This window comes from Akebia trifoliata, chromosome 4 (assembly GCF_017979445.1).
Source record: "Akebia trifoliata isolate Shusen 1 chromosome 4, ASM1797944v1, whole genome shotgun sequence".
Classification (NCBI taxonomy): Eukaryota; Viridiplantae; Streptophyta; class Magnoliopsida; order Ranunculales; family Lardizabalaceae; genus Akebia; species Akebia trifoliata.
In genome coordinates, this window is record NC_141378.1 from 41,969,287 (window position 1) to 42,113,465 (window position 144,179).

General features: G+C 33.9%; 5 protein-coding genes and 3 pseudogenes across 8 annotated transcripts in view; 4 read left to right on the forward strand and 4 right to left on the reverse strand.

Moving 5' to 3' along the window:
* Nucleotides 1–3,569: 3,569 nt before the first annotated feature.
* LOC147405054 (protein SMALL AUXIN UP-REGULATED RNA 12 pseudogene) lies at nucleotides 3,570–4,343 on the forward strand (annotated as a pseudogene).
* Nucleotides 4,344–7,258: 2,915 nt separating this feature from the next.
* LOC147405055 (uncharacterized) lies at nucleotides 7,259–7,879 on the forward strand. The gene has a single exon (XM_086437957.1). The coding sequence runs from the start codon at nucleotides 7,259–7,261 to the stop codon at nucleotides 7,877–7,879; it is 621 nt and encodes a 206-aa protein (XP_086294083.1).
* A 10,098-nt stretch (nucleotides 7,880–17,977) lies between these two features.
* On the reverse strand, nucleotides 17,978–18,851 carry LOC147405056 (protein SMALL AUXIN UP-REGULATED RNA 12 pseudogene; annotated as a pseudogene).
* Nucleotides 18,852–36,541: 17,690 nt separating this feature from the next.
* Nucleotides 36,542–43,096, forward strand: LOC147405057 (cytochrome c-type biogenesis CcmH-like mitochondrial protein). 2 transcript variants are annotated; one of them, XM_086437797.1, is made up of 4 exons: nucleotides 36,542–36,642; nucleotides 38,614–38,787; nucleotides 41,974–42,105; nucleotides 42,571–43,096. In XM_086437797.1, the coding sequence occupies exons 2-4, from the start codon at nucleotides 38,644–38,646 to the stop codon at nucleotides 42,829–42,831; spliced, it is 537 nt and encodes a 178-aa protein (XP_086293923.1). In that variant the 5' UTR covers nucleotides 36,542–36,642; nucleotides 38,614–38,643; the 3' UTR covers nucleotides 42,832–43,096. The 2 variants fall into 2 exon arrangements, with proteins under 2 accessions (XP_086293923.1, XP_086293924.1); XM_086437798.1 differs by lacking the exon at nucleotides 36,542–36,642 and having other exon boundaries at nucleotides 37,768–38,787.
* A 1,433-nt stretch (nucleotides 43,097–44,529) lies between these two features.
* Nucleotides 44,530–52,070, forward strand: LOC147405058 (uncharacterized; annotated as a pseudogene). Its single transcript, XR_015178060.1, has 7 exons — nucleotides 44,530–44,729; nucleotides 45,583–46,194; nucleotides 47,127–47,313; nucleotides 48,899–49,137; nucleotides 49,216–49,415; nucleotides 51,418–51,543; nucleotides 51,650–52,070. The product of XR_015178060.1 is annotated as an uncharacterized LOC147405058 (transcript).
* A 7,837-nt stretch (nucleotides 52,071–59,907) lies between these two features.
* Nucleotides 59,908–67,456, reverse strand: LOC147405059 (protein IQ-DOMAIN 32-like). Of its 2 annotated transcripts, XR_015178059.1 has the most exons (7): nucleotides 67,250–67,456; nucleotides 64,765–65,133; nucleotides 64,345–64,572; nucleotides 63,571–63,636; nucleotides 61,994–63,483; nucleotides 60,138–60,294; nucleotides 59,908–60,036 (listed from the first exon to the last, which is right to left on the reverse strand). XR_015178059.1 is itself a non-coding variant. In XM_086441162.1 (6 exons), the coding sequence occupies exons 1-6, from the start codon at nucleotides 67,331–67,333 to the stop codon at nucleotides 60,276–60,278; spliced, it is 2,256 nt and encodes a 751-aa protein (XP_086297288.1). In that variant the 5' UTR covers nucleotides 67,334–67,456; the 3' UTR covers nucleotides 59,908–60,275. The 2 variants fall into 2 exon arrangements, 1 of the variants encoding a protein (XP_086297288.1); XM_086441162.1 differs by having other exon boundaries at nucleotides 59,908–60,294.
* A 17,048-nt stretch (nucleotides 67,457–84,504) lies between these two features.
* LOC147405060 (bZIP transcription factor 29-like) lies at nucleotides 84,505–92,423 on the reverse strand. Its single transcript, XM_086441163.1, has 5 exons — nucleotides 90,784–92,423; nucleotides 90,557–90,689; nucleotides 90,380–90,464; nucleotides 84,968–85,253; nucleotides 84,505–84,873 (listed from the first exon to the last, which is right to left on the reverse strand). The coding sequence occupies exons 1-4, from the start codon at nucleotides 91,959–91,961 to the stop codon at nucleotides 84,973–84,975; spliced, it is 1,677 nt and encodes a 558-aa protein (XP_086297289.1). The 5' UTR covers nucleotides 91,962–92,423; the 3' UTR covers nucleotides 84,505–84,873; nucleotides 84,968–84,972.
* Nucleotides 92,424–141,506: 49,083 nt separating this feature from the next.
* The window catches only part of LOC147405061 (NAC domain-containing protein 37-like), a 6,072-nt gene continuing 3,399 nt past the window's right edge, over nucleotides 141,507–144,179 (reverse strand). Inside the window, exons 3-4 of the mRNA XM_086441165.1 lie at nucleotides 143,381–143,652; nucleotides 141,507–142,188 (exon numbers count right to left, since the gene is read on the reverse strand). Coding sequence (XP_086297291.1) covers nucleotides 141,667–142,188; nucleotides 143,381–143,652 — 794 coding nt within the window. The 3' untranslated portion in view covers nucleotides 141,507–141,666. The remainder of the gene's footprint in view (nucleotides 142,189–143,380; nucleotides 143,653–144,179) is intronic.

Here is a 144,179-nt window from a genome sequence, read left to right on the forward strand (position 1 = left end):
GCTATATATTAACATTTAAATATTTTCATATTACTGATATATTTTATTATTTTTAATTATTTCTTTCTACATTTATTTGTAGTAACTAGGGCGAGGGGGGGGGGGGGGGGGAATTTGACTTTTCTTTCTATTTGAGTCTATTATTATGTATGTTTATATATAGCATGTATACTATATATAAATTTCTTGAAGATAAAGTTCTTTTTTACATAAGTTTAGATGAGAGAAAAATAATAAAAGTAAATAAAAAAAAGACCAGAGAATTTTTTTTTTTTTTTTGATTCCATCTTATTATTATGGCTTCTGGACAATTGGATATTATTAATGTGAGCTTTGGTTTAGTATGGTTTGTCTAAATATATTCTTTCAATGATGGATTTGGAGGTCATATGAGATTGTATTTACAGGTTTTGTTTTTAATGTTGTATTTCTTGTTTCAGATATTCAATTTGGTAGTTGATCAAAAGGTATGTATAGCTTCTTTTGGTGACCTGATCAAAATTCTTGTTGACCAAACCCATTCATTGTGACGGTGAATCAAAGACTTCATTACTTAATGTTTGTTCATTTTTTCTTCTTTTTCCGTATATCGTGGATTGCTGTCAGTAGCTTGTAGAAATACTGTCTTTAGTCACCCTACTATGACTTTGAATTGAAAGGAAAGTTGGCTCATTAAAGATTCAACGTGGGTAGTTGCATGGTTTTAAATCTCGTCCGAGACCGAGGCGACTCATCCGAGTTGTCTCGGCATTGTCCACCAACGATACGAGATGATAATTCGTCTCTAAGATATGGTTTGTTCTAATTCTAAGACATTTTTTTAAATATTGTCCAACACAACTCAAATAAATCGGATATCTTGTCCGAGATGACTCGGTCTCATTCATGGACGAGACGTCAAAATGAGTTTTAAAACCATGGGTAGTTGTGATGTTTAAGATAATTTAAGTAGGCCAGTTGTTTCAAGCAGTTGAGATGACATCACAGGGCTTTACTATATTGTCTTCACAAGGGTTCTTTGGGGGAGGGGGGCAAGAGTAACATGGCCTTCATGTGCTAAATACAGGGTAGGGTCACCATCAACCTCTTGGTTTCAATAGGTGGGCCACCCATATATTCCTCTGTTTTATCATGCAGTCTCCAACCATTCTCCATGTTTCGATCTGAGTTCGATTCAAATGAGTCGGGAAAACTCACCAAACGAAGCAACTTCAATCACTTATCTATCTGATTTTGTTCTTGGAGCTTGGACTCCATAATCAGAAAAAATGTTGACCAAGTAGATTTCTAAGTTGAGAGTTATTTATAATATGTACTTGAGAATATGTATTGGCAAAGGGCTTACACATAAGGATATAATTTTAGTAGAGAGGACTGTGGAGGCCTTCAAACTAGTATAAATAAATGTGTAGAATTACTAGTACTCTTAAATTTCAATTCACTTCTAAATCTATCTAAATTAAACTTTAGGACCTTAATCTCAACCATCTCCTACAAAACTTTACGAGTTTTCTAGAACCCTAACCATTAATTACAAGTATTTTTGTCTTCAATGCTAGAATTGAATTGCGGAACTTTACATTCTGTTATGTTTTTGCCTTGTATTCTTTTAGTGGTATTACATGGGTATAATGGACTATGCACCAGGAGCAACTCCATGGGTCTAGCTCTAGATGTTTCGTAACTTTTTCTCTAGCGCCAATTTTATCTTTGTACAGACTATATATATATATATATTCATAGTAAACTCGTTTTTGGGGTTCCTGAGAGGGAGATTTTTATTTATTTATTGAGAGGAAATGAGATTGAGAGATTGTAATTCTTTTATTCATAGAAATAGTGAAAGTTATCATCATCACTTGTGGACAGACAATCTTGCAAAACCACGTTAATTTTGAATTGATTTGCGCTTTTTGATTGTTATTGTTGTTTCTTGCGCCAACCATCTGATTGATTGCATTCTTTTGAATGAAGGTTTACATGAGAAGGGACTCCTAATCATATAAACTTAGTCTCTTTGATTTTATATTTGACAGCAATGTTAGACACAATTTTGGGATGCTGGACTGAATCAACTTTAGGTATGAAAGTGAATGAATAAACTGTGGGGGTTGGCATGTGAGGCTGTGGGACCATTAAAGACTTAAAGATGAAGTTAGAGAGAGGAATTGATTATATGTGGGTCTATGGAGATCAAAATTCAAAACCTACAAGCTGTGGATGTGATGTACACATGGGTATCTCTGCATTTTATGGTTCTCCTTCTGCCACTTCAAGCCACAGAATCAAAAACCCAACCATCAGAAATAACCAAATAACTCCAGTCTGGTACTCTCCAGTACAGTTTTCTTTTCTCTTTAACATGAGAGAGAGAGAGAGAGAGAGAGAGAGAGGCCTACAAACAATAAGCCAAATTTGGACTGAAAAAAATAAAGAAATTTTGTTGTGGTACTTTTAAAGTTGATAGGAAATTGAAGAATCTGTCAACTACCCAAAGGGGAGTCAAAGCAAATCTGTCAGATATTGAAGCATGGAATAAATCTCTAATAGAGCAGTTAACCTAACCATACCATGGTTTTAAAACTCGTCGGAGACCGAGACGTATCGCCCGAGTTAACTCGGTATCGGAGTTGAATGAGACTAACTCATAAGTCACTTTTTTTACTGAGATTTAATACTTTATGTTCAATTTTTTGATTTTTTGAACAAGACGTCTCAAATGTATCGGAAAACTCATCTAAAATGACTCGGTATCAAGTCTAGAGGAGACGAGACGCGAAACTAAGTCTTAAAACCATAAACCATACTCAAATTTTCTCAGATTTGAGTAAAAAAAAAAATTAGTTAAAACTTCGTTTGGTATAAAGTCGTGATGAATGCATGCAATAAATCATACGCAATTGACGTGGCAAGGGTTCATAGATCTTTTTCTTCGGGATACACAAGGAAAGAGATCGAAGGTTCTGTCCCCTTCACATATCAGCCAAGTACAGACCACGTGCATTCATCATTAGTCTTTGATATATGAAGCACTCCAGTGGCAAACTGAAAATCTCTAAAAGCAAACTTAAATTTTCACTCAATATTTTTTTTTTTTAATATATATTTCTCATCTTGTCCCCAAAACTTATTTTTCTCCAAATTTTTACTTAAATATGACACTTCGAGAATTTGGGTAAGGATTTGAGTATCTTAGTTTGGGTAAAGATTTGAGTCTCCTTTGATTTGGTATTAGTCTAACTAAAGGAGTGGATTGAACTCACAGACCAAGAGATATTTTACATTCGATAAAAAATGGAAAATTATCACAAATGGATTATGTGTGCGAGAGAAATAGAATAAATGACTTATACCTTGTTTCTGATTATTCATATTTTTAATTCTGATTGTTTCACAATAATGTGTATAATCCGAAGTCCAAACCAAACGGTGGATTGAATTCTATGATTATGCGATCCTAAAATCTTTAATTCAAAGGAAAACATGGGTGCATACAAGAGAGAGAGAGAGAGAGGACCATGTTGTCTATGGGAGGGCAACAAGTTAAGGGTAAGCCCAATGGGGTTGGCTCCAACATGTCCTTGCACACAACTCCACACCTCTCAAGACACCCATAGCATGTCCTTTGCCCCCACACCCCACATGACCTTGTTCCTCACTCCCTCTCTCACTCTCCATAAATTCCAAACTCTCCCTTCCTCTCTTCCCCACCACCCTCACCTCTCTCTCTCTCTCTCTCTCCCCAAGTTTGCTCTTCCAAAAATGGCTCTCACAAAATCTACCAAATTACCCCAAGTAGCAATCCTTAAGCAAATTCTCAAGAGATGTTCAATCTTAAGCAAGAAACAAGACTACGATGAACAAGGCCTTCCTTTCGACGTGCCGAGAGGCCATTTTCCTGTTTATGTTGGAGAGAAAAGGAGCAGATTCATTGTTCCAATTTCCCTCTTAACTAATCCAGAGTTTCAAACTCTACTTCAAAGAGCCGAAGAAGAGTTCGGCTTCGATCATGACATGGGTCTTACAATTCCTTGTGAAGAAGTTGTCTTTCATTCTCTAACATCAATGATCAGATAGAAATTAAACTAAAGATTGATGGTCTGTTTGGAGATGATGATCAAGATGAAGTTGCACACCACATCTTCTATCTTTTTTTCACCTTCTCTTTTTTATTTTTTCTTTCTTTTTTTGGGTTATTCTTTTAAAGTCACTGACCCAAAACCCATGCATTAAGATTTCTGAGTTAAATTTGTATATTTTGAAGTTTGCTTACAGTGGTGTTTTGTTGCACCTTGTAAGAGAGTTGATATTAAGCAAAACAAGGATAATTTCTTGAAACTCATCTCTCTCTCTCTCTCTCTCTCTCTCTCTCTCTCTCTCTCTGCATGAAATCAGCATGATCATGATCAGATAGTGATCTCATGTGGGCTTCATAAACTCTATCAATTTGATATATATATATATATATTTTGGCGGGCGTTCAATGGCCAACTTTTTAGCAAACTTTTTGGCAAAACATTTTTCAAAACATGAGTTAGAGGTTTTGGAATGGGCTGATTTTTGGTGAGGATGATCTCTACGGTGAGGAGATCATCATCACCAAAAATCAGCCCATTCCAAAACTTTTAACCCCATCAAAACAGTTTACAAAAAATGGACAGTCCACGATTTTTCAGCTGGTAAACATGGGTTAGAAGTTTTGGAATGGGCTGATTTTTGGTGAGGATGATCTACTCACCGTCGAGATCATTCTCACCAAAAATCAGCCTATTCCAAAACCTCTAACCCATGTTTTGAAAAATGTTTTGCCAAAAAGTTTGCTAAAAAGTTTGCCCTTCAACGCTACCCATATATTTTTAATTGATTAAGCAAATAGCCCACTAAAGAAATTGTACGGTGCAACAACCAGAAAATCAGTTTAGTAGGATGACACCCTAACCATCCGATTAATGGACTTTTTCTTCTAAATAGTTGATTGGATGATAAAAATATTCCCTTCATATATAGAATGAAGGTTAGTGGTTTTTATATTGTTGTAAGATATCATGTTAAGGACCTGCCTAATCCACCATACAAATATTTGTCGTCCACCGATCCAGGCCCCTTAATCACCAAAAAAGTATTCTTATTGATAAGGCTGCAACTCGGGCGGGTTGGGCACAGACCCGCACCCAACCCTAACTTTATTAAAGCTAACCTGTGCCCATGCCCAACGCCCAACCCCAACCTCGGGCATGAAATGCTCAACCCAAACCCAACCCAAATCAGGTTGGTAAGGTTAATTCATTCTTCATCGATACTAGGTAATTTGGTATTGTTAAGGGTTTATATAAAGATAATTGGCATGTAAAAGAACCTAAAATTTACAATTATTTGTCATCAAATTGCATTTCAAAATTTTATATAAGCAAATTTAAATAAGAAGAATAAGAAAATTAATTAAAATAATTATTTGTATTGTTAATAGCAAGTTTCAAAAAATAAATAAATAAATAATATATATATATATATATATATATATATATAGGGTCCCGTTCAATGGCTAACTTTTTGGCAAAACATTTTTCAAAACATGAGTTAGAAGTTTTGGAATGGGCTGATTTTTGGTGAGGATGATCTCTATGGTGAGGAGATCATCATCACCAAAAATCAGCCCATTCCAAAACTTCTAACCCCATCAAAAATAGTTTACAAAAAAATAGACGGTCCACGATTTTTCAACTTGTAAACATGGGTTAGAAGTTTTGGAATGGGCTGATTTTTGGTGAGGATGATCTCCTCACCATAGAGATCATCCTCACCAAAAATCAACCCATTCCAAAACTTCTAACTCATGCTTTGAAAAATATTTTGCCAAAAAGTTAGCCATTGAAAGCTACCCATATATATATATTTAAAATTTTAATATAATCATTGTATAAAAATATGGGATATCCCTTAAACAAAAGCATTAATAACGAAACAATTATTTATTTAATGAAAATAATCACATAATATTTTTGATATATAGATAAACAAAAGCATACATATTGAAATATTAGAGGGTCAATTTAAGCAAGTCGAAAGAATTACTGTTGAGAAGATTACGGAAAGGCAGCTGAAAGATGGGTCGCAGCTTGATAGTGGGAATTCTATTAGCTATATTTCAGAGGTAATGGACCCATGTGTAGTTTTTAGTAGCGAGCTGGAGTATCAGGGAAAGAGTCAGACGAGAGGCAGAGAGATGGGAGCCAAGGAAATGGTTCAAACCACGTCGATTGGTGGAATACCCTATTATACATCGGAGACTTATATGGCAGCGAAGATACTGGAAGCTTCAAGGCATGAAAAAATGGGGAAGGGGCACTCTGAACATCATCTAGTTGCGGTGACGAGAATCTGGGATAGACTACGAGCGGATCTATGGCGACATTCTGTTGGTTCGAAAGTTATTGAAACCCCTTGCAACAGACTTGACGAGCATAGGAACGGGGGGACTGTAATAGTGAAGGTAATTACTGGCCCATTTCTCCTTCCTCAGGTATTTTCAGTGTCTTCTGGTGAGTTTCCCTGCTTTATTGGTCAAAACTGCTCTGAGTATGCATCATTTTCTCTACCTATAGATATTTCGTTGTTTGGCCCTCGTGCAGTTTTTTCTAAGTACAGATTTCGATATCCTTCAATCTCCATCGATTCCCCTCAATCCTTTGCGCTTGTCCGAGAGATGGAAGGCAGAAGGGATAACAGGAAAGATGACAGTCAGTTAGCTCTGGCTTCATTACTCACTAGTCAGATAACAAGGAAGGGGAAAGTTGCTGATTGTAGAGAGGTGTACAGTGATGGAAGTTAAGTTGACAGAGATATGGGTGAGTCGACAATAGAAATTCGTGAGGAAGGGATAGCTAGGACAGACTTGGAAACAGTAGAATGGTTAGTCAGTAATGCGCTGAACTTGGCAGAAGACTTTGGCTTAGTTCTAGAGACAGAGGATAAGGAGTCTTCCCTAATTTTGAAAGTTGTAGTTGAAGATTTGAGAGATAGAATTATTCTAGAAGAGGAATTCAAAGGCATCAATCAAGTTTTTGAAGTGGAGGAGGAAAATGAGCAATTGAATTCACAGGAAATCCGAAGTTATAGGAACGATGAAAAGAATGAATTAACGGTGGTAGCACCCCTGGATATGATAAGGAGTTTTATCAGAACAAGAGCGGATAAGGTATTGGTCAATCTGGAGTAGAGGTAGTTTTCTCTGTTAGTTTGGGTCTTTGTTAGGTGTTTAATGTCGTTTAAAGTTTTATCTTGGAATGTTAGGGGTTTGGGGGATAAGAGAAAAAGAGCAACAGTGAAAGCTTTTATTAGAAGTAAAAATCTGCTCATTGTCACGCTTCAAGAATTGAAGTTAGCTTGTTGTGACGATAAGGTCATTAAGGAGATTTGGGGGAGAAACATTGACTGGATAGCCCTTCCTGCTATAGGTTCTGCTGGTGGCATCCTTATGATGTGGAATAAGGAATGGATACAAGTGATAGATAATTTAGTAGGGACTTTCTCAATTTCTATAATGTGTAGGAATCGAAACGAAGATTTTCATTGGGTGTTTACAGGGATTTATGGTCCAACCATCAACAGGGAGAGAGCACAATTCTGGGAGGAACTTGAAGATGTTGCGGGATGCTGGGACAAACCTTGGGTTCTAGGTGGGGATTTTAATGTCACCAGATTCTCTCATGTGAAGAATAGGGGATCGATCATTTCTAAAGGGATGAGAAACTTCAATGAATTTATAGGCAGACATTGTTTGATGGATTTCCCTCTTCTGGGAAGACGATTCACGTGGTCTAATAATCAAGATAACCCTAGGATGTCTAGATTAGACAGGTTTCTGATTGATATTGAGTAGGAGGAGAAGTTTCAGAATGTGATTCACTAAGCTAGTCCTAGCCCAGTTTCTGATCATACCCCAATCTTTTTGGAAGTAAGCCATCCTAGACAATATCCTCTTCCCTTCAGATTCGAAAACGATTGGCTGGTTCAACCCAACTTTTTAGATTTCGTTAGGAATTGGTGGAATGAGTGTCCATTTATAGGAAATCAGGGTTTTGTATTAAAAAAAAAACTCAAATTCTTGAAAGGCAAGTTGAAGACTTGGAACAAAGAGGTTATGGGGAGCATTGAGGAGAAAAAAAAAGGAGATTTTGATAGACATTGAGACCTTGGACAAAAAGGAGGAAGAAAGGGTGTTGAGCTCGGATGAAAGAAGTAAGAGAATGGAGTTGAAGTCGGAATTCCAAAGAGTGGCGCTTATGGAGGAGATAAGTTGGAAGCAAAAGTCGAGGGTCAAATGGTTGAAAGAGGGGGATAATAACACAAATTTTTTTCACAAAGTTGCCAATTCTCATAGAAGAAATAATAAAATTGACAAACTCAATATCAAAGATGTCCTGAGGGTCGGAGAGGAGGAGGTTAAGGAAGGGGTGGTGAGCTTTTACAAAGATTTGTATAAGGAAAATGAGTCCTTAAGACCGCGGCCGGATAATCTTGAATTCAAGTCTTTGGACCAAGAAGAGAGGGTATGGTTGGAAAGACAAATAGGGAAGGACGAGGTCAGATCAGTTATCTTATCGATGAGTGGGGATAAGGCACCGGGACCGAATGGATTTAATATGAAATTCTTCAAGCATTGTTGGGATATCGTCTCGAGAGATTTCATGGAGGTTATTAAGGAATTGCAAGATAAGAAATGTTTGGATTATAGCTTTAACAGCACTTTTGTTGCCTTGATCCCGAAGAAAGCTGGGACAGATAAGATTGAAGATTACAGACCCATTAGTTTGGTGAGCTCGGTGTACAATATAATATCCAAAATTTTAGCGTCTCGTTTGAAAATTGTTCTCCCAAGTCTAATAGGTGAAGAACAAGGGGCTTTCATCCAGGGAAGACAAATTTTAGATGGAGTTCTGATGGCCAACGAGTGTCTCGATTCTAGGATTAAGAAAAAGACAGCAGGAATGATAGGGAAAATTGATTTAAGGAAGGCTTATGATCACGTAAGTTGGGACTTTTTAAAATATATGATGGGGAGAATGGGTTTTGGAGAGAGATGGATCGGTTGGATAATGAAATGCGTCACTTCGGTATCTTACTCGATTCTTGTCAATGGGAGTCCAACTGGTTATTTTAGAGGCTCGAGAGGACTAAGGCAAGGGGACCCCTTATCCCTGTTTTTGTTCCTTATTGTAGTTGAAGCTTTGGGGAGATTGTTTAGTAGAGCTGTTGATTTAGGCAAGCTATCGGGGTTTAGGATGAATGATGGACCTTTAATCTCTCATCTTCAATTTGCGGACGATACCCTTGTCTTCTTAGAGCATCTAGGGCCCATGTGAGGGTGCTCCACATATTACTTTGCTACTTTGAGGCTATGTCAGGATTACATATTAATTTGCAGAAAAGTAAGCTTTTCGGGGTAGGTGAGGTGAATAACATTCATTTGATGGCCACAACATTGGGTTGCGGTATGATACCCTGCCCATGTCATATTTGGGATTACCGTTGGGAGCTCCCTACAACAGTATTAAAATTTGGGATGGTGTGGTTGAGAAAATTGAGAAAAGGTTGGGCACGTAGAAGGCCAACTATTTATCGAAAAGAGGGAGAGTAACTTTGATCAAAAGCACTTTATCGAGTATTCCGACCTACTACTTCTATCTTTGTTTATGCTTCCGAGATTTGTTGAGATTAAACTGGAAAGACTTATGAGGAATTTCTTGTGGAACGATAGGAATGGCAAGAGGAAGTATCATTTGGTTAGATGGAAAGTGATTTGCAAGTCTAAGGAGAACGGGGGGCTGGGCATTAGGGGGCTTAGGTTAGCTAATAGAGCTCTTCTAGGAAAATGGCTATGGAGATTCGGTGAGGAAAGGGGTAGTTTGTGGAGGAAGGTGATTATGGCTAAGTATGGGGAAATGAGGTTAGGTTGGTATAGTGGCGAGACTAGAGACTCTTATGGGTGTAGTGTGTGGAAAGGGGTTCTCAAAGTGTGTGAGGATTTCGAGAAAGGGATTAGGTTCAAGGCGGGGTTGGGAGACAAAATTAGATTTTGGGAGGACAAGTGGTGTGGCACATCGTCTCTAGCAACTCAATTTCCATCTTTGTACGTTTGTTCTATTAAGAACAAATGCTCCATCCAGCAATGTTTGATTAGCAATGAATCCAGTCGTACTTGGGATTTGGGGTTCAGGAGAAACTTTAATGATTGGGAGCTAACTGAGGTGACATCTTTCCTTGATCTCCTGCACTCGATTCATCTCAACGTCAACAATCAAGATAGATGGGAATGGATTAGGGCGAAGGATTCGAGGTTCTCTGTCAGATCTTTCTATCAGTGGCTCACTCCCTGTGCAGAACGATCCCCTTCGGGTTCCATCATTTGGTTTGGGTTAGTTCCTTCTAAAATCTTTTTTTGTCTGGTTGGCTTCCCTCGGTAGGATTCTCACGTTGGATAATTTGATTGTGAAGGGTTGGATCACTCCCAATTGTTGTCCTCTTTGCATGGGAAATGGGGAATATGTTGATCATTTATTACTCCATTGTGTGTTTTCTTATAATATTTGGTCAACTTTCATTAGGCTTTTCCAGGTTAGTTGGATCCTTCCTAGTAAGTTCGCTTCGTTGTTAGTAGAATGGACCAGTAATGCTTTCCACTTCAGAAAACGGATCCTGTGGGCTATGCTTCCCTCGACTATTGCTTGGGGGGTCTGGAACGAGCGAAATAATAGAGTGTTCAGCAACAAGATCAGCAACTCCCATACGAGGTTCTTGGAGATCCTGGGTCTTTTATATATGTGGTCTAAGCAGAGCATAGAGTTCGCAGGGACTTCTTTCGATGACTTTGTTTTTAGATGACACTCTTTATGTAATCTTTAATGTTGTTCTTTTCTTTTCATTGTTGTTCTTCTTGAGGCTTCCTCGGCCTCCTTGTTTTTGCTTGCTTTTCTTCAATATAATTATACTTTTCAAAAAAAAAATACTTATAAATTATAATCATATCAAGTTCAGGTTCGGGCAAATCGGATTGGCTAATCCCTATGTCCAAATCCAACTTGATTTGAGTCGGGCATTTTTTTTTTTTTGGGCCCAAACCTGAGGCTGAACCCAAGCTAACTATGCCCAGACATGACAGAAGGTCGGGTTCAACCCAATGGGTTCGAGGTTGACCTGCCCAAGTTTTTTTCACTCAGGTGGATGATATAGATGAATTGGTTAGTCATGTGGTGAAGTATAGTCAGCAAAGGTTCGAACACGATGTGGCAAAGAATTCATCGTATCTATATATCATCAGTGCAGGAGAGAGATTTTATTCATTTACAATTTATTAGGCCTATAAAAGATTTTTTTTGTGGTTTTAGGACACAAAAAATGGGGATCTCATTCTCTCTCTCTTTCTCATGGAAACTCACACATGGTCTTGATGGTTAAAGACTGTAATCGAACGATTGAGATTGATCTTTGGAATATAGATTATTGTGATACTTATAAATCCTGACAGCAATATTTCCTATTTGAATGGTCAGGATCATGTGTTTATATATGAGTCACCAAAAACCTGACCCTATACAACATGGCTCTAGGGTCGTTGGAGGATGATGGACCCGTTACTAGAGGTGGCAATGGGTCGGGTGTGGGTCGAATGAAGCATATATCCATATACTTACCCAACTCTATATCCAGCTACCTATATCCAATTTTTTGTCCACTTTTTTTTATGGATAGCCATATCTGACTATTGACCCAATTTTTTAAAGGATATCCATATCTGACGTGTACCCAAATTTCAAGCGGATATCAGAGTTGGATATATATACCTTATTGATAAAATGATCCAAGAACCTTAATTTGGGTTATATATATATATATATATATCTTATTCTGAATTTACCGTATTAAACTAGCAAGGATAAATGGATATTTGGATTAGATAAGAAACTTATCCATATACCTAAAAAAAATTCAGATAAAATGATTACGGATAAATTTACCTGAATTGTTAATAAGAAAAAAAAAAGTCGTACTCATACCCAAATAACTCGGTCAGATGAGTAGGGTAAGCGAGTACTATCCAACCCATAGCCAGCCTTACCCATACTCATCATTCTAATATGCAAAGTAGGGGTGCAACTTGGTTCAGTTTGAGGTCAAATTGAAACCAAACCGACATAGGTCGGTTCCACTAAATAAGAATCAGAACCGAACCAAATTCCATTGGACCCAAACTGAACTAAAATGGGTTTAGTTTGATTTGGTTTTACGGATTGCCAATATTTTATAAATTAAAAGTAATATTTTTTAATGAAAAAAAAAACATATAATAAACATAAAATTTCATACAATAATCACTAATCTATCCATAAAAAGTCATTAAGTTATCCATAAAAACCACTAATATATATCCTAACTCCTAAAATAATTCATAATAATTAGTATATACATATATATTTATTTATTATTGCATAGGGGTTCGGTTCTATACAAGCTTGATCCTAGAATCAAACTAAATTGATCAATTCTCCATTTTCGTAACCTGGAATCAAACCGCAACTTGTTCCAAACCACCCCAAAGTTATTGGTTTGGTTCGGTTTGAACCAGACCAAGTTGCACCCCCTCATGCAAAGGAATGAGTTTCCTAGACTCAAGGAACACTAATAAGGTACATAGAATGCATTTTATTACAATGATTCACGCTTCATGGGCTTGTCCAAAGTATCTCAAACGGGTAATTTATGTAGTCCATCATGTTCACTGGGCCTCTAGCTCAGCCCAGTCCATCTTAAACGGGCCTGAAATTAGACAGGCTATGCTGGCCCACTCTACGCAGTCTTGATTGCCAACTCGATTGAAGGGCTAGGTATGTACATCTACTTAAGAGGTTAACGGCCTGGTAAAATTGGCCCAGCTCAATTTAGTTACACCGATCTACTATATCTGTCGATGGATCGAATCAGAACAACACAATCTGTTTCGAACTGATAACTTCTGGTTTAGATCAAGTTTTTGGGTTTCAACAAGAATCTAATTTGATAAGGATCTGATTTGATATCTATGGGATGGGTTTTGGATTAATTATGTCCAGATTTTTAAAATCTATATAATAAAATACAACGGTGGAGCCCACTTGTCTATATAACTATATAATAAAAAGTCATGCTAGGAGACTTTATTTTTCACTGTGTTCACACTGCATTGACGAGGAGATGCACACATACCATCGATGTTTTTCACTCATATCTCCGAAACACATCGATGCACATCAATGCAGTGTGAAACAATAATAAAACACAATGGTGGGGCCCACTTGTGAAGAATAAATGTCTCATCCAACTATAAACCCCACTATTACTTTTCTTTACTCTCCCCCACCCCCTTCTCTTTCATAATAATACCCTTCTAACTTTACCATCTTTCCTCTGTTACCCCTTCAACCTCAAAGATTTTTCAATAATACCCATTTCATTCCCTCTTATGCCTTCTCCTCTTCTCCTCTTCAACTTTATTATATTTTCTCTCTTTCCATTCTTTTTTCAATAACACCCCTCTAACTTCATCATCTTTTCTCTTTTACCCATTTAATCCTAAAGATAATTTTCTTACTATTCCTCTTTACTTTTTCAAAAATACCCCTTCAATTATACTATTTTTCCTCTTTTACCATTTTTTTAATAATACCCCCTCTAACTTTATTATCTTTCCTCTCTTATCCATATAACTCCAATAATACCCTTTGTCTCCATTTTCCAATAACACTTTTCCAAATTTATTGTTTTCATCTTTCACCCCCTAAATCTAAAAGAGGGTGCTCGTGCCATAAGCACGGGTGAACGCTAGTTTATATCATAAAACACATCTGCAAGGCACACACTTGTTACAATTTTGTTGGAAATAAATCGCCCATCAAACTACAATTTTGTGGGATAAACATCACATTGAACTATAATTTTTGTGGGATCCATTTTATTACCTTTATTATTCATCCCTTCAAATTTTATTATATTTCACCCATTTAATCCACTTTATTGTTTTTCATCTTTTACGCTCTTAATCTCATTTTTTTAATAATGCCTCTCCTATTTTATTATTTTCTATTTTTACCCCCTTAACCCCAAAGAGGATGTCCTTCACCCCCTCTAATTTTATTATATTTCTTTTTTTACCCTTTTAATCTATTTTATTATTTTATTTTTTACCTCTTTAAACTCAAAAAGTTATAATTGCACCCCTTCATTCTGAAACTTGTAACCAATATAAGATAATGATTGTCAAAGTATATTGTCATAATAATTTCTCAAATTAAACTAATCACACTTCGAGTCCAAGATGTTGACATCGGCCACTCAACAACATGATAGGAAAACTAATAGGAATGACAAATTCATCTCAGGGAATGATTGGATGAACTCATCAATAAACATTGTCATGCCTATTTCTAGATGGAGATTGTCTTGCTTCAAACACACATTCTAATACTGACAGACAACATCACCTTGATGTGAAATACTGGTTAGCTCATCGAGGTAATTAACTTATCCAAGACATGCATGTTGACACAGTGACAAATACTCATGTCATGTAGGCATGGATTACTAGGACTTAGTATAATATTAATATGTATAGACATCCCCAAGCATGATATCAATCAAACAATTAATAACAAGTTCAAATATTTGAATTATGTAAATAAGAGATTATTTGAAGGTAAAGATATGCAATTTTCTCTAATTTAGATTTTTACTCTGTTAAAAATTATATTGACTTATTTGTCGGAGGACTATCGTAGATCTCCACCAATGAAACAAGGAGAAATTAACCTTATATCAGACTAAAATACTACAAAGTCTAATGCAAGGCCAATATTTTGTAGTACGAATAATAATAATTATTATTATTTATTTTTAACCATTGAATTTGAATTGTGCAAACTATTTCAATGAATCATTAAATTTCAATAGTCTTTTAATTGCCTTCATTTTACATCCTAACTACAATAATCATCAATATTTCATTACAAATACATTTTCTTTTTTGGATAAGTATAAATATAAATTTTACTAAGCCACGAAAGGAAAAAAAAAAAATCAAAAAAAGGAGGCTGAGATGGCCCTCACAACAAAAGAAAAAACATGAAAAAGAAATTAAAGAAAAACTAAAAGCCCAAGGCCACCCAAAACCCCACAACAATTACCCGATACACAAAGAATGGCCTCACAACAAAAGAAAGAAAGCGAAAAAGAAAAACTAAAGGCCCAAGGCCACCTAAAACTTTGCAAGAAATTACTCAGCATGCAAATAATCCCACTTAAATAAAAATATCCTCGGACGAAACACTTCCAAAATCTCTGCTTTGTTTGGTCCAAAAGTAAATGTAACGCATAATCTTCAGTAGCATCGATAGAGGGGTACTTTTCTTTTCCTAAAACACTATTGTATTCCTCTCTTTTCAAAAGCCCCGACAAATAGCAAAAGGAAGAATGGTCTTTTTATTCCCCTTTGTGTTTGGGCTTGATAGTCCAAGTAGTAACTTTTCCTTCCTAACACAACCCTCATCTTAACAAAAGTTTTAAAATCTTAAAAATGCACCTTTGTCACCTCTTTTAACATACTTAAAATTTTCAAGTGTTATTAAGATTTCTTTTGACAATTTGTGATAGTTAATGACAAATAAATAACAATATATACCTAATTTCAAATATTTAGGTCTTATTTTGAATCTATTTCAATGATTTGTGTGGATGAATAACAAAAGGAGGTCGAGATATTCATAATTTTAAAGATTAAATAATAATATTTGATCTGAATGTCTATTTTGCTTCTATAATACATGCGTTTTCAAGGCTTTGGGAAGATCTATCTAGTGCTGAGCTTGTACAATTGAAAAATGAAAAAATAAAATCGTCAAAGTCAACAATTTCGACTTTCCATTTTTTCAGGCTCGACATTGAGTAGATATTTCTAATATATCCAATATGCATATGCAATAATGGAGAAATGGACGCTTAGATCAAACGTTACACTTTGAATAAGAAATGTAATCAATTTCTAACCAAAGTGGAATGCAGGACTTCTGTTAGGAGTAGACTCCATGAGCTAAAGATGAAACGCTTTTTGTAAGTGTTGGAGCTGGTACAAGAAGGATCCATAAACTGGATCTCTAACCATCTGATGTTTTTCATCTGTGCAGGAAAGCTGGGCTCCTCCACAGTTATTGTGTGTATTGCAGGTGATAATCCTAAGATTTATCTTAAAAGAATTGGATGAACCAAAGGGAAACCAAAAACTAAAAATAGGGGTTCGGGTCCAAGTTCATAGATTGCACGAGATGGCTCATTGTCCTTATTCTTATATCATTCATTATAATTATTATAGAACTATATTTCTTCTGCTTTTGTGATATGTGCTCCGTCTATTTCACTTAATCACATGTCGCTCTGTCATTGTCACTTCTTTATTGCAGATAGGGGGGCTTCCATTAATTAGTGTAGACTACAAGTGCTCTCCGAACCGTGCTGGATAGTAACCCATCACACGGCTCTCAAACCCAACCTGTGGTGGATCCCGGGGGACAAAGTCAAAGCGCTTGATCCTTTGCCCCATACTTTGAGATGCTCCTCCCCGCCGATCAAGCAGCGACGCTGCTCGTGATAGGCTTAGCTTAAGCCGCTAACGTTCGGTTCGGATAAGTCAAGTCCCTTCTATCAGTTTGCTTGGGCATGCCAAGCTTGGGTATGTTGGCTTTCGGACCTTGTATGCTTTAATTCTAAAATTTCATATTTTTTGTTATTCATTGCAAATAGGAATTGGAATCTCCTCCAAAGAGGGCGGCATTCCATGTTGTGAGCCGTGCCTTTTGTTGTTGTTAAGAGTTGACTAGTAGCAATAGTTGGCATTGCATTCCCTCGATCTCTGGATTTCCCTATTCCTATGATTGGGCAAGTTGAGTAATCTTAATCAGAGTGTAATGTCTGATCCAAGTGTCTATTTCGCCATTATCCAATATCGAACTCCAAAAAATGAAAAATTAAAATCATTTCAATTAACACGGTCAATGATTCAATTGTCATGGTCAACATGTGAATCATTAATCTTGATGATTTTTATTTTTATTTTTATTGGTACTTCACATGAATAGATCTTCCCAAAATTAAGATTGGAGTTGGATAATCTTAATTAGTGTAACGTTTGATCTGAGTATCCGTTTCACTACTATAATTTATACATTTTAGGTATTTCAAGAAGATCTATCCGATGTTGAACACTAAAGAGTAAAAAAAAAAAGTTGAATTCATTGAGGTCGTGATTCAATTTTCAAAATTAACAATTTGAATTTAGTCCTTCCGAAATATCCAAAATGCATATATTATTGTTGGAAAACAGACACTCGGATCAATCATTCGACTGAATCTTCAAAATTATAAGCATGTCATTCTTCATTGTTCCTCATTCTCACAATAATCGAAATAGACCGAAAGTTACATTTATATCTTTAAAATTATGAGTATACCTTCTCCATTCATCATTCATCCGTACAAATAGTTGGAATAGATGGCATTCGATGTGAGAAAGAGGTATTTTCATACTTTAAAACTTTTGTTGGTGCGCCAAACTCAGGGGATTTAGAAAGAAGACCCTTCAACAAGGTGCATTAAGAAATTTTCTAAAACAGAGTTTTGGGGATTTAGAAATAAGTCCCTTCAACAGGGTGCATTAAGTAATAGTCTAAAATAAAAATACCCACGTTTTTCTTGAGTTAAAGTCAGCAGTCAAGGTATGCAAGACTAATTTTTCAGGATAAACGGAGGTACCTCAAATTCATCTAATTATTAATAGAGTTAAACAAAAATAGTCACAAAAAAAAAAAATATATTGAATAAAAAACAATCAATTTAAATTTCTCTGCATGTTCGATAAATCAATCAAACAAACAAAACAGAATTTAAATAGAGACCCAACCCTTATCTCCTCTCTCTCTCTTCATGTTTATTTTTTCTCCGATTCGAACTCGGGACGACTCAGTCGAAACCTTGCTTGCCATCTCCATGGATTCTCCAGAGTAAAACAGTCGTACCCATTTGGGGAAAAAAAATGAAAAAGAAACAATCCCACCAACTCGTTTCCCTCAATTGTGGGTTAAATTAGTGGACCCAACTCGGTGAACTCGGCCGAGTTGAAAGAATCCTATACTTGCTTGACTTTTCTTTTTCCAGCTTCGTTACTTCAGTCAGTTTGACTCAGCTCAATAACTTATAGCTCGGACGAGTCGAAACACCGAGTAAGACTCAGAATTTCATTATTAAGTCCGGACGAGTCACTTACCATGTAAGCTTCTCAGCAGGTCCATGTAGCAACGGCCGAGATTCAGTCCAGAAATCGACATTGTTTCTCAAACCCACATGGAGATATCTTTGGAAATCTTCAAGATTCGCCAACCGAGATGAGTTGCTAGACTCGGATCGTGAGATGAAACGGACGATTTCTTCGAAGAGCGACTCGTCACATGGAATCGCTAATGGTCCATCCTTGGTAAAACCATACTCTTCTTCAGCTTGAACAAGAAGTTTCTTGAAGACTGGATGGTTCAGGTACGTCGCGCGCACAACAAATCTCGTACAATCGCTTCCCACAGAAACCGCCACGTGTCCAGCTGGCACATCAGACGGTATCCTGTGAGAGATACGAGCTGCCATTGCAGCTTGGTGACGCCATCGCCGGAGCATTTGCCGGAGTCTGACAATATACCGGGTTTTGCTACATTTTCCGATTCGTGCTGACATTTCCGGTCAAAAACAGAGACGAAGATGAATTGGTTTTTGGGAGAGAGAGTATAAATGGGGTTTGGTGGCTTCAGAGAGGAGAATGAAGGTTTTATAAGGTTTACAGTACTAAAATACCCTAAATTTTGGAGATAATTACGAAGATAGGTTTATGTTTTGGACCTAGGTACGGTAAGAGACCATGTGAAGTATAGTCCATGTTGTACTATTAATTTATTTATATTTTGAAAAACTTAAGTAGTTGATTAGAATTTCTGTCATCATGGGTCGGGTTTGTATTGACCCATTAGACCGAATAGAATTTCTCTTCCAATTTAGGGAGATGGATTGGGTTTGGGTGAGTGAACCGTTGAGCCAAGAATGCCACTTAATAGCACCAGTATCTACAAGTTTGTTGTGGGTTCAAAGTGACCCATTAGGAATCATGGGTTCTGATTGATCCATTAGGGTGAAGGGATGATCCGAACCTTATTAATATGGGTTTAAAATGAGAAGAAAAAACAGGTGAGTCTAAGTGACTCTTAAGTCTTAACTTGAGTCAAACTGACTCGTATCAGTCTTACACTGAAATAAATAAGGGACCGACTTGTAGCACACCAACCTTGAAAAATAACTCTTTTCTATAACCACGATTTTAACTTACTAGTACTAATTGCACTTCATTGCTTGTAGATTAATGTTATAGTGACCTCAGTGGGGGACACACAGGAGACGTGGTGGCGCGTGCATACCCATAAATGTGTTTTCTCCAAGATACAACTAAAAAGCATCTACAAATATACATTTGCCACCACGTCAAGTGTCCCCTATTGAAGTCATTCTAGCACGACTCTTACTGATAATTTTAAGATTTAGTAAATTGTAAACATGCTTGTTATACAACCAAAAATTTCTTACAAAATTATTGAACAAAAAAAAAAAACAATTATTTATGTGAGCATGGTTAAAAATGAAAAATAATTAATAAAAGAATGCAACATTTTAATTTCTTACAAAAAACTCCTATCCCCAAAAAAAAAAAATCTTTTGAGCTTGATCCAAGGTCTTGAAAATTGATGGCTACCAAACTTCCACCTAACTCCAAATTAAAATAACAGTGGAAAATAACTTTAAAAATAAAAAATAAAAAATTGAACTTCTTAGAATTTTGTACTCTACAACCCTGAAGCATCGTATCATGTTTTTTATGTCACAAGAAGAGTCCAATGACCCTTTGTAAGGGTGAAAATCCTAACTAACCTTTTGAGGCTGGTCCGACTCATTGCTAAATACCATTATGTTTAAAGGTCACATTTTCTATTAAACCAACTATCTTCAAATATTTCTTCTCTATCTTAATAAATTAAATAATTAAAAAAATCACAGAAGAAATCTCTCTCTCTCTCATTTGTTTTGAATCATTAACTTTATCGCTCTTTCTAATTGGGGTTGTTGTTAAATATGAGCACAGATCATTTCAATCAATTTTTTTTCCTTAGTTTATCATGTAGTGGACCTATTAATATTATCTCAAATAGCATTTTTTATCTCTTTTTCGTGCTCAATCTACTCTTTAATCTTCTTCCTAAGTTATACAATTTAGAATCCTTGATTGCGTGGTTGCATTCGTACGTGAATTTGGTGATCTAGTTAGCCTCAAATACTTATACAACAAAGTTTGGTTTAGTCAGGATTACTTACATTTGCCTTGCTTCTTTACATATATAATTATAGAGTTTCAAGATTCATATGTATTGCATGTCATCCTGATCATAGCATCTCTAGTAATGTCGGCATCTGTTGTCTTTCAAATTTCACGTACCACTCATCATATATAGACATCACAATCAACATATCAGTCAAGTCAATCTACTCAATGTTAGATTTCTCATGCACTTAGGAGGTCTACTCTAATCGTTTTCAATGCAAAACAATCCTTGGGGATTCCATGTTCTCAGTATCCTAATCTAATACTTCTACGACTTAGTCCTTCCCTGGTCAACACAAATCCTAAATTCGATCTGGTTCTTTCTTACTCCCACAATTTTAATTCTTAGTAATTTTCATACTTGGTGCCCCAAACGGAACCAATACAACAAAAGCACCCAAGTATCAATGGTGTAAAAGGTGTTTTATCTTTTACATACCCTTCTTTCAAGGGTCCTAGATAATTCTTTTCTCATGACTTTATAATGATTTTTCTTTTTTTTGTGACTGTGGCGCCCTTCTCACTTCCCCAAGTTGTCCCTTACACTAACGTCTTCAAAGCCCACTTTGTGGCAAATTTTACTCCGGTACCCTTCTTTTCAGGTCCTAGTTAATTCATTCTCCCCGAGATTTGAATCCGACCATATATATATTAATGTTGCAAAAAGTTAAGTCCTTATCGATTTGGGCATGACATGTGGATTTAAAATTAGATTATTTTAAAAAAGGGGAACCCATTATTATTTATGTAATTTGAATGAAATGCACCTTGGTTTAATAGTTAAATGAAGATAAAGTGAAGCAAGGAGACGACCAAAGGTTTGAGTGCGGTCCGTGCAGTCTGTATTGCACGAAGGCAAGTACAACCCAACCAATCACATGTGGAGTTTGAAAAATATGAACTCTTTCTCCCCACTTTAACTTCCTTTTTTGCTGTTATAGATTAAGATAGTGAGTCTATTTTTTTTTCTCTTTGTGTTTACTCTAGAAACATTAAAGCAAGAAATCATAAGTCTCCGGACCATAACGCATGTGCAAGGGTGACCCATCCCATCTTTCTTTAAATTTCCAAAACAAACATTCCAAAACACTCCCCCTTACACTTTTTGGATGTGTATGATTGCACATGGAAAACAGGTGGGAAAATGATTTTCCTTGGAAAATATAATTTTCAGGTGTAAGATTTCGCAACTTTGATCAAAATCATTTTCCTATCTAAAGTTATTATCACTCTGGGAGGGAAATGTGTTCTCTCACCTCAATACCAGGAAAACGATTGTCCCGCCTTCTAATTTTTTTTTCTTATGATTACTCCCATTCTTAAAAGACTAATGATAATCCGGCGCACTTTTTTCATACGTCCCCACACGCTTCTTGACCTGGTAGTTACAAAATCATAAAATCCTTTTTCTTATGTATCCTGAAGCAACGGATCTACGGTTCTATGATGGGGGTGTACAGGTACCGGGGGCATCTGAAAAAAGAGCGTCAGATCATCACGATTCTTCTTAAAATGAAAAACTCTCTTTTTTAACATTTTTCTAGGGTCAATTAAGTGAAGAATTCATATTCCATTGAAAATGAATTTCCTGCAATCATTCAGATCTTTAAGTTATTGGAAGGATTATCTATCTATAACTTCTCTTTGTTCTACTTGAGCGAGACATTGTATATTTTTTTCCTAGAAGAAAAAAGAGTTTCTCTTTACCTAAGATCTTCCATCTGCGAGTCGTATTTGTTCCATGTAGATCAAGGTGAAAATTGTGGACTCACAACTATTTTAAGTGAATTAGTTGCCCATGAGTGGTCAAATCAATAGCACGGGTAATAGATAGGACTTGCAATCTAATAACAATGTATAGGCGACGCAGATATGTATTATTTATTTATTTATTATTATTTTATAGGCAAAAGATTTATTAAAAAAGAAGAAAGAATTTATAAGTTCTAGAAGGAACACCTGAAAATAGGAAAGAAAAGAAAACGAACTTCTTGAACTACTCTCCAAAGACATAAAATTTGAGTTAATTTGATTTTCGTCAGTGGGTACGTATATGACCATAATTTACCTAATTGGAGTGGGAATCAATCAACTTGATTTTTACCAAAATTAGTATAGAAAAAAAATCAGAAAAAAGTGGTATATAATAAGTTTTAGTTCTAGGTATAATGGTGCATGTTGGGGTAGAAAATACAATACAATTGCTTGTGATGGTATGTAGCTTATCTAAATACATAGCCAGTAAAATGTACAATTCTAGACATTGAAGATACCAATTTGCTAAGTTGGTTGAAGTTTGTAAGTATTTGTGCAACAACCTGGGTTCAAAACCTGCCTTCACCTACTAATTCCTAATCACTAACATGTTTGTTTATCAAAAACAAAAAATTGACAATTCATAGATACGAATAATCTTGAGACGGAGCACCCAAACCAGAGTTAGAGAGTAGGCAAAAGGTAACCACCAGGGGTTAGCTGAGTTGGTAAGATTGACTGGATTTGCTCTTAGGTCATGCCTTCGAAACTCTATATGCCCTTCCACCAAAAGGTGGCTATTTAATGTTGTACATGTGCCGGGTTGGGATGGCACATGCGTCTTGCTAAAGCAAAAAAAAAAAAAGAAAAAAGAAAAGGAGATAAAAGGGGACTCAAGAGAAACCCAAGATCGAAAAAAATTGATTAATTCAAGATTGATCGTTGTAAGGTGCACAAAGTTATATTTTGATTAGATTCGATTATCGAATGATTCCAAGAATAGTAGATTTAGAAAGTTCATAAAATATGTATGAAACTTAAAAGAATGATTTTGATTGATATCGAGATCAATTAATGAATTTTTAAAACAACAATATATAAGTAGACTGAGATAAGAATTCAATGTGATTTGCTACTTCGATTAAATCAAGTGTTGGGTCGATATCAACTAGCATCTGAAATTACTCATTATTTAAAAAATAAAAGATAAAAAAAACAAGTGACAAATTAAAATAAAAATCGACCAATCACTTTTTAATCAATTGATGAACCATGACCCATGAATCACTCATGAGATCACCTAACTCAAATCAAACCAAATTAATGGACCCAATCATAGAAATAGAAAAATGGATAGTTGATCAGAATATCACATTAATGGTTATTATATTTTTAGAGTTTCATTGAATTTGGGAACCTATGCATGTCTTGATTTTATTCTTATTATCTCCAATTTAGCAGACTTAAACATTAGTTTTTCCAATTAAAATATATTCTCCTCAACACTAAGCATGTGCTTGAAAGTTTGGTTTATATGCAGATTCCGACCATCAAATCTTTTAATATCAGACATCAAAAAATAGATTAATTGAAGGATCTTGTCCTCCAAATCTAGAACTATTTGGACATTTTACCATCCCATGGTTAGGTCACCTGACCCTCCTTTTATTATCCTGATTGTTCAGTGGGCCCATATGTGTGTTGTGGAAGGTAGGATCCATCCCCACAATATCATTAAAGCTTGTAAATCCTTGTTGTTAGGATTGAAGGGTCTTAATCAAAACTAACCTTAACTAATAAAAAATATTACTCAAAATAAAAAAATAAAAAATTTATTATTAAAAAAATGCTATACATGAGGCATTTTTTTTGCTTTAATACTTCATCTTTATACATGATTTTTAAACTCAGTATCGCATCTCGTCTCATTCAACTTCGATATCGAGTCGTCTCAGACGAGTTTTCCGATACGTTTGAGATGTCTCGTGAGATAACTCAAAAAATTAAACGTGAAACGTAAAATTCGATCAAAAAATGACTTTGTGAGTTGGTCTTGTTCAGGTCTGATATCGAGTTAACTCAAATGATACATCTCGATCTTGGACGAGTTTAAAAATCATGTCTTTATACCCAAAAATTATCAAATCGATTGTTTTTTTTACTTTTAAGTATTAAGTATGGTACTTGTTATAGAGATTGTTGTTATGGTAAACCTCAAAATTTACAATTCTATTAAAATCACATTCAAATAAAACATATCAATAATGAAAAAAAATAAAAAAAGAGGGAACACATCAAGTTAAGCCAATTTTTGTTAATAAAGGAAGTTTGAAAATGAATTGCAATATTTCTCTAAGGATAGTTTCATGGATAATGTATTGTATTATTAAATCATCTAACATGATGTTTATATGGACCCCACGTGGTGATCATATATAATTAGAAGAATCCTGAGGTGTTGGTCACTAATACCCATCAAACATATTACATATTTTGTGGCCCAACAATCAAAAAAATCCAACCCACCCATTGTTGAACCTGTACATAAAGTTAGTCTCTTTCACTCATGACAACGTTTCGGACCTGTAGGCCCGACTAACAGGGGCGAGGCAATTAAGCTCTCTCGCCCAAATCCTTCGGGTACATGCAATACCCCCGCAAACCACACGTACTCAAATTTTAGTGTTAGTTATCACATACCAATCTAATTTTTGCAAGAGTCGTGTTGGAGTGACTTCAAAATTGGACCTCATATCGCATATCTTGACGTGAAAGTGGATAGGAATCATAGATACTTTTTCATTTGTATCTCGAGAAAAATCATCTATGATTCTCATACACTTTCACATCAGGGTGTGCAATGTGAGGTCCAATCTTGAAGTCACGTGGGTCAATTATAAGGTGAAGTATATAATACAATTGAGGATAAACACGCATGAGAGGTATTAATGTTGAACACATTATATTTCTCACACATCACATTTTAGTAAACCTAAAAGATTTAGGGAATATACGCGGGGTTGATGCTTAGCAATTATTATTAACTATTCAAAGAGAAGGGTATTTTCGAAATTAAGTAATATTCAAGGTCCTTTTAGAAGCCCAACTGCTTCACTCACATATAAAAATCTTGACCTACGACGTGGCACCCCTATCTTTCCAACTAGCGGTTTTGGATATATGCATTATGTAGCAAAACCGTTGGGTCACATCATTCACAGAACCTAACGTGGCGTTGTTTAAGGAGGCATGATAACCGGTCTCATGGTGGGGCCCACTTGACATGTCGATAAACATTGGTCAAGACCGTCTAGGTTCGACGTAACTTAGTTGTATACGTAGTGCGATGGACCATGATGTATGTTGGTCTTAGTCGTTTGATAGCTAAAGAGAAAGAGTGATCTGGTGGAACTGAATTACATGTGTTCCCATGAATCAATATGATGATCAAATAGAGTTTCTCGAGATGTATCACACTCGATTTGATTGGATATGTTAATTGTGAATGGAGTAAATCCGATGCCAAATTATATCAAATTCAACTAAATCTAAACAAATTCAATAGTCCTTGACGTCAAATTTATCCATTTTTTCACTTAGTGTTAATCCCTTCGTACAGCTTGTTCACAGATGTTAGATTTGAATTTTTTGAGTCTCGTTTAGATCATCAGGTGTACCTTAGCCCTCGTTATAGTGCTTTGACTAAGACTCTACTACTAGAGGGTGTCCCCATCTTCATCGATGAATCCACTTTTTTCTTCATTTTCCATGAGTATTGTACTATGCATGATTTGATTTTTCGGTACATTCCTCAATGATTCTTACATAGTCTAATGGAGTGATTGGTTGTCTTGCATCAATCGTTCTATGAACTTTTTATTTTTCAAGAGTGTTGCATTATCATCTCGTGCATTTCTCTAGTTTGCTCTGGAGCAATTCAATCTCTGGGGTGCAAAGCACGTTCATCGTGGGCTCCATTCCAATTTACCTAAAGTGCACGTTCATCGTGGGTTCCATTCCAATTAACATTCTCCCTAATTTTCGTGGCATCGTGACTTAGTCCTAACCATTCGTACCATTTCCCCTTATTGCAAGTAACGTAGAAAAAAAAGGAAAAGTTAATCGTACGCAGGGAAAGTATATAGAAAGGAGAACTATAGAGGGATTAAAGGATAGTTTCCCACAGACGGTGCCCAGTAATGTGGGTAGCAAATCTTCTTCAATAATGATTGTGCTACTTTCCTATCACTTGCTTACAAATGCAAGTTCTTAATTCATTACCCTCCATTCACCTTGTGATATCACTTTGACAATCAATCAAATCATTAGAAATTTTGACAGAGTAACGAAACTCCTTGATTCTTTGGGAGTAAGTCCTGCAGAAATCAATCACATTTGTCTAATCATCATCATTGCACATCATTCTCATGAGGTTGAATTATTGGGAATGTTTTCCTTATCTAGAACACGTGTTGATTTTTGGGAGTGGTGTGTGTCCTCTTTGTTAGGTTTCTCAAATAGATACTTTTCCTCTATGTCATTAAATGTAAGTTGCTTAGGATAAAGATGTCCATAATTCTCGGCTCTTTGGACAATAACCCTTTCCATTTATCAAGTTAATCTCAAAATGTGACATCCAATTAGTTCTCAACTGTTATCTCGTGTCAGACGAGGTCAAATTGTTTAGGTCAATTTAAAATTATTTATTAACACATTAATTTATATTTAAATAATTATAATTTTTTAAATTAGGTGAATTAGGAGATGTAAATTGACAAAATCTTTTATTTTTTCATATAAGTAACAAAGCTTTAAATTATTATAAAAAATAATGAATATTTTGTACCAAAGAACATAAAACCCAGTTTACTTGACAGTTTTTTTTTATTTTACTTGATGAAATCTAGTCAATGTGATGGACAAGTCAAATTGACCATCTGACTCGTTGAATAGCCTTTGAGACTTTAGTCAACGAGTTTTTAAATCATGATTCTTTGAGTCTTGAAATCAATGTTGGGATCAATCCACAAATACAGTTTCTCAATTATTAAGTTTGAGGAAGATAATAAAAGATTAGTTAGAGGGTTTAAGAAAATGATTAAAAACATAGAGACAAACATTAAACATTGTTAATGACTTGGGAATCTCTTTATGTTTTTTATCCATTAGGCTTTTTTGGTAGTTAAGTTGGTTTAAGGCCGGCCATCTTTCTAATGCTGCTTAGTTAGCACATGCCATGCACATTAAGTTCATATTTTTTTATATAATAATTCTCAAAACTGTTGATTGTTGTTGGAGTCAATCTCACTAACTTCAAAAAACCTTAATATTACTTTATTTCATGAACACCAACAGAGCTAAATTAGGTGTTATGTTTAGTAGTTTTAAATATGTTTAAGGTATTGTGTTATTATTAAAAAAACAAGAACAAAAATAAAAAACAAGTGATCACAAAATTCCAATGACGTGTCTTTATACTTAATAGTGGTTTAATACTTAATGCATGGTAATAAAGCTGAAAGTGTTTAACAAAAATGATTATATATACTTGCGCGAACGTTGCATTATCAAATGGATCACTCCTTGTCATCGACATTTTATTACTATTACTTGGTCGGCGATAAGAATCATATTTCACTTTCAAAACAAACGATTGTGATGGGAGGATATTTTATAGGGATGCCCAAATGAAGCATTTCCCCCAGTAGCACGCACTAACTCTTAGAATAACTATTATTTAAAATAAAAAAAATTTATAACACGATTATCCCACATCCTTTTTGGTGTGAGAGTTGTCCATGCAGTTGCACACCCAGCCCCATGGAAGTTTCCCAACATCCAACAAGGTAAATCGGGAGGTGACCCAATTTTGAACATATGCCCAGATAAACAAACCACTGTTGCTAGTTTTACCATAGAACCAACCTCCAGGGTAATTTACTAGGAGATTTTTTTAAAATTGGGTGTGAGAAACAATAGTGATAATAAGAAAAACAAAAAATTAGAAATAAAGAGATAATAGACTCATTTTTTTTTAATATAGTTTGGCAAGATTAGATGTGTTTCATTTCACTATTTCTGTGAAAAGTAAGGCTACAAACTGTCAATTTCATTTTCTCTTAGGAAAATTGAAAATCTCCTTCATAGAAATCCTAAAACAAGTCTTCTATGAATATTAAGTCCGTACAAATACAAAATTATCTCAAAGGAAAAAAATGCACAATAATGACAAGCAACAAACACAAAAATAGAGTTGTGCTACAATGCCCTTTGTTGGAAGCTGCGCTAATGTGGCAGTGCATAAATAACCATAAATTTCTTTCCTTAAGATACAAGTTAAAAAATAATTTTTTTTTATATACTACCATGTTAGCACAATTTTGAACATCGTGTATGTAAATATGTGATTTTTGTGTCCGAAGATCACCACTACGTGGATTTGGAGTTGCCACCATTCTTTTTATAAAAGGGTATGAATGGTCACCCGAAAGATATTTTTGAAAATTTTGGCATCATAGTGACTCTCGTACGAATTAGGACATCAATCCACCTAAGATCTAGGTAAGGGTTCGGTTAGAGAGAAGGGAAGGTGTTAGGCACTCCTCTCTCTCCACCAAAAGGTGGTAACCTTTAAAGACATGGCCATTTTAGAAAATATAAAGACAAGAAAAAAAAACTCGATTAAACGAAAATTTTGTGCTCTCGAATGCAAGGGACTTTTGATATAAATTGTGAGGGTCATCTCATTAAGAAAAGAGACATTTCCATATTTTTGTCTTGATGGAACAACCTTTGAAAAATGTAAGTTTTGTAATTATGGGCCCACTCTCATTAAATGAAGAGGGGCCCAATCACCTTTAGCCTCAAAACAAGTTTTGTAGTGTGTGCACAAAGTGTTTAAGGGTTTAAAATAAATTTTTTTTTAAGTTGTTAGAACTTCTACACTTTCTACCAAACCGAAGTCCGATCTACTAGAGATAGCGGTGGGTGAACATTACATCTTAGGGGTTTTCGAAAATTGAAATTAAAGAAGTGAGGGGGGGGAAGATAGAGAAGGAATATGAAAATGGGAGATAAGAAGAATTAGAATGAAAATCCTACTCTAAACCAACTTTGAAGTTTTTAATTTCTTCTTCCTTCCTTATTATTTTTATTTTTCTTCTTACTCTTCGAATGGGTCATTTTGATCTTGATCTTGAAGTGTTGAGACTTTAAGGATGAAAGTCGAGATTGATGTGGATTGAGATGTTTGTAATGTGAAGATTTGAAAGAGATGAACTTTATGATTGATAGTTGTGGATATTGAAATTATGAGTTGAGTAGAGAGATTGGAAGGGGTAAGAAAGATTGAGAGTTGAAAGGCTTGAGAGAGGGGATTAAAGTATAGGTTTTTCAAAGGGTGAGAGGGGTTTTTATAGGGGTTGAGGGTTACTTTTAGGGGTAGGATGGTCCAAAATAGAAAGTGGAAGATAATGATATGGGATTTGAAGGATTTTGATTTGAATTTAAGTTTAATGGAGGATAGAAGTGGAAAATGGTGCAAATGGGTTGTATCTTGCAACCCATATAGGTTAAGTGTTAGATGATGTTAGGGGATGTGGGTGTTGGTTAGAAGAATGTTTAAGGAAGGTAAGTCTTGATATTTTAGGAAGGTGGAGGAGATGATAACACATGGCAAAAGAGGTATGGGGGCGTGGATTAGGTGAGTTGATTAAGAAAATTGGGAGGGGGGGATATGAAGATGACTTGTGAAGTGTCTTGATAAGAATGTGATGGGATTAGGTGGTCGCATGTGGTATGATGTGGGAATAATGATGGGGTGATGAGAATGATTTCTTTTGGTCTTTTCAAATCTCACTTTTCATCTTTTCAAATCAACCATCCATTTCCAATCTTTCAAAGTCATTCTTTTGGTCTTTCCATTGAAAACCATCAAAGTTCATTCAAAAACAAGGTCCCAGCGATGTACGGGACCAAAGCTGTTAAAAACAAGGAAAGCTGGTAAAAATTTGGCTAAGTGTCGGAAACTCAATTTTTCAAAATTCTCGAAATTGAAAACGATTTTTTTCAAAATGAAAGTCTCGATCATGAGATTCGATACCATATAGTTTTTATATCTAATTCAAAGTAATGCGAAAGTTATTACATTTTGAAAACTTGCTGAAAAAGTCAAAATTTACGTTTTGTTCTTGAAACCAAAATTCAGATTTTGATCCTTTGAGATTTGGTTCTTGAAACCATTCCCATTATTCCGAAATGGGGGGGGTAAAACCTTAATTTCATTATAGAACTTAAAGTAAATGAAAAGTAAAAATTTACTTAAATGTTTTTAATGAAATGAAGGGTGGGAAATCTAGTATAGGTAATGGGGAGATCAAGGCAAAAGTCAGAACACAGTTCTGAAGATAACTGTTTCTGTCGGTGGCTGAATCAGAATACTGTTGGTGGAATCGACAGAATACTCATCGGCAAGTGTCAGTGGGACCGACGGCATCCGCCGACAGAATAAAAATTTCTCGCAGTTCTGGATTTCGTCGGTGGCAGAAACCTCATTCTGTCGGTGGGACCGACAGAATGCCTTCGGCAGGTGCCGGTGGCACTGAACCTTCCCGCCTACAGCCTGAACCTTACTCATGATTTTTGGATTTTTCAATCCCTTCTTTGGATCTTTGTTCCGTTCTTCAAACCCCTCAACCCACTCACAAATTCAACATTTAAAACATATATAAAACACATCAAATCCTTATTTCTAGCATGAAGTTCAATTCAAACAAAGATTTCTACGATTTAAAACAAACAATAAGTTTTGTTAAATCAACCTAAATGCACATTTTCATAAATCTAAAGTTACCAATAGGAATTGAAAGTCCCCTACTTGTTTGTGATTGTCAATGGTGATGAACTCGTGCAAGGACCAATGTTAGATGGCTCGAGAGTCGAGGTTGGACTGATTTGGATGCAAAATAGGCGAGGGTTTGCAAAGCATTTGACGACGATGCTCTTCTTCGTTTCTATAATAAAGGGTAACTCTAACTCCTACTCGATGCAGCCTTTTGATAGAAGATGTAGAGTTTCCTTCGCACTATATGACTGGTGATTGATGGAGGGTAGGGAAAACGAACGATAATGAACGACCCAAGATGGTGAAGTTGTAGCCCTCGTCGTGGCCGACAACTTTGCCTTCTTCGTCGAAGTTCAACTCAACCTCGATCGCGTAGAACTTGATAGGAATGGGTTGAAACACTTGGGTTGGGAAGTAGCTACCGTTTGGTTCTTTGGAGAAGAAAAGAAATGAATGAAATAAAAGAAAATCAGATTTCTTTTATAACAAAGCTGAGGGCATACTTGTAATTTTCCCATCATTTCTAGTTTCGATCGTAACTTAACCATTCGGACTCGAAAATTGACAAGTGAGTATATCATTTCGAATAATTTTTCATTACGGACCTAACGGTGTCATCAAATCTTTCTAATTCTCGCTCTAACGAAATTTTACTATTTTGGGTCCCACTTAACGCGAAATTCGAGGATTTGTTAACTTTTTCCTCCGAACTCAAATTCGAACTTGTTTACAGGTTAATGTATATATTCCGATCCTTTTGAATCTAATGATGAAGTCGGTTTTCTTTGAAATTAATCATAGCAATATTCGAGTATTTTACTCTAAATCTCTTCTTCGACCTTTTCCTCCAAATCTCACCATTCAATTTTCTCGAGATATGAGTTGAAAATCCAGGGTGTTACATGACATGTGTAAATGTAACATAATAAGTAAAAAGTAGACCTTGAATTTTTTTAATAAATAACTCATAAAGTAAAGGTAAATGAAAAGAAGTAGAAAATGTTTTTGGGTGCATAAATAAGATGGTGACATGTGTAAAGTAGACATTGATTCTTACCTAAATAACTCCAAAAGCAAGCAAAGAGATAAATTTGAAATTTCTTTATTAGAGTGTACATGCGTCCTCTTTTTTGGAAAGGTATGAGGCCATACACTTCTACGATTTTGATAAGAGTAATGGGCTTAGGTTATGGATTTAGAACATAGACTTAGGTTGAATGTTTGATTGTGGGTTAGGGTTTGACTTATGTTTTAGAATGGGTTAGGGTTTAGATTTAGGTTATGCGTTTTGAAAAGGGTTGGATTTGGGCTTAGGTTATGGATTTAGAATATGGACTTAGATTGGCGATGGACTTGGAATGAAAATGTGTTAGGTTTTGAGTTGAATGGGCTTAGGTTAAGGTAGTACGCCAGGAAAAAGATTTTAGTAGTAAAAAGGATGACTAATGCATGTACATGTGAGAAAATTATCAAGTGACACTAATATGGACCATGAGCCTAGTAAAGGCCTTTCCATTTTTATGGATGGGCTTGTGCGAATTAGGGTATCTACACATGATGTCCAACGAAGGCAGTCCAATATTTTCCTAAGAAATAAAGTGTTTTTCTTTCCATCTTAGTTATGTATACAATGATGTACATGCCTCATTATTTGAAGTGAACTATGTGTGTATGTTTTTTTTTTTTTGGGGGGGGGGGGGGGGGGGGGGGGGTTATGTCTTTTGGAATTAACATTTGAGATGTATTGCACAAACTATTTATTGATTTACTCTTCTTCACTTTGATATCTTCATTGGTGGGGTATTTACCAAAAATAATATGATCAATTTTAATTTAGTTGGAATTGAATGCTCATCAACATTTTTCTCTCTTATTTATCTACTTTTCCATCTTTAACTTTAGAAAGTTCATCTACGTTTTATGATTCTTTTTTCATTGATTTCAATTACATCTGTCTTTGTCATCCTTGGGATCACGATCAAATTTCTTTTATATTGAACTGATTGAAAATATGTATGAGTTTCTTTTTATTTCTAACAATTAATTTGTCTCTTTAGATCTTCTAATGCTTATGTCATCTATTATTCAAGATATATTATAATCTCTATTATGGGTCTACTTGCCGTTCATATTGATTTCTCTAGCAATATCAATCATCTTCTTACCTCAAGATGACATGTATACGACGGAAGATAAAATCTTTTATCTTTTGTCCATTTTAAATATATTCAGTCAACACATTTTTTTTCATTTCTTTCGTTACTATGCCTAGTCATTTTTATTCTTATTATTTTTCCTGTGATTATATATATATATATATATATATATATATATATATTAGTGTTTGATCTGGACTAAATTGATAATCCAACATAATTTATTGGAAATTTGGTTCAATGAACCAGGTTGAAATGAATGAATCTTATTCTTCAACCCCGAAGGGTTGGCTCAATGGCAATTTTGGATCGGTAAGCGGTTAATGCTTGTAGATCGTGAGTTTGATACCCATTATGAGCATTAATTCCTTAGGGGACACATGCAATGGTGCACCCTCACTTACTTGGTGCGTGTGATGTGCGAGCGTTGCACGTGCCTCGGGATTAGTCCTTAGACAAAACCATAGTTTATGAATTAGGCAAAAGCCCAAATACAGGTCTGGTCTATTGTCTACAGGGATACCGAGTATCGAAAAAAAAAAATTCTTATTTTACTATTTAATTATGTCCATTGCCATATCTTCTGCTACTAATTAATTTATATTTATACCTATTACTTTCACTATCTTAATTCACATTCTTTTGAATCTTCCACTTGCTCTTTCAAAATCTTCAATTTCAATTTCTTTTAATTTGGATTATAATTGAAATTCATTAAACGTTCCCAAACCATCTAATGGACTGAATGAATCTCGGCATGTGAATTGAATGAAAGGATTTATTTAAGAAAGTGATGGATTTTTACACCTACTACCTGTAGAAATCTGATTTATTAAGTATTTTTGGATGAATATTACATGAACCCTGATAGGATATTCACTGGGATTACACCAACCAAGATAAGGAAACTAGACTAACATAAATAATCTAATTTACCTAATTGATACTAATTGAACCTAATCGATGCAAATCTAAATCTTCAAGATATGTGATGAGATACACCATAACATTGATATTATGTATCTCATGCACATTATTATAATGCATACACCTTATCTCTATTAATTTCTTGCAATTGTATGGTCCTTTAGATAAATACTATATAATTGATTACATAAAATATTATCCTTTGATCTCATGAAGAAGTTGTAGATGGATCGCTGCAAGGTCCAATCATGTTTGATAGTAGTTACCGTCTGTCTGTGAAGTCTATCACTGTCGCATCCCGCTCATTTTTGAGTCTATCGGAGCCAGTGGCCCATTAGATCAGGTTTGTCGTGATCTCCCCCAAAGCCTAGAAATATGGATCGTACGATTTAAATATAAGAACTCTCATTGTATAGATTTGAGATAAAATAAAAATTCAGATTGTGAAGCATTAATTTGTGAAGTAGGGATGTTTGTAGAAACATAGAGAAATGTGAGGTTTTTATTGGAAAAAGAAAACTAAATACAAGGAACAAAATGATTTAGGTTCGGCGATGGCGGTAGTGCTATCGCCGAAAAATGACACATCAAGATCGATGTACTCATTGGAGCTTGAGCTCTGATACCATGTAGAAATTTGAATTTATTGAGTATTCTTGGATGAATATTATATGAACCTTGATAGGATATTTATTGGGATTACATTAACCAAGATAAGGAAACTAGACTAACATAAATATTTTAATTTACCTAATTGATGCAAATCTAAATCTTCAAGATATGTGATGAGATACATCATAGCTTTGATATTGTGTATCACATGTTATAATGCATAAACCTTATCTCTATTACTACCAACTAGACGTAACCCTTCTGCTTTATTTGGAACTTGGGATTAGGGATGGAACCGGGACGGGTTTAGCTTAACCCGTCCCCAACTCTGATTGTTATTGTTCACCCCGAACCTGCCTCAACCTCGACTTAGGTTTGATTTTTTTGACCCATTCCCGTCCCTTATAGTTTTTTTAAAACCCGCCCCACCCTTTCAAAGGCGCCTTGCCCACCCCCTCATTTGTTTTTCTTCTAAATTTATGATTTTTTTTTTTGGTTTTAAGATTTTATATGAGCTTAATCAAAATTATAAACAACTACTAAAATTGGTTGAATGAGTGTTATAATGTTTTGGAATGTTATGATAATAGTTTGAGCCAAACCTGTGTAATGTTTGAATGACGTGTTTCAATCTTTAATTGGGGTGTGATAAATAATTTAAGAAATTGGGGTGTTATAAGTAAAAGTTGGAATGTCAATAGCAACTCTAAAAATATATATATTGACTGGGCGAGGGTATATCAAAACCATCTCCACCCAAAAATCGACTCGGTTTTTTATTTTTAATATCCAAATCATCCTGAAACTAGTTAAAAATGTGAAAACTCGTCCTTACAAAGGGGGGGGGGGGGGGGGGGGTTGCCATCCTGGGATCAACAAAGTAGTATGAAAGAAACACAAAAGAGGAGTCACTAAACTAATTAATATAAGTACAAAAATCTAACATCATAATAACTCTAATAGATTATGAGTTTTATTTTTAATATCAAAATCATCCTGAAACTAGTTAAAAATGTGAAAACTCGTCCTTACAAAGGGGGGGTTGCCATCCTGGGATCAACAAAGTAGTATGAAAGAAACACAAAAGAGGAGTCACTAAACTAATTAATTTAAGTACAAAAATCTAACATCATAATAACTCCAATAGAATTATGAGTTTTATTTAAGGTATTCCACCATTATCACCCAAAAGTTAAAATATACCTTATAAAGTTACAAATAGAACATGGTTCGTCCGAAACTGAAATGAATGGACACCGCATCTCAAGCTTCACATTATCTAACGACACAAATGAGATGACTTGAATGATGTTTTGAGAATCTTATTCGAATCTCACCCGAGTCAGTAAACCCTAACAGGATTTTGTATTTTTTTTTAATTAGAATAATTATATTTTTATAATTTAAAAATCCATTATCTAAGTAACCAAAAAAAAAAAAAGAGTCCATTAGGAGTATGACTCAGTGGTAAGGCGTAGCTCCTCTTGGTCGTGAATTCGAAATCGCGTGCAGTCTCTGAATAACCCACTTAGCGGCCTTGAGGAAGACTTATGACTAAGCATATTTTAATCTACCTTATTTTATTAAAAGAATTATAATTATTTACTAAAAATACGAAGTAACGAAGTAACGAATAATTGTAAAGCCAGCCAATTATTGGGTTTATGTCGTCCGAGACAACTCGGTAAACTGTCCACTTACCATCTTCAGTTTTTTAATCAAAAGAAAATGAAAAGAAAAATCACTTTTGCTTTCTTTTGTATGATTGTATAAACAGCTCAACTCGCAATTGCAAACAAATCGAAAATGGTTTCCAGCTTTTTAGTCAATGACGCTGGACGGTGGACTCATCCAACTCTTTAAAGGTGAGTTTCTCCTTTCTTCTTATTTTACCCCTTTTTATTTATTTATTTATTTATTTATTAATTCTTCTTCTTCTTTACTTTGATAGATGAGATTAGAGGAAGATTTTCACAAGATTAACCCTAACCCTCATCATAGAATTATCCATGAACCCTAATTTTTTACCTTTAAGTGGATTCTGATTTTACATTTGCTTGCTTAGGGTTCCAAAATTAAGTTTTAGGGTTATTTGTTTGCTCAAGTTGTGTTTAATAACCTTATAAATTAGTAAATGATTTTTGTCTTTTGTTTTTTGTTTTTATTTTATTTTATTGCAGTTTGGTAGGTTCTATGGGTAAGGTGTCTGTGATATTACCATGTCATAAAAATATGAATAAACCCATTAGTGATTTTGTTCTAATATCACACCATAAGCATGGTTTTTAAACTCGGTATCCCGTCTCATCTCGTTCAGCTCCGATACCGAGTCGTCTCGGACTAGTTTTCCGATATGAGATAACTCGAAAAATTAAACGTGAGATGTAAAACTCGGTCACAAAAATGACTCTGTGAGTTGGTCTCGTTCAGCTCTGATACCGAGTTAACTCGGGTGATACGTCTCGGTCTCGGACGAGTTTAAAAACCATGACCATAAGTCATCATTTTTGGGCTTTATTCACATTTTTACAGTGTGGTAATATCATGACTCTAAATAAATCTTTTTTACTTATCAAAAAAGGAAAAAAAAAAAGTTAGTTTGAGACCATGGTTTTAAAAGTCGTTGGAGACTACTATCACCTGAGTTAACTCGGTATCATGGCTGAACGAGACAAACGCACAAGCCCATTTTAGACAGTCGCGTATCTTGAGATAAACGAGATGTCTCGGACGAGATTTTGCAAAATCTCGTCTGAGTTAAACGAGACAGCAGGTTTTCAATCTTGAAGCCCTATGCTCTCACCCCAATTTGATTTTTATTCATCTTCTTTTTCTGGTTTCATTTTTTAATAGGAACCATTTCTGAATTTTTTTAGATTTTTTAAATGGTTAAAAATCATTGTCTTAATGCTGAACGAGACAAGACGTATCGTCCGAGTTAACTCGGTATCTTGGCTGGAAGAGACAAGATGTGAAGCCGAGTTTAAAACCATGTTTGAGACAAAATGCACAACAAATTGGTTCTCTAAATTTATCTTCAAGGAGAGCCAAAATAAGTTGAAGTATTGGTTGAGGCAACTGTTCATGAACAAGTTAAATGGTGGCATGAACTAGCTAGAGGTTCCTAAATATCACTTGTTGAGTGTGGGATTCGCTTTCTCCCGGGTGTCACATATTATCGTACTCCTGTTTATTCCGTGACCCTCTTATATTCATTGTTCTCCCCCTTTCCTAACAAGTCAAATTTTTGGGATAGATGGTTGGTCAACATGGTATTGGAGCAAGAGGTCTGTATGGGTCACGGGTTCGATTCTTTCCACCATTTCGGTGAGGGGAGTGTTGAATGTAGGATTTCTCTGCTCCCAAGTGTTATGTATTATCATACCCTTATTCATCCCATGACCCTCTTATATTCATTGTTCGCCCCTTTCCCAACAGGTTGACCTTTTGGGATAGATGGTTGATTAGCATCACTAAATGAGTTTCTTGGACATATAATTTACTTAAGTGACCTGGGCTTCAAACAATAGGGAACGCCTAAGAAATCTCTAAGCTAAATAATCAGCCTAACCACATGATTCTAAACACTCTTTTGATACAAACATTTTGGGAAGTAAGAAACAAGAGTTAGTGCTTTAGAAAACTTTGAACCCAGGTCATCGGATCAACACTCCACATGTCTTACCAACTTAGCTAAGTCGGCACCTTCATGATGAGAAGCTTTTCAGAAAACTTTGTTTGATTGTTTCTGATATTTAGCAATTTTGCCAAAATAATGTAAGAAAAATTGACAGTCTCAAAAATTGGTATTTTATTTATTTATAATTTGTTTGTAGTCTTTGTGGCCTTGGTTGATCTATTTTACAATGGAAAAGGGAGATGACGCTGTGAAAAAGACACAAGTTGTGGAAGCTCGGGCTAGAAACATTAGTCACAATGTGCGTTGCACTGAGTGTGGGAGCCAGTCCATCGAGGACTCGCAAGCAGATGTTGCCATTCTCCTCAGAAAGGTACCTTGTTTGGTTCACATTCCCCCCCTCCCTTTAACTTTTGAATCACTACAATTAACATGCTTGGTATGTTCCAATCGTAGATAGAATGGGAACAATTCTTTAAATATTCATGGAGATCGAAAAGTTTTAAAAACTGATAAAATGAAATATAACTTGATTGTAGCTGAACGTTTTTATTTTATGCATTGCTAGGGATGGTTTCAAATTTTTTTCATCCTTGTAAAGTTAAAAACAAAGTTCTGAGATAGCTATGTTACAATAAGTGTCTAGTCTTAATAGGTGCCAAGGATTGAAAACTCAAATTGCAGGGTGGACTCGACGCTAACACGAGTCCCAAGCAACCTAAAACTGGAGCTACTAATCGAGTTGTTCTTGTGATAAGTTGTGCAGTTATGTTTTCTTGAGAAGAACTTGTAAACAAGATTTTCTGGTAATAACTTGTGAATATTATCAACTGCCCAACTGTTGCCAAATGATATACGATCTTTAAACTAGTGGCTATAAACCCGTTTTGGTAATTGGTAAAACATTACTTGAGCTCTCTCTGGTCTATGAGGACATGAACGAACAATATAGTTATAGCTTCACGAGTCTTGTCCGCTATGTGTAGCTGGGACTCCTAACCCCTAATCAGGATCGAGTTAGCCACTAGTACAGAAGGGGTCATGTTTAGGCCTAAAGCATAGATATTTAAGCAACCACCTAGGCTAGACATATAAAATAATCATTATTAGTAATTCTATTTGTGCTATTGTTGTCCCCTTCATTCTTTTCTTTTAGTAACCTATTGTATAGACACACTCAGTTTCCCAACTTTTTTTTTTTTTTTTTGGGATTGATATAGGGTTAGTGGTTAACAAATGAAGTTGGGTTCAAAGGTGTTTGAACCTAGCACGTGCGAACAACACTCCACACATCTTACCACTTAGCTAAGTTAGCACTTCACCAGTTTCCCAATTTTTTATTAATTGTAATCTTCTGACTCTATCAATCTATAGAATTTTATGAAACCCAGTTTGATTTAATCGTTCAAATTGTGTCTAGTATTGATAGATTTGTGTTTTTGGACCTTCCAGATTAATCCATGAGTGATCCTTTTCAATATTATTTTATTTTGGGTAATTTAGAGTTACCCCTTCTAGTTTTATGGGAGCGGATCCTCTGTAGTGTGTTTTCCCTGTGGTACCCTGTAGTGATATTAGATGATTGAAGGACAGCCACGTCACATAGCCACAAAATCTGTTTTGTTAAAAAAATTGGAGGTCATTGACCGTCAATCTTCAAAGCCTTCATTGGACTCAAAGAATTCTATTTTTTTCAATTTTTTTTCTTCAAATCTGATCTACACCATGATCCATACAAGGCTGAGTTGTCTGATTTTGTTTTCAAAATTTCAATGTCTACTAATTAAAAGGCACCGCAGGGAACTACAAGGAATATGCACTACCGAGGATCTGCTCCCCTAGTTTTATACAACATTTTGAACATGAGTACCTTCCTTGATCACAATCAATTGTTGCATAGAGGTCAAGGAGTAAAGTTGATAGGCATTTAGGGATCCCATATTTGTATAATAGGGTGCAGTGTCCCGAAAACCCTATGTCAGACATCCAACCATGCCATTTTTTTGGAACTAAGTTGACCTGGCACCCTAGTATTTGTGACAATCAGCGACTAACATCTCGTACTATTGACGTGGGGATCCATTGATTACATTGCCTGTCTTGTCAATTTGATAAGGGCTTCATGTTACAACGTCTTGGCCAGTTTGATACAACTAGACCAACATCATTTCGCTTCCCCATCAAACACCGGTAAGAGATGGTGCCAAGTAGGGTAGTGCCTGTTGGGGATCTACTTGTAGTCTCTAAACCCAAGTCTCCTCTAACATCCATTTGACACCATAATGAAATACTTCAGGGATGAGAGATGCTGCATTGGGCACTAGGGAGAGAGCTTGTGAGTACAAAGCTGGTTAAGATGTCAAAGAGCTGCTTTAGCATCACCATGTGGAGTAGGCATGTAGGGATGCGTAATCTGGCATGCCAGGGCCCACAAAGAGGGTGCCACATGTGGCAGTAGAGAGCCAGGGTCTGCTTGGTGGGGCCTTGTATATTTGGTCCTATCTTTGCACCCGTCACACAAGCATGGTATGCCAGGTCTTTTAGGTGGGGCCTTGAAGGTGCCATCTGGCTTAGTTGGTTAAAGCCTGTGAATGTTGATACCATGACATGGGTTCAAAGTCAGCCTTCACTTCTAATTACTAACCACTAATCGGCTTACTTCTTAAAAAAAATGTAAAAGAGAGAAGGAAGCAAATGTTTCTTAACTTTCACAATAACCTACTTCTGGTCCATTTTTTATGTCAGGAAGGGTTCGGGGAGAAGCCATGTGAATCTGTGGATATTAATTTGAAATACTCAGATGAGATTACTCCACACAAAAGACATACATAGCTCAAGGTATTTTTTTCATTTTTATACTTCTTTAAACAGTCATGGATGAATTATAATAGCAAGAAGAGAATTATCCAATCCACTTTGCTAAGTGGTAAGACCTTGTGGAGGTTGTTCCCAAGGTCTAAGGTTCAAACCCCTTAAACCCCTTCTTATACTAAATGTTAACAGTTAACCACTAACCCCCACCAAGCAAAAAAGAAGTATTGGGAGTTGTCAAGATCCAAGAATGAGTTTACATTGGCCAGACTCCAATGAGTGGGCATAGTTTTTGCTTCTTCTAGTTTGTTTCTTGTCTGCCCTCGTAGCTTCAGAAAAAATTTACAAAGAAGGGACTCAGTCCTTCCTACTAATGTAACACTATCACATCGGCCTAAAACTTCATTCATGGCTCCTTTGTCAACTGTTTCAGTTGAGAAACCTCAAACAGAACATAATTTGTCTTTCAATTATATTTCAACTAATTTCCAATATTTATGTCTATAAAAGTTTTAACTGAAATATTTGGTTATCTGCTTGCTGTAGTCTTTCCCAACTGAGGAAAAAAGAGAGAGATTCTATTGCCACTCCAACTTTTACTAATAGTACCCCAATTCATTCGATACCATCAAAGAATTAGCACACATCTAGGGGTGCTCTTAGTAAAAGTTGGTGTGGCAATAGAAGTCCTCTAAAAAAATGGGGTTATCCAATATACGTTCTGATGCTGCTTGCACCATCATTGCAGTTGATTCGTGATGAAATTCGTTCCGGGAAAAGCGACAAAGAGATCTACAAAAAACTCGAGGACGATTTTGGGGAGACAGTACTCTATGCCCCACGATTTGATCTGCAGACTGCAGCACTTTGGCTATCACCGGTCAGTTTACAAGGATTGTAGACATTTTCTTAAATTAGTGATTAATCTTTTAGATTGCTGCTATTGGCTCTCCAACTTTTACTTAGTACTCTCCAATTAAAAAAATAAAATAAAATAAGTGAATGGTTGAAAATTAAGTAAAAGTTGGAGTGCCAACAGAAGCTCTCTTTTTTTCGTTTTTGTGTGGCTAGATTTCTATTTTTTGGATTTAGAATTTTATATGAGCTTAATCATAATTGTAAACAACTACTGAAGTTGTTTGAATGAGTGTTATAATTTTTTGTAATGTAGAGATTATAATCGGAACCAAACTTTGATAATGTTTGAAGAGTGTGTTTTAATCGTTAATTGGGGTGATAAATAATTTAAGAAATTGGGATGTAATAAGTAAAAGTCGGGGTGCCAATAGCAACTCTCATCTTTTAATTTTCTACTAATGTTGCACTATTGGGTCTGGAAAAATAGTTTCTAGTTGCAGGAGCAGCTGCAGGGGTTTGGGCTTATCAGAAGCATAGACTGAAAACTAATGTACACATTATGGCATTGAACCTTGTCAGAGGTGTTCCATTGACGCCGAAAGAGAGAGAAGATGTTAGATATCTTGATGCCTCCTCCACAAAGAGGGAAGAGTTCGTGGGATCAATGAAGCCGTCTCCCGTGATGTTTGAGAATCATTTTCTCAATTTCGTTGTGGAACGTGGAAATAGGGGATTCAGTTTTGGATAGAATTGTCCTCATTTCGTTAGCTAATATCTGATCAAGAAGTTTGGTTATGTTACTGTTTACTTGTCGATAGTAGCAGATGACCCCATGATTGGGTTTGACTTATCTTTTTTTTTTTAATAAATTTTTTTATTCATGTTATTGCTGATGGCTTTAACATTTTTATCTATTAATCGCATTATACTCGAAAGGTTTAAACTTGACTTAATGAGCTTTGTTTCCTCAATTCGAAAAGATCTTGTTGTTTTCAAGTTTTGTTGAGGTGTGTGTGGGCATGTCTTTTGATGTGCCATCTCGTTATCTAATATTCATTGTTTAAATTCAAGAGACATGTATTCTCCCTGACTTCGAACAAGGATCTTTGCTAATTGAGTCCAACAAATTGTCTGAATCCAATATTTATTATTGGATCGACTATGGTCTTTGTTTTGTTTTGATGATTCTTCGCAGGAGATGACAGTATGAGAGATGCCCTTTGGAGTGCTTAATGATGGACATGTATCATTCATGAATCTAGGCCATTGTAAATTGGTATCTTTATCATTTCAACCTTGATTTTTTGGGATTTGATCTTATTTTAAATGTAAAAACTTACTAGATGAATTCTCGAGATTGTTCGAGCGATGCATTCTTAATTTATGCCCCAAGATCCGACCTTCCTAGTGTATCTTATTGTGACACTTCCTCGAATGAGTCTGAATAGCTCATCTAGCCTTGAATCCATGTGTATCATAAGGTGACCTGTGGTTTTCACCCTCCAAAAGGTATAAACTCATCTTTATATTTATTTATTTATGTATTTTGTGTATTGGGTGCAGTTTTTTTATTAAGAGAATTGATATTGGCACCCCAATGTTTACTTATTAGACCTCGATTTCTTAATTTTACTTATCAGACCCCAATTAAAACACACTTCAAAAATTACAAAGGTTTGACTCAAATTATAATCTCAACAGTATAAAACATTATAACACATGTTCAAATAATTTTAGTAGTTGTTTACAATTATGATTAGATTCATATAAAATCCTAAATCCAAAATATAGACTCCCAACTTTTACTTATTCTTAACCATTCACTTATTTTCTCTATTTTTAATGAGATTTTTCTCAAAACATATGCAACGTATGTCCAAATTCCGATTTTGGTACACTGTTCATTTTTATATCCAAAACATACTTTTCCAATGAATTCCTCACTTTTATAATCAATGAATTCGTTAATAGATTACTAACAAGATCGCCGATAAGGTAAAATCATTGATATTTTATCAACGAATTCACAGATTATAAAAGTGTCGAATTCACAAATTCGTAAATTATAAAAGTGACGAATTTATTGTAAAAGCATGTTTGGGAATCAAAATGAACAGTGTACCAAAACTGGAATTTTGTCATATTCAGCACGAAATGGAGATTCACCCATATTTAATTGGAATGTAATAAGTAAAAGTCGGGGTGCCAATAGTAGTTCTCTTTTTAAAACTGACGCCCTTTTTAGCAAAACCGGATCCAATAGTGGACCAAATAGATTCGGATTGGTCTCATAGAAACCCGATCCGATCAAGTGACCGCCTTACCGACACGTGCACAAACTGCTCTTTGGGAACTTGGAGGGACAATTATCAAATCACCTTCGAAATGGTCACACGTGTCTCACAATTCACAAAACCGTTAATACCCCTTCACACGTCTCCGCTTCTCTTCTCATTTTCCTTCGCAGTCAGAGAGAGAGGGAGAGAGAGAATGGGAGCTTCGTCGTCTACACAGAATCAGATCTCGCAAGAACAACGAGAATTAGAATCACTCGCAACCTCAAGAGGAGCTCTTCTGATTCTTCAAAAAGCTTTCTCTAAGCTTGCGGACCCTCAGACCAACTCGATTCCCCTCAAATCTCTTCATGTAAAGCCCTAATCATCTCTGTTAATTTCTCCTTTTTTAGTTCAAAAACCCTAATTTCAATGCTTCAACATTGAAAATTTTTGTTGCTTTGAACTGGAAGTTACTTAATTCATCTATACTATAATGAATCCAGAATTTCAACCACTTTAAAACATAGATGGTTCGGTGGTTTTAGTAGAAATTTGAGATTTTGATTTTCTTTTGCTTCTACTGAGTTAGATTTGATTACCAATGTATTTGATGGTGAACATCATGAGCGGAATCAATTAATTCACCCATAATGGAAAAAAATTGTACCAAAACATTGTAGTTCTGTTAAAAAAAAAAAAAATCAAGACGGTCTTGATCGAAACATTGATGGGTTCAATGTCTCATTTTGGTCCTTTCCGAAGTCAGAATGTTCCATAGAAATATTTCAAAAATTCGTGAAACACAATTAGCGATCCCCCCAAATCTTGAGGGTTGCTATTGCCACACCAACTGTGTGCAATACTTTGGTGATTTATATAGGAATTGGTGTGGCATTAGTAAATGTTAATGTGGCAATAGTAGCTCTTTCTTCTTCTGTTTTTTTTTTTTTTGTGTGTGTGTGTGTGTGTGAAATAAACTAGGGAATTAGATATTTAATTTAGGATAATGCTGAAGTAACATCGTGGGGAGATTTCTGATGTGGATGTGTGTCATAACCATATATGCTTTTCATCGAGATCTCACTCGTATCTCGATGAAGAAATCTATGGTTATGACACACATCCATGTCAGAAATGTCCCCCACAATGTTACTCCAGCAAGACTCTTAATCTTAACAATAATGCTTTGTTCTTATATATTTGAAATTTTTTATCCATTTCAGGAATGCTTCACTTTAAACTTCACAAACGTGATGAGTGAATCATCTTCGATGCCTGATTGCTTTCCAAAGTTATTATCTCATTTGGGTTCAACCATTGTTGACCTCTTTTTCATGACAGACAAAGAAGGAGTTCATTGGATTGAGTTTTTAAGAGGTTACATTAAGTGCTGTGGTTCAATGCCGGCATCAATGTCTCTTAATAATTTGTATAGGCTATATGCTTCTACAAGTTCAAAAGCTGGCGTTACTTCAAAATTGGAATTTGAGTCAGATGATGCTGACAGTAAGATTAGTGGCTCTTTCATGTCCACTGATGTGCTCATGCTTCTGTGGATGTGTTGGATTATGTCGCAGAGTTCAAGAATTTGGAAGTTTTCCAAGTGCCAATCAAAATTAGGTCTTCCAGATATAAGCCATTTAATATTATCGGCTATAACATCATGCACCGAAGTGGGCAATGATCTAAATATATGGGATTGTAGTATTTCTGACTTGGAAGTTGAACTCCCTGCACAAAAGCTTCATATGTGGGCCTTGACAACAGTTCCAAACCTTGCATATTGCGTTGCCCAGTATGTCCATGCTAGATTCCAAAGATGTGCATCTTCAGAGGTATTTTATTTCTTCTCTTTTGAGTTAAATAAATTTATTTTAACTATAATTAGCAAAAAAAAAATTTAGCTTTTATCATACTGTCTATTTCATTTTTTTTTTATAGATAAGAGTGTTAGCTATTCCAGATTTCACTAATCTGTTGAACTGTGTCAATCTGCTTGATCTTATTATAAATCATGACCTGTTTATGATGCATTGTTATGAATGACATGATTTATTCTGTTGTTCGGCCTACATTTGTGCTTTATTGCCATAGTTAGCAACATTATGAGGTTTTTCTTAGTGAGTGACACATACATTAGAAGGGCTCTAGTCTCAAATTCATTTTTTTTTAAAACTGATAAACTAATACCGTTGATGGATTACATTCCCAATTGCTTCTTATATGGTTTCCAAATATATTTGGCTTGTGTGTGATAATACCATTGATGAGATTACATCCGCATTTATAGATGGAGAGAGAGGGCCAAAGTTTCTATCCCAATATATTTCCTAACCCATGAAGGAAACTGCAAGCAATAAAACTGTATCCCAATTTAACTTCGATTAGGATTTCCAATAGGATTGAAATTTAGAGATTTCAAGTATTTCTAGAAACCCAACCATGTGGCATACCGGAAAAATCTTACAGTTTAGTCTAAGAATTGTTAGTTCCAGTTATTTTTTTATTTCTATGATTATGATCTTTGACTCCTGCAATATAATTTCCATTTCTCTTCATTGTCCTCTCTTTGAGTGGAATAACTTATTTGTTTGTTTATGGGATTACATAAAATCAAATAAATTATGCTACTTGTTACTTTTTCTGCCTTCGGAAATTTCACTTTGTGTCGAACTTCATTATATGATTAGCTCATTATGAAATCCATGGATTAGAGGTTTGGATGTTGTTCATCTACTGATATGAATTCTTCATTGAATTTGAGCAGGATAACTCAGAGCCTTCTGATTTTTCTATTGATGATATTTCATCTAAAGAGTCACATAATACATATCTCCTCACATGTGGAAGGGCCTGGGCAATCTCTCTTACCCTTAGAGGTGCCTTAAGCGAAGAATTCTTAAGGCATGCATTTCCAAAAATGGCGATGGAACTTTTGAAAACCTTCTTTATCGGTTTGTCATTTCACTTTTACTATGTCTAATTGAAATACTCTCTCTCTCTCTCTCTCTCTCTCTCTCTCTTCTCTCTCTCTCTCTCTCTCTCATACACACACACACACACACACGCGCGCGCGCGTGCGCGCACTAGGTGGCATGTGCAAACACACATGCATTACAAAAATTAGGATTAATTGTAAAGGTCGTGGGATTGAAATTTAAATTGTAAGGGCCTTTTGTAATAAAATATTAACTAAGGCGATTTTGAAGGTAATTTAATAAAAAGGATATTTTTTAAATTTTAGAAAACCAATGTGGTTATAGGTTGGGATTGTAATTTTGTTTATTTTGATGAAAATGACCTTTGATAATGGTAAGATTAAAGGTAATTGTGGAGGCAGTTTTTTGAAAGCAAATTTAGTATCGAACTAATCTTACTCAGCATTTTTTCATTATAATAGTGGGTGTGTATGTGCGTGTGTGTATATATATGGTTGGGTTCCAGTGACTCATGAGAAAACACATGATCCCAACTGTTTAGACACAAAATTCAACAGCTGAGATTTGTGTGCATCTTGATAACACATATCTCAAAGATACTTATCCCAAGGATAAATCTCAACCATTGGATTTTTTTTAATCGGTTGGGATCATGTTTTTTTTCCATGAGTCATTCTTCAATAATCAAGGGAACCTGACCCATATGTGTGTGTGTGTGTGTGTGTGTGTGCGCGCGTGTGCGTGCGTGCTGAGAATACTAACATCCAAGACGCCATGAGAATGTTAGCATTCTCCACTACATTCACATTCCAATAATGCCCCTTCCATTTTGTCTTTTAGTGAAAAAGACAATGGTATGTTGGTCTTTTACATAATAAATGCTAAGGGCATTTTAGTATTTTGATTTAAATGCCTTGCTCGCATTAAATACTTTGGCAATCAAGCATTTATTATGTGAAAGACCAACATACCCTTGTCATTTTAGTAAAAAAATAAAATGGGCAGGGGTATTATTAGAAAGTGAATGTGGTGGAGAATGTTAATGTCCTTGTTCCATATATATACAAGATCTAAATGTCGTATCGGAGGAATGTTTTGGTTGAGGAAAAAACCAGTATTGTATCGACCAATAAAATCCTATGCATTCTTCAAACATTCAATGTTTCGGCCGATACTGATATGTATTGGCTGATACATTTCGATATCTTGAATCTTGTATATATATAATGTATGATAACTTCAACATACTTAAGTTTCTCATGCTCAGCTTAGAAATGTTGTTATTTAGTGTATGACAGTTTCAAGTAGCTACGTGATACTGGCTTGACTAGATTTTAAAAGTACTATACATTTTACACTTTTCATAGTTCTCCCCCTCTCCAACAGATCGGTCTTTTGGAGTAGTTGGTTAGTTAACAAATATTGACTATAATATCAATCTGTATCAACAATATCCAACATTATTGCCAATGTATTTCTCATTTTGCCTTATGTTGGCCACTTTTTTTCCAAATAGACGGAATGACAACACTTACATACTCATATGAATCTTTAGATCATTTAGTGTTGGTCTCTTTTTTTGTCTACAACTTGTGTGCAGGTCGTCTCTTCACGGGAAGGGATTGAACAGATTCTGGTCTAACATTGAAGGTTACCTTGGACCATTGCTGATTTTGGTCTCAGCTAGTTCTGAGGATACTCATGATGGTGATTCCAATGTCAAGAGATGGGTTGTTGGTGTTCTAACGCAACAGGGATTTGAAAATAAAAATGTTTTCTACGGTAGCTCTGGATATCTCTATGCCATAAGCCCGATTTTTCATGTGTTCCCACCTTATGGTATGTAAAGTTTCTATTTTCTTATTTTTATTTTTATTACTCTGAATTTTTCTGAGAAGAGATACCACCTATAAACAGGGAAGGAGAAGAACTTTGTGTATAGCCACTTACATCCCAGTGCTAGGGTCTATGAACCACATCCAAAGCCTAAGGGTATTGCATTTGGAGGGACTATTGGGAATGAGAGAATATTTATTGATGAAGATTTTGCTAGAATTACTATTCGTCATCACGCTGTTGACAAGACTTACCAACCTGGTTCCCTTGTTCCCAATCAGGTACAATCACAAATATAGTTAAAGCTCTTGTTTTTTGTACTTTTTTTAAGTTTAAAGTTCTGTCATACACATAAATAATAATGGTATTAAATACTTATCAAATGTAAAAAAGAGGGTTTTATCACCCCCATAAATATGGTCCATGGTGTTAGATTGTATTGGAAAGATCCAACGATGGATAGCACTCGCCACTATAACCAACTCAACTGTTTGATTACCACCTGAAACCACCGACTTTCCCATCTCTCTCTAGGCAATAAATCAATGAAGATTCAATGGTGGAGAGCACTATCCACGATAACCAACTCAGCTGTTTGAAACCACCTTTGATCACCCACTCTCCCATCTCTCTCTAGGCAATAAATCAAGAACAATACACAACCCACAAATCAAAAGAAGATAATAACGAAATAGATGAGAAGAAGATTAAGCAATGGGGTTTTCATGGAGGAAGAAGAAATCTGGAAATATCGGAAACATATATCAAAGCACCAATTGGTTTTTATCCTTTATGCCTCAAGAGGAAAAAATGAACCTCCACCACTATATATATATATTTCCGAATTTACTTCTTTAATTTGTTTTGGGCCTTGAGAAGTTGAAGGGATCCATTTTGGTCATTGTTTTAAATACCGAACCGATGATCCAACTGAAATTTGTTTCATGGTCGGACCTCGGTCCAACCGGGATTCCATTGGTCAAACTGATTTATATTCCCAAGTAATTATATGTATATATACATATGAAAAAAATACAACTAAGGAGAACTCAAAAATTTAATATAGGATAAATTTAATGTTTATTCAATCGTTTAAGAACATCAACAAATATAAAAGATTCAGATAAAAATTCTTTTAAATCTTTTTTTTTTTCTTTTTCAAATTTAATGAGTAGGTCTCTAAAATATTCATAACTTAAGTTAAAATCCCCTAAAATAACATGTATTTTACTATCTAAAACCCTAATAAAACAAATGATTTAACTTGATGGTAATAGAGATCAATTTTTGAGTTTTAGATTTTGATAAAACCCTTGAGAAACTAATAATTTACAGATTCCTGTATGATTTAATATTTTAATAAGAAAGTTCCTATTAAAAAATCCTAAAAAATGGGATGATCAACACATTATTCCGAAGAGAAAAAACCGTTATTTGACTTTGAGTAACTATAGTCTTACTTAGTAAGATTTTAAATGTTACTAAGGGTCATTGAGCTCACCTTGTGGCATCCAAAAACATGATCCAATGCCACAGGGATGAAACAAATTGAAGAACTTAGAACATATTATTTCTTACAGTTAAATTTTAAGTTTAAAACTTATGGAGTTCATTAGCCGTCAATTTTCAAAACCTTGGATCGAGCCCCCAAAAAATAATTTTTTTTTAAACTTTCTTTTTATCTGAGTCTTTCCATGAAATCTAGAGGGCTGTGGTGTTGGATTTGCCAATTTGGTAATTCATTTGAGCTCAATGACCCTCGGTAACATTTGAAATAAGAAATGTTAGTAAGGAAAGTGTTTCTTTGATTTTTGTTAAGGAGTTTGTGTCCAATTTTTGGAACTGATGTTTCTTAGAAAATTCCGGTTTTACCTGTTGAAACTGTGTTCTATAAAAAACCGACGGTTCATTGTCAAAAGTCTGGTTCTCAGTGAACCGGACTGATAATTCTTTAAAATCTGGTTGGACCATCGATCATATCTGGTTTTTAAAAGAATCAGATAAGGTATGTTCTTCATTATTCTTCTTCAACACACGCACGCAAAGAGAACACATGCACATGAGTGGATGACCCGTGCTGTAGGCATGGACATCCTCTTGTATATACGTATATGGGGCAATACACCATACTGGGTTGATATAACATGCAGGTTAACAATAGATGGATTCCCAAATTGTTTTTTTTGCTATTTATCACTTATTTCGTTTTAGTTGAACATGGTGGAACTAGAAATGACCATTTCTAGCTTTTCACGAAATGGCTTTTGAATGTGGAAATTTCAGGGGTTTCTACCAATTGAAAGTTCAGTTCTTGAGGTGGAAGTATGGGGATTAGGTGGAGAAACAGCCAAGGAAGATCGGGACAGATATAAGAATAGAGAACAACTTTTTACCCAGCAAAGACGCAAGGTTGCTGACAGAGATGTTTTTATTTTTTTATATTAAAGCTTTGCCTAAAGAGTGCTTGTATATGACATGACAATCTTACATTTTTTTTTATCCTTTCTTTCTATAGGTTGACTTGAAAAACTTTTCTAGTTGGGAAGATTCACCAGAGAAGATAATGATGGATATGGTCTCTGATCCAAACAGAGTTCGACAGGAAGATCGCTAACTTGACTGATTTCAAGTTCAGGTACTTAAATTCTCTCTAAAAAAGTTACAAAATGGTGATATCTAAATAATAGTGGTGACAAATCCTGTGAATGTTGAACCTTTTTTTATTTATGTGAATGTAAATATTAAAAAAAAATGACTGATTTTGGGATCCTTGCTTTTAGTAATGGTGAAGTTCGGCCCTTCAGCTGAGAAGCACCACAGAGCCATTTAGTAGTAAAGGTGTATGTAATCTGTAACAGAACGGTTATCCTCTACCATCTTAAAAGAGCAAATAAAAAGGGGCTTTTTTAGGTCCATCAACAAATGTTTTCCTAAAATCGCGAGTTGTGCAGCTCTCTGTTTTGCACTCATAATTTGATTCCATGACTATAACTTTCAGTCATGCTTTCCCTTGTCACATATTGTTATTTCTTGTTTCATAGGGGTCTTTTACTGGGTTTTCTATACTGATTATGAGAAGATGAATGTTTTCAAGGTGTGTGTGTGTGTGTGTGTTTTTTTTTTTTTGCTTTATTGATTATTGGAGAATTCTTGGAAGGTTTTCAGGTTATAGATGAGTGTTTATGTTCCTTGAAAACCTAAATATAGGATATTTGGATTTTTATTGGTAGGGTTTGATATTATTTATTTATTAATGATGTTGATTATGTATACTATCATTACAAGGACTGTGTAAGTGGCTTTGATAGTTTATTTGATTTGGATTTGACAGCCCTTTATTTTGTATTAGTTCATTTATCTTTGGTAAATCTTGTCAACTATAAGAAGATTTTCAGATTATAGATGCGAGTTTCTATTGCTTGTAGCCCTAGATTTTGGATATTGTGGTTTTTTTGGTATTGCAGTTATTGGTAGGGTTCTATCAAGTTGAAGTTGAAGTTGTGTCTTTAGTTCATGGTTTTAAATATCATCGGAGACCGAGATGACTCGCCCGAGTCATCTTGGTACCATCCATGAATGAGACGGATAGACATGGCGTCTCACATGTGTAAAATCTCGCGAGACAAACAGGATGACTTAGACGATATTTTGAAAATCTCGGCCGAGTCAGTAAAATTCATCCAAGCCAACCAGGATTTCATGTATTTAAATTAAAATATATTTTTTAAAGTTAAATATTATTATTAAATAACATATGGTTTTATTATCTTCTAATCTACTCTATTTTCTGAAAAAAAATTATACTTATTTTCATATAAATATCTATGATAAATAAGAGAGTTGCTATTGCTACACCAACTTAATACCACCCCAATTGTATGCAATTCTTTTGGTGATTTACATAGGAATCGGTGTGGCATGCGCAAAAGTTGGTGTTGCCCTCCAAAACAACTTGGTCTCGTCCATGAACGAGATGAGATGTCAAACCAAGTTTTGAAAGTGTGCTCTAGATTGAATCTTGAAAATCTCTTAGGGGGCGATTGATTGCGCTTCAAAACGCAATTTTACCGGCGTTTGCGTCAAAACGCGGTGTTTTATTTTTTTTTTCGTGTTTGATACAGCGTCAAAACGCTGCGTTTTGAAATTTTTAACGCAAATTTCCTATTTTTACCGCTGTTTTGAAAAGCGGATGGGAGGAGCTTCGCGCAACAGCGTTTAAACGCAGTCATATGAAATGACGTTTATACCCTTCGACATTTTTAAAAATTCCAACAACAGTCCGCGATTAAAACGAGCTTACCTTCTTCTCTTCTCTGTTCGGTCTCTCTCTCTCTCTCTCTCTCACAGATCTCTCTCTATCTCGCACATCTCTCAACCTTGATTTTCTTCTCTGTCCTTTTCTCTCTTTCAAGTTTCAACTTCTCTTCTCTGCAATATTGTCCTACACTACTCATCCTTCTCCATCAATGGAGGTGAGTGTAATAAGGAAAAAAAAAAAAAAAAAGTCTTCTGCAGAGTGACTGAAATCTATTGAATCGATAGAAGCTTACCGACACCCACATCGATCATGGGTTCTTCTTCTCTTTCGTATTGGGATCATCTGAATCTGCTTCTTCTTCGTCCAATCCTCGCAGTCGCGTTTGTTCTTTCTTTGAACATGGGTTCTTCTTCTCTTTAGTGAATTAATTGATTTAGGTTGGGTTCTGGCATGGAAGTTGTTGCTGGTTCACGTCCCTTTGGTGTAAGATATTTGCAATAGTTTGCAGAGGAAGAAACTAAAGCCGAAGCCACCAACTCGTCGGGTTTCCCAATTTTACAGAAGTGTCGATGCTCATCATTCGACTTCTGCCTTGTAATTCCATCCCTTTGATTTTTAAATTTTTTTTTTTTTAATTCATTCTTTCACTCTGTTATTCTATTTAAATTAATTGAAGGAAAGTTGTGATATTTCCATGGTTCGTTTGTACTTTTATCTTATTTTTGTTTCAACAATTATTTGGAATTCCTCAACTTATTAGTTGTTTGATAAAATGTCACAATGAGTTTGTTTAGTTTGAGTACTTCTGAACTTTTTACACCAATGGATTCAACAAGTGTTTGGAATTCTTCCACTTATTAGTTTGTTTGATAAAATGTCAAAATGGGTTTGTTTAGTTTGAGTACTTCTGAAATTTTGACATTAAACCAGAATCTTATCTTATAATAACGTTGTTTTGGGTTGAAAGAAGAATTCTCCATTATTTGGTGATTTTGCACCCTCTCCTCATTATTAACTGTTTGGGTTTATCTGCTCTTGATTATGTATCTAGGTGTCCTGTGGAGGCACTCACTCAGTAGCATTAACACGTGATGGGCGAATGTTTTATGTAAGTACCTTAATGCTTGTGTTTACAAGATCATTCTGTGCTTGTTGAATATAAGATCAACCTGGAAGTAAGAATTTAGCTATAAAGAAGAAAACAAAAATATAAGTGTAAACAAAGAAAAAAAAAACAAAAAGAAAATAAAAAGTAGAATACCGACTTGTATCTCCCTCAATGTATTAAATTTGGTTTCAATGTCTATTTTGGTCAGGCTGAAAATGGAAACATTTAATTAACATTTTGATTGATGAAATATAGCAATCAATGGGAGTTGTAAGTTTGAAAAACACGGGTACCATTAATATTCACCAAAACTTGAAGGGTATGTCAAATTAAATTTCCCTAATTCCGGTCATCATATGTTTTATTCTTGATCGTTGTCTTCATGCATGGTAGTTGTTATTAGTGAAACCGGTTAAACCATTCTTCTTAAGTCTTGCAAGCATTCAAGAGCTATGAAATTCCCATATTTATTCTTATCAATGGTGGAAATTTTTTTCTTCTTTGTGATGGTTTTGTATATTGTGAAAATTTCTTGAAATTGGAGTTTTTTTATTATTGGATGGAAGGATCAAAGGAAAAAATGTGGGTTTGTTTTTTTGTATGGGAGATTATAATATCAACATATGTTACCGATCAAAACAAAATAATATCAACATATGTTTCTTGGATTTTTCTAATCGGGTGAATTACGCTTGTTGATCAAATGTTGGATTCTAACACTCCATTGAACTAGCGTGCCATTTCGGGACGTATTTTTATTTTATTTTCCTCAATTGCAACATATTAATTTAAATGTACCATAGATTATGAGTTCGACCTTTCAAGATGAAGTTGCCGATGTGGATGATGTATCGTTACATATAATTGTTATGTTGTCTATGGGTATATGACATGAATCATATCACATTACATTACCCATTATTATTCTTATTATCATATAAAAAGTTTATCCGTAAAAGATTATGGAGAAAGGACTACTTAGGGGTTTTTACTCTTGTACCCTTCTATATTAGTCCCCCCAAGTAACCCTTCCCCTCTATGGTGGCATTCACTTTAGTAACTTTTTTTTTTTCTTTTGGAGCCCCTAGGTAGTCCTTTCTCCATGTCTCTCATTTTGGGATTCAAGCCCAAGATGTGGCGTTGGCTTTAATGCCAATTGAGACAAACCTAACCGATACACAAAAAGCACTGAGGTGGTAATGGTGTAGATAGTTTAGCTCGTCTCTTGGAGTTATAACAAAGTAGCACTAAGGTGATACTCGGGTTCCCCATTTTGTTTGAATTTGACCTCGTCGATATTATGCAGGTATTTTGTTTATCAGGAAAATTTCATATGTCTATTTTTAAAAGGAGATGCTGCTGAAATTTCTATAGAATTATAAATTTTTCTATATATTTTTTTAGAATTATAAATATTTTAAAATTAAAATAATTATTTTTATAATTTTTAATATAAAAATTATTATATTTATATATATTTAATGTAATTATATATTTATAAAGGTATTCTAGTAATTTTTATGCATTCTGGGTGCACTATCAACTTTAAGGGTATTCTGGTCATTTTATCCTGATACAGCAGATTCTTGAAGCTGTATCAAACAGTAATTACCAGATTATGGTCAACAGCACAGCACTTTTACAAAGCTCTATCAAACAGGCTTTTCAATGTTTCAGCTTCTGACAGCAGATTCAGACAGTAGAAGCTGACAGCAGATTTAAGAAGCTGAATCAATCAGCACCTTAGTTTGAACCAAGCCCAATTATTCTTTAATATGAGAAGATTCTTTTCTAGGTGGCTGTTTGCTTATGTTCGATCTTGTATTGGTTTCGCTTTATTGATTATTGGAGGCTTTTCCTTTCCGGGTTATGAGCTGAGTGTTTTTTGGTTGCATTGTCTGTAGACTTAGAATGACCATTAGGATTTTCTATATTTGGAAAAGTTTTTTTAAATGAGAGGTTGAAAATGAGGGGATTTAGGTAATTCTAATTAATTTATTAGAGAAGACCAAGTTCAAGAGGGCATGTCATTAGTTTGAAAATACAAGGGTGTAACCATGATTTTAAAACTCATTCGAGACATATCGTCCAAGTTAACTCGGTATCAGAGTTGACTGAGATCAACTCACAAGTCACTCTTTTTATCGAGATTTAATACCTCATATTCAATTTTTGGATTTTTTTGCATGAGACGTCTCAAACGTATAGTAAAACTTGTTCAAGATGACTTGGTATCGGACCCGGATAAGATGAGATGAGACGCAAAATCGAGTTTTAAAACCATGGGTGTAACTCAAATATTCATGAAACCGATATATGCCTTTGTTGAAAGCACCCAATTGACTCAAGCATCTACCTTTCCCATGCTTTAAAATTAGTGATAAATTTTTAAATCGTAAAGACTTTTAGTCCCACGTCGGACAAATAAGGATATATTAGAAAACGCAAGCTAACCGTAATTGTAACCTTATTGAAGTGACTCAGGAAAGTCCCCGGGCCTCTTGTTAACTCCTGCGAGAGGGCTCATACTAGAGGTCATATACCCCCTTAATGAGAGGGGGAAGGATGTATTTGGGAGAGGGGGAAAAATGTATGGAGATTTTGCTTGTATGAGGTGTGACATGTATGGAGATTTTGCTTTTTTTGAGGTGTGACATATTTGGGGGTACTTTAATGGCTTGGATTAGGAGGGGCATATTGGGAATGATGGGTACTTTCAAATTGACAATTATAGTTTAAATCTTTTCATTGAGTGGCTCAAAGACTGTAATAACACTTCTTAGATGCCTCATGATTTGCTCTTATTGTTGATACAAAGTGAATCAATTCACAGTAGGGAACGAAAGCAAGAAGTTTGACAAATCCAATAATTTGATTCGTTAAATCAAATAATTTTAATTGGTTTGATTGGATAATTTGATTGGTCGAATCAAATAATTTTTAATTGGTTTGATGAACCAAACCAATTTATTATTTTTTAAATTGTTCATGTTTAAAATTTAGATTATTTTATTTTTATTTAACTTATATTTTTAACATTATAATTGTACTTATAACTTTTATACTTAGAATTATATAAATGCACAAGGAAGGAAGTTAGCGAACCAATATAGGAACCAGAGCGAACCAAGAATCGAATTATCTCTACCTACCCCTCCGAACCGGGTTCATTCTAAAGTGGCAAACCCGAATTCGAAGTAACATAGGTCTAAGTCATCTAGGAAGAAGTGAAAACTTTCCCCAAATTTTTTAATAAAAAATAAAAAAGAAGAATCGGAGGATAAGAGTCACGAACAATATGAGTCTTCTCAATCTGGGATGATTTTTGAAACCATGTCTTTGATTAACAGAACACAAGAGTAAGTGTGTACAGTTTAGGAAACTGTTGACAAACAAGGGTGAGTGCTATTGAGAATAAAACCAACTAACTCGATGAGCAATGATCCAGTGTGTCAGATGTAGTAGTGGGTTCTTTAACACGCCTCTGCAAACACAACGGGATCTCGTGCATAATATATTAAATTGTTTCAGTAGAAGGGCATCTGTGACTTGATCCTTGGATGAAAGAAAGCGAATAATAAGATCATTTTTTATCACCTTATCTCTGACAAAATGGGAATCAATTTCCTCTAACATGAAATATTGGGTTTGCTACTAGGTAGGTAGGTTGCTCCAATGTTGTCACACCATAGAGTAGATGGCTTTGTAAGATGGACAACAAGTTCATGAAAGAGTGATTGCAGCGACGTTACTATAGCAATGGCATTCGTAATTGCTTGATATTCGGCCTCAGTACTTGAACAAGCAACAGTGGATTGTTTCGTGAACTCTGAGATACAAAGTATGTTTTAAATAACGCAAAATTTGTTTCACCGCAATCCAATGTTTTTCAGTTGGTTGATTCATAAACGGACAAACTTCGTTTATAGCAAAAGACAATATCAGGTCTTGAGAGAGTAATATATTGAAGTGCACCCACAGTGCTGCAGTACAAGGTAGCATCGATTGAACCAAGTAGTTACTTGGAGGTTGGTGAGAGTGGTGTTGAGACAGGTTTAGTTCCATCCCTCTTTGTATGTTGTAAAAGCTCTAGGATATATTTACATTGAGATGAAAGAAAGACACAATTTCTATTCCAAGTCTGTTATAACAAATTCTTTTCCAAGGCAATGCAAAAGAGATTGAATAGCTAGGGCATTGTCGCCAGTCGAGACAGATGAGAATAGAGACAAGGATGACATGCTTTCACATGATGAACAAATCAATTTGAGTTAAAAACATACTAAGACATTGGAACATATAAACCTCTTCATTTAAGACACCATGCAAGAAAGCGTTTTTGACATCTAGTTGATGAATTGGCCAACATTGAGAAATAGGCAAGAGAGCACCAAGTGAATGGTCATTGGTTTTACAGCCGGACTGAATGTGTCAAAGGGTTGTTGATTGTACCCCTTTGCAACAAGATGAGCTTTACGTCTCCTTATGTTCAAGGTTACACATTTTTTTTTGTTTTTGGGTAGTTTTAAAATCTATCTTGATTTTAGGGTGATAGAAGAATCAGAGAAGAAAGAAAAAGAAGAAATTGTAGATCTGTCATGGCAGCTTGTCCTGTTTACATACAACCCAAGTCTTCTCAGTCTCAATAGTTCAAGTTATTAGTAGAAACTTGAAATCATGCCTTCCATATACAAGATATTTATTTGATTGTTCTAAGACAGACAATTTTTTTAGCTGTGGTTTTCATTCTTGGTTTTTCGTCTAGTCTACGGATGATACTGAGATGATTGGACTAGGAAGAAGATGGAACTTTTCCCCATATTTGTCAATAAGTACAAAGAAAAAAAGATTCGGAGGATATTGGACGGGGGTATCTTGTCTTGTTCACAAATGACCAAGATGGTGATAATGGAATGTCACAAGTTTCCCAATGTTGTTTGATCTGAAGGTGGTGATGTATTCCTACATTTTAGTCACTCACTACAATTCACAATAGATATTAGAGATCAAGATGACTTGCTAGCGTCAACTCAATCCCGTCCCAAGTTTTAAAACCATAGTGATAAAGTCCCTACTTTTAAAGGACAATAAGATAAATACTTCTTTCAAGAGAGATCAAACAAATGTTGCAATGTGAGCTAAACTATTCAGGAAAAAAAAAACAAAAAACAAAATAAAGATCCTTAGGTTATGATCCATCTGATGAGCCCATCAGTTGGATCCCACCAAAGTCCATCTCCACATGAACCATGAGGGTAGAGTTCCTGTGTCGTTACGAGTCTACACTAATGTGCAGACAAACTATGAGTTCCCGTGTTGTTATAATTTTTATTTATTTTTCTCTCCATCTCTTCTCTTTGAGTTCAAAATTATAAACCCCTCACAATCAAATGGATCAAACTACATGTGCTCAAAGGCAGATCATGGTCTTTCTGAAACTCAACCACAACTCTTAAAAGAGAGAGAGAGGCAAGTGCACGCAAGTAGTTACCTTTTATTACAACCACAACTCAGAAAGCTTTCTGAACCTCTTCATCTACAAGTAAAATCTAAAACTTAGGAGAAATCGATACATCTCATCAAAAGTCAACCAATAATAATCACATAAATAAACACAAAACAGACATACAAACAAACCTCTGGGCAGAAGTTTTTGGATGGTATTAATGTACATGAAATCCTCCATCTCTTCCTTCCCTTGTTCATCAAAAACTAGAGGAAAATTCTGGAATTTCGAACTAGATATCTGTCATGCAGAGGTCACTTAGATGCACATCACCTTTGCCATTTCTCTCTGAAACAAGTAGAATTCAACCAATTGTAAGACAATTTTTGTTTGCTCTACTGATTATCCCTTTTTGAATAACAAAGCGGGAGGGGATCACGGTAATCTCGCATTAGAAATTAAATGAAACGGCTTGAAGAAAGTAATACTAAATGAGAAGTAAATGTTTAAGAGATCTCATGTCAAATTAACGACCTCATCCGATTATTGTTAAATACACATTCCCACATTTTTTCCCCTGGTTTTGTCATTTTATTTATGTTGATATGTATCGAAGTACTATAGGATGTATCCAAATAAAGTATATTGTGCTACACAAAATCGTCTTCTTTGAAGATTAGGATAGAATATGATTTGATTAGATTAGGTTTCTTTGTACGAGAATTTGTTTCTATCTCGGATTGGTCTTTTTTTTTTATAGTTATGCATAAAGGTTAAATCCACGCTAGGAAGGACTATTTCCTATACAAGCCCTATTAAGGTTCATTGTAATTCAACTAAGAGAATCAATCTCATTCCATTCTTCTTCATTTATCAGAGTCATAACTTCTATTGAGAGGTCAATCTTGGTCTGTTGTTCTTCTGCAGCAGTGCCCCCGTTGTTGCTGGACCTAAATCTTTCCCTTGTTTTTCTATTTGCTTAGGTTTTTTTTTTCCTCCTTTAAAATAATAATAATAATAAACTCTACCTTCTTTTGTACTTCTATAAACCCTCATAATCCTTACTTCCACCCATTATCCTACTTCATATTTTGAAGAGATCATGACATACCTGATTTATGGAAGCAAGTGGGATGTGACGATGAAGGATTTCATAGACAGGTTGTGACCACCAGAAGTGCAATGGACATTTTACAACAAAATCAAACATTTTTTAGGGGCTGGAGAGAGAGAGAGAGAGAGAGAATATTCCTTCGGCATTCTCTATTAAAACATCTCATCCCAATAATCTAAGTCAAGCTTAACATTGACCAATGACAGAGCTAAAAATGGAGCAAGCATTGAGTTTGTTAACTGGTCCATTGGAGAGCACATTTTCATATTAAAATCCAACAAATTTCAATCATGCCTAAACCAATCATGGCCAACCAAGGCTCCTTCAAGTTGAGTTACTTGCTCCTCCTACTCTTCTACACATTTGGGCATATCATTATCTTTCTCGGGCATACAACTACTATGCAACATCAACAACATGGACAACGATCATATTCATTGATTAAGGTATTAGATTTTGTCAAATTCAAATCAATCTTAGATTGCCATGAGTTTGAAGAAAGGCGTTAGACTATCAGTTATAATGCACCGTAATAAAGTGTAATGAGATACAACATATCAATCTAATAAAGATTGGGATGGATCTAATTAGATAAAGGTTAGATTAGATTATGTTTGTTGGAGTTTACTTCTCTTAGGAATTTTTAATACATTCTCTATATAAACCCTATCAGAGTTCATATAATCTCAATAAAAGAATCAATATAAATTTTTTCTTCCATAAAATGAAAGTGATTAAAGAAATGAGTTTGACCATTCAATCAGTTTGTATCTTGGCATAGAACATGCTTACTTTGATAAACCCTACTTCATTAAAGACTTCTGCTGGCATAGAAGCATATGTGTCATGAGAAAATGGTACGTTAAGCACATATATTGATAAGAAGTGTATATCGTATGATGGTACCATCTGAGGAGAAGATTTAGAAGTTACCGAGGAGAATGAGTATGCTTTCCATTTGCACCATGTTGCACTTGGGATATTGAAGGCTGCTTGAGAGAAGAACCCTGTTTTCCATTTGCACTGGGTAGGGAATGTCGCTTCTTGATGTAAATTTCCTTGTCTTGCAAATCTGGACTAGACCTTGGAGAGTTGTTAGCATTGGCCTTGGCTCTTGCAGACTCTGTCGCTTGCATGTAACTGGGGATCGAATTACTAAAACTGTCTCTTGGCTCCTGATCAAGATGATCGGATCTTGCAGAACCAAATGAATTGCGCCTCATCCCATTTTTTGCATCCTTTGGCAATTGTTCCATACTATGTCTCACAACTGAATCATGGTTTCGATTCAATGAGGATTCCTTGCCCGCTGACTGAGATTTCCGGTTTTGTCCACTTTTATTCAATTTGTTCCTTTTAGCTTTAACTGATGTCTGACTTGATGGTGTCCCATGGGATTCAGGAGCAGTTATATGGCTTCTTGGAGATGCTTCTGGTGATGGTGATGGTGCATGTGCTTGTCCATTAGTTGTGGTGTCTACAGCTACTCCATCAACATACTCGAGCTTCTCTTGTTGAACAGAGACAGAATATAGTGAATTCGAATGTGATGTGGAGGAATTGTTCTTGGCATCAACATATAGATTTCCAATATTAGATGCATTTTCTACAACTTTGGATTCATCTTCTAATTCCCCAAATGCAACTTCGGATCTATCAGGTGAATCAAGTGTGGAAGAAATAGAAAGTTCGGTGCCACATTCCGAACCCCCAAGATGAAATCTTGGATCATAAGTGATCAAGTTCTCGGTCAGGCTGAGTTCCTTGGTTGTCGTAAGAGAATCTGATGGATGTGAAAGGGTGTCCAATTTCACTTCTGCTTCATCTTGATGAGAACCGATTGGCCTACCAGAACTTGCGGCGAAACTCAGCTCTTCAAATTTTGACTGAACAGCAACAAATGCAGGACTACATGACTTTCTTGGCACAAACACAAATTTCTTGCCATCAATCTCCAGCTGTTCATTGGGAGCCTTTTTAATAGTATTATTTTGTTGCTCATTGTCAGCCTCGATATTATTTGAGACAGAATCAAGTACTGTTTGAGGAGAAGCACTTAATTGCATCTCTGTTTGATTCACATTTATATTTGATGAAGTCTCTTTTGGCTTGCTCAAACTGACATCCTCGAGATAAGTCTCCATATCATCATCACTTATTGAAGAGATTGGAAAACTAAACTGAAAATCGAAGTTATCTGCATCGTAAGTGATCAAATTCTCTTCACTCTCAAGTGGCATTGCTGCTTCCCTAATACAAGACTTCAAATCTGCTGCTTCCCCATTCTCTGGACTAATTTGTGGTTGCGGAACGTCAGACGATGATACAGACATCCATCTCTCCAACCATTTCCATGCTGAATCGGATCTTGAAGGATCACATTTAATGTGAATTGGTTTTTTCTTTGGTGCTGATTCCAAGAGCTTTTTCCACAAAGAGATATCCAAATCAGATATAGACAACTCAAAATGATAACGAAGGTCAGATTAAAAAAAAATCAATCACCATACCTGACGAGCGAACCCATTGCTGAGAAATTTCTCCGCACTTGGTCTTGTTCCTGGACTTTCTTTTCCCTGAAATAGGACAGGAGGATCAAGTGGAAACAGCAGCATTTGTTTTCAAAACATATAGGTAGATGGATACTATTATATATCAATAATGACCAAAAAACACGTGCCCATATTCATAATGATGAGAAAAAATAAAACACAATGAATTACTTTATAAAAGCTTTCACAAGTCAAGACTCAGAAAGCAAGAGATGGAATTTTTTTTTTTTTTTTTTTTAAAGAGCTGCTATTGGCACCCCAAACTTTATTTATTACACCCCAATTTCTTAGAATATTTAACACTCCAACTAAAGATTGAAACATATCCTTCAAACATTACAAAGGTTTGGCTCAAATTATAATCTCAACATTACAAAACATTACAACACTCATTTCAAACAATTTCAGTAGCTGTTTACAATAATGATTAGGCTCATATAAAATCCTAAACCCAAAAGAGAGAAATCTAGCCAAAAAAATTAAAAAAATAAGAGAGCTTCTATTGCCACCCCAACTTCTACCTATTCTCAATCACTCACTAATTATCTTTACTTTTAATTGGGGTGTAATAAGTAAAAGTTAGGGTGCCAATAGTAGCTCTCATAACTAATTTTCATTACTATTAGTGGACAGGGTAAATCATATATATTCTCAACAAGATGTAATCACAGTAAAGTACTTGGTAGAAAATGTTAGTAATTTAAATAAATAAAAAATTAAAAAAAGCATTACCAAGGGCTCCACACACTGGTTATTTTTCTCATTCCTTGTATCAAACTTTGCTTTTATAACTGAGTCTCCTAATGCTTTTTCAACACGGCGAGCACGAACAAGAGCCTGCATTTTGACAATGGCTTGAATACAACGAAGAGTTCCTACTGCCTGCCTCCTGACTAAATGTCCACGAACAACAGCTTGCAACTTAACTACATTCTTAAGCTTCAAGAGAATTCGGCGAGCCTCGCAAAGTTGATGAAAAGAAGAAAAGTTAATAAAATAAGAGATCTTCTGTGCTAATTCTTTGTTGGTATCATATGAATTGGTGTACTATTAGTAAAAGTTGGCGTGGCAATGAAATATCTCTAAAATAAAATCCATCAGAAAAAAAAAAAAAAGAAGTTTCAGAAACAGAAATTTGGGAATATAAGGTACCAAATATCCTCGTATAGCAGACTGGATGACAGTGGCAACATTTTCCTCGAGATTGGGATTAATCTTACTGGCATTCTCCAAGGCGGTGGATGAATCAATCTTGCTGTCTCTCTCTGTGGAAATAAAGGTGCCAATCTTACAGTCATTTTCTGTTGCAATTAAGGCATCCGGTACTCCAGAATTCGCTGCAGTTGGCAATGGGTTTACAGAGATTTTCTCAGGAATGGTAGGATTATTCTGTGGATAGAAGTCAATACTCTCCTTATTTCCAATAGATGGTGTTTCTGAGATCATAGTGTTGCTTAGCACGCGATGCCTGGGCGATCTCTTCCGGAAACTCCATTGTCGCTTGTCTGTTGAACCTTTGCTCTGGAATAAAGTTTATATAAAACGGTTAACAAAGGGTACATATTTGGATCTAACCTGTCATTTGTTTCTATTAGAGACTCATTTTTTGAATCTATGAACAAAACATTATCGGAGATGATACATTTTCAATAACTTATGCTTATATATTTTCTATCATCCAATTTACAGCACACGTACATACCAAATGGTGATGAAATGGATAACTACGAATGCTATTGCGTGTGATGGATACTTACGAATGCTATTGCTCACCATGCAATAGTAGCTTCCTATGATCTACTCTCCCAACAGAAACCAAGTATAACTGATAATTTATAATCCGAAACAAACCCTCCAACATGACACTAAGGTCACAAATGTCCAACCAAGAAAAAGTTTTCTTTAAATAAAACTTCATCTACTTAAAGGCACAGAATACAAGAATTAACCCCTTTTCATCTTAGAGGCTTGTATAGGACTGAAACAAAATAAAAACTCATCACTTAACATCACGATACATATAATGTATCATCAACTCCATAATCAAAAGATCCAAACTGCAATATTTTTGCACGTTCAGCATGAAATCAAAGAAACCAACCATCTCATAGTTGAACAGTGATATTGTCTACTATCTTCACCTCTTCATCTAAAGTCAATCAAACTAAAGAAAAGGAAACAAGAATCTGTGTCAGAATTGCACCACTTGCAACTCTAAAACTGATTAGAATGCCATATTCAGATATGCCTCGTCAAGCAACACAAGGAAAGTTCTACAATGCTCAAAGTTCCTACGAAAATACCCATCTTTATATCTTCCGTCAACAAGATGGACGGTAAACCCTTCTTACTAAGTCTAGTAATCCTCCGTGATGCTTCCATAAAGCACTCTATCAAACAATTATGACTAGTAGCCAACAGAAACAGATGATTTAGAGTTTTAGCACTCTATCAAAACAGTGATTCAGCATTAATCAAGGTTCTCCTCTTTAATCATGAGAACTAGTAAGTAACCTCGTCATTACTCCTTTTCAAAAAGGTAAAAAAGCAATGCAGATACAAAAATGAAGGATCAGAGTCCTAATCGAACTAAAATGCAAAAATCTGGTCCAAAATCCTTAGAAATTAATCAAAGATAGATACTTCTGTCTGTTTGAGATCATATACCAAAATAAAGAAAATTACAGAAATATACCAAATTGGAATTCAAAACTCCAAAACATTCCACACTCACAATTTTGATTGAGGAAAAAGACTACGCAGATACAAAAATAACAGATCAAAATTTCAAAGTCCTAATTTCACATTATGAGCATTGATCGAACTAAAATGCAAAAATGACGGATCAAAATCCTAATTTCACAGCACCAGCATTTATTGAATTTAAGAGCGAAAATTTGAACAGTAACCAAATAAATTAATCAAAGAGAGATACCACCACCAAAATACAGAAATGTACCAAAATTGGAACTCAAAACTCCAAAACATCCCGCATTCACCATTCCGATTGAGAAAAACAACAAATAACCGATCAAAATCCTAATTTCTTAGTACGAGCATCAATTGAACTAAAACGCAAAAATTTGAACAAAATCCTAATTTCTTAGTACGATTGAACAAAATCATATTTTCTTAGTACGAGCAGTGGTTGAACTAAATCTCGAAAATTTGAACAAAAAACTTTTAAAAAATTAAGCAAAGAAAGATACCGCGGTCCTTTTGAGATCATATACCAAAATAAAGCAAATTATTGAAATATAGCAAAATTCGAACTTCGATTGAACAAAAGGCCAACGCATATACAAAAATAATGGATCAAAATCCTAATTTCTTAGAACAAGCATCGATCCAACTAAAACACGAAAATTTGAACTAAAACCTAAGAAATTAATCAATTAGAAAGACATCCGTCTGCTCGAGATCGTATTACCAAAATAAAGAAAATTACAGAAATATATCAAAATTCGAACTCAAAACTCCAAACCGCATTCAACATTTCAATTGAACAAAAAGAAAATGCAGATACCACATTGACCATTTCGATTTCACAAAATCCTAATTTCTTACTACGAGCATCGATCGAACTAAAACACGAAAATTTGAACAAAGACCTTTGAAATTAATCAAATCTAGATACCTCAGTTCGTTGGATATCATCCTCATCAACTGAATCACTCCCGCAAGTAATGATCTTGAAGCAAGAGCTCGTCGACCTCACCATCTCTCTCTCTCTCTCTCCGTATGTGTGTGAGACCTCACACCGAGAACTGTGTGTGTGTGTGTGTGACCTCACACCGAGAGCTTGAGCATTCGGACCTGAACTCACTTCTGAAATTTAGATAAATCCAACTCTTGAGTCCGCCATTTATCGAGTTCTGTTTTTTTAAAAAAAAAAACACTTACCATGTGCGATCTTATTTCCTTCCAAACTTAACGCAGTTTTTAAGTATTTTTGAAAAAAAAAAAAAAAATTGGACCGAAGCGGTGGTCCTTATAGGTCCATCCGGATAGACTGTGGTCAGATAATAAATTTTCATTTAAGTTTCAAAAACTGAGGTGGTATGTTGTCCCATCCATTATCGTAAAATTCTCCAAATTCTTCTAAAACTTCATCCATGGTCACGTTAAAGCGCAATAAATACGTTTTGAAAATTGAATTTTGTATTGAAAATACCCTTTCAAAATTTTATTTTTACTAAAATACCATTGGATTCCAATCCAAAGTGTATTATTTGTTGGGTATCACGATTTTCGCATGTATGTTGTACAGGAGGAGGTTACATAATTACGATTTTACCCATATCATATATTTCTCTGTCCAGAATATCCAAAATCATGGGGTGGTTCATTAACCCGAACCGTTCTGATTGAGAGCGTATTATATATTTACGTGTCAATTTCAAATAATTTTGTCCTACTTGATTGGTATCTCGAGGAAATAAACACGTTATACATTGCAGGGGAGTCTTAGTGCACCACGTGATCAGATAATGTGCACCACGTGTGACTGCAAAAGCTACAAAGATAATTGTCGGAATAAAATTTGCTATCCTAGCATAGAGAATAAAGTTTGATATCTACAAACCTCAAATTTCCACGTGGAAAACTTTCTTTCAACTTATTTATCTTCAAGCTTTACAGTCTACCATTAATTATAATTTTGCCCCACTAAAAAAAGTAAAAATAAAATTTCTTGACTCCACCCCTACTACGATGTATCTGATAAGCGAAAGTTGAACATGAGAGTCATTAACTCTTGACAAATTATTAAAGATTTTGTGTTTGAAAAGCTCAACCCATGAGAATGATCAACTTACCAACTCTCCAACTTCCTAAAATTAAAAACATTTCAACTTTCATCCTAAGAGTTGAAAGTAGGCAACTCTTTCTCACTCTCATCCCTTTTTTTTTTCTTAATTATTATGATATTGTGAAAATTAAATAAATAATAATAATAATAATAGTGGTAATAATAATAATAAAGTTGTATTATTATTTTATTTAGTAATGAGGAAAGAAAAGATAATCATATTAAAACTAAGGTTTTTTTAATAATAGTAATAATTATAAAATTTATATTACTATTTTATTATAATAATGAGAAAAGAAAAGATAATAAAAATAAATTAATTAATTAATAATAATAATAATAATAAAACCTATATTACTGATTGTTTGTAATAATGAGAAAAATAATTATAAAATATAAAATATAATAAAAAATAATTATAATTAAAATTTGAAAAAATAATAAGAATAAATAAATAAGAATTCGTCTTCAACTTCAATTAGGAAATTGGAGTTACGAAAAAAAGAAAAATTCTCCTATCTCCCAATAGAGTTGGAGCTCCATATAACTCTAATGTGAATTCTTGTGATCAACCAAACACAAAAGTTATAATTAATACTCACTATCAACTTTCAAAAGTTGAACTTCTTAGAGTTGATTACTTGAAAGTCCAAATCTCACAATAAACTCTCACTTATCAAATAGATCCCTAATATTTTCATTAGATGATTCATATCCATTAGAGTTGACAATGTTTGAGTAGTGAAATCCGACGATTGCAATTGGATTTTATCATGGGCTTCAGGAATAGGCCAAAGAATGATATCGACTTGCGTGAGAGCTAAAGTATAATTTCAAATGGTCTAAAGAGAAATCTTTGATTATTCAAGGACATTGCCTCGCATATTTTTTTTCTTCATCTAAGGATGAAAGGTGATTACAAATTTTTTTTTGATAAACTGGTGATCAACGGGACGATTTTCGCATGTATGTTGATAAGAATCCAATGATGACCTTTTGTTCAATTGTTTGACGGCTTTATTTATCAAGGGAGTGGTTGACTAGCATGTAACCAAGATGCTACAACAATGGGAATAACATAGTTCAATAAGGAATCGAGGCGCTTGTGCTCTAGTGGTGATACCTAGGTCTAGCGCAACGAAGTGCCTTCCTTTGCAGGTCTTGGTCAATCATGCAACCTCGGCCGAGGTGATGGGTGAAGTGTTTAGTTATCATGATCGATTGTTAGACAATCAAGTTGAGGTGAACATCGACAATGTTAGCATGAATCTCAAGGTGACACATGTACGATAAATTAGATGTGTAAAATTTTGACCCACGCAATAATGCCCATCATAATTATAGAACTCATTGTTAAATCGACTCAACTAGTTTGGATTTCAAGAATACTTGTCCGTATAACTCATTTGAACCAATTGGTTGGGTCTGGCAGGCAATTTGGTCAAGTCAACATGGTAATGTAACAAGTCAAGTTATTTTTATTTTTTGGAAAAAAAGAAAAGAAAAAAGGATTCATTGTTTAAAAAAATAAAAAATAAATTTATATTTCCTTGACTCATCCATGTCAATCTGAGCCCCTCAGCCCTTGGCCCCTCCCCCTTCCCCTTTAGGTGAAAGGTCTCACTCTCTTGGACAATAAATGCCACCCTTTTCTTGGACTTTTGTTGGCACAACAAAAGCTTTTTCTCTAGTGGGATGCGAAGCCCATTGCGAGAAGTCACTCTTTGAACACGACATGTGAACTCCAAGAGCGATGTGCATTTGGTTGGCAATTTTAGGTACGGAACGTGTCTTCCACTTTAATCGAGCAATTTTGATTCGGGCCAAGCCAAATGGTAGTGGCCCATGTCACATGGGAAGCAATGCTTTCCCATCATAGTCACAAAATTCTCCCATTATTTTCAAAAAAATTTAAATCCTCCAAATAAATGATAAATTAACAAATTAATCAATGATTTATCAACTAATTTTCCAATATGAAAAGAATTTTACGCTTCATTCTTAAATTTAATTTCTTCAACATTCAAATCTCAAGACCAAGATAAGATTTTTAGGAAAATTGAATATGGCGGATGTAGATGCAAAAATCTTGGACTACCTCGAGATCTGTGATCTCCTGTTAGTTCTTCTTTGTTCATTTGAATCCTCCTGGGTGTATTTGCACTATAGAGTCTTTGACGCTCAAGTCAGTCCACACTTCACAGAACAATTTTGATAATTTTTCTGTATATGAAAATTACGTACCTTTGAATTGCATGAATGTGCCTTTTTTTTTAATAAATAAGGATCTCCCATTTCAGACATTTCTAATTTCATAAACCTTGCTTCATTAAGATTATCCTTTCTTAAAGTCGTTTTTACTTGGAAACCTTGTAACCTCATAATCCTTTTGGTTATCCGCTCAAATCAAATAACAATGAAGGATTTGGCATGATCTGTAACAACACACCATTTGAGAACATTTCCCCCAAACTCATGCCTTCTAGTTATGTACCTCAAGCTTTGAACCATCCTTCCTCTATCTTAGAGCGCTAAAACACAGTTCACATAATCCTATGTGACACATGTCACTATCTTGGGGTTTATAGATTTTGACTCTTCATAGTCGATTTTAGTAAGAAACCCAAAAACATCATTTCTATAATCCCCAACATTTCTTTAACTTTTTTATATGAAACTTCCTCAAATTTATCCAAATTAATTGAATTGTATACACACCAAAGAATTATAGAATTCGACCTTTGTTACTATGCTTCCCATATCACCAATCCACTAAGAGCTCATTTGCTTTGAATTCTAGAATCTCATACACGATTCTAGAATCCAATGCATCGTTTGATTTGGGTTATCCGTCATATTTTTTTCATTAAAAAAAAGAAAAAAGAAAAAGAGAGGAATAAAAACAAAGCTCAAGTCATTTCCTATCAGATAGCAATGAAATTATTTGTGATGCCTCTCTTAAACCCCTAAAAAAAATTACTATTTAAACATTCTTTCAAAAAATTTATTTTTTTGATTGTGACTCTTCTAGAAGTGATTCCATGGAAACACTTTTACTGAAATAGAACTGCCCCAGCCCAAACAAGCCCTTAAATGATTCGAACAATTCAAACATCAAACCAAAGGATCAAATAATGTTGATTTTAGCTGAGTCATTGTCAAAACTAGAACTAACATTCTTTTAAATCGTATAATCAAATTCTAGATTATCCAAAACAAAAATTTGTTTGACTCAAATAAATCGGACAAATCAAACCAAAGCTGATGATGTGAGACAACAATCAAAAAGATGATCCAATGTTGATTGAGGCTAAGTCAAAAGCCAAGAGAACCACAAACATGGGTCAATGAGGTTGATACAAGTCAAGTTTGAAAAATAGGGTTTCTTGACTAAACCCTTGTTTACTCGGACAAATCAAAGCTAGGTCGTCCAAAATTTGAAATCATTACCCAAACCCTCACACCAACACCGTCATTACCACCGCCACCACTACCACCACGTTGATGAGGGCTTTGATCAAACCATGCCTCACCTATAACAAGAACGTCGGATTCGTACATGGTGTCATCATGACCATACCAACAAGGGGGTCCTCCTCATGAAACATGAACATGAACCATCATTCAATTCAAACCAATAGGACATCAAAATTTCAAATGTAATAAATTCATGGGGTCTCATTTTCTCAATCTCATCCAAATGGGTTCACAACCACATATATTATATCAATCTCAAGAGCCCTTTCAATAGTTTTAAGTCTATTAAGTCACATCTTACTAAGAATAGGACCAATATGTGACCCATGGGACCATCAAATTTTGTTCCATTTCCTAACAAGCTTGTCAGGAATTATGTAAAGTTGGTACCACCTACATCTCTCCATGATTGACTTTAGAAGCAAGCATCAATGAGTTCCCCCATACAACTTTCCTCATACAGACCTCTAATTCCAATTAAATATTTTTTAAAGTCACATTCACTCCACTATTAAAACAAATTTCTAACATTTATATCGTAATTGAAAGTTGAAACATATAAAACCAGGGGCGGAGCTAGTAAGGAGCAGGTGGGGGCAATTACCCCCACAGAACTTTGAGACACCCTTATATTTTTAACTAATTACATGTCCCATTTGTCCCCACTCCCTCACCTCTCTCCTTATTTGCCCCCACACCCTCATCTCCCTCCAGTTTTTACCCCCACACCCTCACCTCCCTCCATTCAAGTTCTTCAAATATACAATTAATCATAGCTTGCCCCCACTAAAAGAAAATCCTGGCTCCACCCCTGTATAAAACTACCTTTTAAAATCATTCTCCACCACATTTTTTTTTCCAATAATACTCCTATATTATAACAAGCATTTTTTTTTTTTTTTTTGTAATGATTTTCTAATGCCCCCTATGCCCTAATCATAGAACTATAGACCAGTTGTTTCGGGATACACATAATCATAAATTATTTTCTTGTGTATCTTGGAATAACTGATCTACGATTTTGTGATGAGGGCGTGCAAGAGAAGCGTGGGGGGGGGGGGGGGCATCATATTATCACTACTCTTTTTTTTCATCTGTATAACAAGCATTTATTATGTAAAAGACCAATATACCCCTATCTTTTTTATTAAAAGACAAAATAGATAGAAGTATTATTAGAAAAAAAAATGTGATGGACAATGCTAGCGTTCCCATCAGATCTTGGACATTAATATTCCTCATATATATATATAGGGAGTGGTTTGGCAACCCTAAAGTTTGCCAAACATTGTGCCAAACACTTTTTGTAAATTACTTTTGATGGGGTTAGAAGTTTTGGAATAGGCTGATTTTTTGTGAGGATGATCTCTGCGGTAAAGAGATCATCCTCACCAAAAATCAGCTTATTTTGAAACTTCTAACCCTAGTTTACAAGTTAAAGAATCATGGACCATCCAATTTTTGCAAATCACTTTTGATGGGGTTAGAAGTTTTGGAATGGGCTGATTTTTGGTGAAGATGATCTCCTCATCATAGAGATCATTCTCACAAAAAATCAGCTCATTCCAAAACTTCTAACCCATGTTTTGAAAAATGTTTGGTACAATGTTTGGCCAACTTTAGGACTGCTGAACCGCCCCCTATATATATATATGGGAAATGTTCAGCACCAAACATTTTGGCAAATCATGGGTTAGAAGTTTTGGAATGGGCTGATTTTTAGTGAGGATGATCTCTACAGTGAGGATATATATATTCGGCAAACTTTAGGACTGCTGAATATATATATATATATATATATTGGGGGCGGTTCAAGGGCCATATGTCAAAACATATGTAAAAACAATGGTTTTTCAAAATATGGGTTAGAGGTTTTGGATTGAGCTGTTTTTTGCGAGGATGGTCACTATGATGAGATGATCATCCTCACCAAAAATCAGTTCAATTTGAAACTTCTAAATCCATCAAAAGTGATTTACAAATTACTAATAAAAAATAACAAAGCTCGACGGTCCACATTTTAAATCACTTTTAATAGGGTTAGAAGTTTTAGATTGGACTGATTTTTTTTTTCGAATGATCTTCCCATCATAGAGATCATCTTCTCAAAAAATCAGCTCAATCCAAAACTTCTAACCCATATTTTAAAATTTTATTAATGTTACATTATTTTTATTTATTTTTATTGATAATGTTACATTGTTTTTACATATTTTTTTTTCATATGTCCCTTGATCCTGACCGAGAGAGAGAGAGATCTTATGTAAATTATTATGTTTTTTGTTACTATTTCGATTTAAGTAGCACTGTCAATGGCCAAGCCATAAATGTCCCGATTCTAATTGCTCAAAATAATAGTAGTTCGAGGTCGGCCCATTTAATGTGGCTGGGCCGAATAAAATATCTATGTCCAGGTTCAGCCCGCAATTATGTGGCACATTTAAGGGCTGGGTTGGGCTGCAATTGTTCTTATGTATTTTAAACATAATTATAATATATTAATAATATTAAAAATAAAATTATTAATATAAGTTATTGGCTGGGCCATCAATGGAACTAGATCCCAAGCCTAAGTTCGGCCCTAAACTTGAAATAGGACTAATCGACCCTAGCTGATAACTAAATGTCTCTAGTAACATTACCCAACTTGATCCAATATGGGCCGGTTCAGTCCCAAATCCTCTCAATTTTAATATTATTGTAAATTTAAAATGGGAAAAAATCATTTAAGACCAAATTAAGTAGTCCTTCAGCTTCCAAATCTTGTATCATGCAATCCATGCTGTTGGATATTGGAGTTTAATTATCGGGTTGGATCTAGACTTTCGGATTACACCAGCACCCACACGAACCAGAACCGTGGAAATTGTAGAAATGTCCCTCTCAACATTTTATTTACATGGGGGTCCTTTTTGCAGATACAATTCTTAGTTTTGGTGGAAAACTATTTTTTTAACCATATTTATTTCTACTTTATATAATGCATTGGGATATTTAGATAAGTATTTCTATTTTATGAAGAATAAATTCAATATTAAGTTTTGGATTATTTTATTAAAAATAGTGCAAATCATTCTTTAAGTGATTTAACTTTATAATTGTAAAACTACTTAATTACAATCAATCATATCTATCTGAATGTTATTTTCTTAAATGTAATATTTTGTAGAAATCTTTACAATTATACTCATTACAAAATACATGTATTTAAATAAAATATCAATGATATGTGATTTATTTTTTTTACTTTCCTATGAATGATAGAGTTGATTTGGATACATCAAAACTAGATCGCCCAAAACTTGAAACAATCCACCCACCCCCACCACACAACATCGCTGCCACCTCCACTTTGTGATGAGTAGCCCATTACAAGGGTTGTGATTAGACTATCACAATTCTACTTTACAAGAACCTCATGTTTGTATGCGTGTCATCGTGTTCAAACTGCTTAAGGGATCCTCTCGAAAGGATGAACATGTACATCATTCGTTATCACCAGTAGGACATTAAAAGCTTCAAATGAAGGTATTCATGGGTATCTTTCTTTTCTCATCCAAATTGTAATGGTGTGTGGAGTCTGATTGTACATATCAACAAGAAGTATTGTTCATCATTTCACAATTTTTCATTTTAAGGGTATTTTTGTAATTTCATAAGTATCAACGTATGTTTAGGTACATATTTCTCTTGAGTCGTGCTGGAATGACCTCAAAATTGTACCTCATATCGTACATCCTGACGTGAACGTGTGTAAGAATCATATATGCTTTTTGACTCGTATCTTGAGGTTACTTCAGCATTATTCATTTATCTTTAGGGTGAAGGGTGTAATGTGTGACAAAGAGTTTTCCCTTCATAGGGGATTCGGGATGCATCTGTATCGTAGACGTACCACAGTCTTGAGAGAATCACCAAAATCTTTTTTTTTTTTTTTTTGTGGTGTAGTGGGGTATGAGTGTGTGATTGCATCTTTATTAATTTCTGTAAGAATAATGATTTTCTAACTCCCCTACATGGCATAGTTAAAATACTCTCCTAACTGACATGACATGTGTTAGAATTATAAATTTTTATGTATCTCAAGGGAAATAATTTATAATTTTAACACATGCCACGTCAAGAGAGTATTTTGAATATGCCAAGTGGGGGAGTCAGATTATCACAACTCTTTCTTTAATATTGTTCTAGGATCGATTTCTCTACACGAATATATTTACAGCCACGTATGTTTGATCGAGCTCAAGAACTCTTTCAGTAGTTTTAGGGTCTCTTCACCTTTATTAAGTCACGCCTTACTACAAATAGGACCAATGTTACCTCATAGGTCCATTCATTTAAGTTTTATTGTCCAGAGCTGGTTGGCAATGATGTGAAGATGTCCCATTCGGTTGGTACCAACTTACAACTCTCCATGATTGACTTTGAAAGCAAGCATGAATGGGGTCCATGTTCAACTTTCATTATAGGCACCTTAAAAGCAATTGAAGATTGTTTAAAGACATATTCACACCCTTATTAGTTACAAATTACTAAGATTTTATAATGTAATTAATATTTATATATATTATTTTCAAAATATGGGTTAGAAATTTCAGATTTAACTGATTTTTTGTGAGGATGATCTTTATGACGAGAAGATCATCCTCATAAAAAAATCAGCCCAATCTGAAACTTTTCAATCCATCAAAAGTGATTTACAAATTATTGATAAAAAATCGACGGTCCACATTCTAAATCATTTTTGATGAGGTTAGAAGTTTTAGATTGGGCTGATTTATTTATTTATTTAAAGATGATCTTCTCATCATAGAGATCACCCTCACAAAAAAAAAAAAAAAAAAAAAAAATCAGCTCAATCAAAATATGTTTACCCATATTTTGAAAAAATGATTGTTATTACATTGGATTTACGTATGTTTTTACTTTATCCCATGATCCGCCCATACATATATATATATTTAAAAAAGACAACCATACATATATATATATATATATATATATATATGTATGGTTGTCTTTTTAAATTATTACTTTCTTTTAAATCATCTTATTTCTATGGGCCTTCATCATATTAACAAAGTTCGGATTTGATAAGTATTTGGTGGGGTTCAAATATGTTAATTTGGATAAATTTGAGAAAGTTTCGTAATAAAGTCGTAAAATTTGAAAAATTATACAAAATATGTTTTTGGGTTTTTTACCAAACCCATCATTTTCAACCTCTCTAAAAACCCTTTCTTCTTTGAAGGTGAAGGGTTAAATGTTAACTCTATGATTAATTGAGAAATCATCGTTAAATTCGCCAATTTAATCGATTAAACTAGTTTGGAGAATCTTACAAATTTTTAGAAAAATTCGAAGAATTTTGTGATTATGATTGTTGTTAAGAAAATAAGTGCAATCGAAACAAGAAAACAAATAAAAAAAAACAAATATAAGACAAGATGTAATCACACAAAGATTTTATGTAGTTCCCTCAAGATTGAGGTATGTCCATGGATCACATCGATTCCAGTATGAGGAGAAAACTCACAGTTACAAATTAAATCCTTTCACGAAAACTATAAATATCCCAAGAAATTTAACAAAAATTTTATATAATATTAGTGAAATTACGAAAATTCCCTTCAACTGGCATAAATGCGTGGTTTGATTTACAGTACCTCCTTGTTAACCAGTACTATCAGGCTCTACAAACCACAACAGCTGTGATATTATAGTACAACTACACATCATCCTATTATAAGATCACAACATAAGTTATATAATCACACCATTAAATTAAGGTTGGGTAAGTTTAAAGATTCTCTTTAGGATATAGAAAAAATTTAGAGGTGCCTCCTCGTTTTTCATATGGATGACATACGCCTTTGACTCTAGTCTTCATTAAGAGATTAATAATAATAAAAAAAGTGATGAAAATATCCACTCCTTTCTTCCCTACAAAATCAGTCGTCTTCAACTTCTAAGCAAAATATTTTACCCTCATTTTCAACTTATTTATTCCATCTCCTTGAACCATGAAACCTCAAGAACAACATTGGGTTTTGGGAGAGGTTGAAGATGATAAGTTTAACCATTGAACCCTAAAACTTATATGTTACTTGAATGAAATAAAAGGTGCATTTAGCACTGATGGAGGACTAAAATGAAGACGAGTTTGAAGTCGAATTTATACGAAACAAAAATGATCGATCTAGGCCAGTTTTGATATTTCAACCTTGAAGAGAAAGATTGCTGGCCTTCCAAACTTTGATGAATATTTGAGATACCCCATGTTGGGCTGCCAATTGGGCTTTTTGGCCCACTAACCTGTCTGGTCTAGCCTGAAAAAAAAATGAGCCCATTCAATTCAGGTTGAGGTAGGCTTTATAGTTTTCAGCCCAAGTTGTGAAAATTTTATTACTGTGTTGGGTTATGTTGACTCAAGAAATACTACTTGAGAAATAACACACGATCTTGATCGTGAAAATAAAAAATCCAATGGTTAAAAATTATCCTTTAGATATGCATCATTGAGATATGTATTATTTAGACTCCAGTGGCTTATGAAGAATGACTTGTAGAAAAAACACATGATCCAACCATGTACAAGGGGTCGGAGTCTAGTTCCATCAAGTGCAACCTAAATTTAAATTTTGGCCCAAAAAAAAATATCTCCTGGGCTTAAGTTGATTTATTTGGATTTTATGCAACAACATGGAACTCAATATCTCTCTTTTGGGCCTTGTCCCTTGACGAAGGACCTTGCTAGGAGCCTTTCTTTGATGGATTTACAATTTGGGGTGTCTACAATACTTAATTTCACCCATTAATAATTCTTGCCCGAGAAATGTGAGCATTGTAGATAGGGGTGGCAGTGGATCAAGTGTTGTCGTGTTGAGGTAAGGGTATTCTGAATATTTACCCAATCCAAACCCGACCCATTTAACATTGTGTCAAAAAGGACTTAAACCTAAACCTAACACATTTATTAAATAGGTAACCTGACCCAACTCGTGTAATCTGTTCAATTAAATTATAATCTTAAGTAGTAAAAATAAGATCCATTTTCACTACCAAAAATAAAATACCATTATTAAAAATAAAGTTACACAACTATAGACTAATATCTATCCACATAAATTAAGTATTGTAAAACATAAAGTAAGAATTTTTTGGAAAAAATAAAATATATTCCAAGGTTCTTAGAATTTTTTCATCTACATCCATGTGGCATTGGAACATATTTTTGAATGCGACAAAGTATTGCATTCAGGAAACTTTTCTTACTAACTTAGTAAGAAAAGTATCTTTCTTTATCAAAAATCTCAACCCTTAGTTATTTGAAAAATATCTTAAAACACCCTCCTATATTTCATAATTTAAAATGACATGTTAATGACACAATAACTAAAAGTATCAAAACGGGTTGACATCCCTAACCTAAACACAACCCGTTTAATATTCGTGTTAGATGGGTCGACACTATTATAATCCAAACCCACTAATTTTGTGTTGTGTTCATGAGTCATGTTAAGATTGCCACTCCTAATTGTAGACATAAATTTAAATTAGTTAGAATAAAATTATATGACTAAAGCCCTAGTGCCAGTGCGATATTAATTGGGCCTGCAAACCCGTCTAGCCAACACGAAAAACAAGTGTTAGAATCTTGATATCGAGCCCGCAAAAGTAGAGTTGGGTAATTTCTAACCCAGCAAATATAGGTCAGGTTGAGCCATTGTAGTATATTTTATGTGTATACCACATATAGATAAATGTATAATTTTATTAAAAAAGAAGGTAACTAAAATAATAAGTTTAGTTTCATCTCTAACATTTATGTTTCGACTACAATTGAGATTATTGGACTCTTATTTTTATGAAAAGAAATATAAAACAAGTTTAAATGATTCTTAAAGTATGAATTTAATTAATTAATTATTTATTATTGAACTCAAAAGTCAATCTCAGCTCGGTGAGATCTAGTTCGGGTTTAACCAAGTTGGACTGATGGGTTTTTTTTTTTTTTTTTTGTTGCTTATCATGGGCATCCCTACCCTTCGAGTGAGACTAATCCCACGGTCACACGCCTCACCCCCTTGAAAAGTCCTATGTGCAACTGGTTGAGTCGAGGGTCAACCGAACCCTGGAGGGTGGTCCCAAGAAATTCATTGCTTCGTGGCGTTTCGAACACTTTGACTTACCCTTCTGAAGAGCTTGTCAAGGTGACTGATGAGGGTATATGGCTAGTTCGCCTAATTAGGATTGGATTCGGGCTCAACCATGCCTAACCCAAACTTGGACATTGATATCCCTAGCCCGTAGTATTTCTTTTTCAGGAGTCTTAACACTAGTAATATGCGCAAAGCATGTGTCCCTTACCTAGTTTGAGAACTAGTAGTACGCACAAAGATCTAAGGTTCTTTGCACTTACCATGTCGATCATGTACAGACCGAGTGAAAATTTTCGTGTAAGATTATCATTAGTCATAAGAAAAAGACTATCAAACGAGTGTTTGAGATGCTAGGCATTCCCAAGAAAAATTTACCTTTAGACTTGCAAAGACTAAATATTTGAGATAACCCCCTTGATACTCCCCCTAACCATCATCCACCTATAGGATTCGTTAAAATGACCTAAATGTTCTTTCTTTTAAATCTTATACCAATTCACTTGATTTTTCATTAAAAAAATACATCATCTTTAAGCTCTTTAATTGAAGTTTAAATTATTCTATTAAAAAAAAAAAAAATTCAACCTTGTCTTCAATCCATCATTTTAAACCATTTGATGAAAAATCTTAATTTCTCTACCAAAAAATCCATCATCTTCAAAAATCTTTTTTGGCTTGAGGTTGACGATGAGAATGTATACGCTGTTTTTGGTTAGTCTCTTAGTGAAGATTGGGAACGAGGGGATTATAGCATTAGTTCTTAAATAGTGGAAGGCATCTCACATATTAGGGTATATGTTGAAATCACCCCCATTTTTTTGTTTTTTTAATTTTATCAGATAGAGAGAGGGATTACTTTAATTTAAATATTTTGTAGAACATTACTAATTAAATTATTCTTCCTTAAACCTAGTACAAATAGTACTGCAAATTCCCAATTTGATCTAGAAGGAACAAATCTGGTAACACAAATGTAATTAAACTCTCTCCAAACTTGCTTGATGATGTATATAATTTTAGATAGAGAAGAATTTTAAAAGTTAAAGTTTACAAGTTTATATAAATTATTTTTATTGCAATAAAGGATTCATATAAGGTGATTTAATAATTTAAAAACTATTGATTAGTACGGATTGGTGTCGAGTAACCCTTAATTCCTCATTATAATGTTTTATAGTGTGTTGTACAATTTAATATATAACTTTTTTTTGTAATTTAGAAAAATAACTACCAAGGAATTTGGTCAACAATAATACACACCTCATAACAATGATAATAATAGGGACTGGCTATTTGCACACCAATCTTGAAAAATAACATTTTTTTTTATAACTTTTATTTTAACCTTCATAATTGGTAACGTTAAGATTTAGGGTTATTCATCTTCTTGTGACTTCATCGTCTTTGCTCGTATAAATTCTAAACACACTTGTTATACGAACAAGTATTTCTTATAAAAAATATTGAACCAACACTAATCTCTATTAAGATGATTGAAATGGAAGAATAAAGAATAAAAGACAAAGGAGTGCAATATTTTTTGTTTTAATTTTAAGTGCAATCATCTAAATGGAATGCAAAGGGAAAATTTTTAAGTAATGGAGTGCAATTGATAGTGGATGGTGTGCAACTAGTCGATCCCTAATAATATTAAGAGTAATGCTGGAGTGACTTAAATATTGGACCTCACATTGCACACCCTAGCATGAAAGTGTATGGGAACAATTGATGCTTTTTCACTCGTATCGCGAGTGAAAAAGCATCCATGGTTCCTATACGAGTGAAAAAGTGTCTATGGTTCTCATACACTTTCATGTCAAGATGTGCAATGTGAAGTCCAATCATGAGGTCACTTAAGCACAATTCTAATAATAATAATAATAATAAAGGAGTTGGATAACATGAACTCCCTGATTTTATCTTAAAAATAGTTAGGGGACACGTGTTTTGTGCATATTGTTAGGGTTAAAACTACTTCTTTGTCTAATTGCAACAACACTTCACACTGCTCTGGAGCAATGCCTTCATTTCCCGATTACTAGTTTTGTAAAGAACTGCGATCTCACCAGGTGGAGAAAGAAGGCGCCTTCCTTCGCTAGCCAACCTACAATCTGCTTCCAACTTGCTTGTGGCTAGGGTTAAAACTCCTCAAAACTAAGGGTTAGGGATATTAACGGGCGAGTTTGGGTTTGGCTTCGTGTTGAGTCCTAACTCAATCCTAAAGAGGCAAACCAGTCATATCCAAGTTGGTTAAGCCCAAACTGGATCTTAAAGGGCTGAGGTTGATTTTCATATTTTATAAAATAAAATTAAAAAAAATTAAATTCACACAAGTTTCAAAATCACTTGAAGTAATTTGATATTGTTTAAACAAATGTAAGACATACACAACTGCACATTTTTATGAGGATGTGCAGTTGTGTATCTCGAGGGAAAAATTATACGGTTCTTGCACATGCCACATCAGTGAGTTTTTGAGTTATTCTGTCAGTTGAGTTAGAAAATTATTACACATTTGTAATATGTTTTAGTTACCTTCTTTTTTTAATTATATATCATACAATTTTTTTTTTCCACAAAATATATTACAATGGCTCTACCTGCCCTATATTTGTTGGGTTAGAAAATTGTAAGCCCAGCCTTACTTCTTGTGGCTCAAGATCAAGGTTCTAACACTGGTTATTTGGGTGGGCCAGACGAGTTTATAGGCCCAATTGACATCCCCTCTTAAGGTTTTTAGTCATTGTAGTATTTTCTACAATACTTGCATTTGTTTGGAAAGGATTATTAATGGATGTATTTAAGTGTAATTTTATAAGTTAAAAGTATTAACTAAGGATATATTTGTAATATAATAAACTAGAGTTCGCTCGTGTCTACTGGCATGGGGTCATGGTGAGCAATGCTAATTGCAACAAGGGACCATATAACACTTGGGGCGATCACCTACAAGTGGGCCTAGAGAGAAGTGAGACATACATTTAACATAGCAACACAAGGTGACAATGTATGTGGAAAGCCCATAGGCAATTTTATTAATGATGACGGCAATCACAAGGCAACTGTACATGGACACGTCACAAAGCGTTCGTGAGCTTGAATAGTAATGGTTGTCACATACTAAGGTGAAGGCTTGGCTTGAGCATCAAATCAACACCCCTAAGTACTCATATGCAAGAACTTGGTCTATCACATGTTTTGGCTTGACTATTGCATGAGAAAGTGTATGTTTTGAAGTGTTTCGAGTTGGATATTCATGGAATGGATTGAGACAACTGATGTGGAAGACACGGTGGACATTGCGTAACTTCAACATGTACGAAACTTTGCCAACTTGAGCAATGATAAGCATATGTCTTTCATATCGTTGTAGTCCCTTTGTATTAGTCCATAATAGAGACTCCTAGGATCTTTAGTGAACTGGTTAAGGTTCCATCAATCTAGTATGTTTGTTTTGCTCGATCTTATTTTGTTGGCAAATAAGGAAGGTCTTTACATAGTCCAACACATCGTTGCATATGCCCTACCAATAGCATCCTCATTCAAGTAGGGTCATTAATGTGCGGCGCAAACCAGGATGGCCAACTCATAGATATGAAGTGTTTAATGTATTGGTTGGATTCATAAGTATCCTAGTCATATCAGTCAAACAATATGAAGCGTGGAAAAATACAATCAATCCATGAACATAGTATGAACATAATATCCTTAGAACTCTGGACTTAAGTGGAGCTTATGATGGGCATGAGCATGACTTGCTAGCTCGGTTGACATCTTTCATTGCAACTTTGAGGTTGTGCTTTTCAGTCCCAACTTATCCACCCGAGAAAAGAAAATGGAGCCATAAAATTAATAAAGAGATTGTTTTGTAACCCCAAAGAGTTGGATCAGTGGGTGAAAGGGGTTCGCCAGCCCTGGTTTTTGTTCCAACTTGTCCTGTGTTTGAAATTGGGTGACCTAACTTACCTTATTGCAAGTTGGGAAACTTCTGAGGTTGAAGTGTTCATCCATAAAACAAAAATCACTGAACACCATAGTAATCCCTTTTCTTTCAAAACACACGCGCGCACACACATACAGATTACCTTGATCGGGATTCCTCTGTCCCTGTTTTGCAGTCCTGCTAATCTAGTTTGAGTTCTGCTAAACTCTTTTAATATCTTTTTATGTGCGGAACAAACATGATTTTTTAGGATAACATATCTAACACGATACTTTGGATACACTTACTTGAGACAAACACAGCCACAAGTTGGACCCAAAGCCAAGATGGCCAGCATATTATGAATCCAACCAATATACCCAAAACAACTAGATGGTGATGTGAAGAAAAAACCCTTCACAACATCATCCCAAAAGAGACTTGATATGGCAAAAACAATAAAATTTAGATCTCATAAACAAAAAAGAAAGTCAAGGCAGAAAGACAAGAAGCCATGCTCATATTTTTCCTAAACGACCAAATGAAAAGGAATTTAATTAAAACTCCATTTTGTGTCACCACATAATTAACCAACAGTTTACCCAAAAGGATGCTTACATTTAAATTAAATGACACAACAAAAGAAAATAAATAAATATAGTTTTATTTATGGAGTAAATATAGCCTATATGACTTCAGGCAAACCACTATTGCTAAGACCAAGCCAGGTGACTAAAACATTCCAGGATGATTTGGTTCTGGTCCTTTTTTAACTATTGGCCACTCAGAAAAGTTCGGATTCAGCTCTATATTGCAATCAGAAGCCTCGTCAAACACTTGAAATTGATTATTCTATGATTGTAGAGAGCAGGATTGGTTCTGAGCTTCACCTGCAACAGCCAGACAATATTTTATGGATCAAAGTAAATCAAATTTGATATAGGCAACACTAATTTGGTTTGAATATATGATACAAAATCCCACCCTCTCTACTGGTTTGGGTTGTGCTTTGTAACTTTATTGTTGTTCTGTTGCTGCTGTGGTGGTGGTGGAGGTGGCGATGAGGACTGGTTTCTCTGCTGTTGTTGCTGTTGCTGCAACTGATAGATGTTGAGCTGGGTAGGTTGCTGCTTATGCTGAAGTTGGAACATCAGGGGTGGTTTCATGGATAGTTGCTGAGCCAAACAGTTGGAAAGGTGTACTTCCCCACCCATCTCTGCACTAATCAGCTTTAAACGCTGAACTTCAGCTGTCAATGCCTCATTTATAGCTGCATGGTTGACACGTTAAACAACACATTTACGCACATAATATAACTGAAAATAGCAGCATAAGTTACTGAGAAGAACTAAAGTTGGTTTAAACCAAATTGGATGCCAATAATTAAAGAACCATTTGTGGTACTAGGACTAAGTTATGGATCATTTAAGTTGGTTGATTGGTTATAAGTAAACAACAAGGAAATTGGATGGCAAGAAAGAATATCCAACATCTTAAATAACAAACAATTGTTTCATCCACAATTCCTATTATCAAGCTGACTCTCATAGAATTTGTGTTAGTTGGTAAAAGTGGAGGCACTTTTGCATTATTATGCAATTGAAGTGTATCAATCACAACAAATCTAAGGACAAAGGACAGAGAATAATGTTGTGAATGTTTGACTTGCATTAATAATATATGCACACCTTTTAACTTTACACTAGCGTAACCTCTAATCCTTTAACGACAAACCAACTAGGCTTCTAGATAATACACTTGATAGAATTTTGATGTATACTTAAACCTCAATAACGGAGGTGGTCACTTTGAGGTGTTTCTTTCACTACCATTTTAATCCCTACAAGTATAACTATTAAATATGCACTAGTGCATTCTACCTTGGTATCACTTATCTTAAAACCATTAGTTTTTACTTATAGTTTTAAGCTTGCGCGCTCTCTAATTTCACCCAAAAATAAAAAATTAAATAAGACTAGCATTGAAAGTTTTGTTCCCGGATAAATGAGGGTTGCCTCAGGTTTATAACCAACGTAAAATTAGTGTCAAATCCCATAATATATATAGTAGGTAATCAATCCAAATAAAGTTAGGTGACATGACTTAGGGAGGTTGCATATTGATGGGACAGTCTGGATTAATAAGCATGTGTATTCAATTTTTACTTTTTATTTTTATTTTTTTATAGATAAAAGAGCTTTATTAAAATCAAGACAAAAAGGCAATTGAGATAACCGCCCAAAGTACAAGAAAAACAAAGATTACAACACTACTCTGAGCACAGAGACTCCCATCTAAAACAAAATCCTCTAAAAACACCCCTCAAAAAACAAAATCCTTGAGCATGTGTATTCATAGAGACCCAGACAGTAGTCCCAATACTATAATGTGGGATTCTTTTCTTTTTTTTCCACTGAATAGTGTGCAGTATATTAACAAAAGGAGCAACCCAAAAATTAAAGGCTGTATATAATAGATGTGACTAAGAAGCAGCAACCTCCGTAGCTTCAGAACTATATTGTAGTTACCTTTCTGTAGATAAACCTACTTCCTAAACTCTGTTAAGTTCAGATGATTTATCCAAAGAAGTTAAGGTCATGTCGCACCCATGATAATCAATTGAAGTACACTTCTGCTATGAGTATAGATTAGTAGGAAAAAATATGGATTCCAATGGCTAAATCTTTAATTAAATTAGTATGACAAAATGAACCTATGTAATGAATGAAATGCCAAAAAGACCTAATGTTTCTAATCAAATCCTAGTAATTCGGGAGGTGTCAACTTAAGCTAAGTTGGTTAAGGCATGTGAAGTGCTGATCCCACAACCTAGGTTCAAATCTCATTGAACCCACTTTCACATTGACTACTAATCACCTTGCTTGCCTAGCAAAACATCCTAGTAATTCCCTTCGATATATCAAAAAGAAGTTCTTTTACAACATTTCAGAGTTGCTTCAAACGCTAGAGGTGTCTTTAGGTCTCCCTTTGTTCTCACCATCACCGCATTTTTCCAAGAAGAAGAAGATAGCCTCCAAATGTGAATCCAAATTGGCTTACCGGTTTCGTTGTTTCTTGTATTTATCTCTTTCTCTACCCTTTATCATTATTTCATGATGTGATTCATAAGCTTTATCCCACGATAATTGATTTACTTAGTCTTATAAATAGGGCACTCATGAAATTCTCCTCTATTCATTTGCCATTTCCTTAATCTCCAAAATCTTGCTAGTTATTGACCAGCACTATCCAAATTTTTTCATGCACTCCAAACCTAAACTGGAATACCATTTGAATCTAACATTTTCCCGTATTCATCTTAAACAAAGCCTCCTTCACTTGTGTAAGCCTGATACTGCAGGCTATACCAGTCGAAATGCCTTTAGTCGCTAAGATATGTGTTTACTTCCAACTCTAAGCTCCCTATGGATCTTTATTTAATATCGGAAGGGAAAGAAAACATCTTTATTTACTGTCCATGTCCCTTTACAGCACTCTTTGATCTTTCATTCTTAATGAATCTAAATTGATCTAGGCTTGTTTGACTGCATGAAATTCAATTTCCATGAAAAATGGATGGGGTGGTAAAACAAATATTTGGAATTTGATTACATTTGGAAAAAAAAAATCAGTAGGGGAGGGATGGTGGCCGATGGAGACGGCAATGGCGATTGATGGTTACAATGGTGGCAATTGTCGATGGTGTTGTGATGGGGGTGGGGAAGTAGAAAGGGGATTAGGGTTTTAATTTGGGCATGGAAATTGGTGGATTTCATTTTCCCACGGATATGGGTGGGAAAATGAAATCCACACTTTGTTGGACTTTGGGAATAGGGTGGAAAACCATTTTCCATGAAAAAACCAATCTAACACATGAAAAATGGTTTTCCACCCTATTTTCCAAGTGCAATTAAACACACCGTAAGTCTACTTTTTCTCTCTTACAATTTTGCAAGTTCGTAAATATCTTTCTCACTGTATCTTGTACCAAATCTATTGCATAGTTGGACATCATCGCTCCATCACCAAGTTCTTTTAGTAGGTGATTTCATTTAGATTTTCCAAGAACATCCTTCGCTACTATACCAATATATCTAGTCGTCCATCCATTATTACCAGCCTTTGCTCTAATTCTTTCTTTTTTTTTTCCTACGCAAGCAAGGTGGTTAGTAGTCAACGTGAAGATGAGTTCAACGAGATTTGAACCTAGGTAATGGGATCAACACGCCACGCACCTTTAGTGAGAATCCCCCCGAAGAAGGCAAGCCAAATGAAGAAGGATATTTTAGAAGGAACAGATGACTTCATCTAAGACTTCATCCAAAAACATAGTCCAATGCAAGACAGTAAATGCAAGAAAGTCAGGAATAGAAATCAAATCAAGTGCAAGATATAACAATTTGACCAAGAACATACCATCTCAACTCCAAATCCATGCCCTATGATCTTTCATGGATGGAGAACTTGGAGCAAGGGAGATGAGATTGACAAGATTAATGACTTCCTGGGCCTTCCAATCATTGAAAACTCTCCTGAATCTGAAGTCGTAGAATCACTCCCCTTTTGTAAACCATAAAGCTTCATACCAACAAGCCTTTCTTTGAGAATAATAAGAAGAAAAAAACAATTGGGAATTGCACATCATCCCAAAAATGCACTCAATTCCCTACCCTACTTTAAAAATTATTCTTTTGAAAAACCCATGGATTAACTTTATAAATACCTTTCTAGAAACTACACCCAAAAGAAAAACTCAGCTCCCTTCTTTCCCACCCTAGGCTGCTCTGTTACCATACATGGCCTTAATAACTCTTCTTAATCCAAAGTCATTTTTCCTCACAGAGCAAAATTCATTAATCTAAATTTCATGAAACCTAGGTCACTTTTCTTCTTAAGACAACAAACAAAGTTCCATTTAACCAAGCGAAATTTACGATTGTCATCATTGCCATTCCATAAGAAATCCCTAATAAGCTTCTCCAAGCATGACTCCACACTTTTGGCATAGAAAACAAGGAAAGGAAGTAAATAGAAATGCTATCAAGTAACCTCTTCCTCAAATGCACAATGACTAGATCCCAAATATAGGCCAATCAAAGGAGAAAGCCCAATAGGATGTAAGAAAGGACTCCACCAAACAACCCATTTACCAAGCAAAAGATTTAATGTTTGGAACTGAGCCAACTCTAAAATCTTAATCTCCCTAAGGTTTATGGGCAAACTAGAAACCACCTCAAAGCACATAGAAAGACAACATAAAAAAGCAGACATGATCAATTGTTGCATCCAGAAAAATGATGGCATCATCAACAAAATGGAGATGTGACATCCTAAGGCCACCTCAATTAACATCAAAATCTTTCAAAGCACCCAAGAAAACCACTCTAAAATCATTCTTCCAAAGTCTTACACGACAATGTTGAACAGAAATGGAGACAATAAATCATTCTTCCTAAATCTCCTACAGAAGCCTGCTAGATTACCATTCACAAAAACTTGGAACAATGGACAAGACACATATTTGATAATCCTGATTATTCATTTATCTCCAAACCCCATCCAGCCCCATAGATACCTCAGGAATTCCCAATTGACATGATTGTAGGAATTCTTTAAATCAATTTTACAGAAAATTCACAGGATTCCGCATCTTCTTATAAAATACCTGGATTCATTAGCGCTCAAGACACTTTCAAAAATTTAGTAACCCTTAATGAACGCTCATTGTCCTTGACTGATGATTTGAGGGATGACCACTTAAGTCTTGCAACTAAAATGCTGGATAATATTGTGTATGTTGAGCTGATAAGACTTATGAGTAACTCCTGAAAGTAAAATTTGATCCAAAGGAACTAGATAGCTGATAGTTCAACATGGATGTAGATTTGTACTATGTGATGTCAACCTGTTTCTACATTCTTAACAGAAACGTGGGAATCATGCATTTGTAAACACGGCACTTAGTATAAATGAACCATTGATCAGTAAATAATGGAAAAGATAACACTACAAATGGAGAATAGGGAAGGGAAAAGAAAGATAAAAGAAAACCTCAAAGTTGCTTTGCAAAGTGTCAAACCAACTGAGGTATGGGTCCAAGTTCATGGAGCTGATTCAATTGAGTAAGCACAGTGGGAAAAAATACAATTTTTTCTCTTCTAACCCATCCACTGCATTCCAAGAAGTCAATAAAACTTACTACCAATCAAAATCCATGGGTAAAAGAAGATAGATATATTTCTACGCAGCAAATAATTATCTACCAATTGACTTTATTTCCTATTCACACCAACTCATATCATGTTAATTGATGTGTACTCGGTCCATGCAAATACACATACATGAAAAGCCATCAAATCAATTATCAATAACATTCTAAAAGAAAAACAATTATACCATCCTGAAGCTGTGCTTGTTGCTCCATGGATTGAAGACGGAGCTTCAACTCATTGTTTTCATTTGTAAGACCAGTAGAATCTCTCTGAAAGAAAATTAGAAGAAAACAAAACTAAGTCTCATGAATTAAAAATAGACTCAAAACACAAAAACAAACTCAGGTTTTTGTGTACCTACCTGTAATAGTGTCACCTGTGCAGATAATGTTGTAGCTTCTGTTTGTAGAGTCTGAACCTTGTGTTCTAATTCCGAGATATACCTCATCTTCCGTTCCTTGGAACGAGCAGCAGATTGTCGATTAGCCAAAATCCTGAGATGATTAGTTCAATATTAGAGCATATAAATCAATTTTTACAAACTTCAATCAACAATTACAAAGCATATAGAACTTGGAATTTCACTACCTTTTGGCGCGTTTGGGGTCCGCCATCGCAATCTCAGTAAGTTTCTCATTCGCCATTATCTTTTTCAACTCAGCCCCACTAAATTCACCATTCCCAGAATCCAAGCTGAAAGCAGCAGAGTTTCCATCCATTGAATCACTCGGCGAGAACTGACTGGTTTGGGCTCCCGGAGAGAGTGGAAACTTAAGTGACTCATCTCCAAAGTTAGGCAAGGTACCCATGAAACTATCCACAGAAACACTTCTACGGTGACGGTTGGTAGGAGCAATATCCCCTCCCGCACTCCTTTTCGTTCCTTCTCTCTTCATAGTGCCGCCACTTTCATTTACGCTACTCTCCGCTTCATTATCACTAAAATTGATCCCATTATTCTTTGCATCCTCTTGATTCTCACGAGAACTCTTTTCCTTCACTTCAGATGAGTTCAACATGTCCATGTTGTCCAAATTCAAATATGCCGAAAACAAGTCATCTACTAATTCCCCTTCAGTTCTCCTCTCACCCATCTCTTCTCCATTCTTATTTTCATTTCTATCCCAATCTGATTCCCGTTTCACCAACTCAATTGGCTTATTAGCCGAACTCTCTATCCCAGACGCGGACTGATCAAATATTCCTTGACCTCTAAATGGGATGAATGAAGGTGAAGTTTGGATCACATTGGAAAACCCATACGGAATATCGCTACTAGAGCGCCTATGCCCTTTACGAGGAGGTAGACTCTCACCAACCCGGATAGAGTTACCTTGTGAGGAAGGCGGATGTGAGAGGGTCGTCTGTGAACTCGAATTCCCATCTTGATCTTTCATTGACACATCCGGAGAAACAGGGTTCGAAGATGAATCGTGATAAGGCGAACGACTCAATGGGGGCAGTGAATCAAAAGAGAAAAATGCGGGTTGTGATAAAGATCGAGAATGAGAAGGCCCAGGACTAAAATTTTGAGAACCCGATTGCTGTTGGGCGGTTGACCACGACACCGGAACTTGGGAATAAGGCGATGTTGGTGAAATGTGGGGGTATGATGGAGGTATACCGGGTCGCTTGTTGTTATCGGGACTGAAATTCTGCGAGAATTGTCGCATTGGAGCGCGGATTTGAGAAGTATTTAACTGAGGACGATTGAATTGGTTGTTTGATAATTGTTGCTTAGGAATCGATCCGTCCGACTTTTCCATTTTGTTCTAATTACTATACCTAAATGCTTTTCAATCAAACAAACAAAACCCTAGATAGATAATTTCCCAAATGAACCCTAGAACCTGAAAATCAATAATAAAAAAGAAAACAAAAAAAAAACACTCCAAATGAAGAAAAACAAGAACCCTAGTATCTTATGGACCAAAAAATATATATTATTAAAACCCTAATTCTTCAAATTGGCAGATTATACAAAGAAGTAAGACTAGAGATTTAACCGTTCTGAGCGGGAAAATTGTCCGTACATCTCCATGAATCCACCATTTCAGAGCTAAGTAATCCGGCTTATCGGCGCAAGTTAGCAAGAACTTGTCCGCTATATCTGGCGAAGGTTTCTCTAAATTTAACAGAGAAATGTTCGACGGAAGGACCGAAGCTCACAGACTCTCTCTCTCTCTCTCTCTCTTTCTTTCTCAAAGTCTCGCACTTTGTGTCTCAAACCTTCTTGTTGGGTGAAATAAATATAAAACATTTCATTTCGATTGTAAATTTGCATTTGGACTGAATTTCAGTTTAATTCCAACCGTGTTTCACTCCATAAATCAAACCCTCGATTTCCGCAAATGATCTAGGTGGAACTTGAAAGATTTGGTCTTAAAACTACTATTCAATTTTAGTAGGGTCAATGCTGTCATTTCCTAATATGAAAAATGCCACTTTAGGATACTCTTTTAGTTTAGTGGGCCTACACATTAAAAATGAGTCTATTTGGGCCATATGAGTGGGCCCATTATGGAAAAAAAAAATTCATCTAGGTCAATCAAATAATTTGATGGTCAAAATTCTCTAAACCATTGGCTAGAAATCATTTATGATATGCCTATAGATGTGTAGATTGACTTAGATGTTGGCCAAATATGTCCATGGGCTAGAAAGTGTGTGCAAGGTTGGACTTTCAAGAAACGTCGGCCACCGAATCATGAAGGGCATCAAATTTATTCCATAAATGTCATAATTGTCACAATCTTTCGTGATTTCTTACCATTTATAATGTTTCAAGAGAAATCCTTAAATTTGGGTGACCAGCTATGATTTTTTAAGGCTCGTATGAAGGATTAAGGAAATTTTGGTTATTGGAAAAATCTATGGGAGAATTAATTTTTTTATGGAAGTGTAATTTGTTGTTATATGTCTTGTTATTTGTTAAGAAATTAATTTTTTACACTTTCGAGAAATGCCGGCCACCGATCCTTTAAGGGCATTATTTTCATTCCGTAAATATCACATTTCATAATTTTATTTTTGTGATTTCCTATAGAGATAATCTTTCAAGAGAAATCTAAAAGTGGTTGACAGCTATGATATTTAAAGCTCAAATGAAGGCTTAAAGAGTGTGGTTGTTGGTATTATGGAAGAATTAATTCATGAGTAAATGTAATTTGTTTGTATATATCTTGTTATTTGGTAAGAAATTGATTTTCTACACTTTGGAAAATTTTTGGCCACCTAACCTTTAAAGGAAGTTATTTTTATTTCATAAATATCATATTTCACGAATTTTTTATAACTCTATATGTAGACATCCCAATTTGAGCAGTCCCATGTAAAAATGTCCAAAAAAGATGTTTTAAAATCAAAATGGGCTTAAAGGCCCAAACCCTAACAAATATTTGTTTTATTCCACATAATAGCCCAAGGCTTCTTTACTTGGCCCATGGGCTATCTCCCACCATAAACCTTCGCCCCCTAAATCCTCACCACCTCGCTTCTCAAGCCAACCTAATCCTACACATACCTTAACATCATTAAGTCCAACCCAACCCCTAAGCCCAATAGTCTAAACAAATTCTAATGAAATCCAACCTAAACCACTATCCAATCCTAAACCCAAGCCCCCTACTTAAGTTCAAGATCATACTCATAATCACAATAAATCACCACAAAAATCAATGATCATCAATTAAGAACATTTATCACCAGTACAACCTACCTCCCTAAATCCATCTACTCAACCTCACCATCATTCTCAAAAAGTTAACCAAACCACACATCAACCCACACCCATGTCATAACCTACCCTCATCATTCTCTCCAAACCCTTATCACAAGTAATCCTCACACCTCTTATCCTTAATTAACTCACCTAACATACACCCTTATACCACTTTTGACACTTGTCACAATTTTCTCTACCTTTCCAAAATATCAACAACTACCTCCCTTATAGAACCATTTTTCTAATCAACACTTACACCCCTTAACCCCACCTACATTCAACCCATATGGATTGAAAGATCTAACCGACTTTGATAATAAAAAAAAAAAAAACTCATTTACACCATTTTTCACATATGTTTTTCCCATAATCTCAAATCCCTTACACCCCACTCACAAGTTTCATGTCATTCTCTATCAATTCATACTTTCACTCCATTTTACCCCTAAAAGTCACCATAAGATCCTCTAAACCCCACCCCTTCTCTCATAAAGTCCCAAGACTTGAACTCCCTCTCTAGCCTTAACTCTCTTGATTAAGCTGTAGATTATGATAAAATAAGAACAAAAGAAAAACCTTGGCAAACAAGGGTCAAACCACAGAGACAACGTTAATCCAATTATATTTTTACTTGAAATCCAATCCAATTGCAATAACCGATTAAAAAATAGTTTTCGAGATTGAATTATCTGAAATATAATACTAAAAGAAAGAATTAAAAATATTACGAAGAAGTGTAGATCAATCAGATCTATCCTCACAAGTTTTATCAATGATTTTACAATCATCTATTTATCTCGATCCACTAAACAAAGCTAATATTTGTGGATCATAATATTTAACGGTAATATTTATAAAAAAAATTCAAAAGTATGTGATTAATTTATTAAGACAAGATTATATGATAAATATTAAGTATTCTTTATGAAGCATGGTTTAGCTTGAACTTATATAAGAATAAACCATTAAAATTAAGAAACAAGTAATATTAAATCCGATAATATTTACTTAAGATTATCACAATAAAACGATAAGGCATTATAATGAGAACATTAAAGAGATTAATAAAATTTGTTTCGACTTCCTCAACTGATCTAATGGAGAGTTTAGTCAATAGTCATCGCAAGAACAATAAAGTAAAAATAAAATAAAGAGAACATGAAAAAGAGAGTAGGGATGAGATAAAATGAATTCTTTATTGCTTCTTCATTTTGAAACCGATAGAGGCTCCTTGCAAACTTCAAACGAAGAAAAAAAATATAAAATATAAAAACCTAAAACTAAAAGAATAGAAGAAGAGAAGTTGATCTCAAAAGAGATGAGATGAGATACCCTTTAGTCTGGCTTCTTATTTATAGGGATCAGATTAAAGTTTCTAGGGTTTGGAGACCTTCCGTAATTACAAAATCATCAAAACCCTAGTTCAATGCGAACAATCTTCAATTGCCAAGTTTTTACATGAATCTCGAGGTTTGACTTATTGACATTATTGGGGCGCCTATGTTGACCAAGTCGCCGTGGTCCAAGTAAGCTCAAATGACTTGAATTTTGGTCATTGGTCTTGTTTCAGATCCTATATCACATTGGTAACTTCGGATTTTTCTGATTCGCCTTGAAACTTTACGAATATTTTCTATTACATGTAAATAACATCAAGTAATTCCAATCTACATTATTTTAATGAAAATCAATAATAAATATGGACTAACCATGCATTATGTCTAATGAAGGGATTTAATGTGCAATTTATCCATAAAATTCATACAATAAAGGCTCTAGAAATGACTTTTTAGACCTTTATTACGTCCCAAACCTAGATTTTGCTAGTCCAAAGTAAAAAACTTAAAGTACAGACCACTTTTGTAGGTTACATGACTGCATTTTACGAATACAACAAGCCCTTAATCCCCTATGTTTCCCCTAGTAGACGAGTTTGACTTGTGAGAGTTTATAGTGAACATACCTACAAAATCCCAACACTTTATAGAAACATCAAAATCAAAATTAAAGTATGTAAGGTGAACATTCTATTCATCATTTTAGAAAATCTCAAAAATAACTTGAATGCCTGTGTATTTTTCTGAATTTTCTTTTAAACAACATCTTTTTAGGACAAGATTTTACCTCATATCTACTAAGAATGGTCGGTTCTACCTAAGTTCTAACTCGAAACTAAGCATCATGTTTGTGATTGTGAGATGTGTGGATATTCACTTTAATACCTCTAAGAGATTTTATCTATGATATTCCAACTTACTCACGTTTTTACCCTTGATGGCTTTTACCCTACTAAAACTATTTGGTCTCATTGGACTATTTTCATTTTTGTATTTTTTCAATTCTAGTCTTTGCTTTGATTTGATTTTTTTTTTACATCTTTTTTACTTTTTATTTTTCAACTTTTTCACACATCACCATTTTTCTGATCTTTTTTTATTTTTTTAAATGCAGGTAGCCATTTTCAAGGTACCCAGTCTAATCTTATGGTTGTTGTCCAAGTCAATTGAAAGATAAGGAAGTTATAGTTCACTAGATTTGGTTTCACCTAACACTCTAGACAAAGAAGATGGTCAATTCTCATTTCATAAAATCTTATTTCTTTAATTAGAAGTTTCGTAAATTTTCAAAGTATTCTTTTGATTTTCTTAATTGGGAATAACCAAAAAGAACTTATGATAAAAAATTAGGACATGAGCCTAAAATTTGAAATTCATATTTAAACAATACATACAAAGAGTTTGAAGAAAATATTTAAAAAATGCTAAAATAATTTTGATTTTTGATTTTTTTTAAAATATGAAACTAAACTAGCAATGAAATGCAATGCAATGCAATTGTGAGCTAACCTAATACCCCCAAACTTAAATGAAATATTGTCCTTAATATGCAAGTAGTAAGGACAAAGAGATAAAATGTTATATCACAACTAAAACGAATTAGGCATTAATGTGCAAACTTTATTACAACTGATCTGAAAAGATTGGAAGTTTTAACAATGATAATTTTTGAGTCAATTTTGCATAAAAGATATCTTATTATAAATTAAAAAAAAAAAACTAAGTAAAAACATCATAATATTAGAAAGAAAGAAATCTTAATCTAAGAAAGATATCTTAATCTAAATCTAAACTCTCAATAGCCCGTGCAATCGCACGTGCCTTCATTTCCTTAATATAGATCAATATCTATCTCTGTTAATCAATAATTACTGACTAGTCTGTAGTTCTAGTAGTGTTGGTTGAAAGTTGGCTTAGAGACGAAGATAATGAGAAAGGGATTAGGGTTTGACGATTTTTTAAATATAATTTTTCTACGAAAATAAATTTTCTTCCTTGAAAAATCAAAAGAAAGTAAATTTGCCAAGAAGTTCTTAAAAATTTTCAACGCTTGTACCCATTTTTGGTGAGTTCAAATTGAGAAAAGAGAAACAAGGTCCTATATGGAAACCTATAATTACAAAAAAAAAATCCTAACTAAATTACTGATTAAAACAAATAACATATAGGTTGCCTCCCAAGCAGCGTTAAGTTTAACGTCTTTAGCCCAACCTATCAAAAGATTTGATTTCTAGGTATTTTCCTAACATCTAATTTGACAGACACAACGATCAATTTCCTACCCTAAATGATAGGTAGAGAGATTTGAATTATCATTTGGACACGACAATGATTTTATAAAATGATCAACATCCCTTGTTTGTCTTCAGTTCTTAGTATCATCATCTTTTCAAAATAATTTTCAATCATCGTATTCCCAAAGGTAATGGAAGTTGTAAGACAAACAAGGTCTTTACACTCTTGTGAAATGATAGGTTGGATAGGATACGAAGTTGGATTGGTGGTGGTCAAAATTTGTGAGACTAAAAAATTAGAGTTAAATCTTGATTCCTCCAGAACAACAGTCTCCTCTAATAGTGGATCAATTTCCTTTGTCAAATTTGTATAATCATCTTGCTCATTGAGAATTTGAAATAGAACTTGACTCTCGAGGATTATCTCATTTGAAAACTGATCATTCTCTCTTTCTTTTAAGGGTACAGTGAGCTGACTTAGTTGGACTTTCATCATTGCGTCAGTTGGAATTGTAATTTCATTGATTTGTGTTTAAACTTCAATTGAAACGGGATTATCAATTATTGATAGACAATTATCAAAATCCTCAAAAGAGTGAAACTGGTCACTAAGGTTATTTTGAAAGAATAGTTGAATTTTCGATATTAGTTGATCAAGTTTTTCCATGTTGATTACGGTTTGATTAATGTCATGTTGTTGTTGATGTTGGATATACTGTTTTTATTGAATTAAGAACTCAATCATCATGGACTCTAATGACGAAGTTGGAGGAGAAGACAAATATGATGAATAGATATTGACTCAGACTCTGTAGCTCTATAATCGAAAAAATGTTGATAATCATAAGATTATTGGGGCATTATGGTTGGATTCATTATCGAGGTGTCGTGCATATAAAAATCATCATGACTAACTTGAGTGAACTCATTTTGACAAGATATGGTATCTTAGGGAAATCAATTATCTACATGGTATAGTTGGTCGAATGAACTAGGTGTCGGCATCCAATAAAAATCTTGAGAATTATACCTATTAGTCAATCTAGCATGGACCATGGGCAGACTCGGACAACACTCTAAAGAATGACCATAATTATCACATAGAACGCACGGGATCCATGATTCTCTCCGAAACTCCATAACGATGCAAAATTTGCTTAAGGTTATGTATCTACTTTAATATACACTACGGACTCACACATAAAATAGGACAAAATTCATACAATACTGTATGGGTTCCTATTAGACTAGACAGTTCCTAACTATTTCAAATGGATAACTTGAATCTCCAACCCAGTTCTTTGAAATAAAAATTAACCAATTTAATCCCTAGATGAGAGGTGGTGTATAATACTGAGCAATGACATTCTTAAATCACCTCTTCATCTAGAATAGATGTAGTCTATCCCCCTAATACAACAAGGTACAACGGGGCAGGATCTTGCTTAGGCACTGACTTCGATCAAGAAGTACAATTGGTACAACTTAGACTAACTTTGCCTATTGAGCTCGATAAGATCTATGGTCGAGTCTAATCAAATTTTACTTATGTTAAATTTTCTAATAGGGCAAGAATTCAGTGATGAAATCTGATTCTTATCTTGTTCGTGCCATCCTCGTAAGGGTGCCTTTCTTACTATTGTGCAATTATCTCACTCAAAGTCAATACAGAAATCGACTTGCAAAAGTTGCATTGGGTTATGAGTTTTACCTCCTGTTCTAGACGGGCATTGATCGAGTTTTGTTGACTCGGACCATCGACACCATACTCGATGTTCGAGCCCAAGGAGCTGAGACAATTACGTTCCACTGTCGTCCTCCCTTAATTCTATTACAATCTAAGTCTTCTCGGATTAAATAAAATTAAATTCTAAAAATAAATTAAAACTTCTAAAAGAAAATATCACTATAATTCTATTCTAAATAAAAATTAAAAGAAATAAGATTTTTGTTTCTTCATCAAAGAATCGGATTCGGGTGGTGGAATAAAACTTTCCAACCACATTGCTCCTCGTTGAATCCTTCTGTTGAAAACAGAAGAAAAATCAAAATTGAAATTCTAGAAAACTTATGTACTCATTAGAATCCAGAAGTCAAAAGAAAAATTCTATAAAATTTGAAGTACGAATCTCGAGGTTTTACCATGGTGCCTTAATTAACTGAGGTGCCGCGAAAAAATTCTAATGAATTAGCTAAAATTTTAGAGTTTTGTTCGTACTTACTTCAGGAATCTAACAGTATTTTTTTTGAATTTTTCTGAAATAAAAATTTTGATCAATAGAAAATTAAATCGAATTTTTGAATAAAAGATGTTGGATTACACCGTTATTTTGTTTTTATCAAGTTTTTCTTTTGCTCAGGGTTTAGAAAATCATTTTTAGAGCCCTTATTACATGAACTTTACGGATAAATTGCATACTAAATCCTCTCATTAGACATAATGCATGGTTAGTCCATATTTATCATTGATTTTCATTAAATTAATGTAGATTGGAATTAATTACTGTTATTTATGTGTAACAGGAAATATTTACAAAGTTTCAAGGTGAATAAGAAAAATCCGAAGTTACAACTGTGATCTATGATCAGAAACATGCTCAAAAACCAAAATTCAAGTCATTTGAGCCCACTTAGACCGTGATACCTTGTCAATGTGGGCACTGCAATAATGTCGATGAGTCAAATCTTGAGATTCATGTAAAAGTTTGGCAGTTGAAGATTATTCGCATTGAATTAGGATTTTCGTAATTTTGTAATTACGGAAGGTCTCCAAACCCTAGAAATCATAATCTGTTCTCTATAAATAAGAGACTAGACTAAATGATATCTCATATCATCTCTCTTGAGATCAATTTATCTTTTTTCTATTATTTTAGTTTTAGATTTTTATATTTTATATTTTTTCTTTCTTAGTTTGAAGTTTGTAAGGAGACTCTGTCGATTTCAGAATAAAGAAGCAGTAAAGAATTTCTTTTCTTTCATCTCTATTCTCTCTTTATTTTATTTTTTATTTTATTGTTCTTGCGATGATTATTGGCTAAACTTTCCGTTAGATCGGTTGAGGAAGCCAGAGTAAGTTTTATTAATCTCTTTACTATTCTCATCATGATACCCCATCATTTTATTGTGATAATCTTAAGTAAATATTACCGAATTTAATATTACTTGTTCCTCAATTTTTATGGTTTATTCTTAGATAAGTTCAAGTTAAATCATGCTTCACAGAGAACACTTAATATTTATCCTATAATCTTGTCTTAATAAATTAATCACATACTTTTGAATTTCTTTTCTAAATATCACCGCTAAATATTCCGATCCATAAACATTAACTTTGTTTAGTGGATCGAGATAAATAGAGGATTTTAAAATCATTGATAAAACTTGTGAGGGTGGATCTGACTGATCTTCACTTCTTCATAGTATTTTTAATCATTTTTTTTAGTATTATGTTTCAAATAATTCAATCTTGAAAACTATTTTTTAATCGATTATTGAAATTGGATTGTATTTAAAGTGAAAAGATAATTGGATTAACATTGTCTCTGTGATTTGACCCTTGCTTGCCAAGGTTTTTCTTTTTTTTTATTTTATCATAATCTACAATTTGAATAAATTGCCAAGGTTTCATGTCAGTCTCTACCATTTCATATTTTCACCCCATTTTACCCCTTAAAGTTATCATAAAATCCTATAAACACCACCCATTTTCTCTCATAAAGTCCCAAGACTTGAACTCCTTCTCAAGCTTTAACACTCTCATTACTCAACTTTCATCTCTCCCAATTTCTAAAAAAACCTCCTCAACTTACTACTTTAACTCACTCACCCCCAACAAAAAAAGTTCATCAACTTTCAAGCTCTATACTACAAGCTACTCAAGTCAAGATAAAGAAAAGCACTTCAAAAATGCAAAACAGATGAATCAAAGAAGAAGCAAGAATAAGGTAGAGTAAGGACAAAAAAGAAAGAAAAATAACACATTCCCCCTTTTCTCCCTTCCATTTCCCTTTTTCTATCTCTCACCCTTTTTCTTTATTTTTATTTTTAGAATAACCTTAAGATGTAGTGGATATCTTTCCTTACTTCTGGTAAATTGAGCTTCGATTTGGTTGAAAGGGTAGAGATTGAAAATCATTTTCAAAAATATTTCTTAAAAAAACTCCTACATACTTTGCATTGATCACAAAATATTTTCGAGATTAAGGTATCGAGCCACTTTCTTTTGAAAGTGGGTCCTTGACCGATAAATCCACAATTTTAAAAAATGTGTACAAAGAAATGGATCATAGAAGGGCCCATTCCTCAATAAGGAAGTTTCCATTGGTTTAAGCCAAAATTGAAGTCCCTCATACTCGAGGGCATAAAATCAGACTTTATCGACTAGTCTTTTTATTTTCAAAAAACTATTGAATTTAAGGTTACCACCTATGGTGGAGGGAATATGGTGCTTAAAATAGATCCCTTTACCTAGATCTTAGGTAGACCAATGTTTTTTATCCATACGAGAGTTATTACGAATAAAAATGATTTTTAAAATTATCTTATGAGTGTCCATTCACACACTTTTCTAAAAAAGAATAGTGGCGACTCCAAATCCAAACAGTAAAGATCTTTGGATTCGAAAATCTCATGTCTACACCATACTTTTATAGTCCTTCATGAGAAATTCTAAAATTAGGCGACTACATTTTTTAGGCCTGCTTGAAGGTTTAAGGAGTGTTTAGTTGGTAAAATCACTAGAAAAAGTAATTTCTTGTGAAAACATCATTTGTTTGTATATTTCTTGTCTTTTGTTAAGAAATTGATTTTTTGCACTTCCAAGAAATTTTGGCCACCTAACCTTGAAGGAAATTATTATTATTCCATAAACATCATATGAGAAATTCTAAAATTAGGCCACTAGTTATTTTTTTGAGGCCTATGTGAAGGTTTAAGGAGTGTTTGGTTGTTGGTAAAATCAATAGAAAAAATAATTTCTTGAAAAATTTCATTTGTCTATATATATCTTGTCCTTAGTTACAAAATTGATTTTTTGCACTGTTGAGAAATGTCGTTCACCAAACTTTAAAGGACATTATTATTATTCCATAAATCTCATAATTCACAAAAAATTTATGATTCCATACTTTTATAATCCTTCACGAGAAATTTTAAAATTATATTTTTTAAGGCCTGCGTAAAGACTTAAAGAGTGTTAAGTTGTTGGTAAAATTTGTAGAAAAAGTAATTTCCTGGAAAAATATAATTTGTTTATATATGTCTTGTCATTTGTAAGAAATTATTTTTTTACTTTCGAGAAATGTCGGCCACCAAACCTTGATGGACATTATTATTATTCCCTAAATATTATATTTCATGATTTCTTATGATTCCATACTTTTATAATCCTCCACGAGAACTTCTAAAATTAAGCCGACTAATTATAAATTGTTAGGTTTTATGTGAAGGCTTAAGGAATATATTTTTTTTGTTGGTAAACTCAGTAGAAAAAGTATCTTAAAAAAATATCGTTTGTTTGTATATGTCTTATTTTTTTTTACTAAGAAATTGATTTTCCGCACTTTCGAGAAATGTCGACCACCAAACCTTGGAGGACATTGTTTTTTTTTTTTTTAACAACGAATCAGACCTGTATCTGGGTTTCATAAACCATAGTTTTTTCCAAGAAATAATGCCCACACATCACACACACTACGTAAGTGAGGGTGTACCTTCAAGGGTGGCCCCTGAGGAATTAATGCTCATACTGGGTATCGAACTCAAGACCTACGGACATTAACCACTTATCTGTCCAAAATTGCCATTGAGCCAATCCCGTGAGGTTCTTGAGGGGCATTGTTATTATTCCATAAATGTTATATTTCACGATTTTTTTTGTGATTCCATACTTTTATAATCCTTCACGAGAAATTCTAAAATTAAACAACTAGTTATTTTTGTAAGGCCAGCATGAATGCTTAAAGAGTGTTTGGTTGTTGATAAAATTCATAAAATAATTAATTTCTTAGAAAAATATAATTTGTTTGTGTATGCCTTATCCTTTGCTAAGATATTGATTGTAACACCCCCCAAATTATAACACAAACCCCTATGATTCAATGTTAGGATTTAAGACACTAAAACAACAGTTCCTCAATGATAATATCATAAATAGACAAATACAATGATAAGGAAATAATATGGCAGTAGAAATTGTTTAACTATCAACAAAAATTGCTAGGATGGAAGAATATTTAAAGCTAACACTCAAGTAATTGAAAAAAAGAAAATTGGCAAACCTCGCCAAAACAAAATCTCACACTAATATCAAAAATCCTACTCTCAAATTCAAATAAAGAAAATAAAGCAAAAGGTTCTGACATCTAAATTATGACTAGACTAGTACAAATAATTCTACTTCTTGCTTAGAAGTGGGTTCTGATTGTCAATATGACCTACGAATTGATACTCCTCAGGATGCTCTTTAATAGTGGGAGGATCTGCAATTGAAATGATAAGATAAGTAACAAAAGAGTTACCCAATAAAAAACAACTATCTAAACTAACAGTCTCCTAACCATGAGGAAAAATCATTATAATACATTTAGAATGCATGCAAACTTTCAGTATAAATAAAAACAAAGTGACATAGTCATGCTAGAAGTATAAAATAGAGTATTAGTTCAATAGTTTACAAAGTAATTCCAACAGAATCAAATAAAACATATCTAACCAAATTAGTATAAATAGTGGTAGTGTAGTTGTTAAGAGTATTGAGAACCATGACTGGATACCTCTTAGTCAAGATTCGAATTATTTCAGACTTCACCGATGTAGAACCCCATTGTTAGTTTTTTATTTTGTGATTGATCATTGCACTTACCATAATTGGGCGACCATTATCTGGCTCAGGTTGATCGTTGACTATGATTATAAGGTACAAGTCATTTCATGAAGTATCAGTATGCTCGACTACTCTAGATTGTTTATAATCATTGACCAATAATCTTCATCTAAGCCTATCAGACATCTTTACACTTTTACAAATTATCGTTATATCACATAGTTCATCGATAAAGACAAAAGAAAATTTCTAGATCTTACTTGTGATATTACTTCCCTATGCATTTCATACTACATAAGAGTTTACCATCGCAATCGTTCATCATAAGATAGTATGCCATTCCGAAAATGATATGATCAATTATCCTTTAGGCATTCACAAACTTTTTAATAGATCTCAAAATAACTATATATATATATATATATATATATATATATATATATATATATATATATATATATAGTTATATACACGTTCAAGACCTCATGAGGACGTTTGCATTCTCCAATACTTATTTTTTCAATAATCCTCTTATTCATTGTCTTTTATTGGAAAAAATAGGGGTATGTTGATCTTCTATATAATAAATGTTTGTTTGCATTGATTGCCAAATCATTTATTACAAACAAGATATTTAATTTTAAAGATTAAATGTCATTGTCATTTATTATGCGAGAGACAAGTATTATTATGTAAAAAGATTAAATGCTCTTGTCTTTCTCACTGAAAAACAAAATGGATAGGGGTATTATTGGAAAAAAAAGTGTTGGATAATGCTAACATCCCCATGAGGTCTTGGACGTTAGCATTCCCCATATATATATATATACTTTAAAAAAAACATACAAGTATGTGGAATGAATATCCAATTTTCTATCATGCAATGGTTCAACCCGATAAAAAAAATAAACATCGCCTTGCGATAAAAGAATTTAAATAAATATGTGACATCATCTCGTGACTACAAAAAGTAATGTTAATGTTGGATATCCACTCATCAACATACACACTCAAAGAGAGCCTATACTTTTATTTATAAAACATAAGACATCGCACCTGCAATGTGATCCCTTAAATTTTTTAATAATTCAAACCATTTTTTTTCTCAAGCTCAATCAAATCTTTAAATATTTTTTGAAAATATGAAAGCAAAATTTTTAATAAAATTTAAATAGCAAAACTCATTTTTCAAAAAATGACCAAAACTAAGTTATGTAAGAAATTTGGGGCAAAGCCATCGACGGTTGGTCAAAGTAATAAAAGACTAGTGAAGATTTGGCTAAGTGTCAAAAATATCATTTTTTCAAAGTTCTTCAAAAGTAAAACGAGTTTTTGGAATAGAAAATTGTAATCACGAGATTTGAAATCATGTAATTTTTTAAACTTAATTTGAAAGAAAAAAAAATGATGATTGTAAATTTGACAAAAATGCTGAAATCTATATTTTGTTCTTGAACCCAAAAATTAGATTTGATACGTTGAGATTATAAATTTAAAACTATTTTTATTATTTCCAAATGGGGGGTATTTCCCAATATTCATTAGATAACTTAAAGTAAAATAATGAAAATAAGGTGTTGAAAAGTATACATACTGATAGGAAAAAACATTGTTGAAAACAAAGTTGAATCAAGGCTTTCAATATACAGTTGGACGATCGAGGTAGATCGGTCAACCGAACCTGAGAGGATTGCATTTTATACTTGCTTATGGAGCGATTGATCGATCGACTGAGCGAAAGGGATTTGTTATCTCCTTCGACGATTTTTACCCCAATTTTGCCCAACTCTTCAAACACGAATTTCGGTTCGATTCAATCAAGAAAACACATCAAAAAAATAATTTTAAGCATGAATTTGTAAAAATAATAAATTTTTCCTAATTCATAACAAAGCATATAAGGTTTTCAATCGAAAACTGCAATGCATTGAAAACTATGATACTAGGAAGATCTAGAAATTCCTTACCTTAAATTTAAACCAAAAAATCCCCAAAGAATGTAAAACTAAGTTGTTACCAAGCTTTTCGTCTCTAATGTGATCGAAAATTTTAGCTTCTCGATTCCTTTCAAAGCTTGCGATGAGTCAATCTATTTTTTCTCCTACGTCAAATCCTAACGGGGACTTTAAGTGGATGAAAATCAGGTCGGAAGATGGAAGAAAGCTAATTTTTTTTGTCTAGGATTTCTTTCAGAAAAAAAAAAGTTCGTGAGAGCAAAAAAATCCATAATTTTTTCTTAAGTTGGTTATGTATAGAGTCCCATGGATATAAATGTCACTAACAGTAAATCATTATATAATTGAATAATTACCAAAATGGTGCACTATTTATTTTAATTCTAAAAATAGTAATTGTCATTTTTGGAATTAGAATATTTATCAAAATGGTAAGTTTTAAAATGAACAATGTTTTAATACCAAAAATGATCTTTTAGCATCATTTTATAAAATAATATACATATCTCATGTTTAAGTAAACATATAGAAATATAATTGTTTTAGTATAGCAATGTTTTCTTTCACGATTTAGTTTATTTCAGCACTCGATGACCTTGTAGTTCGTTTCTAGTGTTGGTAGATATATGAAAATCCACAAATTCAGTGGTTAAAACAAATATACATGTTTAGGGTTTAGATACGCAAGTTTGGTTATAGATCTACAATACCTTAACTCTAACAGAGATGATGATTTACGAGTTTCAGATCTCTATCAATGTCGAAAATTGCCAACAAGGCCACCGAGTGTTGAAACTTGAAATAAACTAAATCTTGAAAAGAAACATCATTGTACTAAAACAATTATACTTTTTATCTGTTTATTTAAACAAGGAATAGATGTATACTAGTTTATAAAATGATGCTAAAGGGCATTTTGGATATTAGTACACTGTTCATTTTAAAATTTACCATTTTTGTGAAATATTTTAATTTCAAAAATGATAATTTACCGTTTTCAAAATTAAAATGAATAGTGTACCAATTTGATAATTTTTAAATTTTTGATGCATATTTTGGTAAATTACCTTTATTATTATTTAATAAATATTATATTTCATTAAATTTTTATGATTCCTTACTTTTATAATCATTCACGAAAAATTTTAAAATTAGAAGTCTAGTTATGTTTTTACGGCCAACATAAAGGCTTAAGGAGTGTTTGGTTGTTAGTAAAATCCATAGAAAAAATAATTTCTTGGGAAAATATAATTTGTCTGTATATGTCTTGTCCTTTGTTAAGAAATTGATGTTCTGCACTTTCAACAAATGTCAGTCACCAAACTTTGAATATTATTTAAAAAATGTCATATTTCATGATTTTTGTGTGATTCCATACGTTTATAATCCTTCATGAGAAATTTTAAGATTAGGCAATTATGTTTTTATTTATTTTTATTTTTTTAGGCCTACATAAAGTAATTTCTTGAGGAAATATAATTTGTGTAATGCCCTAAAAACTTTATCTCGAGGAAAAATCCCAAAAACTTGATAGACCCACAACAAGATTCTAAACGATAAACGTATAGGAAAAACATATAGCATTTGGATTTAGGATATTAAAAAACCCTTGGAAAGCCTGTGACGCCCTCGAAATACTAACACAAAGTCCCATGTCAAATCTCGAGGTACTAAGTGGTGTCTCAAAAATTTCGGCATGGTTTCCTTTGTTTATTTTAGCATTTTAAGGCACTAAATACATGTTTCACCTGATAAGCAATATACATAATATCCTGCATATATATACAAAATAAAATAATAACAGGAGCCTATATACATCTAACAATGTAAGGTAGATTAGAGTACGAAAGAAGTAAATAATATACTTAATTAGACATAAACTCTTCTCTCTAACAAAATCCTAACGCTCAACCAAAATCTATAATATAACTTGGACGAAATTGATGCTACTAGTGGTTATAGCCCCAACACTCACCAAGTAAATGATTATGGTCGTCTATCTGACCTACTAGATAATCCTTGCTAACGCTGCTTTACATCAGTCTCGTCAAGTACAAGATCTGAAATAGAAAATGAAAAAGAAAAGGGTGAGTAATAATGGTTATCCACTAATGAAGTAAATAATTTCTGTCAATAATCTCATTGTAGCATGACTAAGTAAGCATTCAGAATCATTTCAATATATGTAAAGTTTTATAGAATGAACTACGATTAACTGGTACATATAGTCAGGGATGAGCAAGTAAACAGTTAAAAATTCACATTATACCAATCAACGGTGCTCACTATAACATTTTCTTTTTATACGAATTTAATTGATAAAATTGAAATAATAAAGATGTTTTTCATTTTATAATTCAAAATAAGGTAACAGATACATAATACACAATTGTGGAGTAGTAAAATTAAAGAGTTGGAATTCTACGACTGGATCGCTCCCAATCAGGACATAATGTTCAAATAATAAAGTATTAATTCTTGATTTTGTGGCTAATCGATGCATTACCACATTTGCGGGACTATTTATCCGGCTTAGGCTGGCCGTTTAATGTAACCGTAAGCAATGGGTCTCTTTTAGATGTGTCAGAACGTTCGACTACTATAGATTATTAGTAATCACTAATTAATCATCTTCTCCTATGCCTATTAGGCATGCATGTGATTCTCATTATACATCATCATTCGTGTACGACCACCTTTATATTACAAGTTCACTGATAAAGATAGAAAGGAATAAACCTAGATTCCAATTGTGACTCAACTCTCATACGCGTCTCGTATCACGAATGAATTTGGTTATCCCTACCGTACATCCTAAGATAGTATATCACTCCGAATGATATGACGGACTGTCCCATTAAGCATTCACAGGCTCTTTAACAATTCACAAAATAACTACGTATACATATATAATTTTTCTTTGAAAATAAATAAGAATGGATATTCACTTTCCTACCATGAAACAGTATCCCACCGGCCTAAAATAAATAACATTACACAACGCATAATTGTAATTAAACATGCAAGTCACCTCGTGACAATATAAAGTAAATTAACCCTAGATATTCATTCATCAACCCTCACATAACATCACAATGTAAAATGCAAACATCACTATTCAGGTGTGATTTTGACATTTTACCATTTCATCCATTTTTTCTTTTTTCAGTATTCTCACTTTTCGTCTTTTCAAACTCAAAATTCATTTTTTGATATTCATCAGCTCAACATGAGTTCATTGAATATTAAATCATTTTTCCAAACTTTAAAATTCATTTATATCATTTAAATTGAAAAATTATAAAAATTGTATCAAAACGAGGTCCGAGCAGTGTATAGGACCAAAATGACAGAAATAATCTAGTGAAATGTCCTACCCATATATAATTTGTTATAAAACACAATTAAACACATCAAACATGAAGATCTTGACGTGAATTTGATATAACGAAAATAATTCTATATTTTTGAAACACGTCACAAATTTTCATTAAAAATCTTAAATTTAATTTTCATAATTTACAATTACCAATAAAAATTGAGAGTCTCCTACAAATCTCTATGCAATAGAATTGAAGAACGTGCGCAGAAATCAAGGTAATCAAATCGAGGCAGATTTGATATGGAAATGACTGATTTTTTAATCGAATTTGGTGATTTTGAAGATCTCGAGGATGCTGTCATTTTTCCCTTTTACAATGGAAGACGGTTTTAGCTCGAAGTAAATGAAATCTGAGGTTGAAGGGTCCACTTGTGTGTCATACAACTGGTTTTTGATGAAATACAAAGAAAGATAATAGAAAAATTGGTGGGATTTGTAGAGTTCGAGGTTGTAAACATTTTTTCCTTCTTCGTTGAGCGTCGACGGAGACCCGATCGGGATGAATTTACGATCTAAGTTGGTAGAAAATCAACAATTTTTTAAATCACATTCGGCTAATTTTGGAGTGATTTAGGAGAAAATGAATAGTAACTTTCATTTAAAAATTCTTTGTATAAGTTGGCAAGATGAAATCCGTATTTTCGAAGTTCTTTCATTTGACAATAACTTGACTTTTCGAACTTCGCAAGTGACGAGTGAATACTCTATTCTTTATAATATTTTGTTACGGATCTAATGACGCTATCAGATTCTAAAAATTCTTACTAGATCAAAAATTCACTTTTTCATCCTGATCCGACCTAAAAAAATCAATGTTGTTTTCATTTTTTATGATAATTCGACTTTTTGGACTCCGAAAATGATGAGTAAATACTTTATTTTTTATAATTTTTTGTTTCGGACCCAATGGTATGATAAAATTTTAAAAACTCTTACTTTAGAAAAAAATTTATTTTTTTTAATCTGGTCTAACTCGAAAATTGAAGATTTTGTGATCTTTTCGTTCAGACTCGTATTTCAGCATACTTATAGGCTAAAATATAACTTTTGAGCATTTTGAATCTAATGGTGAAGTCAAATTCATTAAAAATGACTCTAAAAATCCTAAAATCTTATCATAAGTTCAATTTTTAGAATTTTCAAAATTTAATTTTTTATCTTTCCTCGAGATACGAATCAAAAACTCGGGGTATTACAAAGCCTATAATTATGTTGGGATCCGAGTAGGGAAGAAAATTAAAAATTTCATTGATTCACGTGCTAAGTATGGGCTCAACAAGTGTAGTTTTCAAAAGTTGAAATTTTAAAAATCAGAGCACAATATTAGACACAATGAAAAATTATTAATTGTGAATTATAAGTTTGAGCAAAACAAAGATCTGAACATTGTAAAATTAAGTAACCAAAACAAACTTAGGAAAATGACCCTTATACCCTTGACAAATATAAATACGTAAGGTAGGCAAGAATTTACAGATTTCTTATTTATTTATCTACAACTATAAGGGAGAATCTTAACCTTTTTAAATCCCTAACACTTCGAGAGACGATTCGAAGGTTAAGGAACGATAATAGGGAAATATCGTACAAGAGAAAAATGATTGCAACAAGAATCTACAATCCAAGCAGAACAAAGTTATGGCCGGAACAAGTTGAGTCGAGGATAATTAAAATCGAAGACCATATTCATTGTCATAGCAATGCAAGAAACAAGGTAGGGAGATTTTTAAACCTTTCTAATAATCGTAGTCTTCATAGAATTTCTCCCAACCTCAAAAATCCTAAATTTTTAGAAAAAAAGGATATATGATTTCCAAAAAGACATGATTGATTGTGAAGGTTTTCAATATTTTATGCCACATTCAAATTTTAGACAAACCCTAGATAACCTCTTTTTAAGAGAAAAATCGAATTCAGGCAAAAAAACAAAAGTTTCTAATAAACTATTCTTAACATGGGCGGTACCTAAAGGTCCATTGCCCTATAGCCGACAGTGGCACCGTCAGTTTTAACTTTCTGCCACCGCCAGGTTGCCCAGTGACGGTGGTACCACCACTTACTGCCATTTCTACCGTTGAAATCACTTTCATATATTATTTTTTTTGTTTTAAAAAATTATTTTTAATAAAGTTACTTGTTGAACTTCATATATTTTATTTTTCAATTACATTTACGAATCATAGTTAGATCGATTATCCGTACGATGGAGTTGTGCATACTTGTATGTGCTTAGGTACCCATAAAGAACCATTTTTGATCAACCGTGGTGCCATAATGTGCTTATAAAATCCAAAGTCCATGTCGAGACAACAAACCTCTTTGAGTGGGTGAGTCTCTAAGACTTATTGGGGAGATAAACCCCTTTGATGATGGTGATTTTCTGGATTGTTTGCGAGATAACAGACCCCTTTGGTGATGGTGAGTCTCAGAGTGTTGAAAGAGGCAACAGACCCCTTGGGTGTGGGTGAGTCTTAAGACAATAATGTAGACAACAAACCCCTTAAGTGAGGGTTAGTCAGCAACTATAATATGGGATAATAATTTTATTGGGTGAGAGTGAGTCCCTAGAATTAACTTTGAGGTGACATATCTTTTTTGTGGGGTGAGTCTATTTATATATTCAATGCTGACCAGGTTGAGCGGACTGGGTACCTAGGACACTTGTGTGTGTGTGTGTGTTGAAAGTTTCCTATGAGATAAAAATGAATGAAAGATAGCAGTTCTTCTATATGTTTAATTTTACAACATGTATTTTTATCGATTCTCTTATTTTGTTTTGTAAACTTACATATCAATTTATAAATGAATTATCAAGTTTAATCATTTCATGTTTAGAGGATTATTGTTTAGAAATGATAATTTTTCTACTAGGTAAACCCGTTATTCACCATATCTGGATTTTCAGGTTCAAAAGTACCATTAGCTAAGGAGGTCAAGAGAAACCTTTCGAATGGTATTTGCCTATAGTAGGTATGATAGATATTGATAACCCTTTTTATTCCAGGAGTAGAGCATGGATATAACTATGTGGATGGATTTTTATTGGTAATCCAGTGACGAAGGATTGAGTTGAACATTAAGAGTGGAGTATGTGTTAGAAAGAGGAGTAGCCTCTTCTTTATTTTTATTTTTTTGACGGAATGTTGTCGAGTTATTTATTACATTTTCTTATGGTCTATTTGCTAGCTACTTGCTACTCTATTTGATTTTAACATTTGATGAGTTTGATCTATTCTTGCTACTTATTTGTTTAATTAAAAATATTTTAATTAATATGTGGTATCATTTGGGGTAGAATGTTTAGTTTGTGCCTCAAGATTCTAATATAAAATCCTAGGAATTTGTGTTGAAATTTTGGGTGCACCACAATATGCTTGTACTTGTTTGTACGTGTCTTCTTATTTGCTAAGAATTGTTTTTTTATAGCAATAAAAAAAACATTTTTCCGTTGGAGAAAAATTTGGAGGTTGATTCTTTTATATTGAACATCATCCAATCCCAATCAATTTTATGTTGTAATCCGATTTTTCGTGTGCAGCCAAACGCATAAAAATGAATTTTTCACATATTTTCTTGGCAATCAAATGCAATTTTTTTTCTTAAACGATATATATCTTTTAAAATAAAATTTTACTATTAAGGAAGAAAAAGTTTCCTAACATTCATTTATATATATCCTAGTTGTAATATATAATTGAGAACACGAACATTTGGATAGTAGATGCATCATACTCTTAGAAATGGATAATTGTGACTATTTTGATCAATTGTTTATTTTGTTAACTTCTACCACCCATTTAGTTGTCCATGTCATTAGAACTGTTGAATCATTCTATCTTTTGACTTATATATCATTCACGGAATCAGGTCCAATGTACATGATGCCTCATTTTGTTCTTTTGGGTGTGTGGTTAGCCATGAACCTAACTCATAGAGCTAATTTGTTATCGGCTTGTTAGTTTGGTTTGCTTAACGTTACTATTATAATGAGAGAGAAAGATGAATATTATTGATTGAAATATTCATTATTTGTCCTATCCATTGGATTTCTTGCTTACATGGTCAAGATTGTGAGTGAACATATGAGTTCTCATTCTATGAGTTTATGTATCCCAACCCTATATATTACAATTGTGAGGCAATCCTCAATTATTTTTGATGATCATCTTGATTTGGGGAATATATTAGAATGTCACAAACAAACACTATGACAAATTAAACTAACATTATTATGAAAAACTTACTTGAAAGTCCTTGTTTAAGTATAAGAAGTCTCTCTTGCCTTGTTTTAAGAAACTTGTTATAAGCTTGCTTTAAGAAGCTTTGGTATTTTGAGAATCACCACTTGAAAGAGTGAGTACAAGAAAATATCACTATTGTTAGTCTAACTCTCATACTTGTCTAAGAAAAGTCCAAAATATTAATTCATCAAATCAAAAATCCAAAATAACTATATATATATATATATATATATATATATATATATATATATATATATATATATATATATATATATGTTACCAGATATGTTTCAGAAATCCGGATGAGGTATCTTGAATTGACAAAACCTTAGAAACCACACTACGCTAGAAAATACGACCTCAGAAACATAGAAATCATCATCTTACAGAACAAAAAGAAGCTTCACGATAAAAATCACTAAAAAATGATCAAATTACCAAAATATCCCTAACATCAAAACAACCCTAGAGCCTACATTACGCTTAGAAAAACTCATTCAAACACATAAAATAACAAATCGAAACCAAATAAATCATTTTGTCAATTTTCACAAAATTTGACAAAATTAAGAAAATACTCTTCATGAAGTTCACGACCATTTCACACAAAAAAATTCATAAATAATACAAACCAATATTTCCATTGAATTCCATATGAAAAATCGATTCCAAAACATCCTAGAACATAAAAAATCGACTTAAAACAGAAAAAGTCCTCTCCGAGGGCAAAACGATAATTTCACAATTTTTATAATTAAAATTTTCAAAATTAATAAATAAAATATTAAATAATTAAAGTGAAATATTAATAAAATTAATTTAAAATTTTAAACTAAAAAAATCGATCAATCAAGCTCTCAGGCAAAATTGTTGAGGGTTGCCAAGATATTTCTTCAAGGACCCCTCCATTTGGGGGTCCAAAAAATTAAAGATATAATAAAGGGGGTTCTCCAAAAAATTAAAGTCAGTCAAGTAAGACTAAAGTCAAAATTAAAGTCAATTAAGTAAGACTAAAGTCAAGATATTAAAAGTCAACTAATTAAAACTAAAGTCAAAATCTTAAAGTCAACCAAATAAGACCAAAAGTCAAAATCCTAATAGAGTTCTAATTAAATAATAACTCTATTTAATAGAATTCTAACTAAAATATAACTCTACCTAAAATAATTCTAATTAAAATACAACTCTACCTAAAACAATTTTAACTAAAATACAACTCTAACTAAAAGAATTCTAATTAAACACTAATTCTATCTAAATCAACCCTTAAAAAAATCTATAAATAGAGGTCCTCACACCCTATTTTCGTATCAAATCAAAAACCCTAGGAAAAGTAGGTCAAGAAGCCTCCCCAACTTTTCCAAAATCCTAATTTTAAAGCCCTAACTCCTTACCTAACATCCATACCTCAACTTTAGCTCAAAAAACACTCAAAAATCCTTCCAAAACACCTTCAGATCCATAAGAAAAATCAGAAAACTCACAGATCTAAGAAGAAGATACCTCAACTTAGATATTAGAAATCAAATCCGATGACGGACGAATAGCAAGGAAATACATACGTAGACACTTTTCGTTGGTGTTGAGGGAATCGTTGTAATCGGCAAGGTAACTTTCTTTTATATTTTTTATTTATTTATAATTATTTGTTATTTTTGGTCTATTTTGCAATGTAACCGATTTTTGGGAAGAAGTAGAGATCGGCATTTGCCGGGCGGGGTTGGTGCCTAACACCTTCCAACCCCGTAACGTGATCCCCGGACCCGTATTTTCTTTCGTAGATTAGTTGTCTTTGTTTTAAGAGTCAATGATCGGTTCCTAGACTGTAATAACTAGGTGGCGACTCCCAAACCTCAAGGGTCAAAAGCGGACCCGCGCACCCCGCGGATCGAGGGCACTTTCAGTGGCGACTCCACTGGAGACTATTGAGGATCAAACTTGAAAAACCCCAAGTATGTGAGCATTGCCAAGATGACCTTTTTTTTTTTTTTTATTTAGTTCGATTTATTTATTTTTGTGACTTAATTGTAGATGATTTTGGGTATTATTTTTTTTTCCAATTAAAGATCACTTTTTGATGACCCCTAAATAATGAAAGATTCAAATTGACATATGAAAATGATGGAATGATGAAAGTTGAGACAGCAATGTTAAAACGTTTTTATAAAACATTCTAGTGAGATTTAAGTCTGGGAACCTATTAATAAAACGTAGATCTCATCGAGTAGATTAATTTAGAATCTAAGTTCACTCAATTTCGTTATCGGAAGCCTTAGATATCATCGATGCAAGTTCAATCTGTAAATCTGGAATTGTTACTAAATGAAGGTTGAGACAGCAATATTAAAACGTTTTTACAGAATATTCTAGTGAGATTTGAGTCTGGGAATTCTTAATAAAATGTAGATCTCCTCGAGTAGATTAATTTAGAACCTGAGTTTACTCAATTTCATTATCAGAAGCCTTAGATATCATCAATACAAGTTCAATCTGTAAATCTGGAATTTTTGCTGAATGAAGGTTGGGACAGCAATGTTAAAACGTTTTTACAGAACATTCTAGTTAGAATTAGGTCTAGGCACCTATTAATAAAACGTAGATCCCATCGAGTAGATTAATTTAGGACTTGAATTTACTCGATTTCGTTATCGGGAGCCTTAGATATCATCGATGCAAATTCGGATTGTATTTTCCTAATTCACAGAAAATCTGAATTTATCTAATGTTAGCACAATTAATGTTCTTAAGAGTGAGCTCATCTCAACAATTATCATTCTATCATCAATGTAACATCTATTGGAATCTCAATTTATTTTGGATCTCCTAAAAGTGATCATTGATTGGACCTTAAAAATTATAAAAATTATGCCTAATGCAATGTTTGTTTGATCAATTATTATTTGTCATGCTCATTAATTGATTTGCCATGATCTTGATAGATATATTTTGATGCGCATGCTTTGATCTTAATCTTGATGTGATGAATTATGTGGGTAATATTCATATGATATTCATGTTGTGATAGTTTGATTAGGCCTATGGACCCATTTATTTGAAAAAGGCCCCGGGCACACCCCACCCTGTTTTGCACACACCACATGCATGTTTACTGTTTTGCACACTTACACGTCCCATATAGCCAACGTGGCACTAGTGCGTGGCCCGGTCTCTTCGGAGATGTGACGTCATTCATGAAAACCACAACTCCAGTCACGTACCTTAGGGTATATCAAACTGGGGCATTAATACCGTCTGATCAGGTGATTCTGAGTGGTATATTGATGCACCCAGGCTGGAACGACCTGAGCCTTTGACCTATTGTGAGCCACACAGTCACATGTCCCGATTGCTAACGTAGTACTAGTACGTGGTCGGTCCCTCGTGGGATGCCAAACCATTTATGAAAGCTACAACTCTTGACTCATACCCATAGGTATGTAAAAGATAATCTAAGTATATCAATTGCACTTCTTGGTCAAAATCGGTGCCTAAGCGAGATCCTGCCCCGATGTACTCTACTGTATGAGGGGGATAGATTACGTCTATTCTAAACGAGAGGTATTTAAGTGGGCCCTTGCTCAGCATCGTGTGCCACCTCTCAACTAGGGATCAAACTGGCTGTTTTTGACTTTAGAGAAGTGAGTTGGAATTTTAGATTATCACTTATACGGTATATCAAACCAAGTCACCACGTACCGTCCGATTGAGTACGCTTGAAAGGTATATAGGTGCACTTGGGCAAGGGTAGCCAGATAAATTGCATTGCATGTAGTAAACCTAGAGTCTAGAAGCCTTCCTATAGGTCACGACCCGAACTGACTACGGGTGTTCTCGGGTTGCTTTATTCAATCCAACCAACAGGTAAGTGGGGGGGGGGACCGATCCACAATAATCAAACAAAACCCGCAATATCGGTCCGACCCAATCGGTGAAATGTACCGATTAATTTGAACCACTTAAACCAGTTGGCCCAATTGACAAATGGATCAAACTGATCAATATCAAATCAGTTGGACTGATTGGTTTCACTTTTAAAGATTCGATATTAGGATCAAATTAATTTTTCTGATCAAAGGTTCTATCCCAATCAGGGGTAGACCCGTGACTAATCTTTTTCACATTCTTGGTCACTATAGACTTATAGTGCATTTAGATTCAATATTTCCCATTGGAGGGCTAATTTTTAATCATGTGGTTAAGAGTCAAACCTTCAGAATCGATGGTTAATTTTAGGTGCTCCTAAACGTTCTAAACCCTCATTTGTGTCATTTTGGGTTCGTCAAAAGAGTCATCTAGTCAAAGTACCAATGTCAAGTCCAACTAGTCCATCCACCCAAAAGGACCTTCTCGCTTTGTAGATAATTGTCCCTGAGTTTTCTTTGAGTTTTAATCCAGTTTTCGTCAGTCTTTAAATCCAGTTAGTTGTCTCAATTACGTTAGTTTTTCTTCAACTCTCGAATCTTCAATGAGTTTGTCAGTTTATGTTTTTTAATTCCAATAAAATATAGAAGCTTCTGATTATCATGCGTGTAATAATGATTTGAACATAATATCTAACATGAGGATTGACTTAAAGCTCACTAATCAAGTTTGATAAATATTGGAATTAAAGAGTACACTCAAGAAGTGTAAATTGGTGATACATTATTCTCAGGGGAATATGAGAAAATAATAAACTTACTTGAGAAATTCAACAATGTTCCTATATGGTCTCATAAGGATAGATTGTACCAAAATAGATCAAGCCATAAAGTCGAGGGTGAACTTCAAAATCAAAGATTATCGATAAAAAATGATGTAGTTTAAACTATCACAAATGTGCCAAGACCCACAAGAAGGTATCCATCATGTTTTCACTCAGAGAAAAGAATTATCATTCGCAAAAGAACATGAGATTTTCTTCGAAGTTTGGAAATAGTTGAACGAGTCAATGTCAAATACAAAGAACTCAATCACACTCAATTTCGTAGAAGAAGACTGAAGATTACTCATTCTTAGAAGAAAATTGAAGTTACTCATTCTCAAAAGAAGACCTTACTCGACAAAACAATCTAGATATCGAATTCTTGAAACTTTGACCAAGTCAAGCAGCATTCACCAAAGGAGGCCTTCTTTGGTCGAACTATTTTCCTGTCTTACCAAGGAAAAAATAACCTTCTTTAAGCCCCTTGCAGCCTCTAAAAAAAATCAATAGCCTCTTCTTTCTAAACCATACCAACCAACCTCGGGAAAGAAGTCTAGGTATGAACTACATTTTGACCTGATCCCAAAAGGAAAAAAGAAATATTTGGGGTATGTAGGCAACCTGAGAAGTTACTTCAGGCACGGTCATTAAAAAAAAATGTATTCTCTTAAGGAAAGTGTCATTCAAAAGAAAAATCCCCTATTAAAAGGTTCAAAAGAAGATAATGCCAAACTAAGGGCATTAGAAAAAAGAATCAAAAGAATTGATAAAAAGAAAAGAATGCCAAACTAGGGGCATTTAAAAAAAATCAAAATAATTGACAGAAAAGAGAGAATATCAAATTAGGGGCATTTTGGGAAGTTGAGCCTTATATCTTTTCTTTCTAAACCATATCCTAAGCCCACCTATTAAGTCCTCCTGAATGCTAATTGATTCGGTTAAGGTGCAGAAAACCAAGAAGTTGTCGAGTTGGTTATTCAAGATCATCAAGAAAAAAGAGAAGCCCGCTAAGTCAAAAATCCGAAAAGGCGACTTAGAAAAAATTTAGGGCATAACCATAAAAAAAGAAAGCCTGCTAGGTTGAAAATCTGAAAAGGCGACTTAGGCAAAAATCAAGGCATCATCAGAAAAAGAAAAATAAAGTCCGCTAGATTGAAAACCTGAAGAGGCGATCTAGGCAAAAATTATGAAAGGTCTCATCAAGAAAAAAAATTCAGAAGAAAACTTTTATGCAGAAACTAGAAAATACAGAACCATTCAAGCCACAATATTCATTTTTCAGTCAAAAGCTCACATCCGACGAAGACAATGTTGAAATCGAAAAAATCAAAAGTCATCTTGAATATTGTAGGATCTTCAAAAGTATGTTTACTTGTTCAAGTGTTCACTAATGGAAGATGTAGAATCATCAACCACTTTGAAGAGAAAGATCTTCTATTCTAATATTTATCAAGATTTTTTAAGTCCAGCTCAAGTATTTCTCAAAAATAATGATCAATTCTTTATTGCATATATGATAATCTTAAGAGTCTTAAATTTAAGAGAATGTCAGTTCTTCTATCTGTCATACATTAGAGTTCATATTTTTCAAGCGTAATCTATTCCATCAGTCTCGTAGTCAAGTCCCAGTTAAAGCCAACCTTGAAACTAGGGGCATTTTTGAAGGTTATTTAATTCTAAAGTTTTTGTTCTTAATCACATGATAAAAAGAAAATCATACAAAAACTTAAAAGTCCGACGAAACCCAATTATAATTATGAATCCAGATGTATGATAAGCCAATAAAGGCCCGATCTTTCAAACTTTGAGCTCGATTAATAGGATTGTTTAAGTACTTATAAATCTAAGCCCGAGAAACGAGACTCCAACTTTTTGAATCATAGAATGAATAGGCTTTTTGAAGTGCCTACAAACCTAAGTTCGAGTTTGAGAAACGAGACTCCAACTTTTTGAATCATGGAATGAGTGGACTTTTTGAAGTGCCTACAAACCTAAGTTCAAGTCTGAGAAACGAGACTCTAATAGAATGAGTGGACTTTTTGAAGTGCCTATAAATCTAAGTTCGAGTCCGAGAAACGAGACTCCAACTTTTTGAATAATAGAATGAATAGGCTTTTTGAAGTGCCTAGAAACCTAAGTTCGAGTCCGAGAAACGAGACTCCAACTTTTTGAATCATAGAATGAATAGGCTTTTTGAAGTGCCTACAAACTTAAGTTCGAGTCCGAGAAACGAGACTCCAACTTTTTGAATCATATAATGAATAGGCTTTTTGAAGTGCCTATAAACTTAAGTTTGAGTCCGAGAAACGAGACTCAAACTTTTCGAATCATAGAATGAATAGGCTTTTTGAAGTGCCTACAAACCTAAGTTTGAGTCCGAGAAACGAGACTCCAACTTGTTGAATCATAGAATGAGTAGGCTTTTTGAAGTGCCTACAAACCTAGGTTCGAGTCCGAGAAGCGAGACTCCAACTTTTTTAATCATAGAATGAATAGGTTTTTTGAAGTGCCCATAAACCTTAGTTCGAGTCCGAGAAATGAGACTCCAATTTTAATAGGATTGTTTAAGTTCCTGTAAACCTTAGCCAGAGTCCGAGAAATGAGACTCTAGCTTTGTTTGAATCATATTGAATTAACAGGATTGTTTAAGTTCTTTAGCCCGAGAAGCGTGGCTACGATAGGTTCGAGTCCGATAAACGAGACTCATACTTTTTCGAACTCTAAAAAAGATCTCATTGTTATGACTCCAATTACCTCATTGTTCAACCTTGCCATGATTGCTTTCGTTGCATAAGCACATTTCAATTTTGAATCATTATTGTCAGTGAGAGAAGATATCTAGGACCTGACACATTTTTACTCAGTTTCACACAGCATCACACCATTGCACACACGTGTACTTTTTCATTAGTCAGGGAGAATTTTCTAAAATTCAAGGATCTGACACTGTCAGTGAGAGCTCACGCTCGAGGACCTAACAACATTTTTGTTCGGGGAGAGTTTTACCCTCAAGGATCCGAACGCCTGACGAATTGCTAAATCAGGCTGCAAAATGAACTGTCACTAGCTTTGGCATTCGGATATCGCACTATCTACCGAAATAGATTTCCTATCTAGTTTGCTTCAACCCTCTGCCAAAGAGGGGCATCTGTAGACACCCCATTTTTGCACTCGCCTGATTAATCAACTCGTCAACTCGATTGCAACGGTTTCCAATGATGAATGTTTATTCCAATGCTTTATTTTATTACCAGATATGTTTCAGAAATCCGGATGAGGTATCTCGAATTGACAAAACCTTAGAAACCACACTACGTTAGAAAATACGACCTCAGAAACATAAAAATTATCATCTTGCAAAACAAAAAGAAGTTTCACGATAAAAATCACTAAAAAATGATCAAATTACCAAAATATCCCTAACATCAAAACAACTCTAGAGCCTACGTTACGCTTAGAAAAACTCATTCAAACACATAAAATAACAAATCGAAACCAAATAAATCATTTCGCCAATTTTCACAAAATTACGAAAATACCCCTCATGAAGTTCACGATCATTTCACACAAAAAATTTCATAAATAATACAAACCAATATTTTCATTGAATTCCTTACGAAAAATCGATTCCAAAACATCTTAGAACATAAAAAATCGACTGAAAACGGGAAAAGTCCTCTCCGAGGGTAAAACGGTAATTTCATAATTTTTATAATTAAAAATTTTAAAATTAATAAATAAAATATTAAATAATTAAAGTGAAACATTAATAAAATTAATTTTAAATTTTAAATTAAAAAAATCGATCAATCAGGCTCTCAGGCAAAATTGTTGAGGGTTGCCAAGATATTTCTTCAAGGACCCCTCCATTTGGGGGTCCAAAGAATTAAAGATATAATAGAGGGGGGTTTTCCAAAAAATTAAAGTCAGTCAAGCAAGACTAAAGTCAAGGTATTAAAGTCAATTAAGTAAGACTAAAGTCAAAATTAAAGTCAATTAAGTAAGACTAAAGTCAAGATATTAAAAGTCAACCAATTAAGACTAAAGTCAAAATCTTAAAGTCAACCAAATAAGACCAAAAGTCAAAATCCTAATAGAGTTCTAATTAAATAATAACTCTATTTAATAGAATTCTAACTAAAATATAACTCTACCTAAAATAATTCTAATTAAAATACAACTCTACCTAAAACAATTTTAACTAAAATACAACTCTAACTAAAAGAATTCTAATTAAACACTAATTCTATCTAAATCAACCCTTAAAAAAACTATAAATAGAGGTCCACACACCCTATTTTAGTATCAAATCATAAATCCTAGGAAAAGTAGGTCAAGAAGCCTCCCCAACTTTCCCAAAATCCTAATTTTGAAGTCCTAACTCCTTACCTAACATCCATACCTCAACTTTAGCTCAAAAAACACCCAAAAATCCTTCCAAAACACCTTCAGATCCATAAGAAAAATCAGAAAACTTACAGATCTAAGAAGAAGATACCTCAACTTAGAGATTAGAAATCAAATCCGGTGACGGGCGAATAGCAAGGAAATATATACATAGACACTCTTCGCTGGTGCTGAGGGAATCGTTGTAATCGGCAAGGTAACTTTCTTTTATATTTTTATTTATTTATAATTATTTGTTATTTTTAGTCTATTTTACAATGTAACCTATTTTTGGGAAGAAGTAGAGATCGGCATTTGCCAGGCGGGGTTGGTGCCTAACACCTTCCAACCTCGTAACGTGATCCCCAGACCCGTATTTTCTTTCGTAGATTAGTTGTCTTTGTTTTAAGAGTCAATGATCAGTTCCTAGACCGTAATAACTAGGTGGCAACTCCCAAACCTCAAGGGTCAAAAGCGGATCCGCACACCCCGCGGATCGAGGGCGCTTTCATATATATATATATATATATATATAGTTATATATGCCATTGTAAATTCAAGTGATATGTTCCCCATCTCATTTCCTTCTCCGTAGGGGTGGTAATCTTAAAACGACTAGCGAACACAACTCAAAAACAATACAGAATTAGTGGGTTTGGGTCAAGCCTAATTGGGTTTGGATTATAATAGTATTATCGACCTGTCTAACACAATTATTAAATGGGTTAGGTTTAAGTTAGGGACACCAACTCGCTTACCTATTTTGACACGTTTAGTTATTCTGTGATTTTAAATCATGAAACATACATATGAGTTTTCTCAAATATCAATACTTATATAAAGAATTTTTAAATTACTTATGTTATTTTTTGCTAGAATTTCTTAGAATTTTTTCATAATGCATTTTTTTTAAATTTTTTATAAAATATAAACGTGTTTTAAGATATTTTTTCAAATAATTAATACTTAAGCTTTTAGTTTGGGAAAGAAAAAACACTTCCTTACAAACTTTTGTATGTATTTTTATTTTTTTAATTTGAGCTTTTCATTAAAACCTAGAGGCCTTTAGAGCTTAATTCCCAATATAGTGATCCATGTGAGTAAAACGACCCTTAGTAAGCTTTAACATCTTACTAAGTAAGGCTAGTATGAATCGTGTGGTAATAAAAACACTTTCTTTAATTGTACTTTTCTCTAATTATTTTTATTGATTATTTCTATTTTATAGACATGAGTTTGGAGGAGTGATGTTGACAAGGATGGAGATATATTACTCAATGATGTTTTATTATATTAGTTTTTTCGTTATATGTAGAGATATATAGTTTTTGTACTAGGCTATGAACACATTTTTTTTTCCTTTTTTCATCCCTTTAATTGGTTGTGATACATCTTGGCTAATGAAACTTAGTTTATAGTCTGTGATACTTAATTTATGTCGGTAGATATTGGTTTATATTTGTGTGACTTTATTTTTAGTAATATATGTTATTTTTTTATGGTGGAAATGAAACTTATTTTTTTCAATTAAGACTAAAATTTTATATAAAATAATGTTACACGGGTCAGGTCAAGTCACCTATTTATTAAATGGGTCGTGTTTGAGTTTAAGTTTTAACACAATTATTAAATGGGTTGGATTTTGTAAATTTTCATACTACCCTTACCTCAACATAACACAAACACGACCCTACCCAATCCATGGCCATCTCTATTTCTCCTAACACAAGTCTTCCATTATTCTTCTCATATCTTCCACTTCCCTTTTTTTATTTAATTAACTGTTTAAGGTTATTCCCATAAATGACATTTCTCTATTACGAATTATTTTGATAAGTTCATTAATATATTATTTTGAATTATCTTTCAACCTTATCTCACAATCCAACTCAGAGTATACATACACGTACACTAATTATTTTAATTATCTCTATGCATATTAATCAAGGTATAACCATTAGGGGTGCAACTTGGTTCGGTTTGAGGTCAAATTAGAACCAAACAGACATAGGTCGGTTCCACGAAATAAGAACCAAAACTGAACCAAACTCCATTGGAACAAAACCAACCCAAATCGATGTAAAGTCTGTTTGGTTCGGTTTGGTTATACGGATTGCCAATATTCTATAAATTGTAAGTAATATTTTTTAATAAAAAAAACAAATATAAAATTTCATACAATAAATCCCAAATCTATCTATAAAAAGTCGTTAGTTTATCCATAAAAAACCACTAATCTATGTTCTAACTCTTAAAATATATATATTGAATAGGGGTTCTCAATTTAGTCCAATTCTAAACAAGCTTTGATTTGAGAATCAAACCAAATTGATCGATTCTCCATTCTCGTAACTCGGAACCGAACCACAACTTCCACCCCAAAGCTATCGGTTTGAACTGGACCAAGTTGCACCCCTAATAACCATATGGAATTCTTGTTCCCAAAAGCAAGAGAAAAGTTAAAAGAAAAAAAATGGGGATGGAGCTTTGATGTTGACTACAGTGTTGAAAATAAGTTGAATTATATGGGCAAATTAAAGATTTCTTGCCACATATATATATACATATAGAGAACTTCTATTGGCACCCAAACTTTCACTTATTACACCCCAATTGAAGATCAAAACACATTCTTCAAACATTACAAAGTTTTGGCTCAAATTATATATTATACCAAAATTACAAAAATTATAACAATCGTTGAAACAATTTCAGTAGTTGTTTAAAATTATGATTAGGCTCATATAAATTTCAAACCCAAAAAATATAAGCTACTAAAAAAAGAAAACAAGAGAGCTTCTATTAGCACCCAAATTTTAATTACTTATTCTAAGCCATTCACTTATTTTCTTTATTTTAAATTGGGGTGTAATAAGTAAAAGTTGGGTTGCCAATAGTAGCTAACATGCTGTATAAGGAAATATATAGAGAGATGTATTTAACCTAATACATTGTATCGGGATAACTCAGTTCACCATAATGTTATGTTGGAGAGTCCATATAATCTGACTCTCTTTTTTAGTACTCTCTCTTCACATAACCATACAAAACCATCAAGATCTGTCCTTGTGTATCCCGAAGCAAAGGATCTATGGTTCTGTGAAGGGAGCGTACAAAAAAGTGAGTCAATTTATCAAGAATCTATGTTGAATTCGTTGAACTCAATGAAAATTCAGTAAACTACATTGACTAAGTTCACAAATATGTTGGGATACATATTCATTATATTCCACGAACCCAACTAAATAGTGTTCCAACTGGTTTACTACGTACCAATTCACAATTCGGTGTAGTAGCAATTCCATAACCCTTGTTTGGTTGACATTCATCAAAGGTATTCTTGATATTGATCTTTTGTGTCAAAGATTTTATAAAATATTATTCATGCCCTATTGGAGGGAGACCAATAAGTAAGTTTTATTTATTGTCTATTCTAGTCATGATCTTGAAGTGCGGTGGCATGTTACTTAGCCCTGATTTGTATCCTTAACTAGTACTTATTCCCATTGTTTATTTTAAAAGATGCAATGCCTTCTTTAACATTAATATCAGATAAGGTTCCATAAACGTCAATGCTTACTTATCCTAAAAATAATAATTTCCCTTAAATTAGTGAGAAAATTCAGGTTAGGTGGTCTAACTACCCAATTTATGGACCATTTATTCAATTTTGTTTTGTAAATATATAATTTTCTACTCTTCCACCACTCTTCAAAAAATCATAATTAGTTGATTTGTTTTCTTTATGAAACACTTTTTTTTTTTTTTTTGTAAATATAATTTCTATTTCTTGAATGTTCAAAAAAAAAAAAAAAATCAAAGTTAGTTGAATTTTTTTGAAGAATTTTTTTTAAAGCTCCTGCACATGATCTCAACCATCACTAAGTGTTATGACAAAAGGTTAGTTTATTCAATAATTCAATGGTTGGTTATATGAGTTTGGTATGGGCTTTAGGCCTAGAAATTGTGAACCATGGCTTGGGACCTACAGATAAATAAGCAAAGCATGAGCTTATAGTATTATTTTGTATTCAATATTTATCCTACTTGTCCGAATCATGAGGCACGAGAATGCCTAGACCCATAGTGAAAAAATGGATTTCAATATAAGGGAAAAACTTTATAGTCAATTACTAGATTGTTATGTGCCTATATGTTGGAAATGGAGTAGTGTAGCTTAAGATGCTTGAGAAGCACCATATCATAGTCTTGTAGTTATGGGGTAGAGAGTTGTATGTGGGTAGGTCTTTAGGAATGGAGAGTGGGTATAGGTCTGTAAACGGATGTTAATCGCATCAAATGTATGAACTTTTGAATCCAAATTCAAAATTCGATGGATAGTGTAAATAAATAATCGAATTCGAATTTGTTTATATTTTCAAATATCAGATATTATTCGATTCGATTTGCTAACTAAATCCAATTTTTATAATATCTGAAATTCGATATTCGAATTCGAATAATCATTCGAAACCAATACCAAACATCCAAACATTCGAAATTTGAATTATCATCTGAAATCCAATAGCAAATATTTAAACATCCAAAATTCGAATTCAAATTTTTATCAAATATAAAAAATTTATAGAAGCATCAACCTGTAAAATCAACCTTATAAAAGATCAATTAAGTTCACATGATCTAAATAAATCCATAACATCCATTATAAAATCTAAGACCTGATGGATTTACCTCTTTAAAATACCAATGTCTTTATAAATCCAATAGTACATCACTTTCATGTCCAACTTCACAACATCGAATATAAATCATACTTCAAACAAAAAGATGAAAAATTAGTAAGAAAAATAATGCATATTAAAACATGAAATTATATAGTTAAATATATAAACTTACCACGAAATGATAGCAGCCAATCTTTTATACATACTAATAACTCTATAATATCCATGGACAATAAAGCATGAGGTCCAATAATAATTCTATCGTCAATACTAAACGCAAGTTTTGATGTTACTGTAGATACTAGAACAACCAAGATATCACAAGCCATCCTCACAAGTGTTGGAAACCTTGGTCCATTGTGCTTCCACCAATGCAATACATCCTTTTTCATTTTCATCTAATGGGAACAAGTTTTCTTCTAAGTACTTATCCAATTCTATTTTTTGAACTTGTTGTGAATTTCTAGCATGTTTTTTGATGAAATTTCTAAATCCTTTTTGTATTTTGGAACCCGCATTACTAGAACTTCCACCACTACATGAATTCAAGCCATCATCAAAATAATTGTCACTACATTCCATGAAACATTTAGAGCTCATTATGTACTTGTAATATAGTTCATTCATCAATTCTCGAACCTTCTTGATATATATTTCAACATTAAAACCATTGATCATATAAAAAACACATTCAATAAATGTCATCATGTAACAATGATCAAGAATAAGCTCAATACTCGTAAACAAATTGCAGGTACTCCTATATTTCTCATACTTGATTTTCATCCGACATGCCATAACACATACATAATCATGGTTAGAATTCTCCCATTCAAGAATATTATGATGAATATCACATACACCTTTAAAATACAAATTTGTAGTTGGATACTTGACCCCAGAAAAATGAAGACATTATTAAAAAATTTCAAACAGTCACATATAAGCTTTTCCACTTCCCATTCCTCTAAAAATGGCAAACGTTTATAATCAATGATCAACTCTTGTGGAATGGTCCTTCCCTTATTCATGCTATTCATCGTATTAGTTGGGAAAAAATTTGCAAATCCTTTGACAAGGGAGGCATTGGCATTCGACGACTTAGGGATATTAATAAAATTGGTAGGGCAAAATTATTTTGGCGATTGTTGAAAAATAACTCTCTTTGGATGGAATGTATGAGAACTAAATATGTGGGGGAGGTGGATATTTGAGGATGCCAACCTCCAAATAATGCTTCTTGGGATTGGAGAGGCATTTTGAAGGAAAGAGAATTTGTGAGGAAGCATGTTAGATTCTTGATTGGAGATGGTGAAAGCACTAAAATATGGAAAGACCCTTGGCTACATCAAGGGAGTATTATTTCTAGATTTGGAAATCGAATTATTACTCAATTCGATAGTCACAAGAATGCAGCAATTTGAGATTTTATTGTAGAGAATAGATGGGTGTTTCCAAGACCTTATAATGATCATATGGAAGAAATTATTGAAATTATTTCATCCACTCGAATCCCTAAAATGAGGTTAAAGGATAGAGTAATCTGGAGCTTAACACCAAATGGTCTATTTTCCACGAAATCAACCTATGAAGTTTTAGATGAAGACCCGGTATCAGTGGGGTGGATGAAAATTATTTAGAGTAAGAAGAGCATTCCACGGTTTTCCTTTATTGCTTGATTAGCAATTCAAAGGAAATTATCAACAGTGGAAAATCTTAATAAGAGAAGGTTTAAATGGGTTTCTCGATGTGCCTTATACTGTAATCATCAGGAGACAAATGATTATATTTTCTTTCAATGTCCATACACCCAATGGATATGGAAACAATGTTTGTAGAAATTTGAAATTATAAGAGTTGGTATGGGGACAATTGAGGAGGAAGTGCAAGTAATTAAGAGCGAGCTGTTTCAGGACAAACATATACATCAGATGCTGTATACAACATTCTGCTCAGTGATTTATTTCTGTTGGAAAGAAAGGAACCAATGGTTATTTGCCAATTTATCTGTTCAAAAGGAAGTGATCCTCAAAGAGGTGGAAGAGGTTGTAAAGAAACAATTTGATGGGCTGATTGTTGAAAATAAAAATACACATGCAACACTACAGATTTTGAAGAACTAGACATGTGAATTCTTGTTGGTGCCAACTGTGATTCAACGTCTATTGTGGGTTCTCCCAACAGACAATGTATTGAAGATCAATATAGATGGATTTGTATCATCGCAAGGGGCGGGTTTGGGTTTCATTGGGAGAGATAAAGATGGAATAATCTAATTTGTGGGCTGAAGTAATAACGATGAAAAGGACATTATTCAGATTGAAATCCAAGCAATCTTGGAAGCAATGTGGTTTGCACGATTAAGAGATTTCAAATGAATTCTGATTTCATCAGATTCGATGTATTCTATCAAATGCATAACGAATGAAATTATGCCTTCATGGAAGTAAGAAGAAACGTTAATGGAGATTGCAGACTAAGCTCGATGTTTTGATGAATGTGATTTTGAATTTCAGTAGAGAGAAGCAAACAGGGCAACGGATTTTTTAGCAAAATTGGGGACTGTCTCAGATGGTTTTTTTTATTATTCAAGATAGATCCAATGTACCACAAGATCTTCTAAGAATTGTAGAAGAAGATTTATCTTGTACTTACACTCGTTAGAAGTGTTTTTTTTAGGGAGGGGTCCCTTAACCCCAGCTTATCAATAATAATAAAAAAAAACTCTGCCAATCGCTCAAATGATGGACGTACTTCAATAGCGTTCTCAAACGTAAGATAAGTTGAATTCCATCTTGTTGGCACATTAGAAGAAACCACTTTATTCATCAATCTTGTTTGAATCAGTGCACTTAAAATTTTTTGGACTTCTACCTTGAGATGAATGTATAAATTTAAGACTTTCTCAAATTTTTTCAAGATCACGAATCACCTTCAACCCATCTTGCACAATCAAATTTAAAATGTGCGCACTACAACATTGATAAAATATGTCACCATTAAAGTCCAGAACACCTTTACCACAAAATCATTCTTTAAGGTCTCTCACCATCAAGTCATTAGCAAAAGCATTATCAACTGTCATAGTGAATAACTTCTTATCAACATCCTATGATAAGGCTATAAACTGAATCATACCATTGAGAACTTCTCCAGTATGTGGAGCAAGCATCATTTGATAGGCAATTATCTTCTTGTTCAACTTCCAATCACTATATATGTAATGACACCTTACAATACTATAATCCAACCTTTGATGCTCAAGTATTCGCATATCCGTCGTAAGACTAACTTTACAAGTCAAGTGGTCCAATTCCTTTTGCACTTCAACTTTCATTTCATGTAGACTTTTAAAACATCACTTCGTACCGTATTCCTTGAATAAAACTTGGCCATCTAATTAAGATTTCTCACATGGATCTGATGATATTTCATGTTCTACCATACTAAATGGGTAGTCGTGTTTGCTATCTTTCTAGCAAAATCCATCCTACTTCGAAATGGATCATATTTCCAATTTATTAATCCCTTGGTAGGTTCACTAATAGACTTTATAGATAATAATTGTTGGCCCACATCCTTATATGACTTCCTTATACAAATTTTTGCTTGATTTGTCAAATGAGTAGTTCTTTTAGCACTAGAACCATCAAATGATACTTTTGCAGTGCACACGTATTGTCTTAATACTCCCAATTCCTTTTTTTTTTTTTCAGTTTTGGATTTTGTTGACGATGTATCCATCAAACTCTCAGAATCTCCCATAGTTTCTATATTTAGAGGTTTATTACCTATGCCAACAATTCTAAGAGAGGGGGCAGATGCAACACTAAGAACTGTATCAGTTAAATGATTTGGCATTTTTTAAAATCTTACAAAGTCCAAACATTTAAATAGCATATTAGGAACTAGCTAAAAGACATACAATCTAGCAAAAATAATATATATTTCACATAATTAATCAATTTTTTTAAAAAAAGGAATCCACTTAAATGAAGGAAATAACTTGACTTACAAGAAGTTAACTTAAATAACTCACTAGTCACGAAAAAGTTCCTACTTATGACTTAACTTTGTTAATGTATATTCAAACTGCTATTGTTAGTGCTTAACAATTAGATCCCAATCCATTATCCATCTCATCTACCACCAAATTCCATTTACGCTAAAGATATATTTGATTGCATGGAAAGTGACTTTCCAAGAAATTTGAAATCCATGAAAAAATAATGGTGGAAAATAGGTAGGGTTGGAAAATCAAATTCTATTGTTTGATTATACTTAGATAAAATCATGGAAAAATTATATGAGAAAAAAGAAAAAGAAGAAGGAGAGGAGGGGAAGAGGAATAAGAAGATGAGGAGGAAGAGGGAAGGGGAGGATGTCGTGGTGGCGGTAACGACAGTGGTGACGGAGGTAAGTGAGGAAGAAGATGAAGGGAGAACGTGGTGGTGGTGGTGGCGGCAGAGGAGATGAGAGAGAGAGAGAGAGAGAAAGTGATTGGAGATGGTGATGACAATGACGGCAACGACGATGGTGACGGTGACGAAAATGGTAATGACGACGAGGTTATTGTGATGGTGGTGGTGGTGGTAAGGAAGAAGAAGATATGAGTGTTGAAGAATTGAGGATGGAAAATTTTGGTGGATTTTACTTTCCCACTCCATGTTTTGCTAGACTTTTTGGTAGAGGTGGAAAATGAATTTCCATTTTCATGTGCAATCAAACACTTGGAAATGTCATTTTCCATGAAAATTGATTTTTCACCCTATTTTCCATGTGCAATCAAACATACCCTAAGTGTCTTGATTAACATATACTACAAATGAGTGGCATTTTTTATTATGTGGGGTACTCAACATCATAAAGGCATATACAACAAATGAGTGACATTTTTTAATCATAAAAGTAAATGGACTCTAGCTAATTGCTAGCCTAATACAACTTCCAATCGAAGAGGAGGTGTCAAACTCCAACCACCAAACTTATAAGATAAAATCAATTAGTCTGTTTGAAATTTAAAGCCGAACCAATCCACATGCGTGTGTGACGTGTCAGCATTTTAGAAGAAAAAATGCAAAAATTCCGCACTACAAATACATCAGTGGCGTAGAAAATTGGTAGACTTCTTACAAAGGAATCATAGATTCATAGGAGATGAAAATGATTACATATTCTATGTATATTTTCAAAGAAGAAATTGAAGAACTATGAAAAAAAGAATATCATATTTGAACATATATGAATGTCATATGGGGTTGTAAGCAAGTAGGTTTGTGGGTTTCAAAGCAATTGTATAGATTTGAAAATTAGAACAATTTTCTAAGAAGGAGAAAGTACAGGATGGATTTACAAGCTATTTCACTTGAGATTTGAAAATCACTTAAAATGATTCTTATGTGCTTAATCTTAGGAGATGGGTTTTCTCGCAATATAAGAAATTCCTCTTATCATCATAAAATCTGTGATAGAGAGAGATGTGAGAACTCACTTGAATGGCCAAATGATGGTCGAGAAGTCGTTAGAGAAGAGGTAGATGTGTGAGAAATCAGAACCCCTAAACCATGTAAGACAGAGAGGGTGTGAGAAATCTTAACCTCAAGTGAAAGAGAGAGGTGTGAAAATTGAAACGTTAACTTACCGTCGAAGAAGACCCCATGTCCCTGTCGAAGAAGATGGCCGAGAAATTCGAAGAAGATGAGCCCCTTAGCCATTTTCAGTTTGCACCACTCCAAAGTCCAAAACCAAAAACTAATGGAGAGGACAAATTAGGGGTGATGCATGAGAAAAACCACAACTAATATGTTAAAAAATATAAATATTTTAAGATATATAAATAATTCAAATTAAATCAAATATTATCGGATCGGATATAGTGACATCTATATCCAAAACTGATTCGAATGTTAGAAAACATTTGAATTCGAATCCAAAATTCGAAATTTTGAACATGCAAAATGAAATAAAACATTTGGGTAGTTTAATTTAATTTTATATTTAAATTACTTGAAAACTTAAATGAAATATGCAAAGAATTATTATTAAAAGTCCTTCTAGGATTTTGGAGACTAACCATCTCGAATTTGATTATTTGGAGGTCCGATTTCCATCAAATAAGATTAATTTTCCTATCATTCTCAATCTTTTGCTTCTTTTTTAATATGTTTGTAATTTGATCTAACTAGGTACATAACATAGACATTACTAGTGAGGCTTTGCCAATGACGATAAATATATCCCAGAGATATGAGAAAAATCTTTGGTGTACATGTCTTACACTAATTGTTGGATTTTATATTTAACGGATGGGATTGAGTATCTGTTCACGTGTCCATGGAATTTGTTGTATATCTCGACACAAATTGCTTGATCTCTATATATTTTTCTAATGGGTCCCGTTTGGAGCCATCTGTTTTAACAGTCGTTTTAACAAAAGAAACTCCATCGTTGGATTTAGAGGAATTGGACGGTCGAGATTGAATTAATCGGCATATACATTTAACTTATAAATTTATGCTATTTTTACAGCGCCATCCCTCATTTTTAAGATTATTAGTGCCACCTCCCTGGCACAATTACAACTGAGAGTGAAAAAGAACAGAGAGTTCTTATCTGACAAGTCAAGATTATTAAGAGAGATCGTTAATGGTGTCCATGTGAGGCCTTCTCCTCCTGAAATTCCTGTTTCTAGGTTCTCTTTGCACGATAGTGTCGATGCTTACGACAACGATGGTTGGTGGGTTGGGAGGATTACGGCAAAATCTGGGTCGAAGTACTCTGTGTATTTCGAGAGCATAGGAGATGAACTTAGGTATCCAATCTCCCAACTAAGGGTTCATCAAGAATGGGAAGATGCCAAATGGGTTATTTTCCGAAAGAGGGTATGATTTTTGGATGAATTTCCTTTTCTTTTCTTTTCTTTTTTTTGAAATAGAGGTTGGTAGCTTTAATGATGGCCATATAATCCAATCTGAGTCTCAATGTTGGGGTTTTTTGTTTTAAATCTGTAATGGGTTTTCCTTCTAACAGATGTATGTTTAGCTTTTCTTTCTTATTCAATAATGTTGGGGTTTTTTGGTTTAAATCTGTAATGGGTTTTCCTTCTAACAGATGTATGTTTAGCTTTTCTTTCTTATTCAAGCTTGTGATGAAGGCTTTAATGGTTATATAATTCTATCTAGTTTTTCTTTTTTCTGAAACCCTTTCCAAAAAACAATTCTTTCGAACTAGATCCAAGGTTTTGAGAATGGATGGTTACCGAACTTCCACATAATGGATGGAGGGTTTCAGCGGAGCGAGAGAGAGAGAGAGAGAGAGAGAGGGTTTAGAGAGAACAGACGAACTCTCTGTTCTTTTTCACTTGGGTTGTAATTGTGCCAGGGAGGTGACATTAAATAATGTAAAAATGAGGGATGGCGCTATAAAAAGTCCATAAGTCTATAACTTAACGCAGATGCAATCTTGACCGTCCAATTCATCTATATCCGACGGTTGAGTTTCTTTTGTTAAAATGAAGGATGAAATAGAAGGTGCTGAACGCCTCCCTTTTCTAATACTTCTTTTTGGCATAATTCTAAAACTCAACTCGGATGTCTGCCAAATTGGGTCAAGTTAACGACTCACGAGTAAAATAAAATTAATATGTAAAATTTATAAATATTTAAAAAATTATTGGTCAAGTTAACGACTCACAAGTAAAATAAAATTAATAAATATTTAAAATTTTAATTTTTAGCCTTTTAAATATAATTAATAATATTTACTTTTCGTTCTCTACAAAATATTAAATATAGCTGTATAACTAGTAAAAATTGTAATTTGACTCAGATTTTTTTTGCTAACTTGGCCGAGTCGATGAATTGAATGGATGAGTTAGTTGAATTTAGTTTTGGGGCAGAGTTACCTCGAATATATCACTGATCAAAATGTTCTTTTTAGATTTAACAAATATGGTATGAAACCATATATCTCACGGGTTAGTGGGCCCAATTCAGTAGTTTTCCAAAATGAATTTTTTTAAGAAAACATCAAATGTTTCATGTTTGGTTAAACAACAAATTGTTGCCTCGTCCATAATATCAATCTCATTTTCTTTGAGATGTTCTATCGCCACACCAATTTTTCAAAAGTTGGTCTTTAGTAAATATATATCTCTATTTATTTTATGTTTTCTTTTTTATTTCATCACTCTTCCCTTAATTTTACAATATAATTCATTGATTGCTGATTATTAATATATAATTCTACATCTCTCATTTACTCTCTAAAGGTATTACCATGTTTTTTCTCCATTCTTCAAATATATTTTTTATCTTTAAATATTATTGGATATCTTAGTTAGTTAGAAATAGTCCATTATTTTGTATGTATTTTCATATTTATATTGGAAGACTATTTAATATTAAACCCTATCTACTTCCATCTTTAAATATATATAGTGAAAATGTCAAAGCATAGAATAAAGAAAAAGTTTATTTATTATTGGATGGTTAAGAATATCAGAACAAGCTGATTTTTGGACAAGGAGATCTCCTTGATGGGCCCATTGATCATATAAGTACAATCCAAATAAAATAAAATAAAATCAATTATTTCAATGCTAGAATAAAATAATCATACCTTTTATGGGAATTCTTGTCTTCATTCCCATATATAAGATTGTGAATGGGAATCAGATCAATGCAAAGGCAATGATCCCAAAAATGTTGTTGTGGTACGAAGAATTTACGCAAATAATTCAAACTTTTAGAACCATGAAATCTGGTTTCATTATATTTAAAAGAAATTAAATAATGACAATAAATTAAAAGAGACCTTTTGCACTCATTCAACACGTACTAAGATTTTTCGGATCATTGGGTCTAAATCCTTCTTTGAGTGGATCCTCGTAGACTTATCCATCTCTCTGTCTCTCTTTCTATGTCTCTCTCGTATCATTTTAAGTGAAAAGAGAAATTTCATATAAGAGTAAAAATTCTTTCTTCTATTTTTTCGATATGGGACAAAACAAAATTCACCACATTAGATATTAATTTTCATATACAAATAAGAATTCTTTGGAGCCCAAATATACAACATTATTATTCTCAATGAGGGGAATAAATTTCCATGTGATCCCTTCTCAAAAGATTTGTGGACCCCACGTAAATTTAATCTTAAAGAGGCTCAAATGAACATGTTAAAATTTTGATTTTTCATCAGATTTTCCAACACAAACTATTTCGAAAAAAGAATAAAAATTCACTCAAGATATGGACACAATGATTTGGGTTTTGATCAATTCATCAAAGTATTGATCGATTGACTGTTTTGATATGATAAATACCCATTAATTCTGATAAGATAATGTATAGATTAATCTACCCCAAACCAATCCCTTGATTTCCCTAAAGTTACCTTCTTTTCTTGGTAATTTACAAATATGATCGGCCACAAGATCAGCTATTGCCTCAAAAATCTATCCATAAGTCTACCCAAGAATTCTTAAATAATTAACATGGTTCTACCCTTCAAAATTTGTCAAATGGTTACTTAAGCTATCACCAATTTTCTCAGGCATGGTCAGACCATGTGTAGTAATCTCTCTCCTAATGAGCAAGTATTTTATAGCATACATGTATGTGATACTAGCCCGACTGCCTTCGTAAATTCATGTATTAATACTTCTTTGTATAAATTAAGATAAATGCTGAAGTAACATTTAAATTGACATTGTTTTACACATTGCTGGCCTGGATGTGTGTATAGAACCATAGTTGATTTTCATTGAGATACGAGTGAGAAGCATCTATGTTTGCATACCAATGTGTGAAACGATGTCAATTGCAATGTTACTCCAGCACGGGATGTGACCATGACGTCAAAATTTTCATTGTCGAATTTTTTTTCTTTCAACTGGTCAAAACTGACAAATTTATAGAAGATGGGAGAAATTCGACGACTCTAAGCTATCGAATCTCAGGGACATCACAAATTACAATGGCCCTAGGCTGTCGAATTTTGGTTTCTAAAATTCATGGGCCTTGATCCGTCGAATTTTCCAATTTTCAAGTAGTGAGCACAACTCATAAATTAATGCTTTAAACGTGAAAATGCATACATTCTAGTACGGTCGCATCGGAATCTGGAAAACCAAGACAAATGAAAATTTTGATGATTGATCAAGTATAATTCCTTTTTGATCCATTACGAAAATGTATGCTAGGATGAGAGACTGTGATCATCTAGAATATAGAACTACAAATTGCAAATATGAGTTATTCATTTACATTTTTAATCTATCAATTGGATTATTAATATTTGTATGCATGATTCGATATGTTTGTACGAATGTTCCTAAATCACAGTTATGTTAATGAATTTTTTATTTTATTTTTATGTATGTTCAAAATCACACTATTTTCTATCTTATCTTTCTTGAAAAAGTTCATCCGAGATGGTTTCACTTTGCTTGCCATCATATGAAATCATTGTTCTCCAAAAAGATAGTGTTTTTTTGCTTTTTTGGTCAACTATAGTTCTCATTGCTCACCATTCCCTCCCTTCCACAACTCTCCTTTTTCATCCTATTAGTTTTCAGATGGGCTCCCACACGTTACAACCAAAATTTCAAACACTCCATTACATACTTTAAAGGTTTAAAGTAGCTTTCTTGGCCAAAAATTTTGTTGTCTTTAAAGTTTAAATAAATGCCTTAGGTGAGAGTCAATTTTCCTTACATAGAAAGAGCGTTAGATAACTTAGATGTCCGTTGAGTCAAGTCAACTCGATGAATCGAGTTAACCAGGTAAGTCACATAAATAAATAAATATATTATATTTATTAAATATTTAAACAAATTTTAATACTTTTAAATTAAAATTTATATTTATATTTTATTTTCCAAAAAAGTACTAAACATAACAACATAACTAGGTGAAGCTCCTAATCTGACTCAATGCATTTGAGAGTTAATTTGGCCAAGTTTATGCATTGGATTAATGAGTTGCTTTAAATGAGTTTTTGGACAAATTACCTCTAAATTACCCTACATCAGAGCCAACAAACAGGTTGCATTAATTTTTAGCCTGGCCATAGGTTAGCAATGGCCAGAAGCAAAATTGAATTGTATAGAAATAACCAGCGGTCAAGCCTAATTGTTTAGCCTGGCCAAAGATTACCAATGGCCAGAAGAAATTTTTATTTAGTATGAAGATGACCAACGACCAGAAGGAAAACTTGCACTGGACATTGGTCACCTGAGGCCAATTTTGTTAAGTAGTTAGGAGACCCATATGCATTCGAATTTATTAAGAGTTAATTACCCTTTAAGCCTCATTTTAATTGTTTTTTCCTAAAAAAAATCATTTTAGTTTACCTTTTTACCTTTGTTTTATTTGTCTAAATAATTATTTTATTTTTCTTTTTTAGTAATTCACCAAATCTCCTAAGTAGGACTCTAGTTTTGATTGGTTCCCACTTAAGGCCAATTACCCCATTAACCTTGGTTTGTTGAAATATATTAGAGGCAAATCTCATTTCTACCCCTTTTACATTCTTCACAATTCAAAGAGTTTCAATGGCATTCAATATAATTTGACCAATTTTCAAAGCTTATGACCACTTTGTTTTCCTAAAATAATTCTTTAGAATGTGTACCTAATGACCAACTTATCCCTAATTTGTTAGAGACTCTCTAAAAAAAGAAAATCAAAGTAACAAAAAACCTACCTTCTAATTACTCGTCATTTGAGTTGTTTTATTCACAATTGACTCAAGTCAAGGTCTTATAATTATTATAACCTTCATCAAGAATTCTCTAGAATTTTTAGATATTTATCATCATACTAGTTGATGATCAAGATTGGTAAGACCCAACTAGATGATAAAGATCATCAAGGCCAAGGTTAGAAGATGGAAATGATACATTATATAGAAGTTTTGTTGCAAATATTGAGAACTCTATGATTTGGGATAACTTTATCCCCAAGGACCTCCCAAACTCCTATAAATAGGACACATATTCAAAGCAAAAAGGGAAGAGCTCAAAAATGAGCTAAAATTCTATCCAAGTCTTTCCTCTAAGCTTTCTAACCTACCCAAACTCTGCCCAGATTCTTTTCCCAAACCTCCAAAAAGATCCAAGCAAGAAGAAAAAGAAGAAGGAAACCAAGGCAGGAATCCTCCATTCTCCCCTTCTAAACCTTCATCCTCTACTTATCCTTTTTTTTCATTTAAATAAGTTTATATTCATGCTTTTTTTGCTTACAATAATGTAGATCTTAAACTTATTTTTGTGAGGCTTGGAGGTGGAGAGTAAGACCTCTTAGAGGCAATCTCTTTCTATAAGCCCTTAATAAGTTTTCAAGAGCATTAGAATAATTTTTTTTTACTTCCTAGCTATCTTTAAATTCTTAAAGTAATTGTTTTACTTTCCATGCAATCTAAATTCTAGAATTTATTTTTCTCAATGACTTAAGAACTAGAGAGTAATCCCTCATTGGAGGTAATCTTCTCTTTTTAAGTCTGTTACATACACACACATCACTTTTGATTTCTTTAAAATATTTAAGAGTTAAAGGTAAGGATTTACCTAGATTTACATCTAACTCCTTAATATAATAAAAACAGTCTCAAATAGGGCACATCGCATGCATAAGGTCTCTAGCTAGTATTTCTATGGTGGTGTCCAACTCATGGACACCTTATAAAGGCTAATCCAATAACAAAATGCTCCCAAGTGAGCACATAACCTCTAAAAGAGCCTTTGGATCCCAAAAAGGTGAAATCCACATAGATTCTCATCAAAATCCTAGGCTCATAAAAAATTTTAACAAACATATTTTTCTGTTTTTACTTGTCCATTGGTCTAATTTCTTAATTTCCTAAAAATAGATTATAGTTGTTTGATTTTTTAATTTTCTTCATAATTTTCTTTGTTATTTTTAAAATCAAGTTAATTTTTTAAAATCACACTTATGGTCATATATTGGTAACTATCTTAGGATGGATGGGACAAGGTGTCTAACACTTTCATTGTCCCTCAACCGAACCTCTTTATCTTAGAAATTTAGTGACAAACCAAAAAATAAATTTCAAAAAAGAATTTTCTTATAGTGTCTATTCACACTTTAATTTAATGGTGATGACTCTTAAACCCGTGTAGATGAGCTCAAAATCTCTCAAAAGATTTCGAAGTCTGTGTATCTATACACCCTTAAAACCCTTTTAACTTAGGATTTGAATCACGAAAGATGTGACGCATGAGGGATTTAACTTATTAGATCCATAGGAAGAAGTAAAAGAAGCTAGTAGCCTCCACCCTTCTTAGAGAGCCAAAAAGAGCTCTTAATAATAGTTGTAGAGTAGGACAAACACGGAATTGTGATAGATTCATTTCTAGACTAGGATCAAGTATCTATATAATAAAACACAATTGTGAATCCCACTCCAATTCCATACTACCCTTTCCTCTTTACTCTCTTCAACTTTATTATCTTTTCTCTCCTCCCTTCTTTTCAATAATATCCTTTCAATTTTATTATCTTTCCTCTTTTTCAATAATACCCCTCTAGCTTTTTTTTTTTTTTATATTTTTAACTCACTAGCTTATTTTTGTTTGTTCTTCTCCCCCATTCTCAATACTACCTAACTTTATTATTTTTCCTCTTTTACCTCTGTAACACCAAACTCAATGAAGATGGGCATGAGTAAACTCTAATTATTTTTTACTGTTCAAGTCCTAGTGGCTCATGATCAAGCACATATCCCAAGTATATATCATATATAGGACAAATCCTAAGAGTTCTAATGGTCGGGATTTTCATATTTTTTCATGAGCTCCCAATCCATGTTTTAATATGGTTGTCCTCTACTTAAATTCTTCTTAGGGTCATTGTAATTCATCCAATGTTGTCACAAGCACACATACACGAACACACTTCATTCATAAACAATATTTTACAAAATATATATTAAGTCCCTAAGTATCTCCAACCCTAATAACAATAGCAACACCTATTCCCCTCATCTCTTCTCCTCAAATGCAAATGCCAACATCATGCAAAATCTTCCCTTCTTCCCTACTACTTTGCAATAAAAGCAAATCAATATCCAAATTATGATTATCTCCAAAGCTACAGATCCCTTCACCTCCATCTCCATCTTCCTGACTCAACTGAGAAGCAACAAACTTGTCTAAATCTCTCCAATCAGTCATCTTTTCCTTATTATCACACCCTCGGGTGGTCTGCTCTTCATCTTCCATATTCTTCGACATCAACGACATTAATCTTGGCTTGTTCATTACAGGTAGAGAAAGGCTTTCTAGCTGTGGAAGCTGTACAAAGTTGTCAGAGTGCAAGAAATTCAAATTATCCGACTCGATCTCCTGCTTACATAATAAATCGTAGGGCTGCCTCGATATGTAGTCAATGTGATCTACGATGGAGATGATCCCACTTGGCTCATCATAAAAGTTATTTGAATCCAACCTTTCATTGCTTCTTGTTTGATAGTTGATTCTTTTCTTGAAAGCTCGGCAGACTACCCATCCTTCTTCCTGTAAAAGCTTCACTCAATTTTCTTTCTAGTGAACAGTGGTACACCAAATCATGTTCATGAAGATTAGAATTATATATATTACATATGTTAAATATAGAATTAGATCAGATTATTTTTTCTTGATGAAGAGATGTATGTAATAGAAACTTTCAGAAATGTCAAACTGAGAGGGGCTTTCTCTCACATTTCCAGTGACATAGAAAAGACCCTTTCTTTATGAGAAGCTGAAAATGAGGAGAATTCCACTAAAGAAAAGGATTAGTAGACAAGAAAAGAGATTATTGGAACTTGGAAGAAAGCTCTTTACATGTGCTTTAAAAGTAATAAACAAGCTTCTTTTTTTTTTTTTCTTAGAGGAGGTGAAAATCAAGAGTAAGTTGGCAAATTTCATTGTTATCACTTAAATTCTTTATTATTCACTTTGTCATCCTTGAAGAAAAGCTCTTTTTGCATGTGCTTTAAAAGTATAAAAAAAAAAAAACTTTATGGTTTGACTTAAAGAAGGTGAAAGTCAAACTTTTCCTTCATGAAAAGAAAGAAGAGATAAGCTTGCAAAAGAGGAGTCAACTTTTCATGGCTATTAGTATGGATGTAATTCTTTTGTCTTAATTTTGAGTTTTGGGATCATTTTAGTAGTATTTTGGGACAATTTCAATTTTTAGGCAGTTTATTTTTCACAATTGTCCAATTAAGTTGGAAGATCATATTTTGAAAATTACTAACTTTTTTTTTTTTTTTTTTGTAAGATTCCAAAATTTCTAATAATAGGGGATATACCATCATTGAATCTCTGTAATTCATTCTTTCTTTTATTTAATTATTTGCTTGCCTAGGAAAAAAAAAAAGAAGAAGATAAAAATTTAATATACTCTAGTAAGTTATAGTTTTTTCATTTTTCTCATTTAATTTCAAATAAAATCTCTATAAAAAGGAAAAGAAACTGGTAATTCTGATGAATCTTGATAAAATGACTACCGCACGAGGCATACTCAATCGACACTCCTGACGTGACATGTTCGGAACCGTAGATCTGCACTCCTTGGGATACAAAACTGCATTTTTTATGGGGAAGTGCAATTCTGTATCCCAAGGAGTGCAAATATACGGTTCTGAACATGTCACGTCAAGGGTGTTGATTGAGTATGCCAGGTGGGGTAATCAGATTATCACGACTCAATTATGATACTTGCCTGTTGAAATCCATTCTCTTCAGATTCGAGCCTATACTCGTGCATGATCCAGTCAGTTTTCTGTCCATTTGGCGCTCGTCCTTTATAGAATACGAGCGTCTTTCTCATACCTATGAGCCTCGTCTTCTCATACACTGCTTTATCTCTCCCCGTCGCCTTCCAGAACCCGGCCATGGTTGCCCGATTCGTTCTCATTCCAGTCGGATACTTCTTGTCTTTATGACTGAAGAAATACCACTCATCCTGCTCCTCATAGCCAATTCGACACCGATCTGTCCATTGCATATCGTATCAGTTCCGAGGCACACATAAAAGAAGAAGAAAACATCACATTTTTATAATTTTACTTATTTTCTTCTTCAAATAAAAATATAAAATCAAACAAATAGAAGTGAACTAGTAAGCCCAGCATAGATTGGTTCAATTTTCAGTTAGTTTGCGCTGCTAAAGTGCTGACCGATGTGGAGTGGTCTAAAGAAAAACTTTCCTTACTAACTTAGTAAGATTTCAAATCTTACTAAGGGTTGTTTAGTTCAAATGAATTACCAAAGAATCTTGATAATCTGGCTACCCAGCATGGCAAACTCAATCGACTACCCTGACGTGACAAGATCGAACCATAGATCTGTGCTCCTCGGGATACATGGTTGCACTTACCCATAAAATTGTATCTTGAGGGAACCGTGTTTCTCGAGAAGTGCAGATCTACAGTTCCCAAACTTGTCACGTCAGGTAGTCTATTGAGTATGCCAGGTGTGGTAGTCAGATTATCACGACTCATTACCAAATTGGCAATCCA

Coding starts and splice junctions, on each gene's coding strand:
- LOC147405060 (XM_086441163.1), bottom strand. CDS start 91,961: ATGGAAAAGTCGGACGGATCGATTCCTAAGCAACAATTATCAAACAAC. Junction 90,465..90,556: donor CACAGGTGACACTATTACAG/GTAGGTACACAA, acceptor ATTTTCTTTCAG/AGAGATTCTACTGGTCTTAC. Junction 85,254..90,379: donor ACAAGCACAGCTTCAGGATG/GTATAATTGTTT, acceptor TCAACCATGCAG/CTATAAATGAGGCATTGACA.
- LOC147405059 (XM_086441162.1), bottom strand. CDS start 67,333: ATGGTGAGGTCGACGAGCTCTTGCTTCAAGATCATTACTTGCGGGAGT. Junction 63,637..64,344: donor ACCAGTGTGTGGAGCCCTTG/GTAATGCTTTTT, acceptor GTCCTATTTCAG/GGAAAAGAAAGTCCAGGAAC. Junction 63,484..63,570: donor GCAATGGGTTCGCTCGTCAG/GTATGGTGATTG, acceptor TTGTGGAAAAAG/CTCTTGGAATCAGCACCAAA.
- LOC147405055 (XM_086437957.1), top strand. CDS start 7,259: ATGTCGTTTAAAGTTTTATCTTGGAATGTTAGGGGTTTGGGGGATAAG.
- LOC147405057 (XM_086437797.1), top strand. CDS start 38,644: ATGGAAAAGGGAGATGACGCTGTGAAAAAGACACAAGTTGTGGAAGCT. Junction 38,788..41,973: donor TTGCCATTCTCCTCAGAAAG/GTACCTTGTTTG, acceptor CCATCATTGCAG/TTGATTCGTGATGAAATTCG. Junction 42,106..42,570: donor CAGCACTTTGGCTATCACCG/GTCAGTTTACAA, acceptor CTGGAAAAATAG/TTTCTAGTTGCAGGAGCAGC.